Source organism: Panicum virgatum, chromosome 2N, assembly GCF_016808335.1.
Source record: "Panicum virgatum strain AP13 chromosome 2N, P.virgatum_v5, whole genome shotgun sequence".
Taxonomy (NCBI): domain Eukaryota; kingdom Viridiplantae; phylum Streptophyta; class Magnoliopsida; order Poales; family Poaceae; genus Panicum; species Panicum virgatum.
In genome coordinates this window covers 65935186-66072327 of record NC_053146.1, presented here as the reverse complement: position 1 = coordinate 66072327, position 137142 = coordinate 65935186, and the positions used below count along the sequence as shown (strand labels likewise).

At 46.9% G+C, this 137142-nt stretch overlaps 13 protein-coding genes, 4 non-coding genes and 1 pseudogene across 45 annotated transcripts; 8 read left to right on the top strand and 10 right to left on the bottom strand.

The window, feature by feature from the left end:
- The first annotated feature begins 36901 nt into the window (after positions 1–36901).
- Positions 36902–37592, top strand: LOC120662935 (VQ motif-containing protein 22-like). The gene has a single exon (XM_039941982.1). It carries the CDS (start codon positions 36939–36941, stop codon positions 37590–37592), a length of 654 nt encoding a protein of 217 aa, XP_039797916.1. The 5' UTR covers positions 36902–36938.
- Positions 37593–55983: 18391 nt separating this feature from the next.
- On the top strand, positions 55984–59072 carry LOC120661892. Of its 2 annotated transcripts, XM_039940891.1 has the most exons (6): positions 55990–56293; positions 56418–56491; positions 57149–57281; positions 57876–57893; positions 58062–58325; positions 58411–59072. In XM_039940891.1, exons 1-6 carry the CDS (start codon positions 56168–56170, stop codon positions 58678–58680), a joined length of 885 nt encoding a protein of 294 aa, XP_039796825.1. In that variant the 5' UTR covers positions 55990–56167; the 3' UTR covers positions 58681–59072. The 2 variants fall into 2 exon arrangements, with proteins under 2 accessions (XP_039796826.1, XP_039796825.1); XM_039940892.1 differs by lacking the exon at positions 57876–57893 and having other exon boundaries at positions 55984–56293.
- Positions 59073–59671: 599 nt separating this feature from the next.
- LOC120659002 lies at positions 59672–62555 on the top strand. The gene is made up of 4 exons (XM_039937087.1): positions 59672–60175; positions 61237–61505; positions 61589–61788; positions 61888–62555. The coding sequence occupies exons 1-4, from the start codon at positions 59787–59789 to the stop codon at positions 62458–62460; spliced, it is 1431 nt and encodes a 476-aa protein (XP_039793021.1). The 5' UTR covers positions 59672–59786; the 3' UTR covers positions 62461–62555.
- A 513-nt stretch (positions 62556–63068) lies between these two features.
- LOC120659001 lies at positions 63069–64455 on the bottom strand. Its single transcript, XM_039937086.1, has 3 exons — positions 64118–64455; positions 64032–64044; positions 63069–63174 (listed from the first exon to the last, which is right to left on the bottom strand). The coding sequence occupies exons 1-3, from the start codon at positions 64381–64383 to the stop codon at positions 63112–63114; spliced, it is 342 nt and encodes a 113-aa protein (XP_039793020.1). The 5' UTR covers positions 64384–64455; the 3' UTR covers positions 63069–63111.
- A 1438-nt stretch (positions 64456–65893) lies between these two features.
- Positions 65894–72407, top strand: LOC120661890 (protein FIZZY-RELATED 1-like). 20 transcript variants are annotated; one of them, XR_005670122.1, is made up of 11 exons: positions 65894–67658; positions 67878–67914; positions 68968–69077; positions 69157–69250; positions 69437–69745; positions 69896–70000; positions 71109–71184; positions 71389–71490; positions 71574–71622; positions 71708–71776; positions 71868–72407. XR_005670122.1 is itself a non-coding variant. In XM_039940890.1 (6 exons), the coding sequence occupies exons 1-5, from the start codon at positions 70657–70659 to the stop codon at positions 71728–71730; spliced, it is 273 nt and encodes a 90-aa protein (XP_039796824.1). In that variant the 5' UTR covers positions 70597–70656; the 3' UTR covers positions 71731–71776; positions 71932–72407. The 20 variants fall into 20 exon arrangements, 2 of the variants coding, with proteins under 2 accessions (XP_039796824.1, XP_039796823.1); XR_005670117.1 differs by having other exon boundaries at positions 69157–69259; XR_005670116.1 differs by adding an exon at positions 70576–70679 and having other exon boundaries at positions 67878–69077; positions 69157–69259.
- Positions 72408–77251: 4844 nt separating this feature from the next.
- Positions 77252–79678, top strand: LOC120661889 (transcription elongation factor SPT4 homolog 1-like). Its single transcript, XM_039940887.1, has 5 exons — positions 77252–77498; positions 77762–77853; positions 78229–78284; positions 79231–79292; positions 79381–79678. Exons 1-5 carry the CDS (start codon positions 77373–77375, stop codon positions 79429–79431), a joined length of 387 nt encoding a protein of 128 aa, XP_039796821.1. The 5' UTR covers positions 77252–77372; the 3' UTR covers positions 79432–79678.
- Positions 79679–81307: 1629 nt separating this feature from the next.
- On the bottom strand, positions 81308–84602 carry LOC120661888 (serine/arginine-rich splicing factor SC35-like). Of its 3 annotated transcripts, XR_005670113.1 has the most exons (10): positions 84378–84602; positions 84216–84294; positions 83948–84027; positions 83788–83854; positions 82970–83041; positions 82481–82651; positions 82299–82394; positions 82051–82217; positions 81834–81972; positions 81308–81729 (listed from the first exon to the last, which is right to left on the bottom strand). XR_005670113.1 is itself a non-coding variant. In XM_039940885.1 (9 exons), the coding sequence occupies exons 1-8, from the start codon at positions 84451–84453 to the stop codon at positions 82088–82090; spliced, it is 774 nt and encodes a 257-aa protein (XP_039796819.1). In that variant the 5' UTR covers positions 84454–84598; the 3' UTR covers positions 81573–81972; positions 82051–82087. The 3 variants fall into 3 exon arrangements, 2 of the variants coding, with proteins under 2 accessions (XP_039796819.1, XP_039796820.1); XM_039940885.1 differs by having other exon boundaries at positions 81573–81972; positions 82051–82220; positions 84378–84598; XM_039940886.1 differs by having other exon boundaries at positions 81573–81972; positions 84378–84598.
- Positions 84603–84887: 285 nt separating this feature from the next.
- On the bottom strand, positions 84888–93445 carry LOC120661887 (lysine-specific demethylase JMJ703-like). 3 transcript variants are annotated; one of them, XM_039940884.1, is made up of 12 exons: positions 92722–93445; positions 90305–90639; positions 90123–90203; positions 89965–90042; positions 89399–89869; positions 88865–89089; positions 88601–88762; positions 87693–88061; positions 86278–87613; positions 85902–86005; positions 85628–85825; positions 84888–85407 (listed from the first exon to the last, which is right to left on the bottom strand). In XM_039940884.1, the coding sequence occupies exons 2-9, from the start codon at positions 90635–90637 to the stop codon at positions 86351–86353; spliced, it is 2982 nt and encodes a 993-aa protein (XP_039796818.1). In that variant the 5' UTR covers positions 90638–90639; positions 92722–93445; the 3' UTR covers positions 84888–85407; positions 85628–85825; positions 85902–86005; positions 86278–86350. The 3 variants fall into 3 exon arrangements, with proteins under 3 accessions (XP_039796818.1, XP_039796817.1, XP_039796815.1); XM_039940883.1 differs by having other exon boundaries at positions 86313–87613; positions 92722–93444; XM_039940881.1 differs by having other exon boundaries at positions 85902–87613; positions 92722–93444.
- A 7491-nt stretch (positions 93446–100936) lies between these two features.
- LOC120661885 (copper-transporting ATPase PAA1, chloroplastic-like) lies at positions 100937–103446 on the bottom strand. Of its 4 annotated transcripts, XR_005670112.1 has the most exons (5): positions 103129–103426; positions 102922–102975; positions 101885–102038; positions 101640–101775; positions 100937–101397 (listed from the first exon to the last, which is right to left on the bottom strand). XR_005670112.1 is itself a non-coding variant. In XM_039940878.1 (4 exons), exons 1-3 carry the CDS (start codon positions 103372–103374, stop codon positions 101877–101879), a joined length of 462 nt encoding a protein of 153 aa, XP_039796812.1. In that variant the 5' UTR covers positions 103375–103446; the 3' UTR covers positions 100937–101397. The 4 variants fall into 4 exon arrangements, 3 of the variants coding, with proteins under 3 accessions (XP_039796812.1, XP_039796814.1, XP_039796813.1); XM_039940878.1 differs by lacking the exon at positions 101640–101775 and having other exon boundaries at positions 101877–102038; positions 103129–103446; XM_039940880.1 differs by lacking the exon at positions 101640–101775 and having other exon boundaries at positions 103129–103439.
- A 1119-nt stretch (positions 103447–104565) lies between these two features.
- Positions 104566–107078, bottom strand: LOC120661884 (ras-related protein RABH1b-like). Its single transcript, XM_039940877.1, has 6 exons — positions 106767–107078; positions 105941–106011; positions 105618–105706; positions 105237–105348; positions 105054–105144; positions 104566–104968 (listed from the first exon to the last, which is right to left on the bottom strand). Exons 1-6 carry the CDS (start codon positions 106884–106886, stop codon positions 104822–104824), a joined length of 630 nt encoding a protein of 209 aa, XP_039796811.1. The 5' UTR covers positions 106887–107078; the 3' UTR covers positions 104566–104821.
- A 3287-nt stretch (positions 107079–110365) lies between these two features.
- Positions 110366–110556, bottom strand: LOC120663183. The gene has a single exon (XR_005670402.1). It is a non-coding gene; the product is annotated as a small nucleolar RNA Z112 (small nucleolar RNA).
- Positions 110557–110867: 311 nt separating this feature from the next.
- Positions 110868–110966, bottom strand: LOC120663127. Its single transcript, XR_005670350.1, has one exon. It is a non-coding gene; the product is annotated as a small nucleolar RNA R30/Z108 (small nucleolar RNA).
- Positions 110967–111032: 66 nt separating this feature from the next.
- On the bottom strand, positions 111033–111142 carry LOC120663189. Its single transcript, XR_005670407.1, has one exon. It is a non-coding gene; the product is annotated as a small nucleolar RNA Z107/R87 (small nucleolar RNA).
- An 85-nt stretch (positions 111143–111227) lies between these two features.
- Positions 111228–111310, bottom strand: LOC120663191. Its single transcript, XR_005670408.1, has one exon. It is a non-coding gene; the product is annotated as a small nucleolar RNA snoR20a (small nucleolar RNA).
- Positions 111311–111365: 55 nt separating this feature from the next.
- On the bottom strand, positions 111366–111461 carry LOC120663163 (annotated as a pseudogene).
- An 852-nt stretch (positions 111462–112313) lies between these two features.
- Positions 112314–119548, top strand: LOC120661882 (calmodulin-binding transcription activator 3-like). Of its 2 annotated transcripts, none has more exons than XM_039940874.1 (13): positions 112314–112519; positions 112955–113074; positions 113848–113963; positions 114480–114568; positions 114705–114747; positions 115163–115337; positions 115448–115570; positions 115645–115967; positions 116429–116767; positions 116955–117640; positions 117720–118299; positions 118843–119175; positions 119284–119548. In XM_039940874.1, the coding sequence occupies exons 1-13, from the start codon at positions 112477–112479 to the stop codon at positions 119398–119400; spliced, it is 3087 nt and encodes a 1028-aa protein (XP_039796808.1). In that variant the 5' UTR covers positions 112314–112476; the 3' UTR covers positions 119401–119548. The 2 variants fall into 2 exon arrangements, with proteins under 2 accessions (XP_039796808.1, XP_039796809.1); XM_039940875.1 differs by having other exon boundaries at positions 112315–112519; positions 115451–115570.
- Positions 119549–120084: 536 nt separating this feature from the next.
- LOC120661883 (multifunctional methyltransferase subunit TRM112 homolog A-like) lies at positions 120085–120767 on the top strand. The gene has a single exon (XM_039940876.1). The coding sequence runs from the start codon at positions 120217–120219 to the stop codon at positions 120610–120612; it is 396 nt and encodes a 131-aa protein (XP_039796810.1). The 5' UTR covers positions 120085–120216; the 3' UTR covers positions 120613–120767.
- Positions 120768–127072: 6305 nt separating this feature from the next.
- Positions 127073–130993, top strand: LOC120661881 (signal peptidase complex-like protein DTM1). The gene is made up of 2 exons (XM_039940873.1): positions 127073–127595; positions 130551–130993. Exons 1-2 carry the CDS (start codon positions 127345–127347, stop codon positions 130636–130638), a joined length of 339 nt encoding a protein of 112 aa, XP_039796807.1. The 5' UTR covers positions 127073–127344; the 3' UTR covers positions 130639–130993.
- The last annotated feature ends 6149 nt before the right edge of the window (positions 130994–137142 follow it).

The window sequence follows — 137142 nt, the reverse complement described above, 5'->3', positions numbered from 1 at the left end:
GATCAAGCCTACGTACGCATCAGCCAGTGGTTTTCAGGCTTTCAGCAAAGTAGTGGTATACCTAAAGTTGCATGCGTTTTATTTCGTTGTTTGGAACCATATATATGCATATCACAATCAAACTGCATAAAGTTAATTAAGCTAGTAGCTAGTGGTATATATAATATATATGCTCATATGGAACAGTACCCCTTTTTTTCAAGGGCCCGGCCCAAAGGTCAAGAACAAAATGGATCGAATTGCATGCATGCCAACTTTATTTGCTTGTTTGCTCTTTCGATTTCTAGCCACACAATGTGATCTAGAATTTTGCTCCTGATCACACACGCAGATCATCATAGTTAATCAAAATACTAAGAAATAATTTGATTCTATTTAGATCATTGGGAATTAATTTATTTTTGGCATGCGATTGCAGGGATATCACAGGTACGGTGAAAGAAAAAAGGTTGAAATAACACCTCACTTACATATTCCCATTCTTGATAAGTAAAAGTCTATTTTCAACCCTGAATTATCACGATTGTCTGATTTTGATCCTTGAACTACGAAAACAGATATCCTACACCTCCAACTACCAAAACCGTTCGAAAAACAACCCTGACCTCAACCTAAGGCGGTTTGCTACAGTATAATTTCCAAATTTCTAGGATTTTACACTTCTCTCAATTAAATAATAGAGAAATCATAGTTAATATTTTCTAATAATCATGGTATTTTTCTAGAAGGTAGCACAAGAGATAAGGAATCTATTTTGATTATATGCGCTACATTAGAAATAAAGGAATTCGACTTATAAATTTTAAAAATAGATAGAATTCAAAATTCCTTGAATTTTTAGGATTGCTAATCCTTTGCTAAAAATGCATTAAAATCATGATAATTTGCACTTTTTTATTTGGTTTAATAAAGCCTTTTTATTGACCCAAGTTCCATGGAAAATTCTCAAATTAGAATTTTGAGTAAATAATCAAATTTGATTCAAATTTGAGCATTGTGAAGGAATTCAAAAAATTTCAACAAAACTTGGTCCAATAAAAAAATACCTTATTAAACTAAATAAAAAAATATGAATTACCATGTTTTTAATGCATTTTTAGCAAATGTTTAGCTGGTCTAAAAATTAAAGAAATTTTGGATTCTACCAATTATTAAAATTTTGTAATTCAAATTTCTTTATTTCTAATGTAACACACCTAGCCAAAATAGATTTCTTGTCTCTTGTGCTACCTCACAGCAAAATATCATGATTTTTAGGCAATAGTAACCATGCTTTCTCCATTGTTTAATTGAGAGAGGTGTAAAATCCTAGAAATTCCAAAATTATATTGTAGCAAAACCACCTTAGGTTGAGGCCAGGGTCGTTTTTCGAACAGTTTTAGTAGTTGGAGGTGTAGGATGTCCGGTTCCGTAGCTTAAGGACCAAATCGGACAATCGTGATAGTTCAAAGTTGAAAAATTGACTCTTTCCTTCTTTATATTAGATTAAAAAGGCAGTTAGCACTCATCGAAATATAAAAGCTCAGTCTGACTAACAACTAACATCCGTGTGCATCTTAATGAAAAGCACGGTCACGATCAAGGTCACCATGCAGCCTAACCAAGAAATAATGACTACTGAGCGCTATCAAGAATAATCAAGGTCTCTCTTAACTAGTTTGTTTTCTATAGCATACATAGACACCCTATATTTGACTACCAAACAGGCATCTACTCACTCCGTTCCAAATTATTAGTTATTTTAATTTTTCTAGACACATTAATTTACTATGCATCTATACATAATATATATCTAGTTGCAAAGCAAAATTATACATCTAGAAAAGCCAAAACGACTAATAATTTGAGATAGAGGGAGTGAGTATCCATGAACCCAAACACCTCGAGTTAGCATATCTAGACTGAAGAAAATTAAATCATAGTTAGGGTTTGATTTTTGTGCATGCTTGCTGATTTAATTTCAACGGCTTGAGGAACTACAATTTAATTTGTGCATTCTCGTTTGGAATCGGGTCAAAAGTTCAAAATTGTACTTGAAAATATTCTCCCCGCTACAAATATATCATCCATTGCTACAAATTCAATGTCATATTGGAACATCTTTGAAACACGAATCTATCATCGAACTTACACTAAGCATGCATATAATAATTTGCTACTAATTTCTAGCGGAGGGCGTACCAGTAGCACTTGAGGTCAGATAAACGCAATTGCCTAGGCATAACCCCTTTTTTTTTTGAAAGGAACTGCCTAGGCATAACTAGACTTGGGAGTATCTGAAGAACACCGGCACGCAGAGACGCGAGCGCCTTGCTGAAAAGTTTTTTTTAAAAAAAAATTAAGGGCAGGAGCACTGCCATGTCATATAAGAAGAGGAAGCAATCATACATAACACGCCGAAGCATACACACCACATAAACAAACGCACACAACACAACACAACGCTACACTACCACCACCTGGGAGAGGAGCTGAAAGCAAGTCATCGAGCTGCGCCGTCGTCACCAACGTTGTGCCACACCATGGCCCGCTGCAAGCCAAAGCAACTACCTGAACTCCTCCACCACGAGACTATCTTCCTCAAGCCGCACACGCACGGTCGTCGATCTCCCTGCTCCAGCGATGCATTAGCGAAGAAATCTCTATCACGGCACCACTGAAAACTCACTGATCCCGACCACTCTGCGTGGGGGCCTCGTCTCTCCCACCGCCTCACACTCCTCCGCCAAAGACTCAGATATCTGAAACCGCTTAGAGAGAAACACTTCCGCCCAGCCGTCACCGAGATCACCACAGCACCATGCATGCCATCTCAAGACCTCCAACACCCATGAGCCCTCCGCACCTTGCCGCCAACACAAAGACCTTGCACACCTCCACAACCACTGCACACGGGCCATCCAACCTCCACACTACCACAAGCTGAGGCGAGTCTCCATAAGCGGCGCCACCAAGAAGGGCGCGACGCCGATGGCGCCGCCGTCGCTCGTCCAGCAATGGACCGAGTTTTCACCCCGAGACCCGATGCTAAAGGATGCGGTGCCCCATAGTGATGCCCCCAACGGGGGAATGACACCCCAAGGATGCCGCCATCACTATCACCGACATGAGTGCTAGTGAAGGCTTTCGCCCGGACGACACCACACCTTACGCACGCCCTTAGACAAGCAGTAGGAAACACATGCTCCCCACCGCCTCCTCATCTCCTTTGCCGGAAGGTGGCTCGGTGCATCCCAACTGTGCCGCCATGGCACCGGAAGGAGATACCTATGCTGGGAGCAAGGAGCACCCAGCGCAAAGCCACCCAGCCCCGCCACCGAAGCGGCGCCGAACCCGCACAACCGTCGATGAGAAGAGACGAGGAGCACCGCCATCACAACTCCGCCCCCACTGCCCGCACGCAGATGCCCGCCGGCACCTCCCGACCACCATGGCCAAGAGCAGCCAGCCACGAAGGCACGCCCCCAACAGGGCCTCCCGCGACCGTGGGAAGCCGCGCCCTGCCCCTCGTAGGCCGCCGCCACCGCCGTCGCCGCCATCCATGCGTAGTCCGCGCCGGTGCGCCTCCGGCCCCTGTGCAAGCCGCCGTCTTCGTCCCGCGCCATCGGCTGGCGCTTAACCGTGACGGCCACTGCCTCCACAGCCAGCGCAGCTCGCGCCTGCCATGGCCGTCGCCGCCGTATTCAACACCTCCCGCCGCCGCCGAACCCCCACGCCGCGCCCCGCCACAGGACCGCGCAGCCACCAGATCCGTCCAGGGCGACGGCAGATCTGGGGCTCCAACCTCCGCCGCCACACGAACGCCGGCGAGGGGCTCCGGGGAGGCCTAGGCGGCCGCGCCCGCCCGAGCCGCCGGAGAGAGGGGAAGAGCCCCGTCGCCGCCTTCCCGCGGGCTGCGCGAGTTGCCGGCGGCCCGCTCGGGCGGCGGCGCGGCGGGAGAAGGCGAGAGGAAGGGGGCGGCGGCGCGTTGGAGCCCGCTCTGTCGCCAGCGCGGGGGGCGACGCGAGCAGGGCAAGCGAAGTGTTTTTTTTCTTTTTTCTTTCTGAAAAGTTGCACGCTTGCACGCACGTTTGATTGATGAATAGTGCAAAACCTGCCGAATGACTAATGGCTGCTGGCTGACCTGCTCTAGCACTGCACTCTGCAGAGCACAGAGAAAGACTGCTGTCTGCTTGCGAGCAAGCAAGAGTCTGAACCCTGAAGGCATGCGGCAGGTGCAGGTAGCAGCTAGCACTGCTGACAGTGAGCAAGAAAGCGCAGGAACGATATGACTTGAAACGCTTTCTGCAGCTTTTGGCCAGCATCTGCATTTCGCACATGTTTGATGTGTTGGAACGTACCTTGGAAACTGAAAGTGAAGTGCCCCCACCACCGAGAACAGTAATAGCACACGCTACCCCCCGGCGCAAACTGAGTGCTACCGTTCGCCGCGGCGGCGGCGAGGGCTGCTTTTCTCACCTGCATTGGCCGTTTGCATTGCTTGGGCCGCCAGATCGATCGATTGGGTTGGGTGGTGGAAAAGGAAAACTATTGCTAACCAGAGACAGAGAGAAATATTTGCCTGTGATGATCCCGGTAAAGACGCGAGGCCTTTCGTGGAGAGGAGGTACTGCTATTTGCTGAGTGAGAGATCGTTCGAGATGCCTTTATTTACCTTTCCCCGCCATTGGTGATGGTCCATCCATTGATGGGTGCATTTTTCAGATTCAGATTCGGAATTGACCATCGTGGCTTTCAGAGAACCACCAGGCGTGGCCGCATCGGAAAGGAGAAAGCAACTAGCTGGACACAGGCACACAGCCGCACTGCCTTGTTTTTGCAGCCTGTGGAAGTGTGGAAGCTATACCATGGCTTCACGAGTCAGGCTGCCGGGTTCAACTTCGGCAACCTCGCGCGACTACTTCGCGTGTCCAAGAAAAAGGAAAACAGAGGCGAGGCGAGCGAAAATGGTGCCGGTGACACAAGGGGCCGATCCACAAGTAAGTTAGCTTGCACATCTTTAGTCCAACAACGGCCCAATAGATACATACGACAGGCCTAGACCGGCCCACGAAAGCACAAAAACAATCCAGCATGTTCACTTTTACGCCGCACGCTCTGTACAGCAAGAGCAGCCACAATGCCGATGCTACGCGTCAGGGCTATGCATCGCGCCGCCCTGCAAAACATATATCCATCGCCTGAAAGAAATTAATGGACCGCGGGGGTGATTTTAGCTCATGGAGCGTGAAAGCCTATTGAACAGCAACAGTAGACTGCATTGATGGAAGATGCTGCTGCCATGTGCACGTATCTACGATTCTGCATGTTGTGCAAGTTAGGTGCTGGGCTGCCATATGTTGTGTCTATCGATTTTTTATTTTTTATTTTTCGATGTAGATGATGTATTTTTCTTTGTGTAACTAATTTGTTCGCAATGTCAAATTATTAGTTCGTTTTGTAGATTAAATTATTCCGTGAGGTTGACTTATTTTTTCGCGATATTCATCTTTCATTATTTATCCTATATAATTAAATATTCGCGAGGTGTAATATTTTGTTCGGTGTACGTCCTGTTCAATTTTTTGTACGTAGAAAATAATTATTTGTTCGTGTTGTTAAAATATTTATTCCCAGTAGCAAAAAAATCATTATTAAGTATTAGAAAAATTGTTTTTTTCTAAATATCATGCAAATATAGGCAAGAGTGATCTTATTTTGAAGATCTTGTCATACAAAAAATAATGGTACAATCCAAATTTAATTTTGATACTCGGTTTAGTAGTTATAGTTTTTTTAATTTCAAATTTGTATGCATGTGGATGATGTCATCATCACCGTACTCTTTGCGTGCATAGAATCTTTTCTGTTTAGATCAAAGTCCTAAGAGCATCTCTAAGAGTTTTCAATCTCTCTTACCCATTCTTGTTTTTTTGAAAAAGAAGGGAAAACACACTCTAATAGTTTTCTATCCAACTTCTCCATCTACTAGCAATTGGCAAATTGATCTACTTTGTGCCTATATATATGCGCACGCTACTCTGACTCCCAATCCGAACTCCGATGGGTGTTTTTTTTTCCGTGGCGCATCTTCTTCCCGCGATTGTCCGGCGTCCTCTCCCTATCCTCGAGGTCGCGCAGCTTGGCAAGTCGTGGTCGCCGGCGCCGGCCTCTGCGCCGCCGTGGCGCCGTCCTCCGACGGGTCGCTGCGCGGCGGCTTGGCCGGGCGCCTCGCAGGGCCTGCACCTGCACGGGGAGGGTGTGGCATGCGCGGAGAGGCAGCAACATGGCCTGCGTGGGAGCAGCCGCAGGCGACGAGAACTAGGGGCGCAACATGATACTTGATACCATGCCTGCGACGCGCTCGCCGCCAATGTCTAGGAGACGGGCATGTGCTTCCTCGCCGGCGACGCCGGCGCCGGGAATAAGCCAAGGCACCGTGGGTAGCACTGTGGGTCCACAATTTTTGATTGTTGGGAAGAAAAAATGGAGAATTATTGGAGATGGGCATTTTTTCTCTTCTCATATCAATTTAAGGAGTTGGCAAACAACAAATTTAGAGAAGAAAATATAAGAAACTCTTGGAGATGCTCTAATTATAGTTAACAGGCCTGATGCACAGCCCAAAACATTTGCACCCTATAGGAAATTAAAACGTTGACGGTGAATTTACCTGTATATCGTTGCCACAATCACATCAGCATGGTTGCTGCTTTTCCTTTTTTTTGTTTTTTGAATCTGTATAGCTAAAGGTTGAATCTGGAGTTGTTATATTCAACATTTTGAAATACAAGATTCAACATTTCTTTCAAATTTAGTTCAACACTACGAATAAGCTGGTTCAATATTTTATACAACAATATTGAAATAGTATATCTAAAATGTTGAACTATTACATTTGAAATGTTGATATAATTTTTTTTGAAAACATACTCATATTGGATCTCATATTGTTAAGATAATTATAAGAAATCTAGTGGTTCAAACGGAAAACAAATTTGTTCTACCACATGAGCGAAACAATGCGGCCTAGAGCCATTGTCGCATCGTGCAGCCCATCACGTGACAGCACAAAAAAAGAAAAATTGAGTTACTATTTTAATAGGCTGAAATATTCAGAGCATACTGCAGGCCCACCATCTGCTAGGAGGAGTTTGGGCCTGCGTCATTTGCTGGGCCCGGGCATTATTCTGGAATAACAGTCGCACGATTAAATGCAACACAAACTAACAGTAGTGCCCACTAAAAAAAACTAACCACAGCGGAGTAAGGGAGGATCAGGACTTGGGAAGACCACGCACCGGGAGATTTATCACCGGCCGGAACTTCAACGGCGAGAGAAATCGGACATCGGACAAGGAGATTGAGATAGCTAGAGAGAATGCATGCACATGTTCGATCAATCGCTAGTGTGGAGTTGATGGAAAGCAATTTTTGAGATAAGGGGAAACCGGCCTCAGCTATCACATCGTGAGACCTTGCAGCCATTGGTGCAAGGGATAAAGTACGGCCGGCCGTACGGCCTGTCTGTTATTTGGCAACCAGATTATCTACTTTCTTTACTTTCTTTTTTTAGGAAAGAATAATACTGCAGCTCACAAATACTGTCACGGAAGATTCAGGATCAGCAAAAATACATGGACATAACATGCAATTTAATTCAAAATTTACATATGTTTAGGTATACAGTACATGATTTAGAACTGCAAATTGTTGTAAACCTAGCAATTTGGTTTATAATAGGCTATTTACACACAAACATATTTGCCTCCTCCTTCCTAGATCCAAAGCTACCTCACAGGCACAAAAACTGAACATGCATGACTCATGCAATAAAAAAAAGATCTACTAGCATATTATCACAAATGCACGTTATCTTCGTACTTGCATAACTCTCCTATCATGTCTGCCATACAATAAAAAAAAGAACCAAATCAGTTAGCATCTTGTCAGCCAAAAAATTGCCCAAACATAGAGAATTGGCATAAAATTGTGTGCTATATATATATATATATATATATATATATATATATATATATATATATATATATATATATAGCAACAAACACAGAGAATTGAATCAGTATAAATAAAAAAGGGCAGATAATCAGAACATAAAAATGCATAACTAGAATGCAAAAATGCTGAACTAAAAATGAATGTTTGCTTCAGAAATTAATCGGTAGAACCAACATACGAAAGATCGCTAAAGTAACAACATAAAAATGCAGCACCACAATAGACAAATTGCTTGTTGATCTAGCATAAGTATCGTATGCATAAAAAGTGTCCGTGCATCATTGTGTTTGTGGAGGGAAGAGCATTTTGGAGTTAACAATAGCATAATTGAAAGAGGAAAAGATATGTAGATTTATTGGGGGCTGCAAATAGCAATAGAAGGAGACAATATGAATGACCTACATTACTGAGAGAACAAAGAAATGATATCATGCACCATCTTACTCAATATGAGCACATTACAAGAGTTTGAGATGTGTTATGATCACTAAGGAGAACTGGAAAATCTCAGGGAGCTCACCTAAGAAGGGAGAGCAGGTGCGAGAGAACTGTCCGTGTAAATTGAAGCGCCACTAGTTTTGATTGTCACATCATTTATGAGCTCATTCATATCTTATTTGCAACAAAATAGTTTTTTAGCTTGAGCATGGACAAGACAAAGAAATACTGCTTATTTGAGTACGCATTTTGGTTGAGATCACATAAAAACAACGGCTTTACAACGCCTTGTCCATGCGTGTGTTGCTGTAGGAGCTCTCTCTCTCGACCGATACGCCTAGCCAGCAGGTAGGCCTAGAAGCAAGCCGCACTCCTATCACGTAGGCTTAGCGTGTGCAAGCAAGAATCTTTGCAGCTAGCAGTAGTCTAAATCATTAGACTTGCTCTTATGAGGCTGAAGAACCAAACAGGAGAAACTTTTTGGGGCTAAACTGGTAGTTGGGGCTAAAAAAATCAGAAGTCCCTCTTGAGGAGATTTTTGGGACTAAAAGCCTACATGAGGCCTACTTTGCAGCTCATCTTTCAGCCCACTTATATAGTGGTTTAACTCTCCATCATTAATACATGGCCCACTTGTCTATCTCATAAAATTTATTGGTTCTTGTGTCGAAGCTGGCAGTAAGCTAACAGCCTACTACTCCTCTCTCTCCTCCTCTCTCTCCTCCACCTAAGCACTCAGACTGCTTTTAGCCCACTATAATACTTACTCTAAGTCCCAAAGACTTTTATATAAGTTCCATGAACCAAACACCCCCTTAGAGCAAGTATTATAGCAGGCTGTAAGCAAGCTGAATGATAGGGTGGAGGAGAGAGGAGAGGAGAGAGAAGAAAAGTGGGCTGTAAGCTTACAGCCGGTTTCGACACAAGAACAAAAAAACCTTGTGAGAGAGACAGGTGAGCCATGTATTAGTAATGAAGGACTAAACCACTATACAAGTAGGCTGAGAGGTAGACTATAATAATCCTTACAGCCAGCAGTAGGCTAAATTATTAACCTTGCTCTTGTACTCCAGCTGCATGGACATGGAGAGGGTGGCCGTGCCGCACTGGCCCCTGGCTGGCTATGGCTATGTGTAGAGGGGACAACTAATCGTCGATCTATTTCAGACATGGTTCTAAATAGCCGGCTATAGCCATCACTATAGTCTGCTATAGCCTTTGGGAGAGGAGAAAGCTAGGACATCCGTCTCTTAGCTCTAAAGGGTTAAATTCGCTAATAGTAGGCTATATCCCGTTATTACCGCTAAATTAAGGGTTATTTGGCCAGCTAAATCATATATGTAGTCTTTATTTATTATTATTTTAGTATTGAATTTTGTCATTTACAAAATTTAGTATTTCATCAACGATGTAACAAGGGAATGAAGCCCAATACGTATTTCAGTACATAAATTTCTTGATTTCATGTTTATATGCAAATTACTCAGAGATTTATACATGATGTTGAAGTAGAAATGCATAATTGTGAGAAGCTCCTAGAAGATTAGAGAGTATGCATGAACCATGGTCACCATACTTCTTGGTGAAATATGAAATACTCTAGAAATTAGATATTTGCATGATTAGATAAGTATGAAGAAAATTCTAGAGTTAGATATTTGTAAAGAAGTGTGCAGAAGATAAACACATGGAAAAACCATATGAGCCATCGAGTCCTATAAATAGGGGTACTCTCATCCCCTCTTGCCATACCATGGCATAAAAGGTCTCAAGTAGGAGATGACAATATTGTCATGTAGTGTAGTAGTGTCATGGTAGGGTAGTCACAGAAAGAGTGCAAGAGTCATGTGTTGTACTAATTTTATGGTGAATAAAGAGTTGAGTATCCATATAGAGTTGGTCTATCATATTAGTGTTTAGGTGAAGGTCTTCTTGATGTAGTATGGGCATAGGGTCCAAAGAAGAAGTGGTATCAAACTACTTAGGTACAATTTCACAAAAGTCGGTCTCAAGGTTAGGGCACCAATTTCTCAACACATGATATTTACGAACCGCTAAATGGATTAGATAGGCTGTAGCGGGGCTATAGCCTTTTTTAGCCTTTACAAACACCAAACGCAAAATGGTTTAGCCCGCTATTTTAAACACTGGTCTCAAAACACAGAAGATCACACGCTGCTTCTTGGAAGCAACAGTGAGCAACAGTTGCTAGACGCACACAGAAGATCAGTGAGCTGGACGCCTGCACCACGTGTGCTGCTATATAGAGAGAGCTAGTGGTGTGGTCGTGCCACGGAATCTCCACGAGACCGCAACTCCGGCCCGTTCCGCTTTTGCCATGTGCGTCTCGAGCTGACGCCGGCCACAAAGCGGTGGCCGGTGGGGTTTGGGCGTGCAGGGCTGACACAAAGGGAAAGAGAGGTCTTATTTACTTTAACCGCTAATTACGGTGTTAAACAAAGTCAGTTTACAAAACCAACTTCAGAACTAGATTGTTGTAGCATGAGCCAAATCTAATGAGGCCTTTGACCGCGTGATTAGATGATGGTTACTGTAGCATCACTATAGCCAATTATCGATTAATTACCATCATTAGATTCGTCGCGAAAAGTTACACCCATCCCTGAAGAGACTTTGCAAATAGACTTCATTTAACCCTTCATACGAATCCTAGAAGACGTATTGTTCCTGGAATTCCACGGAACCAAACAGCGCCAGAGAGGTGTTGGTCTGATCGTATGCCGGCAATAGTTCAGATGAGACTCCTTTTGCAGCGATCCGGCCGAGGCGAGGAGGATCCGCTGGGATCACCACCATACCATGCGGGATGAAGAAATGTTGCAACTTCTACGTGCTGCCATTGGTGTCTGGCCATCTGTCCTCCTCACCACTCATTGAGGACACAAACGAGGACCATCCGTGGCTTCTTCGGTGGTGGCATCTCTAGAGACCGGGGATCCATTGGTCGTGGGGTTGAGGATTGCTAAAAAAATATTAACCACGTATCTAATGTCAGCTTGTTTGGTTATGGAGGCTAAAATTTAACCCCTATCATATCAAATATTTGATATTAATTAGAATTATTAAACATACACTAGTAGTATAATTGTATAACCCCTAAGCGAATTCACAAGATAAATCTAGTGAGCTAATTAATTCATGATTTATATTTACTATAGCAATATATGGGCTAATTATAGATTAATTAGATTTATTAAATTCACCTTGCGAATTAGTTTAGAGGTTATGCAATTAGTTTATTATTAATCAACATTTAATATTTTTAATTAGTATCAAACAACCAATATGATGTGAGGATATTACTGTACCTGTATGAGCTAATGTCAGGGCTGAAAATAAACTTCTCTAAAAGTGAAGTGATTTTGATTAATGGTGATGAAGGAAAAAGTTTGCAGTATGCAGAATTATTTAACTGTCAAGTCGGTAGTTTTCCCATCAGATACCTTGGGGTACCTATGGGTCCTGGGAGATTACATGTGAAAGATTGGAGTCCTATAATAGATAAAAATGATAAGAAGCTCTCTGTGCGGAAAGGTAGTTCTTTGTCTATTGCAGGAAGGACAACTCTGATTAACTCTAATCTTTCTTATACCATATGTCTATTTACCTGTTCCCCAAAACAGTGGTGGATAGGTTGGACAAGCAGAGAAGAACTTTCTTTTGGCAGGGAGGTGGGACAAAAAGAAAGTACCTTCTGATCAAATGGGAAGTAATTTGCAGAAGTCAAAAGCATGGAGGGTTGGGTGTGAAGGATATCTATAAAATGAATATTAGCCTCTTAGCAAAATGGTGGTGGAAGCTGGAAAATGAATCAGGATTATGGCAAGATATTATTGAAGCAAAATATATGCAGGGGAAACACATCAGCTCTATGTAACATAGGCTTGATGACTCTCCCATATGGACAAACCTTCTGAAAATCAGACAGGTCTACTTGAGAGGACGACAGGTCCAACCAAAAACTGGGGCAAAAAAACATTATTTTGGGAAGATACTTGGCTTATGAACAAACCAATCCATGTTATGTACCCTGTGCTATATGATTGGTGTAGGGACAAGGGGCTTACCATACATGATGTTCTAGTGCGGAGGGGGCGCCTGAATTTTAATAGATGGTTACCACCCATCATCTTTGAGAACTGCCTGAAAATTATAGATGAAGCATTTTCTTACAACTTTGGTGATGGTGAGGATACAATAACTTGGAAATGGAATAATAGTAAAATCTTTACCACGAAGTCAGTGTATAATCACTTGACTGCGGGGTGCAATGTGTGTGAATTCAAGCACATATGGAAATCTAAATTCCTTACAAGATCAAAATATTTACTTGGCTCCTTGAGAGAGGTAAAGTTCTGACTAAAGTTGGTCAGAAGAAACTGGTTGGGGGGGGGGGGCAATCCCTCATGTATGTTCTGTAACCAATTAGAAATGGTAGATCACTTGTTTTTCCAATGCCCAGTGGTGAAGTGTGTTTGGGCTTTGGTGGGGCAATGTTTTGGAGTTAACAACATACCCTTGAATTGTAATCAATACAAAACTTGGATCAGACAATGTTTGCCTCAAGGGCAACCTGTGTATCACTTTGGCTTTGCTGCGATCTGTTGGTCGATTTGGAAGCTAAGAAATAGAGCTGTTTTTGACAAGAAATTAATCCATCACCCAGCTCAGGTTCTTATCCATGCTTGTGTGCTAATGACATATTGGGCTGGTCTCTACAGTTCTGACTATCACGGGAGATTGCTGGAGGACGTCAACACTCTGCTGACTCACGCTCATAGGGTGCTTGCTCAGCAGCCAATGATGGTCAGAATGTTGCCACCGCCGCCGCCGCCTCCAACTGATGAACAGGAGAGGCCCCAGGATTTTTTTTTGAGGGAAACACCGGGGGGGACGATGAGTCCCCACCTGAATTATATTCCATAGATGTCGGGCGACCGGTGATGGAAGGTTTGCAAGGAGTGCAGTTACAAAGTTCAGTTACATACGGCAACAATGCCGTGAAATTTGAGCAGGAATGAAGCGGCGAGGGGCGTTACATGACAAAGAGATTTCTCCAGTGTTCAATGTCACCACGTTGCGAGGCAGGTAGTCGGCAGTTCCAAAGCTCAGCGGCATCGCGGCAAGAGGTAAGCAGGCGGCGGAGGTCTGGAGCGTGATGGCGGAAGACCACCTCATGACGGTGTAGCCAGAGTTCCTAGCAGCATAGGAGGGTCATTGTGTGAAGGTTTCTTGAGGGGGCGTCAGCTTGAGCCTGCACCTTCCAGAGGTCGGCAACTGGGGGGATGAGGGACGGTTCCCAGCCGATGTGCCGCCAAAAGCGCTGTGCAAAGGGACAGCCAGAGACCAGATGATCTGCTGTCTCCGGGGAACGGTTGCACAGTTCACAGACATCGGAGTCCACAATGTTCTTCATCTTCAGGTTGCTTTTGCATTGGATGCGCCCTTGGAGAAGAAGCCAAGCGAAGAACTTCACTTTAGGAGGAGCATGGTTCTGCCACACAAACTTGTAGAAGGCACAGGTGCCATCCAGAGAGGTCGCCAGCTTGTATATTTTACCCGAGATCAGGCGGTGGTCAGTAGACTCCAGAGGGCTGCAGCGCTTGTCGATGCTGGCCGTCGGTGTCCAGGTATCCAGGATGAGCTGAACTGATGCCAGTTTGGAGCGGGCTTGGCTGCTGAGCCGCGGGGCAAGGAAGGACTCCAGGCCGGCAGAAGCGACATCGTGGAGTGTGGCCCCATGGTTGAGGACGTGACTGTACAGCACTGGAAAGGAGGAGCATAGGGGGGCGTCGCCGGACCAGCAGTCCTCCCAGAATGCTGTGGCGACTCCGTCGTGAACGGCGACGCGGGTGATCTGGTGGTAAGCAGGCAACAGCGAACGGATGGCATCCCAGTGCGCGCCTTGGACATCACCCTCCAGAGTGTGAACATCAACATGTCGGCGTGCCCAAGTGGCCCAGGATGAACCAGCCGGATGGTGTAGCCGGTGAAGTAATTTGAGTATCAGACACGCATTCTGAACGCTGATTTGTTTGACTCCGAGCCCGCCATCTTGCTTGGAGATGCAGACTTTGTCCCAGGCGATCAGGCACTGTGAACCATGAACCTTGTCTTGGCCACACCAGAGGAAAGCACGGCGACGTTTGTCCAAAGCGTCCACGGTCCCGGCAGGAAGAAGAAGAAGAAGAGCAGACATAAGGTGTGCTGGCATGCCATCAAGCACGGCGTTGAGCAGGACAAGTCGACCGGCATGGTTGAGCATAGTAGCTTTCCAGCCAGCAAGCTGCTTATCCACCTTGGCAATGAGTGGAGCAAAAGCAGCCAGGTTAAGCTTGACATTGGAGAGTGGCAGGCCTAGGTATACCTGAGGGAAATCAGCACGTTGACATTGGAGAACCTTGAGTAGACGACACAGCTGTGACTCTAGAACATGCATAGGGACGACGGTGCTCTTGTGGTAATTGATTTTGAGCCCGGTGGCAGCAGAGAATGAGTCCAGAGTGGATTTGAGATTGATGACATCTTCAGTTGTAGCTCGGATCAAAATGAGCGTGTCATCGGCGTATTGAAGCACAGGGCACGACGCTTCTATCAGCGGGTGGCGAGCTGCCGATCTGTCCTTGATTAAGCACCGGAGAACATCAGCGACTAGGATGAAGAGGTAGGGGGACAATGCATCACCTTGTCTGAGACCGCGTTTGCGGGAGATCCAAGGGCCAGGACAGCCATTGACGAGTACAGACGATCGAGAGGTCTCTAGTATTTGATCCATCCAAGTAAGCCACAAGGGGGGAAGCCTCTGGATCGAAGGATCTGGTGTAAGCTACCCCAGTTAACAGAGTCGAATGATTTTGCAAAGTCGAGCTTGAGAGCCATGGTTGGCTGCTTCCGGCGGTGACAGCATTGCACTAGCTCAGTGGCGTAGACGAAGTTCTTGGAGATAGAGCGGCCACGGATGAATCCAGTCTGATCAATGTCCACTAGAGACTGAATATACGCTTGCAGACGGGTTGTTAGGATCTTGGTTAAGATTTTGACAGGGCAGTTCTGAAGGGATATCGGTCGGTAATCAGAGGGGCTGGTCTCGGCATCTTTCTTCGGCAAAAGCACGATGTGTGCTCTATTAATGCAGTCGAACTGCGAGGTGCTAGCGTGGAAGGCGTTGAGGAAGTGCATCACGTATTGACCCACAGATCGCCAAGCCGCCTTGTAGAGACTAGGACCAATGCCATCCGGGCCCAGGGCGCTGTTGGCATTCATGGAGGACACAATATTCAGTGCTTCATCGCCGGTGAAGGGAGCGACCAGAGGAGCGGCCTGAACTTGCTGTTGCTGAGAGTAGAGGCTAGCCACATCGAAGTCCCAAGTGACAGAGTCGGCCTCCCCCAATAGACTGGAGAAGTGGGCGGTGAGGGCAGCCGACTTGGCAGCATGAGAGATATGGCATTGTCCGGCTACATCCACAATTGTCTGGATCTTGTTCCGTCGTAGGCGCTGGGAGGCACGAACATGGAAGAACTTCGTTCATGCATCGCCTTCACGAATCATTCTAAACTTCCCCCGTTGTTTCCAGTAAGCAGCGCGCTGTTGCACGAAAAGAGCCAATCGGTCCTGGCAAAGTGTGCGCAGAAGGCGCTCTCCTGCACACAAAGGACGAGCCTCTTCCAACAGATCAAGTAGCAGGATCAAGAAACGGCAGTTATGGTAAATGGAGGGAGGGGTTTTGTGTTTTTTTCTTCCAAACCTTCGCTTCCTGCCGGTAGGCTTTGACACGGGCAACCAGGGTATGAGTAGCATCATTGCGATGTTGAGCAGCGACCAGGCAGGCAGAGAGGAATCGAGGAATAGTGGGTGTTTGAGCCAGGCATTTTTGAAACGAAAGATGCTGGAGCGCGGGATATCAGTGTAGAGGGTGAGAAGGAGAGGGACATGATCGGAAGTAGAGCGAATATGAGAAGTGAGAGTGCAGTCAGGGAACAGGCAGCTGAAGTCCGTGTTCAGGAAAGCGCGATCTAGACGTGCGAGAGTGGGAGAACTCCTTTTGTTGCTCCAAGTGTAGAGCCGGTCAAGGAGGGGAAGCTCTAGAAGGGCGAGGGAGTTGATGCAGGTGTTGAATGAGTTGGCTAGGGAGGAGTTGAAGTGGTGGGTGTTCTTGTCTGAGGCGCAGCGCAGGAGATTGAAGTCGCCCACCAAGAGCCAGGCGCCATGGATGTTGGTGGTGAGGTCACGCATTTCGTGAAGGAACACGTCTGTGCAAGAGTGATCGGCAGGGGCGTAGATGTTGGTGAGGGTGAAAGTTTTGTTTGAGGAGGTAGAGGAGAGGGTGACAGAGAGGGAGTAGCGGCGTGATATGAAGTTTTGCTGTGAGAAGGAGTTGGAGTTCCAAGCTGTGAGGATGCCACCACGAGTGCCAATGGCGGGGACGCATAGGTGAGAGTCGAGGGAGGGGGGAGGAAGGGAGGGTGTTGCGAGGGTGCGATGTCGTGGAGCTTGGTCTCCTGCAGGCAGGCGATTTGGGGGGAGGAGAAGGAGATGGCGTCACGGATGTCATCGCACTTGACGGAGGAGCCCAAACCGCGGACGTTCCAACAAAGTAAAAGGTAGTTGAGGCATTTGGAATTCATGTAAACCAGGTGAACAACATAACAAAGAGAGGGAGACGGGGGGGGGGGTGTTACAACTTGAAGGAGAAAACAAAAACATAACGAAAATGACACTAGAGGGACGCCTCATGCTAGGGGAGCGACGACGGGTAACTTGCGCCATAGCCGGTTGACGCGCCGGAGTGACTTGGTTCGAAGGAGTCATGGGGCAGACGGGCTACCACCAATGGTGACCACGGCCACGGCGTTCTGGTCGGAGTAGCTGAGTCCGGCGGCCTTGGCCAGGCGGCGGAGGTCGAGAGCGCCGAGCGGGTGTTTGCACTTGAGGATCTTGCGCTCGGTGACATGCTTCTTCAGGGCGGCGGAGCAAGGAGCAAGGCTCTCGCGGAGGGCCTTGCGCTGCATGGCTTTGCTCGCGACATCGACGAACATGCCGGAGGTCTGGCTAGCGATGCGAGAGCTATTGCGTGATGTGGCGGCGGCGGAGGAACGAGGGCGGCGACCGCGATCAGCGTTGGCTGGGGGTGGCGGCGGCGGTGGGTCGAGGTCGTGGACAGACAGCGACGCGTGGGAAGAGGCGGGTGAGGAGGCAGGGGAAGGTGGCGGCGGTGGGGGGAGTGTTGTCCGGCGAGGTGTGCCATGGCAGCATGAGGAGGGGGACGGACGGCAGCGGGGCTGTGGAGGGGGGGCCGTGGTAGGGGACGGAGGGGAGAATGGACGGGAAGGCAAGGAGGCGCAGAGCAGTGCGAAAGAGCCCATCAACCTCATCGAGGCTATGGCGGCGTCCGAGCCCAGCCCAGAAGCCACCGGGCCCGGCTGGCCTGCCAGTGTGCCGCGGTCCACGAAGCAGAGCAGGAAAGAGTGGTCCGGGCAGGCCGCGCAGCCCATTCCCACCATTGGGCGCCGGACGGCGGAAGAAAGGACGCAGGTTCCCCACGTCGTCAACCTGCTTAGCCTGGGGCCAAACCCTAAGTGTTTGGACCTGGAAGCTTGTGCCGAGGCGGTCAGGGTTGCCGATGAAGATGTCATCCGGCAGGTTCCCAGGATGATGACGCTCGAGGACGACGCGCACAGACGAGCAGTCGGCTGGCTCGCAGTCAGGGTCGTTGGGGTCATCGGCGAGGCAGTCCGGATTGATCTCGACGACATTGCCGAGCTTGTGGAAGGCAGCGCGAATCCCATGGGGGTCCAGTGTTCGTCCGGGAACTCGGTTGCCGCGGCAGCGACGAGCCAGGGGGGTGGATGGCGAAGCGGTTTCCGCCCTCCTCCGAGCGCTCCAAGTCAAGACGGCCACCGTCGTGGATGATGGGGGCCATGTCGACGACCACGTCGCGTTCCGCCCTGGAGCGAAAGCGAAGGCCCATTGTGCCGGGGGAGGAGGGGAACAGCTTGAAGTGGACACTATTGGCGACAGTGTAGATTGTAGCGCGAATGAAGGGAGTGCGGTTGACGATGGGGGCTCGGAGTTGACGAAGGCGTAGGCGGTGCGGTGAGCCTTGTGGAGGTCGCCCGGCGGCATCCACATCACATCGTTGGCGTGGGCCTCCGAGGCAGCAAGGGAGGGGCGGTCGGGGGAGCAGAAGGAGTTGACGAGGTCGTCGTCGCCGAGGTCCTCCGGATCGGAGTCATTGCCAGTGACCGCAGTAGGAGCAGCAGGTGGGGGTGGAGCGGCCGGGTGGACAGGAGAGGCAGAAGGGGGCGGAGTGCGGCTGCCGCGCGAAAAGGCAGCAGAGGCGGGGGCGGAGTGAGGGCGCGTGGGAGAGGAGGTGACATGGATATCAAGCGTGAGGGCCGGAGGGGAAGGGTGGTGGGGTGGGGAGGACGGTGGTGGGAGGGTGGGGGGGGCAGGGGGAGAATGCGGTGGAGCACGCTGGAAATCGGGAGGGGAACGGCTAGAGGAGGCGATGAGATGCAGGGGGTCGAAAGCAGAGGGGAACGGGGCTGGGGTGACTAGGGAGCTTGGTGGAGGGACGGAGGTGGGAGGTGGTGGGGTGGGGGTGACTGAGGTGAGGCGGTCACAGTCCGACGGGGAGAAAGGGACCACGGTGACCGGAGAGCGGCCAGCAGGGACGGGGACCGTCGGCCGGCGGGGCCAGGGGGTGGCGCGGCGGGGTGGCCATTGAGAGGCACGGCAGTGGCGCTCCATGTGGCCGGAGGCACCACAGCAACGGCAGCGGACGGGGTCACGGCAGGCGCGGATGTGGTGGTCAGAGGCAAAACAGCGCCAGCAGGCGTTGGGTGGGTGGGAGAAAGGAGCTGGGGTGGAGCAGGTTTTGGAGGCGCCGGAGGAGAGGAAGCTGCTTGTAGGTAGGACTTGAAGGCCGGCGTTAAAGGGGAGACAGGGGGAAGGATGGCATTGGGCTCGAGGACGGCGATGGCGGTCATGTCGCTTGAACTGGAGCCAGGCGGGGAGGCGCACGTCGAGAGAGGAAGAGGGAGAAGAGGGGGTAGGGTGGAGGAGTCAGGACCATTCAAGACCAGTAGATACGCAGATCTTTTGCGCATGCCACTGGCAGGCACAGGGATGGTGGCAGTCGGCTGCAAGGAGGCAGCAAGCAAGGGGGGCAGAGGCCTGGATTGGGGAACCGTTGGGGGTAGACGAGTTAAGGCAGGTGAAGTGCAGGACACGGGCGGTTGGTTGGGAGCAGTTAAGGCAGCTTCTTCCACCTTGGCGAGCTCGGCAGCGGCAGTGGAGGCTGTAGCAAGGGAGGAGTGGACGCGGACAGAGGACGAGGCCAGGGTCAGAGACCCACGGAGGGAGACGAATGTCGCGACATTGGCACTGGCGACCCGAATGTGGAAAACCCTAGCATGAGACGAGACAGCACGCAGGAAGACAGGGGGGCGGTAAGATTGAAGTTGACAATATTGGTAACTTGAACCGAGGACAGAGAAGGGGAGGCCGGCGATGGAGTTAGCCAGAGAGAACCCGCAGAGGAGAGGGAGGCAACAGTGGGGGGAGGGGCAGCGGTACAGAAGAACTCGCGGAGGAGGAAGTCTTGGAAAGCGATACCTGGTCGGAGCGCGGGGCAACAGACGATGGCGAGACGTCTCCCCTGCGGCCCGCGGCAAAGCTGCGGCGGGGGAGTGGGGTTTTGGGGGGTTGAGGGGTGTGGGGTCGGCGGTGGAGGGTCGACGAGTCGCTCATGGGTGGGTGGCCGCCGGCGAACGAGGCCCGCCGGCGGGGGGTTCCCGGCTGGGGGGCGTCGTCTAGCGGGGGCTCGCTCATGGCCCCAGGATGAAGATTAAAATCAGAAAAGGAAGGGAATAAAAGGGCAGCGCGTACAGACACGAATTGGCTTGGAAAGATGTTTGGTTACTCTACTTTCGTATGGTTGCTCGCCCTAGTCTTTGTAGGTGATACTTGTATTGTTCTGTCGAAATTCCTCTGCTCGGGAAGCCCAGGTAAGGATGCCTCTTGGTTTTACTCTAGCTTGAAAGTCAGGTTAGAGGTTCTAGGCCCTCCCCCCTGTTTCTCTCTTCTGTTCGTGACCCCTTTTCTTGGTCAGTCTCAAATGTTGTAATTCTGTTTCTTGAAATGGAATTGGGGGTGTGCCTCATTTCAAAAAAAAAACAACCAATATGAAACTTAAACCCCCTGCGAAAAAGAAAGAAAGGAACCTCACCACAGAAGATCAGCTATTATGGAATCCTCATCCTCAAAAAAATAAAGAGCCTTCTTCCTATCTCTCCATCCCGAATGATAGAGTAGGGTTGCAGAGTTGGGTTCCATAAAACAGTGGATACTGTATCAGCAGGAGTAAGATTGCAGGAGGACAGAGTACCAAAAGCTGAAGTTTTTTTTTTGCTGGTGAGTAAAGGTAAAAGATTTGAATATTCATTTACTGTTGCATGTCTCGTCGCTGCGTTGATAAGAAAAACAATTACCTTTAGCCGACTGGCCCCCGATGGATTGCACAGGGGTGCTAGCTCCTGAAGCGCCGGGCAAGCATGGTGCCGTTGCAGCCCAGCAACCGGCCTATGGCTAGGGCTGGCCAGGACGGATTTTTGCTCGGGGCCGGAGGGCGGTGGCCTTCACCGTAGCCAGGCAGGCGGAGTATCGGTTGGAAAGCACCGACCGACCCTGGGGCGCCAACTTTACTTCTACGCTGTAGTAAAAAGAAAATGTATTAATAAATAATCTAGGCCAACGATCCACTCGCCTCGGCTTGTTTTGAAGTTTGAATAGGAAGCAGTATGCGACACTCACTCTCTCTTTTCCCCATTTTACTATCGTCTGTCTGTCAAAGCATGCATGGCTGCATGCATCGGGGCACAAGGACAGAGGTGAATACGGCAGCAACCATGCATGTTTCAAACACTCTTGGACTGGTCGTAAGCTAGTGCCAGTGAAAAAACTTGTACTGAATTACTGCTACTTTATTTTTCTTCTTTTAAAAAAGCACTGCTACTTTATTTTTGCCGACCCGTAAAGAGAAAAGAAAGAGCCGCTCGTCAAGGTCCGGTCGTGCGTGGACGACCCAGCAAGCGAAGCGCCGAAGCCTTGCTCCAAGTATGCAACGTGCCAATGATCCCATATGCGCCCACCTGGCTGCAGCTACGACCTACGAGTAATAATAGTCGTTGCAAGCAACCTGCCCAAGGCCGCCCCCCGCACTGATTCTTCGAACAATGGCTCGACATGTTCGTACGTGTTGTGGTGCGTGGCGATGCGTCCTGAATTCGGCCAGACTATACTACGTGCAGTGCATGGTTCAAGGAGGATAGCTACACTTTGTTGTACATATCAAAATTTGGATGGTGTGCTACAAAAGCGAAGCGGAATGACGCAATGCAAGTGCCGCGGGGTGTAGCCGTGCATGTCTGGCAGCGCGTCCTGCCATGCGATGCATGCCAGAAGAGATAACTTCTCCTTTTCTTTTACTTTTGCAAGCACTAATTCATCCGCGCGCGCCCGTTGTTAAAGTAGGCGATGCCTAAGCTCTCCCAGCCGGCCAGCCGATGCGGACAACCTCAGCTTGATAACTTGCAAGATTCAAGGGGCTATCAGACAACCTCAGCTTGGCGTCTGCGAACTCGGAGCCGGCGCCGCCAGCATGCCGCAGAGCCATCCCAGAAAAATAGTGGCCCTGTGCCAAATTCTAATCAAGACCCTCAATCTACCAACCAAAATAACAATGATAATTTATACTATAACTCAACTTTTTCATACGAGTGCAATTACAAAGGTTACCATGAAATATATTCATCTTATTTCTTACTATTAATGTCTCTAAGAGATTGGCCTACGGACATTGAGATCGACAAAATCACAACATACCCCCCCCCCCCCCCCCCAATCAATATCGTTGAAAGAATAGTTAGCCAGGATTACGGCACACTGCCGAGTTGGAGACTCAAACTCGTCTAACCTTAGTGGACATATTTGTTTCATGATAAGAAATCTACATTTAAGCTATAAACACTTTAGATGACACGTTGCTTGAACATATTTATTATATTAATCATAATGATATTTTTTAACCAACTTACGGAAGACAACATAATATTATCATGCACTCTTAAAGAAAAGGAACAAAACCAACAGGTCTGAAAATTCATGAAGAGAAATGTAGTTCACAGCTATATGCTAGACTACCTACAAGAACTGACCTGATTAGTAGTGTTATCTATCTAGTGCACAACTATTAGTTTGTTTGTGGAAAAATATGAGATGATTTGCATTTGGCAAGAGAGAAAAATAGAAGATTGAGAAAGAGCAAGGGATCGGAAGTTCTTGCAATCATGAGATTTTCCACGAACTTTTAAACATACCATGATGGGAATTTTCTAATACCACTAATACAAATTTAATGTGCATACTAATATTGGGGATCCTGCAGTTTTGGGGCCCTGTGCACGTGCACAAGTTGCACGTTCTCAGGAACGGGCCTGCCGCACGGTCGTGGATGTAGCAGCACACCAGACCGGAGTCCGTCGGACGAAGACTGGCCCCGTCCATGGAGGACCGTGACCACGATCGGCTGCGCACTCGGCGTCTGCGAACTCGGAGCCGGCGTCGTCCGCACGGTCGTGGATGCAGCGGCGCACCAGTGGGGGAGACTGAGGTAGCGATGCGTGCCCTGTGCACGTGCCAGGCGCACGCGCCCACGTCCGTATTGACCACCTCCGTGCCATTGGTGGGGGAGCAGCGGGCCACGGACGGCTCGGACGATTCACATTCACCCCAGGCTTGCTTGGCGGGGTCCTGGACCACCACCGGAATCGGTCCGGGGATATCGTGTCCACATTCCATGCTTGCAAGTTTTGAAATTTGTGGCAGATGGATATTAAAAACACATTTCTATATGGCGAACTTGATAAAAATATCTATATGGAGCAACCAAGAGGCTTTGAGAGCAAGATCCATTCCGAGTACGTGTGTAGACTGAAGAGGGCTCTCTATGGCTTCAAACAAGCACCATGAGCATGGTACGGGAAGATTGGTGAGTTTCTTATGCATAGTGGTTTTAAAATCGCTCCATCAGACTCTAGTTTATTCATGAAGACCAAGAATGGTATACTAGTAATAGTACTAGTCTATATTGATGACTTAATCATGACCGAGGACTATTCTGCGGAGATACAAAGGACAAGAAAAAAATCTTTTCTTCCGGTTTCAAATGAAGGAGCTTGGAGAATTGAAGCACTTACTTGGACTTGAGGTAGAGCGCACAAAAAAAGGGTTATTTCTATATCAACAGAAATATGCCAAGGACCTTCTACAAAGGTACGGAATGATTGACTATAAGCTCATGTCTACTCCTATGGATCCCAATGTGAAGCTACAAGAAGATGAAGGGAAGCCTTATCTATGTATCGGCAGCAGGTCGGAAGCCTTATCTATCTTACCCTGACTCGACCAGATATTTCCTATCCAGTCAGAATGGTCAGTCGATACATGAGCAATCCAAAGAAGCCTCACCTTGATGCAGTCAAGCGCATCCTCAGATACGTTAAAGGCACAATCAATTTTGGTATTATATACAAGGAGACCAAGAATTGTCGGGTGATGGAATATTGCGACGCCGATTATGCTGGAGATTGTGGCACACAACGATCAACCATAAGATACTTCTTCATTCTTGGGTCAGGACCAATACCATGGTGTAGCAAGAGACAACCTACTATGGCATTATCAAGTACTGAAGCTAAGTATCGATCAGCAACAATGGCGGCTTAAGAAAGCACCTGGCTTAAGCAATTGATGGAGGATCTTCATAAGCTGACAGATTATCAAGTAAGGATTTTCTGTTACAACTTATAGCAGAAAATCCAATGTTTAATGCAAGGACCAAACATATAAAAGTCCACTACCACTACATAAAGGAAAAGGTCTGTCGGTGTCCAGACCTCGTGGCCTGGCGCCAACTAGTAATTGATGCTGCGTGTCCCTAATCCTAGATGGTTGAAGCAAGAGGTAACACAGTAACGCAAGGGTTTATCCTGGTTCCGGCCACGGGGCCGTGCGTCCAGCAGGGGTGTGCGAGGACACTGTATTATCTTGCACCAGAGTGTCTGTAGTAGGGGGTACAAGCAAGGCGAGAGAGGGAGGGAAGCTCCCAAGTCTCTGCTAGGGGAGAAGATGATTGAGGCAAGTGCCAATATCGTGCTCCGGAGAGCGGTGTGTGTTCTGCGAGTGGGTGACGATGAGCGGGATGAAGCGAGATGAAGAAGATGAGCTGGGAAGGAGCCCGTTTCCACCTTTTATAGACACAAGGAGGGGCGGTTACATGCAGGGGAGATCTCAGAAGTCATCGTCTTCTCCCCGAATCGGGGAGGTGCAGTGGTCGGCTACTATTGAAAGTACACTGTGGAGCAATGGAGAGCATGACGCCGGGCGTGGCAGTCGTCCTGAGAAACTCTTTAGCCTTGCGGGGATCGCGCCGGCTAGGGATGGCAACGGGTACGAAATATCCGCGTACCCACGGATACTAAACCTGACGGGCATGAATATGGGTTTGAGTTTGTGCCCGCAGGCACGGGCGCGGGTACAACTCTAAACCCAATGGATATCTTCAAACGGGTTTGAAAAATTGATACCCGAATCCGCAAACCCCCAAACAATGACTCTTGTGATGTATTATGTATGAGACTTGTTCATTTATTTGCTAAGATTTATTGGTTTCATCAAATAAATGGTGTTGACGTGTTACTTATTAGGTTATAATTTATTAGTGTTGAGATATAGAGGTGCATTCATTGATATATTAATAATTTCATGCTATTAAAATGTGCTTGTGTGCTTGATTTTCTAAAGTTTGCGGATATACGGGCGTGCCCGCGGGTATGCAGGTATCCGCGGATAGCGGGTACGGGTTTCGTTTCCTACCCGTTGCGGGTTGCGGGCGCGGGCGCGGATTTTAGCACGCGGATACAGGTTTATGAAGTTAATATCCGCGCGGATTTTACCCGTTGCCATCTTTAGCGCCGGCGTCCTGGTGATTCCTGTGGGTGGTGTGGCGTCGTCTGTTGAACGTACCATCCTCCGCACCTGAGCTGGCAGAGCGCCGAGGGTTCCGCTGACGGTGATCTTGTGCTGGTCAAGGTCCATACACCATCTGAGGGTCCTCCCCATGCCTGCCGAGGGTTCTGCAGTAGAGGAAGGTACGGGGAGTTGGCAGCACAGTGGCAGGAACAACGTCAGTCACGTCCGCACAGGGTGCCGCAGGTTTCCACAGGGTCAGAGCAGTGCTGGGAATAGCGGCACAGTGACCGGAGTTGGTCGATAGGACTCCGGTCACACCCGCTGTGCGGCATGGCGGCCTGACGCCGCTTGACTCCTGCGCCTGGTGGTGGAGTGGTTGGCATTAAATGCCTCTGTCAGTCGGGCGGGTGAGCAGATGGGTCGCTTGTTCCGTCTGCTGAGGGTTGCCTCGAGCGAGGCGGAGTTTCCCCCCGAGTCGAAGCCCCGCAGAGGGCTCAGTCGAGGGGGTCTCGAACGAGGCGGAGACTGCCTGCGCTTCGAGGGTAGGTCGCTACCCTTAAGTGAGGCGGAGATGGCTCTGCGGGTTTGATGGAGTCTCGGATGGGCCGCACCGCAGATGTGGGCCGTGAGCCAAGTGCGGATTGGGCCTCTTGGGAGCATGGAGAGGATCTGGGTGTTGAGGGAGAGCTGGAGGAGCTCTATGGTATCCAGGTGTAGAGTGATGGTGTAGTTGTCATCATTGGTGGCTTCTTCCTCTCCGGGATCGCCGTCGAGTAGTCCTTTTTCCCCTTCGGATCGGGGGAAGACGGTTCGCCTTGGTTCGCCATGACTGTGGAGTCTGACGAGGTGGTTGGCACTATGGGCCCGATTGCTTAATCGTGTTTTGCGTTTTTGAGGGTGATTTAGTCCCTTGGTGAGGGTGCCCCTGATTATGGTACCCGACAAGGTCCTTGAAGGTGAGATCGAGATGGTGGATACAAAAACAGATGAGCAATTTGCTGACATCTTCATAAAAAGTCTAAACAAGACAAAATTTAAGAAGTTTTGAGAAGCACTCAGCATGGTTTGCAAAATAAATCTGGATAGAAGTTTTCCTTGAGGGGGAGTGTTCGAAGAATGCAAGAAAACCTTTTAGAGTATTTTCCACAAGGCAATAAGAAGATATTTTTATGGAGTACTCTAGAATTAGTAATAAATAACTTAGAAAATCTTGTAATATTTAGGAATTCTCTAGAAGGGGGGAAACATGCACCACACTATGATCCCCTTTAGACTATAAATATAGGACCTCCTCCTTGCTATCTATCTATCTAATAGTATGGTAGATGAGAAGGGTGAGTGCTAGGATAGCCACAAAGAGAGGGTGTATTGTATACTCTTGTGTAATACTCTTGTGTTGTAATAAAGTAAGTTTTCTGTAAGTGTTAGTCTCCCGGTTTTTAAGTACTTAGTATATATGTTGTGATCTATCGTAGGCTGGTTCTGCCACCGGGATCACAAAGGGTCTGGGCTTCATCTAGGAAGCCTCGGCCTCTCGGAAAGTTTATCTATTGGTAGGCTCTGCCACCCGGAAGCGACAAAGCGGCTCTGTCGTCAAAACGACCTTATACACTAAGTGAGTTGGTGTGTCTTAGGTGTAGGTCCTCAGAGGAGAGGCATGTACACCAAATGGCGCATGTGGACACCGTCACCCACTCGTCAAGAGAGAAAATTAGAAGATTGAGATAGAGGAAGGGAAGCATACCATGATGGGAATTTTCTAATACCACTAATACAAATTTAGTGTGCAGACTAATATTGGGGATCCTGCAGTTTTGCGGCCCTGTGCACGTGCACAGGTTGCACGTGCCCAGGAACCGGCCTGCTGCACGATCGTGGATGTAGCGGCGCACCGGTCCAGAGTCCATCTGACGGAGAATGGCCCCGTCCGAGGAGGACCGTGACGACGATTGGTTGCACACTTGGCGTCTGCGAACTCGGAGCCGGCGCCGCCCGCATGGTCGTGGATGCAGCAGCGGACCGGCGGGACGACTGAGGGAGTGACGCGTGCCTTGTTCTACGGATGGCTCGTGCGCGCAAAAGAAGCTCTGGTCTTGGATGTTTCTGGATGTCGGGCTACCTCCCTGCTCTGTCATCGGAGCAGGCATTCAGGGCAGGGTCAGGCATGTGGAACTGGCCTTGGACCGCAGCACGGGCTGCAGCTGCGGCCCCAGCCCATGTCGACAGTTAGCTGTGGGGTCCGCACCTGCAAAAGAGCGTCAGCCGCGAAAGCATCTGGAGCCCTGTTCAAATCTCCGCTCGACAACAAAATAGTGTGCACTGTATAAGTAGAAGTAGGGTTGCAGGATAAAGTACCAAAAACCTAACAAAATTTTGTTCCAGTAGGTAAGGCCAAGGCCAACGGTTGAGCCAGCTCCCGGCTCATAGCTATAGTAGAAATCAGGAGGGCACAGTAGGTCACAGTGGCACATAGTACCTCGCAAAACATGCCTGTGAGTAGGAGGGAGGTTGGAGAGCGTGTGCGCCCGGCTTGTCGCAGCGCGCGAACGCGGATGTTTTGACACTCACTGCTGGAGCTGGAGGCTGGAGCTGGAATGATGTGAGAGAAAAATATTGTTGGGCTGGCTGGAGCTGGAGCTGGTGGCTGGAGTGGCGTGAGAGGAAAATACTATTGGGCTGGAGCTGGAGCTGGCTGCCGAACGGAGTGACTGTTTCACAATTAAAAAATTGAAGAGCTGGCCTCCAGCCGTTGGAGGCGACCTAAAGTTAGACCAGCAATGGTCATCTGGAGTTGCATGTCTCGTTGCTGCATGGTAAGAAAAATGATTACCCAGTCGATTTGCAAAGGGTGCCAGCTCGTTGGGCGCCGGGCAGGTATAGTGCTGAGCAGCCTTACAGCGACAACCAGGGCACAGGACACTGTCCATGGCAGGGGCGAACACATCAACAGCAATCAGAGTTCAGAGACTGGCTTAGCTGATAGCTGGTGCACATCAAAAACATCGGCAACAGCATATGCAGGAAAGTAGACCTTCTGTCCATTGGAGCGCCACGTTCGAGTAATCGGTGACTGCACACTGCTAGAGGTGGAGGAAGCTGGTGGAGGAAGCCGGCGGATCTCGCGCGCGGTGGAGGTGGAGGACGTCGCGAGGCTGGCGCAGGGAGTTCTAGGGTGCGAGGTGCACCTCTCGCGCTCGGTGGGGCGGGAGCGGGCTGACGGCGGTGGCGGCGAGCGTGTCCCGGCTGCGGTGGCGGCCATGCCGCTATGTCGGCGCGCCAGATCCAGCGAAGGTGCGGGCGCTAGCGGAAGAGCGGCGCTCTGGCGGAGGTACGGGTGCGTCCTCCTCCCTCCTCGCCCCACCTCGTCGCTGCGGAGCTGCGGCGGCCGGACATGGAGCACGGGCGAGCGGTGGCCGGCGAGCACCGCTACCTCGCCAAACTCCAGCAACAGCTCCGGCAGCCGGGGGAGGAGCGGCTGGGGAGGTCCGAATGGCGGGAGCACGCGCGGGCAGGCGGGCCCCGTGCCACTTACGCGGGTAGTGTTGCTCCGTTACTCTGCTGGATTTGGTGGAGCACGGCTCATAGCGGACGATGATAGAGGCCCCGCTGCAGGGGATTTTTACTACTCCAGTATCGGTATACGGGTTCCGGTGCGGACAGCCTAACATGTTATGCCCTTTGTAAATGGCGACAGTCTTTGAACTATCTTCTTGTTGTTTTACAGCACTCAACGGTAACTCGTTAATGTTTCTATTCTCTTTGTTCAATGCCAATTTAGACCTAGCTAGCTACAGCAACCTATAGGTTTTAGGAGATAGAGCGCTAGTTGGACAAAAGATATAATGAGTTGGAATGATTTTATTCAAAAAGAGAAGTGTTGGAAAGGCATTTGTTATTCTATGATCAACTCTAATCATTCATCATATCAATAAAAATGCATTCTAGAAAGCAGGACAGCCGCACAACTTCGTCCCGCATGGTGCATGGGATCAAAATCAGCACCTCATCCTATCGCTGGCTTGCTGCAAAAGGGAACTCTTTTTTTGCAAGGAGCTGCAAAACGAAGCTAATCTGAACTGTTCCCGAAATTTTAAAAAAAAAACTATTCCCGGCAACAGCATCCGATCAGACCGAGACCGCCCTCTTACCCTTTTGCGTCATTGCTACACGCTTGAACCCTCCGTGGCCGGCGTCAGCCCTAGATGTACATCGCCAAAGCCGAGAGGGGCGGAGATTCTATGGCACGACCAAAGCTGAGAGAGCCCTAGACGTGTTAGTCCTAGCAGCACGAGTTTGGAGCCAGCACAGAATTACTGGAGATGGTTGTTATTAGCCAAAAGCTCGTTCCAATAATGGTCAAAGCCAGGAATTTTTTTGAAAACTAAACATGGAATTTTTGCTGTACTGAACTGTGGCTCGTCGGTTTTTTACTGTCCTTCACAAGAACATAGGCCTAGGGCAATTTGTAGGGTGGTCAATGCTACAGTAAGCTGGAGGAGCAGGCCATGTTGGTCTGTTGGAGGATCATCTTGCAATCGTTGCGGCATCGTGCCTCTAGCTGCCTAGTCAGTCAGGCGAAAGACTCGCCGGTCGCGACTGGATCGCAGCCCGGCCGTCCCGTCAACTGGGAGGGGTCGCCGGTGCATGTCTGTTGGCCGTTACGTTTGTCGAAGCACGCACGTACCCGTTTTAGTACTCATCAGGTTTTGCAGCTAGACTGCCCATGATCGGATCGGCGTTCGTGAGGTTGCATTGCGTTCCTCGGCAGTGGACCGGCATCTCAGAAATAGTTGGTGTACGGTCCAACACAGGCGGCGAATTTCCTCAAGAAAAAAGAAAAAGAACACAGGTCAAGTACTGCAGAAGTGCAGAGGAGGGGCTTGTCGTTCGAGGGCAGGTAGTAGGCTAGCTGGTCTATGAAGAAAGGCATTCTCTCATTGTCCTTCCCACACTACTAGCCTTCACTAGACCCTTTCTTGGACTTCTCGCTCTTCTCCCCCTTCCACGGTTCCGCCTCTCGAGTCGTTGCCCCTCCTCCCTTCTTCCTGCTAGCCCCTCCCTGGCGCAGCCCTCCCTTCCTTCTCTCTGTCTCCTTTCTCCCTGCCTCCTCCATCGATTGTAGTGTAGTCATGGCGCAACGAGTGCGGGAGATAAAGATGGCTGCCTCCGCCGCCGCCACAACCATCGGTGCTACAGCTGAAGAAGCCGCCGCCGCTGGCCAAGCCGCTGCCGCCGCCGTCGCCGGAGCCGACGCCGCCCTTTCTCTTCGAGATGTATAGCTGTCGCTCAGCATGGTAAGGGGCAGACCCATTTCTTGACTGATCCTGCATTGGTTGGGTTGTTTCATTTGATTTGAGATTTGGTTTTTTCTAGTGCGTGAGGAGTTTCCATTCGCAGCAACACAGGTAACTAGATGTCTTTGTCTTGCCTCTCTACTAATCTTCCTTCATCTTTGTTTGCTGAAAATTTTGATTTTTTTAAGACTATAAATCAGTCCTAAATCCCCTCGTTGTGATCATGTTGCTGCTGTAACCTAGTGTGGTTACCATCGCAGCCCGCTACACCAAATACAGCCTCCTCGTCCCTACCCCCGATGGCGTGCTTCCCTCCGCTATGGGTGGTCCGCATGACGAGTGGATGACGGTGTCCACATGCGCCCTCTGGTGTACATGCCTCTTAGCTGTGATGGTGATTCATGTGTGGTTGCTGGTTCACCTCACGCTAAAGGATGCTCCGGGTTTGAGAACCGAGGTGGCCCTAATATTCACTAAGCTGAGGATCTACACCTAAGACACACCAACTCACTCTAGATTCAGTTAGCTTTTTCAATTTATAGCTACTTAGTATATAAGGTTGTTTTGACGGCAAAGCCGTTTTCTCGCTTATGGGTGGCAGAGCCTACCAACAGATGAACCTTCCGAGAGGCAGAGGCTTTCTACGATGAAGCCCAGACCCTTTGTGAGACCGGGTGACAGAGTCAGCCTACAATAGATCATAACTTATATACTATGTACTTAGAAACTGGAAGACTAACACTTACAAAACACTTGTTTTATTACAACATAAGAGTACACAACACACCCTCTCTTTGTGGCTATCCTAGCACTCACCCTTCTCATCTACCATACTCTGAGATAGATGGATGGCAAGGAGTCCTCTATTTATGGGATAAGTGGGATTATAGGGTGGTGACATGTGTCCCCTTCTAGATATTTCCTAAATATTACAAGATTTTCTAAATTATTTATTACTAATTTTAGAGTACTCCATGAAAATACTCTAGAAGATTGTCTTGCATTCTTCAAACACTCCCCCTCAAGGAAAACTTTTATCCAGATTTATTTTGCAGACCATGTCGAGTACAAGAGGCGCACTGGCGTGATTAAAAAGGTTAGATATGCAATATATGTTTGGGCCGGTTATTTTTAAAATTAAATTCAAAATAGATTAAAAGTAAAAAAATATTCTCTCCTAGTCAATCTCCCGCGTGGTCGCGCACACGAAGCCCAAGGCCATCCTTGGAAAAGGAAAAAGAAAAAGTCATTTTTGCCTCCCTCAACTTTGTGCCGAATCTATTTTTCTCTTTGGGCCACAAAACCGTCCGTCCAGCCTCCTCAGACTCACAAAAACCGTTCACATAGCCTCCCTGAGCGGTTTGAGGATGACGTGGCTGCGGTTTTCTTCCTTTTCTTTTATTTTTTATTTTGACTAAATTTTTGAAAAAATCACAAAAAAAATCATAAAATAGAAAATTCAATTTTTTTGAACTCCGCATAAGTAGATCTACGCATTGAACATATTATATGGTATAATTTAGTGCAAATGTTTTTCTGTAGATTTAGATATAGATTTTTTAAATTAGTTTATAGTTATAGTCTCCGTTGTCCAATTACAATGAAATTTTTATGGTGATCTAATCATTGTATGATTGAGATGTAGTAAAAAATTTATGATTATCGGATCATATGTGACTGAGTTATTGATTTATCTATGTTTATTTATATATTTGTCTAAATTTATCTAGGTTTATATAGATAAATCTATAGCTCAGCCAAACATGATCCAATAATTATAAAATTTGTACTATAGCTCAATCATATAATAATTAGCCCACCATAAAAGTTTCACCATAATTAGACAATAGAAATTGTAGATATAAATTAATTATAAAAAAACATATATCAAAAATTACATAAAAAATAGTAATAAAGTATATCATATAATATGTTTAATGCGTAGATCTACTTACGTGGAGTTCATCAAAATTGGGTTTACCCTTTTGTGATTTTTCTTTTGTGATTTACTGTGATTTTTCAAAGATTTAGTCAAAATAAAAAATAAAAGAAAAGGAGAAAAACTGCTGTCACGTCATCCTCAAACCGCTCAGGGAGGTTATATGAACAGTTTGTGAGTCTGAGGAGGCTGGACCCACAATTTTGTGATTCAAGGAGAAAAAACAAATTCGGCCTAAAGTTGAGGGAGGCAAAAAAAAAACTTTTTCCAAAGGAAAACAGAGGCACGGCGAGCCGAAATGGTGCCGGTGACACGAGGCCCAGCCTGGCCTTCCAGCGATAACGGCCCGAAGAGCGGCAACAACGCGGCCTGGAGGCATCGTGCAGGCCCACCATCTGCTGGGACTTCAGCCTGCGTCATTTGCTGCGTCATCTGCAGGCCTTTTTGTGCAGCAGCAGTGGCACTGTGGCACCGATTAAGCTGAACACCAAACTAGTAAAATGGAAAACGAGTTAACACCGAACTCCATCTCCACAGCTCTGTATATGAATGAAATTATGAAGTGTCACATGCCTACCAAAGCCTGAAAAATGAACATTTTGTATGCAGGTCTAGCAACTACTGCTTTGCCACTGGAGTTGAGCATTTTTTTCGCCGTTGGCCAACTCAACTAACATCTCACTTCGATCTTTAAAGATTCAGAACCGTTAGACATTCATATGAGAGCTTTTCGCCAGCTTCAGCTGCACAAATCACCAGAAGAGAAATCATGCCCATTGAACTGTCTACCATCGCTGCTAACAAAGCTGCATCCGCATCTTTCTGCTGATCTTCTGAAGAAATCACGATCCATGCCCTGAAGAAACCGGAATCCAAAGCTGCTGAAACTTGCAGAAGGTGGTAGATGCAATCATGCAAATGATTAGCTGCCGTACCCCAGATGATGTCTGTCTGCGAGCTATGACACAGTCATATGGTAAAGGCCATTCCATGCTTTGCTGCTTTGCGTTGGAGCATGTATGCACGGAACTGACTGATCAGCCATATGCAGGTGCAGTCAACCCGTACATGGTTGGACCAACACTGTTGATTGCCTTGCGATATCTTTGGGGAATATGAGGCCAAGAAGCTGCTGCTGGAGGTCTGAAAAATCTGAGCATTTTTTTCTTTTCTTTTCTTTTCAAGGAACAGTCTGAAAGGTCTGAACAGTTGACCTGAATCAGAAAAGAGCAGGAGGCTCTATCATACGTAAAGATAGGTTTAAAGCGGCTACGGCACTTGAAATAATCTGGTCAATCAAGCACGGAGCTAATAAAGATAGACCAAAATATAGCACAAACATAATAGGTGCCCAGTGGATCTGTATTGCAGAAGCAGTATTGTTCAGAACTTAGAAGGTAGCCTCGACATAAATGTGCTAGTCATCTTTTGTATTGCGGAATCTGGAAAGTTAATTTGCACGCCTCAAGATTTGAATCCATAAAGTTATGCGTGCATGCGAATGTTACACGTTTTCTTTTATTCCAGTCAAAAGTTTGATTCTAATCGTACGAAGGCAATCATGCACACGAGGAAATGATCCAGAAATCAAAACTGGACTTGTTTTCCTCTGCGATAATGGCTTCTGGATTAGTATAATGACAAAGACATCATCAGTACGGCATCAGAAGTGTTCTTTTGGCCATTCGTAACAATACACTCGAGAAATCACGGTGAAATCTTGTAGCTAGTGCATATCTGCCAAAACTGAGGTAACAACTGAACAAATGTTTACTGCTACGCAAAGGGGAAAAATGAGCAAGGCTTGGTGCTCTCTTGATGTGCAATTTTATTTAACTCCTTGGAAACGTGAAACGTTTGTGGTAGAATATCTTTTTCCAACATCTAGAAAAAGGTTTGGCTTATTAGGCCCGGGAAATTAGAGTCGTTTGATCAAATCACGCGGTGGCGCGATTTAATTACTCTGTTTACCGTGATGGCGATTGTCTTCTGAATTGACACATTCACGTTTGATCAAATTTTACGTTGATAAAAAAAATTACTGTTCTTAGTCTAGGGTTGATAATTCTCCACTATGCATCCAGCTGATCGACAACTGTACGCCTGTCATGATGCTCGACTGTATATATACTGTATAGGCGTCACATATATGCTTGTATGAGAGATGAAAAACAAGGGACAAAGGGTTAGCTCGATCGATTTGTTTCGAGGTCAAGTACGTGTGTACTGCGTGTAGTTTAAACGCTTCAGCGTACGTTGTACGTGCAGGGCCTAAAATCTGTACAGGATTTAAAGGATTCCGTGCAAGAAATCAAGACTCGAGTGCAATTAGCTGGACGGTTCAATAATATCTCACTGGATAATTCCCTCAAAAAATATCTCACTGGATATAAATTAAATTAAAAAACGAGCGTTGCAAACATGACGTCAGTTGCTGAGAATTTATTTTTAAAATAAAAAATCAGCTACTGCTAGTGGATTGAGAGGTCATCACTCACTCTGAGATCTCACTAGGATCTTCCTAGATATAGCATAGATTGCTCTCTGGAGTCATTGTCAGATTACTAAGCATTACTCTCCAATGCAATTAGGAACACAATACCCACGCTACTTGATGACCTAATATGCCCATCTCCAAATGTGAAATCTGAAAAATAATTATACTTTGCACTGCTATAGGGCACCAAGCATTTATCATAGCAAATCTAGTGATGGATGAAACCGGCTTATAGAGGCTCCTTAAAATGATGCTGCTCTCCGATAAAAAATTTTCAATATATAGTTTTAGTAGTGAGTCCGTCATACTTTTATAGTTTCATAGCTTTGACTTTCAACTTAAAATAAACCTTGCAGATTGAGAAGGTGACAGTGATGTTATGTTTTCGCATTTAAAATATTAGATTTTAGTTGAAATTGTTAGACAGAGGTCAAGTTCCACACAAACTTTTCTACTGCTTTGAAATATGTTGGAAATGTCGCATATAGTTAGCAAGCGTAGTCAAAATATTCTCTCTCTCTCTCTCGCTTAGAGGGCACACGGCCACACGCACACGTATGCCGTGCATCAACCCACAGGGATGAAAACGGTCGGCGAAAGACTCCACCACTTTTACTTTCATATTTTTTTATCGGAAACGAAAGCGGTATGGTATTTTCGGAAACGAAAACAGCGCCAGTATTCCGGTAATTTCGAAAATAGAAATATACGGTCGAGAACACATCGATAACGGTCGAAACCCATCAAAACGGTATTTAAAAAACGATAAACATATCAAACAATAGAGCATAACATTAACAATATGACTTGACACATCTCATATGCAAGTAGTGAAGATTCGATTAAGATATTAATCCAAATATCGAACCAATCCGTGATAACTGACACATAATAGCATGCACGATAGTATGGCACAAAGTTGCACACAACATACGTGACATAGTCATACATGATCATTAACCAAATTCAAATAGAGAATTAAACATATACTAGCATGCCATTAAGAATAGTACTAGTGCAGGGCCGCAGGCTGCCTATGCCTACAGCTGAATCTCAGGCATGTCATCATCATCACCTGCCACATAATCATCATTGACCAGTTCTGAAAATATATCCTAAAAATATATTAGTACTCATATTATCATACCAAAGTACAAAACCAATAGCCAATAATGGAATGAGAAGAACCAACCTCACGGGGGTCACTGCCTCACTGGGTCACTGCCTCACTGGGTCAGGGAGTGGGGAGCGGGAGATTTTGAGGCAAGGGTTAACCTGAAAGGCTGGGCCAACAGGGAAGCCCGCGAGCTATTGGACCGAGAAAATATATATTGGGCTGGGCTTCAAATACGGTAGGATCCCTAAAATACGGTAATACCGGCAGTAAATTACCGCATAAATACGGTAATTTTCGAAAACGGTCGGTAGAGGCTGAAATCATTTTCGCTTTTCAGTTTCGGATAAAAATACAATTTTCGTTTCTATATTTTCGGTAGCCGTTTTCATTTTCATTTACACCAGAATCTCGGTAAAATCTCAAAAACGGTTCCGGTAATCGAAAAATTTTATTTTTGTTTTCAACCCTATCAACCCACATCAGCAAGACACCAACCCACTCATATACAGTCCTCCAAGCCTCCAACCCCCTTCTTCCCCCCCCCCCCCCCCCCCCCCCCAAACCCTACATCTCCGTCCACACTTGCTCTCTTCTCCCAGCATGGCCTCCACCGCCAGCGACAGCCCTCCGTTATCCCCGGCCGCGCCGGCCTCTTCTTTCCTAGACGACCATCCGATCTTCCTCGACCCGGGCACCTCCTCCTTCTTCCCCGCGACCACCTCGCGAGAGCCCCTGCCGCCTGCCCGGGGCTCATCGGCCGCGGCGCGCAAGCCGCCGCGGAAGCGCCCGCGGGCGTCGCGCCGGCCGCCCACCACCGTGCTCACCACCGACACTTCCAACTTCCGCGCCATGGTGCAGGAATTCACCGGCATCCCCGAGCCGGCGCCGTTTGCGCCCCACGGCCCCCACCTCGGCCCCGGCGTGCTCTTCGGCGCCCCCCACCACGCCGCGGCGGGCACGCGCGCGCCCTTCGAGCTGCTGATGCGCCCGTCGCCTCTCAAGCTCCCCGGTGCGCCCAACGCCTCGCCTCCCGCCGGTTCATTCGCGCACTCCCTGTTCCCCAACAGCAGCAACCCGCCGGATCCAGCTGGCTCGAGCTCTGAATTATTGTACAGCGGCTTCGCGCCGGCGCTCTCCGGTGCCGTCCCGCGATACGACGGCGGCTTCGGGGCAGCGGAAGACGAGAGGGTGGGACATGACCACGGTCTCTTCTCGTCTTTGTTGCACGCCGGGGATAGGTACCACAGCCACTAGCCGTGTGTCCTGGAGGTGAGAGGAAGATGCTAGTTTCTTTCGTCTTCTACCTGGCCACTGCTGCGCTCCTGCATGCTATACCCCATGACAAGATCAATTCAACCTATACGGTATGTTTAGCCAAAGAACTCCTCTGGATTTTGGTGTGAGAGATGTAAATATAAGGTTTCATCTCTTGTTTTGTTTGTGCTTTTTGGAATGAAAAGACTCGAGATGCGTTGTAAAAGGATTACTAGTGTTTGTATTCTCAGTTCGGCTCACGTCTCTGTCGAGATGAGATGATACGATGAAACTTCTCTTATGTTATTTTTGTTTTCTCTTCTTTTTCAGTGTACTGTCAAGGGTATGTTTGTTTCCGATACTCTATGGTCTTTGGGGGATAATTCAGTTTGTGGTTAGTGATCTGATCTACTTGTGCAGTTGTGCTGCATAGCTTAGGTGAAATTGTACCGATCCTTGACGACCATAAACAGTAATAAATTGCCCTTGGTTCTTTGAAGCAAAACAGACAATAAATTGCCAGTAAATTTGAGTATATTTGTGATTAATATAGCGATTATTGAAGCAAAAGTTAAGGGACTCCAAATGATATCTTCAAACTCTGACAAACAGACCTAGAAATAACCAGATGAAGAACTTGAGTTCTGAATCACTGATGCTGACAAAAGTATGCATACACGTCTGCAAGTGTCCTTGATTGCATCAATTCAGATTTTTATTTCTTTTACGCAAAAGCTATGCATGATTATCTTTGCTGCTCTTTGTCAACAAACATGCACTCTTGACTCTTGCACGCAAGATGATCTGGTTTCTTATAACACAAGATCGAAAATTCACCATGGATATCTCGCCAGCTAGTGCAAAGATGGACTTCACATCTCACTGTTCCATTGCACCTGAAACAGCAGCCGTGCTACTAAAACTGATGGTGCTATAACGACTGCGTACCTCTGTGTCATACTGTCATCACGTGAGCATAGTTGAATTGGTAGAGGTACATCCATGTGGAAAAAAATCAATTGTTGATACGCGTGCGTACCTTGTTGCATTCATATGAGCTTCGTACAGCAGCATATTTCTGATGCTGAAGCCCTCGCAGCGTGTGAAGATGATGGCATGCAGCCATGGACTACAGGGAGCCGAATCTTTGGAAATTGGGAACGACGAGGCAAGGTGATCCTTGCACTGTGAACCGACGATATCGTTGTCTTGTCCGGACCATAAAAACACACAGACAGCCGCAGGATTTGTCTGTCTTTACACATAAAATATGCGTGGCTATATCCCTGCCCTCTGTTCATGTTCATATTATGTTGATCTCGATGTTCACTGACCTCAACCTGTGACCTGAAACATATAAACCACATGCTTTGGATCGTGTAGATATTTTGTATAGGGCCTTCTTGTAAGTCACAGCTCATAGACAAAGTGAGTGAGGATTACATTGATGTAACTCTAAGCATACATGCTTTATATATATATATATATATATATATATATATATATATATATATATATATATATATATATATATAGACTAACCCACAAGTGAAATACTAACCAACTCCTTATATATTGAGTGATTCACAAGTGAAAGCTCGTACGAAGAATCTAACACTGGCCGTGTTTGGTTGGCCCTGAAAAAGTTTTCATGAAAACTTTTCGGCTCTTTGACCACTAATTAGAAGTATTAAATGAAATCCAATTATAAAACCACCTCCACAACCATGGTGTTGTAGTAGTTATTGTAACTAATAAGGCCTTTGACCGTACGATCAAAGGATGATTAGGTGTTGTTACTGTAGCAGCACTGTAGCCAACCATGGTGGAACTTGGCTCATTAGATTCGTCTCGAAAAGTTACACTCATCCGTGAAAAAAATTCGCAAATAAATTTCGTTTAGTACTCAATGCATGCATTTGTCTTTTTGTGAAAAAAATTCGCGGATTCATCCAAACACGGCCACTGCTAACATCTGAAGAACTGTTGGCAAGCATATATGGGCCCAAGAGCTCAGAAGTCGGGCCCAAGGATTCAACTCTGGTTTAGCCCACCGATTGTAAGGGCCATGCAGTATTTAAGCCCAGAATAGGCCCGGAGGCTCAACAACGCGTGTGGCTCGGCTGGATCACATCTGAGGTAAACCACACCAAGCAACTTGGACACACCCCCTTTTATTGTGTAAGCAAGTGTGCGAATTCATTCAACAACCACTCCTGCCAGTCGCTCACTGCTTTAGAATCGCACCGTTCAGCGTCTGTTCTTAGCAAAGTGGACTCGATTGAGCACTGCACAGCTTTAGCCAGAGCCTGACCATTCCTGTGGAACTGTCGACCTTGCAAATTTTTTTTCTTTGGATCTTTGCTCAGAATGTTCAGTCTGTCACTCCCATCAACCCAGCTACGACTTTTATCGATCTGTAGCGGCCACTGCGCTAAATATTCCCCGGGTATATATGATCGACAGCGAAAAAATATTTTTCTTGTAACTGAGACAATTCTGAATTCTGATGCCGTAGCCTAAGGGTCATTTCCCTGGCCAGAGAATGCTCATCCTATGCAGTTGCGAAAAACGCCGTTGAAACAGTGAGTGTCTGATAAACAGAACCGGTTACCAGACGGCCTGATCATGTCAATGTGTCTGATAAAAAGCACCTGTTTGACGTATGAAAAAACTTAAAAAAGAGTTGGAAAAAGTGCGTAGAAGTTCAATGACTGATGAAAACTTAGCAAGACAAAAGGAGCTGCTACTGAATATTGAGCTCTTACTAGAACAAGAGGAAATCTATTGGGTGCAAAGGGCACGTGCAAACTGGTTAAAGCATAGTGATAGGAATTCGGGTTTTTTTTTTCCAGAATCTTGCAACTAGCAGGCGCAGGAGGAATCTAATTAAATCTTTGATTGATGATAATGGTGTGAAACACGAAGATGCATCAGGTATGAGGGATCTAATGCAGTCTTATTTCACCAACCTGTTTACTTCGGAGGTGAATCACCTTAGGCCGGAGGTGCTATCTGATGTGGGCAAGAGAGTCTCAGATGAGATGAATAATGAGCTTATGGCTCCATTTACCCGGGAAGAGGTAAAAGCAGCTCTATTTAGTATTGGGGATTTGAAAGCCCCGGGGCCTGATGGGCTCCATGCAATTTTCTTTAAACGGTTTTGGAATATGTTGGGTGAAGATCTGGAGGAGGAGGTTCTGGACGCTATTAATTCTGCAGCTATTCCGGAAGGGTGGAATGAAACTACAATTGTTTTGATTCCGAAGGTTGATAGCCCAGAGAAGGTAACACAATTCAGGCCCATCAGTTTGTGCAATGTGGTCTATAAAGTTATTTCAAATATTCTTGCTAATAGATTAAAGAATATTCTACCAGATATTGTTAGTTATTATCAAAGCGTTTTTGTGCCAGGCAGATTAATAATGGATAATATCTTGGTAGCTTATGAGAGCATTCATGCTATCAAAAAGAAACAAGGCAAGAGGGGTTTATGTGCAGTCAAGCTAGATATGCATAAAGCTTATGATCGGATTGAGTGGATTTATTTGAAACAAATCATGTTAAAGATGGGTTTTCATCCGCAATGGGTTGATATCATTATGAGTTGTGTTACAACGGTTAAATACAATATCCGTTTTAATGGGATGGAAACAGAAGTTTTTACACCATCCAGGGGACTAAGACAGGGTGACCCTTTGTCACCTTACTTATTCTTATTAGTAGCTGAGGGCTTATCCAGTATGATACAAGGAGCAGAACGCCGAGGCGAGCTCGAAGGTATAAAAGTTTGTAGAGGGGCCCCAGTTATATCACACCTATTTTTTGCCGATGATTCACTCATCTTGATGCATGCGGATCATCGGAATGCCATGGCTTTGAGAGGTGTTTTGGACCGATATTGTGCTGCTTCGGGCCAGAAAGTTAGTGAAGGAAACTCAAGTATTTTCTTTAGTGGGAACACGGAAGTGGAGGTGAAGGCTCTGGTTTGTGAAACTTTGAATGTCATGACAGAGTCCCTTAATGATAAGTATTTGGGGCTTCCGGCGCTGGTGGGCGCTGATAGAAGTGATTGCTTCTGGCATCTGGTGGAATGTGTTCGGGCTCGAGTAGGTGGCTGGAAGGAAAAGTTGTTGAGTCTGGGAGGTAAGGAAATTCTCATCAAATCGATTGCTCAAGCAATACCAGTATATGCGATGATGGTGTTCAGGCTCCCTCAGAAAATTTACAAAGGAGTGACTGACACGATATCACAGTATTGGTGGGGCGATGATGACGAGAAGAAGAGAATATATTGGTCGGCTTGGTGGAAAATGTGTATACCAAAGCTCAAATGAGGAATGGGCTTCAGGGATCTGCAGAGTTTTAACTTGGCTATATTAGCGAAGCAAGTCTGGAGGTTGTTGTGCGATCCAGATTCTTTATGTGCAAAGGTGCTGAGGGCGAAGTATTATCCAGATGGAAATATATTAAATGCTAAACCAAAGCAGGGTTCGTCCTTTACTTAGCAAAGTATTCTTGCAGGATTGGAGTGCTTCAAAAAGGGATATATTTGGAGAGTCGGGGATGGATCCCAAATTAACATATGGGAAGACCCATGGATTCCAACTAGCCATAATTTACGGGTTCAGTCTCCAAGAGGACCAAGATTGGTAACAACTGTAAATGAGCTAATCAGTCCGGTTGATAGTTTTTGGGATGTAAATTTGGTGCGTGCTCTTTTCTGGCCGGTGGATGCGGAGAGGATTTTACAAATTCCTTTGCACCATGGTAGGGAGGACACAGTTGCCTGGCACTTTAATAGGAGTGGTCTCTTCTCTGTTCGATCTGCTTACCATGTGCAATGGGAACATAAGTATGGCAGTAGACCAGGTTTTGATCAAGCGGGAGGCTCAAATTACATGAAGGTATGGGATACACTCTGGAAGCTGAAATTACCGAGTAAAGTGAAGATTTTTGGCTGGCGAGCTTTGCGGGGCTTTTATTCCGTGCAATGGAATTCTGGCAAATAAATATATTAAAAATCAAAGCTCCTGGCCGGTCTGTCATTTGGGTTGTGAGGACGTGATGCATGTGCTGTTTACTTGTCAGAGAGCCCGGGCGATCTGGCGCTATTTGGGAGCGTGGGACCGAATCCAGGAAGTTATTGCGGAAGACCACTCAGGCTCTGTTATTCTGGAAGAGATCCTTCGAAGAAATGTAATGTTATCGGAACTGAATAATGTGGGTTTTGCAGAGCTTATTTTAACTGGGGGATGGTACCTATGGTGGGAAAGAAGACAGGTAGTTTATGGAGAAGCTGTTCAGAGTTTCGCAAGGTCGGCAATGTCAATTGTTGTGCTATCTCAGAACTACGTTAACGCCACCAAGAAGGAGGCCCGGGAGAAGGAGGGCTGGAAGAGGCCAATTGAAGATTTTGTTAAACTTAATATTGATGGGAGCTTTAGTGAAGAAACAGGCACAAGCGCTACGGGTGCGATTATTAGAGATCATACATGTGGAGTGGTTGCCATGGGGCAAAGATACTTATCACATGTTGGTGATGCACCTATGTCGGAGGCTTATGCGTGCTGGATGGGTTTCGTCTTGCGGAGCAGGTCGGTTGAAACCGGATTATCGTTTACTCGGATTGTATGCAGGTTGTAACTACAATACGAGAGGGTTTCTCAGTAACTACATCATCAGCAGTTTATGATGAATGCTTATCAATTTGGATGACTTTTAGTTCAATCTCTATAGAACATTGTAATAGGGATGCCAACCAAGTAGCACATGAGTTAGAAAAAAACTCTTTCATCGATAGGACTTCTTATACTTGGGCCGATGAGCCGCCTAGTTTTCTCATTGCTACTTTGGCAAATGATGTAATCATATTCCATAATCAATAAAGTCAGCCATGAAGGCATTCCCTCAAAAAAAAAAACTAGGACCTAACAAGACGTGCACTGTGCATGGGACTTTTTTTGCGAAGTTTTAGAGCTCGTGCACTTGCAATTTCTTCGGATTTTGGCTCAGGTTGGTCAAATAGTGTTTGTTTGAAAATTTGCTAAACACGACTAGTATATCTCGGTGTTGATGTTCACTGTCCATAAACACACAATTTTTCAGTAGGACAACTGCTGAAATGATGGTCTGCAGACTAGTGGATGTCAGGGTGTGTTTAGTTCGCGATTTTTTTGGTTCGGCTACTGTACCACTATCGTTTTTATTTGATAATTAGTGTCCAACCATGAATTAATTAGATTCAAAAAATTCATCTCGTCATTTACAGCTAAACTGTGTAATTAATTATTTTTTAAACTACATTTAATATTTGATGCACGTGTCCAAAAATTCGGTGTTACGAAAAATCTTGAAAATTTACTTCTTGCAAGTTGGCCTGCAGACCAGGCAACTCATCTGTCAGTTTCGCAGACGGCTCCGATCCTGGCAACCCGAGCATCGAACCCTGACGCCTCAAAAAGAACTTGCTGGCATGATCACCGACCAAACACATGCGCATGCGCCGAAAATATATCCGATCCGACGGCACGTATGTAACGTAGCCCACGGCACGTACGGAGTATCTCACTCCCAATTATACGACGAGGATCGAGGTCCAGATGCGAGCAAAAAAGGTTTCTGAGCAGACAGATAACCCGAGCCCAAAGTTGAGACCGACCTGGCTGGCTCTGGCGCTCCGCCCAGCAGCCTGCAGCCCCCAGCTCAACTCCGGCGAGCCCCCATGTGCGCGCCACCACCGAACCGGCGGCCGATTCCGGCCGTGTCCATCCCCCGGCGTGGGGGTCGGGTCCCCAAAAGTAAAAGCGCGGAGGCTTCGGCTCGATGCATGCGAAGTTGCGAACACACATGCCGGGTGCCGGGCCAGCGAGCCATCGCCATTGGTGCCGTCCAGTGCGCGTGAGCTGGCCGCTGGCAGACGTTGCAGGGGATCCAAGCAAAGCAAAGCCGATGCTGCTTCAACGGAAGGGATGATGAAGCCGGCCGAGTGGTGGCGGTGAGCTGATGAGCAAGCTAGATCAAGGCAATGTTTACACGAAACACGATAGCAGGTGGTGAGCGTGCGTGCGACTGTTTAGATCCGACCATGTGAACCCCGAAAACACAAAAAAAGAAAAATTGTCACATCGAATATTTAGACATATACATGAAGTACTAAATAAAGTCTATTTATAATTTTTTTTATGAATGGGCTGTAAATCGCGAGACGAATCTAATGAGCCTACTTAATCCATGATTTGCAACATCGATGCTACAGTAAACATCCGCTAATTATTGATTAATCATGGATTAATTAGTATCATTAGATTCGTCTCGCGATTTACAACTCATCTGTAAAAAAGTTTTATAAATAAACTTCATTAGTATTTTAAATTAGTAAAATTCCTTTAAAAAATTTTTTGCAACAGAACTAAACACGGCCCAAACATATGCGGGCGTATATATGCTTACTGCTGGCAGCTGTTACGTGTTGACGTGGTACTGCGCCTGATCTGGGGTGCATGTGCTTTCCTTTGCTTCGCCTTATCTTCTTCTTGCAAGTGTTGGCTAGTTATGGTTGTGTTTAGATCACTTTCTATTTTGTATTTTTACATTTTTAAAAGGGAATCTTCAATATTTAAAGTATTAAATATAGACTAATCACAAAACTAAATACAAATCTCGTCTGTAAACTACGAGACGAATCTAACGAGCCTAATTAATACATTATTAGAGCATATTTACTATAGCATTACTGTAGCAATCTAGTGTCTAATCACGTCCTAATTAGGCTCATTAGATTCGTCTCGCGATTTACAGTCCATTTGTATAGTGGGATTTATTTTCCGACTACATTTAGTACACCATACAAGCGATTTATAAAAATTTTATATTTTGCGTTTTGGGATCTAAACAGGGCCTATGTATACACAAATATAATGGGCACTTGCCACGACCAGACAACTAAGGGTGTGTTTAAATCACTTTGCATTTTGCGTTTTTACGTTTTTGTCAGAGAATCTTCAATATTTAAAATATTAAATATAGACTAATCACAAAACTAATTACAGATCTCATCTGTAAACTACGAGACGAATCTAATGAGCCTAATTAATCCATCATTAGAGCATATTTATTGTAGCATTAATGTAGCAATTTAGTGTCTAATCACGTCCTAATTAGATTCATTAGATTCGTCTCACGATTTACAGTCTATTTTTATAATGCGATTTATTTTTCGACTACATTTATTACACCATGCAAGAGATTTATAAAAATTTTACGTTTTGCCTTTACGGCATCTAAACACGGCCTAATAACCCCCATGAATAGTTCTTACAGCTATTTGAGCTACTCTCCCTATCTCTCTGATCACAAATTAATACAACTTGTTTATTTAGAACATCCAACACGGTTTACAAGATAGAGTCTGACAATTTCAGGTAAAAAAATAAGGTGTTATAAATTATGAAATTATTTTTCATGATGACCTTATGTAGCACAACTACTTGTACTTTTACTTGCTGATGACAATCAAACTCCTCAAAAAATATTTAAATTAGAACAGCCCTAAACTAAAACTAATCATCAGCGGATTATATTAGCAACGGATCGGTTCCATCGTCGATTGCGTCTCAAGGGGCATCAGAACAGCTAGCCCGTCAATATGTGTGTACCTGATGATCTTCTTCAATGTTCCGGAATTCCTCGCACGAATGTCTGTCGCATTGTTTAGATGAAACCTAAAAAAAATTTTACGATGAAATCTTGCTAATTTGAAGTACTAAATGAAGTATATTTACAAAACTTTTTGCACAGATGGGTTATAAATCGCGAGACGAATCTAATGATGCTAATTAATCCATGATTAATTAATAATTAGCCGATGATTACTGTAGCATCACTGTTGCAATTCATGGATTAAGTAGGTTCATTAGATTCGTCTCGCGATTTACAGTCCATTCATGCAAAAAAAGTTTTATAAATAGACTTTATTTAGTACTCCATGCATGTGTCCAAATATTCGATGTGACGTTTTTTGTGTGTTTACGGGGTTTAAGGGGTCTGATCTAAACGGCTGTGCTTTTACCTTTTTTTTTGGTAGGGCCTAACTTGCATTGGAGCGTGGGCTCTTTAAGCCACGCAGCATTTTCAGCAAGGATATGATTTATATTGATATGGTGGTACTTGTCGTCCTATGATTCTCCTCTCATTTCGCCTTTATTTTCTGTGTGAATATTGGTCGATCGACGACGACTTCTAGGTCATGCCTCACCTGCTGCTGCGTTGCACATTCGCATGGTCCCTGACCGTGCGATCGTGCACCAACAGTGACGCACGGCCGGCAAAAAAAATGCAGCGTTATTTTTCATGCCTACGCGTGTAAAAAAAATAAAGGCAGCGGATCGGATAACCATCGTCGTCCACTTCTCCTTGTCTTCTTTGGACAGATAAGACTACTACCATACGTACCCTTGTCTTCAAGCAGCGTTTAGCTAGCCTACTAGAAACGAACAAAAGGGGACGAACAACACCTGGTCGATCGAACAAACTTAGTACACGTAAAATTAGGCAAGTTAATGATCATATCTTTCACAGTGACGCGCATTGTTGTGTCCTACATTAATTTAGGTCATGTTTAGTTCCTAAAATTTTTCAAGATTTTCCGTCACATCAAATTTTTGGACACATACATGAAATATTAAATGTAGTTTAAAATAATAACCAATTACACAGTTTAGCTTTAAATGATGAAACGAATCTTTTGAGCTTAATTAGTCCATAATTAGATACTAATTACCGAATAAAAACAAAAGTGCTACAGTAGCCAAACCCAAAAAAAATCGCGAACTAAACTCACCCTTAGTTAAGTACGTGCCATGCGACCACAGGGCACAAGCAACACCATGCTTCTACGTAAAGTCAAAGTTATACATGCACACCATGCATATACAACTCGGAACAAGTAAGACCTCGTTTATTTCTTAGTGCCATTTATTGTTGGGAATATTATATTTTCCACCGGTAGAGATAATGCTGGCATTGAATCTTTGCATTGTGCTCACTTTTTGTTGGAACTCATGGTTGTCTTTTAAAAGAATTCTAGTAGGGGCCCTCCTCCTGTCCCATTTACCAAAAAAAGCTAGTGTGCACTATTGTTGCATACTCCTTTAAAACTATTAAGAAATGGTTAAGCTTGCAACCTCAAGTCCTCAAGGACACCTTGAGGCCTTTTTCTTTTGGACCGTGCAAAAGTGACATATTCGATTTCAAAGAAAAAAACGGTTATTGTCGTAATATGTGTCATTTTTCTCTTGTGGATTAAAATAAAGGACAATTGCAGTTGATGATCTATTAGCACCAGCTAGCAGAATGGTATTCTTGTTGCTACTCAAGGAATTGTAGTTCTCAATCAGGCTGAATGAATTAATTTCTGGAATTATGTTTTTTGACCATGCTGAAAGCTTCTCAAGGAATTGAAGTGAAGTCACCTTGGGCAGTGAAATTAAATGCATTCAGGCCAACAGCTTTTCTAATTTTTAATTCTTTACTTTTGCAAAACAAACAGGTAGGAAAGGTTCCGCTTCTATTAGTTGACAAAGATAATCTGAAGCCTAAACTAGACAGTTTTTCCCCTTTGTTTGTATATATGAGCAAGGAATAGAAAGGTGAAAGAGAGTGTAAAGTAGTCATTCTAGACTAGGACCATAACACCCATATTTTCTAAGTTCTAGCTTCAGCTAGAGCCGATTTCCTAATTCCTACGGAGTCAAATCAAAAACCTTACGTCAAAAGGAGAGCCTAAATGTGGGCAAGAAAAGCTGGGTGTTTGGCTTTTTCCTTATTTTTAAATATCCCACCGATGTCATGCTTATTTTAATATGCATCTTATATTCATTGCTTCGTTTTGCAATTTTTTGAGCATGAGAGAATTTGTTAGTGACATTTGCTCTCTTGCTACTTAAAAACTGTGTTGTATCGCAGTCACATTGATCCTCCTTTTACATTGGTTGAGATGCCACATAATCATCTTGCCTTTTTTTTTCTTGCAATCAACAGAGGTCCAAAGTTCAAACAGCGAGTAGTTGTTGTAATAGCAGCGGCAAGGTACAGTCATTTTTACACAACACAGCAATGATATGCACATGATCGATTGGTCATGGTGGTCGAGATTATTGTATTATTCTCTATTGCTAATGGAAAAAATAATCCCCTCATTTTTTTACAAAGTGCTGCGATGTTAGGACATGTTAGGTGTTGCTTGCACGTTTGGTACAGTTACCCTAGCTAGCTAGCTAGCAAATCAGTCTTAACTGAAGCGGCCGGGTGCTCCATTAGCCATTAGGCATTCCGTGTAGCATCAAGGCCGGGAACCATTGCTTTCTTGATACTACTACCTATCGATCACCATGATTTGCTTGATTTTTTGCTTACCCTGTTTGGTACGATAACGATCGCAAATCATGCCGAAACGGCCACTTCGTCGGGCTTACTACGAGAAAAGCCGTTGGCCCACCCGCTCCGATAGCGCCCCCGTACGATTGATTATGGTTGGGAGTGGTTCCAAATCCCCCTCGCTTTCTTTTGGCGTCACCATCAAACTTCCATCAAAGGGGTACAGTGAAACGGCATGCATGCACCAACCGCCAACACGCGTAAAAGACTTTTGTTACATGTAGAAAAATACAAGAGATCCATTTTTTTCATTTGTTTGTCCTGCGTTGGAGTGCTTTCTATTTGGGGAAAATATGTCTATTTTAGATGGAGCTTTGAACAATTCATTTTGTGTACTTGACACTTTGTATATTGTCGGGTACCATGATTAGGGGCACCCTAACTAGGGGACTAAAATCACCATAAAAACACAAACACATGTTAGGCAGCCGGGCCCATGAAGGCCTACAGTCTCCTTTCAATCCGGAAGAAAGGAAATGACCCAAAGAATCCCAATCCATGGCCCAAATACACAGTACGGCCCATCCTCACACCCCTCGAACCCGCGGGGCAATCTCCGCATCGCTCGAGGGCCTCCCGCCGAGACCCTCGAGGACGCCCCGCATCTCCGCCTCGTTCGAGGGTAGCGAGCCTACCCTCGAGAGAGCAGGCTGACTCCGCCTCGCTCGAGGGTGGGAGGCCTACCCTCGGGGGAGAGGATCGTCTCCACCTCGCTCGAGGCCACACCTTGACGGAAAGGACAAACGGCCTTTCCGCTCACCCGCTCGCCGTACGGAGGCATTAAATTCCAACCACTCCTCCGCGGCGCCCGAGTCAGACGACGTCAGGCCTCCATTCCCCACAGTGGCTGTGACCGGAGTCACGTCCGCCAACTCTGGTCACTGCTCCGCCATTCCGGACGTTGTGGCGACACTGTGGGAACCTGCGACGCAGTACAAGACGTGCTCGGCACTGCTCCAGCCACTGTGCTGCCAACTCCCCATACCTCCTTCATACTTTCCCCTTCGCGGAACCCTCGAACAGCATGGGCACGACCCTCGGAAGTGGCTCCGACCTTGACCAGAACAAGACCCTGGCCTGCAGGACCCTCGGAACGTCGCCATGGCACGCCTGGAGGACGGTACCCCCTACAGCAACCACCACGCCGCCCGCTGGAGCTACAAGAACGCCGGCGCGATCTCCGCAAGGCCAAGGACGACGCCCAGGATGACTGCCACACCAGGCGCCATACCCCACAGTGTACTTTCTACAGTGCTCGACCACCACACCCCCGCGATTCGGGGAGAAGACGACGACTTCCGCGATCTCCTATGCATGTACACCGCCCCTCCTTGTGCCTATAAAAGAGGGAGGCGGGCTCTATCTTAACGGGTTCATCTGGCAGAACACAACACTCAGCAACACTCACAGAGCACATACGCTCTTCTGAGCCCCGATATTGGCACTCGCCTCAATCAACTCCCCCTCTAGCAGAGACCTAGGAGCTTCCCTCCCTCTCTCGCCTCGTTTGTACCCCCTACTACAGGCACCCCCGGTGCAAGACAACACAGTGCTCTCGCACACCCCTTTACTGGACATACGCCCCCCGGCCGGAACCAGAATAAAACCCGTGCATTACTGTGTTGCCTCTTGCATCAACCATCTGGGACGAGGAACACGCAACATTATCACTAGTTGGTGCCGGACCACCGGGTCAGGACACCGATAGTTGGCGCGCCAGGTAGGGGAGCTGCGTGACATTTCTCTTTTGTTCTCATTTAATCTCCAGGGATGGCGAGTAGATCCAACCCATTTCCCATGGGCGTCTCGGATCCGCTCCCAGCAGGATACGAGATTCGGTTCGGGAGTCTTTAGTTCATGGCAACCAGCAACGGTTACCTCATGGAGCTCCTCTCGCCCAGACGCGACCCCGACGCTTCGACTTCACCAGCCCGGCGCAACGTGCGCTCGGGCAAGCGTTCGCGACAAGCGCGCATGGAGCAGCGCAGGGCGGCACGCCTTATCTCCCCCACATGGGTTGAGGTTGGCATGTCACAGCTCAGCGTCGCGGCCGACGGAGCCACCACTTCGTCATCACGTGCTCCGGCGCCATCTGCGCCGGCACCACCATCGACTGCAGATCCAATGCCTCCTAGGGAGGGCGCGACTGTGCCGTCGCCCTTTCTCTTTGGGATGCGCAACGCTGCCACCTATGCCTCTTCATCCAGCACCAACTTCACCGAGTATGGCATCAACTTCATCGATCCGCAACCTCATCGCGTCATCTCCTGACGACTCCTACCTCGAGACGGCAGGCTCGATCGCCGACGACATCAACTTCTTCATTTACAACTTCACGACCGAGGAGGCCGAGGACTACTCCGGGGTCTGTGACCTCGACGCTTTCCGCTCGTTCCAGCTCGCGGCGGCATACTGCCTCACCTGCTCCGAGGACTCCAGCAAGGGGGATTACGATCCCACTCGGGAGTGCTTCATGGTCGAGCTCGCGGAAGGGCAAATCGACGACGCTCCGGGCAATAACGGGAACGGTGGGGCAGACGCGCAGGCAAACCAAGCGATGGTGCCTATCGCGACCCCTTCTTCTTCGTCAAGCTCGGCGGCGCGGCAGGCACAGCTGGCACAACTCAAGGAGCTTCAAGCCAGGCTCGACGAGCAGCGCCGGCAGACGCAGGAGCTGCGCACTGCGCTCGAGCAGCAGCGCACCGTGCGTGGCGCGCATGCCCGGGCGGCGGGGCGCATCGCCCGGGAACGGATCCTAGCCGACAACGTCGGCAGACCACCGGAATTGAAGACGGCCAGCGAGAAGCTCATCGCTGCGGCCTACCTACTCCAAGCAATGCCCGAGCCATCTACGACTCTGGGTCGCAACCTGCGCCACGAGGCACATGTGCTCATCGAGCAGGCTGCTGTGCAGCAGGCCGAGAGCTCTGCATCTCGCATGCGCTCGACAGTCCCGAAGGCCGGAGGTACAGCACACCAGGGCCGCGAGGCCTCGGTTGACTCTCCCTCGGAAGGAAAGGGCAAGGCAGCCGGAGCAGACGGGGCGAAGGCACCCTCGGTGCACGATCGCATTGGAAGGACTCCCGCAAGGGAGCGACTCCACGACACGCGCGGACACGCCGGCGACGGCGATGCCCGCAACATCATCAATAACAGGAAGTACACCCCTCGACGGGGTGGTCGCTTCGACCCCGAGCACGACAGGGGCGAGTCACTGTAGCCTCCGGGCACCCGTGTGTTCAGCCAGAAGATTCTACCGCTCCCTTTCTCCCGCGCTTTCGACAGCCCACCACCCTCATCAAGTACTCGGGCGAGACCGATCCCGCGGTCTGGCTCAACGACTACCGCCTAGCATGCCAGCTGGGCGGTGCGTCCGACGACACGGTCATCATACGCAACCTCTCCCTTCACCTTGCTGACGCCACACGAACGTGGCTCGAGCACTTGCCCGCAGACCAGATCCACGACTGGGCCGACCTAGTCAAGATCTTTGTGGGCAACTTCACACATTCGAGGACCAAAATCCTCTGCAGACCAGCTCGATCGCCCACATCAGCACAACGGCGACAACCCCAGCGGCCGAGCCATGGTGCTCGAGGCGACTATGATCTACATAGGCAACTCGGAGTGTCCTCCTCGTTGTTTCATCAATAGGAAACCCCTATTTTGGATCAATCTTTTCCGACAACACTCTCCGGCGCACCGTCGCGCCCCCGCCGGGCGAACCAAGATCCCCGCGGTCAGCACCCGAGTCAAGCCCTCGAAGGGTTAAGCCCCTGCAGGGCTGATGCTCACCCCTACAAAGGCTCGGAGGCTACTGTCGGGTACCATGATTAGGGGCACCCTAATTAGGGGACTAAAATCGCCCTAAAAATGCAAACACATGTTAGACAGCCGGGCCCACGAAAGCCTACAACCTCCTTCCAATCCGGAAGAAAGGAAAGGTCTCAAAGAAGCCCAATCCATAGCCCAAATACACAGTACAGCCCATCCTCACCCCCCTTGAACCCGCGGGGCAATCTCCGCCTCGCTTGAGGGCCTCTCGCCGAGACCCTCGAGGACGCCCCGCATCTCCGCCTCGTTCGAGGGTAGCGAGCCTACCCTCAAGAGAGCAGGCTGACTCCGCCTCGCTCGAGGGTGGAAGGCCTACCCTCGGGGGAGCGGATCGTCTCCGCCTCGCTCGAGGCCACCCCTCGACGGAAAGGACAAACTACCCTTCCGCTCACCCACTCGCCATACGGAGGCATTAAATTCCAACCACTCCTCCGCGGCGCACGGGTCAGACGACGTCAGGCCTCCATTCCCCACAGTGGCTGTGACCGGAGTCCCGTCCGCCAACTCCGGTCACTGTTCCGCCATTTCGAACGCTGTGGCGACACTGTGGGAACCTGCGACGAAGTGCAAGATGTGCCCGGCACTGCTCCAGCCACTGTGCTGCCAACTCCCCATACCTCCTTCATACTTTCCCCTCCTCGAAACCCTCGAACGGCATGGGCACGACCCTCGGAAGCGGATCCGACCTTGATCAGGACGAGACCTTGGCCTGCAGGACCCTCGGAACGTCGCCATGCCACGCCTGGAGGACGGTACCCCTACAGCAACCACCACGCCGCCCGCTGGAGCTACAAGGACGCCGGCGCGATCTCCGCAAGGCTAAGGATGACGCCCCGGACGACTGCCACACCAGGCGCCATACCCCACAGTGTACTTTCTACAGTGCTCGACCACTGCACCCCCGCGATTCGGGGAGAAGACGACGACTTCCGCGATCTCCTGTGCATGTACACCGCCCCTCCTTGTGCCTATAAAAAGGGGAGGCGAGCTCTATCTTAACGGGTTCATCTGGCAGAACACAACACTCAGCAACACTCACAGAGCACATACGCTCTTCTGAGCCCCGATATTGGCACTCGCCTCAATCAAATCCTCCTCTAGCGGAGACCTGGGAGCTTCCCTCCATTTCTCGCCTCGCTTGTACCCCCTACTACAGGCACCTCCGGTGCAAGACAGTACAGTGCTCTCGCACAACCTTTTGCTGGACGTACGGCCCCCCGGCCGGAACCAGGATAAAACTCGTGAGTTACTGTGCTCGTGAGTTACTGTATTACCTCTTACATCAACTATCTGGGACGAAGAACACGCAGCATCATCACTAGTTGGTGCCGGACCACCGGGTCAGGACACCGACGCATATGAAAATGCCAACACAATTTACTCCTAAAGTATTTAAATTGGCCCAATCCTAACCTCTAGTGATTTTTCTTTGTCTCGTATAGTAGGTTGTGTCTCCGCCTCTCCGGTTGAAAGTTACAATTTATCTCGAAGAATTTGAGAATATCCATCGTACAAGAAGTTTGTTCGGTTTGATAGCAGCCAGCGCTGGCTGGGCTGATTAGCACTGGCTATAGTGTTCCACGCTGACAACGGTCACAAGCCATCAGCCCCAACGGTCACCAGCAACAGCCGCTTCAGCCTAGCCGAATAGGCTGAAGATCCTTATCCGCAAATTTTAACCTCCATGGTGTACAAACAAGGCCCTAAGGGCATCCGCAACGGCAGGCGACGTCGCCAGCTCAGCTCCACGTGGAAGACGGAGAGAGGAGGGAACCAAGCAGCCAGCGACGAGCAAATCGCCGGGCGATTTCACGCGCATCGAGTATCTATGAGGCGAACAGGTGGGACCAGAAGGTAAAATAAGAATAAACTATTTTACCTACATTCTCTCTCCGTCCAACTCGCTAGCTATTTTCTTTGCCCCACTGCAGGTGGCCTTATTCAAAGTCTTGTACTCTTGTACGAGTATTAAGGTATATAGTAATAGTATAATCGATCTTGCATTATAAGAATACAAGGACCGTGTTTAGTTCCACGTGCAAAAATTTTTGTGTTGGAATTTTGTTAATTTGAAGTACTAAATGAAGTCTATTTATAAAACTTTTTGCACAGATGGGTTGTAAATCGCGAGACGAATCTAATGATGCTAATTAATTCATAATTAATTAATAATTAGCGGATGATTACTGTAGTATCACTGTTGCAAATCATGGATTAAGTAGGCTCATTAGATTTGTCTCGCGATTTACAACTCATACATGCAAAAAATTTCGTAAATAGACTTCATTTAGTACTCCATATATATGTCAAAACATTCGTTGTGATATTTTTTTGTGTTTACGGATTTATGGGTGTGATCTAAACGGGGCCAAGCCCGTGTTTGGTTGCAAACTTCCAAATTCCAAATTTTTTTTCCGACACCTACATAGAGACTTAAATCTAGACGAAATAAAAAACGCATTGCTACTGCTGTCTGTAAATGGCGAGACGAATCTAATGAACCTAATTAGACTGTAATCAGATGCTAAATTGCTACAGTAATGCTACAGTAAACAACCTCTAATGACGGATTAATTAGGCTCATTAGATTCGTCTCGCGATTTACAGACGAGTTTTGTAATTATTTTTGTGAATAATCTATGTTTAGTACTTCAAATATAGAAAGATGTCTTTTCAAAAACTTTACAGAGCGCAACCAAACACGGCCCAAGATCTACAACATTCTTGACTTGTCAGCCTACTCCTGCTGCTGCTCCTACCCGTTGGCTGACAAAACAGACAGGAGAGAAAACCGGCGACCGTTACGGGTCGATCCGGCCGTTCCGTGCGTGCCGCCTGCACGCGTTCAAAATTTCAAATACTGACGGGCGCAGCGCAGGCCGCAGGACGCGTAGCGCACGGCGTCGCGACGCGATCGTTACGGACGCCGCGGCCGGCCCCCGTCTCGTCACACGGTCAACCCCCCCCCCCTCGGCCGCGGGCCCCGCCGGGCAGCGGCTCGCGGGGGGGCCCCGCCGACGCGCGGGCCCTCCTGTCATCGGCTGCGGGGAGGGTGGGTGGGTGTGTGGCCGGTGGGCGCGGGTGGGGTCTTTAAAAAAGGGTGGGGGCCGTGAACACCCGCACAGCGACCCATCACCTTCCTTCCATCCGACTCCACACTCCACTCTCTCCCACCTCACCTCGCCCTTGCCTTTTTAGAGAGAGAAAGCCCCGGCTCCTCCCAGCCGAGCGAGCTAGAGAGAGAAACGCAGCCGTCCCCGGCAGGAGTGTGAAGGAGAGAAGGCTGTGCGAAGGGAGAGGGCGGCATGGAGAGGCCGGCGCCCGTGAGGAAGTCCCACACGTCGACGGCGGACCTGCTGATCTGGCCGGAGGGGGCGCCGCAGGAGCCGTTCGCCGGGGCCACGCCGCCGCCCAACCGCCGGCCGCACCAGGTGAGCGGTCCTCCGGTACCCCACGGGGCGCCGCGGGGGCTACCAGCCTCCGTCGTCATTGTTGAAGGAGCAGTGTGTTCGACTTGTCTGAACTTTTTTTTTCTCTGTTCCCTGTTCGGCGCAGCCGTCGGAGGCGGTCAGGAAAGTGGTGTTCGGCGGCCAGGTGACCGAGGAGGAGGCCGAGAGCCTCAACAAGAGGTGAGCTTCCGAGCGTTTACCCTGCGAGATTCTTTTGGTGCTCTGTTCTTACTCCGCTGGCTGATGACGAGTTTTTCGCCTTGGCGATTAGATCTCCCGAGATTTACGGCCACAACTTTCGGAAAGATTCAAATTTTAAGGTTTCAGTCATTAATCTGTAAAGAGGCGAGTAGACAAGTCCGCTGGATTTGAGGTTTAATAGCTCGTTTCGCGAGATATGCGCGCCGATTTAAAACTCTCTTCTTTTTGTGAGTTCTGTCTTTAGTTCTGCTCTATAGGCTCGAGAAAAGGAATTGCTAGCAGTATATTGTACTGTAGGACATGGTTTAGATGTTCATGTAATTGCCATCTCACCAACTATGTTGGAATCTTGAAATCTGACCATAGATTTCAAAATGCTACCCTTAAGGTTTGTTGAAGATGAGTTATATAAAACACATTAACACACACAAAGAGTTTCCTTGGAGGTCACCTGCACTGTTTAAATATGTAATCTTGCTTTCAGCACTACTGATGAATTTCTGTTGATCACAACTTTACAAGGCTCCTGATTTGCGTAGGTTTCGGCAACTTTTGCAAATCGTCATAGTTATATGGATTATTCAGATTTCAGATTATTCTAGCTGTGATTCACCAAACTATTTTTTCTTCCTTCAGGAAACCATGCTCTGCTCCCAAGTGGAAGGAGATGACAGGAAGTGGCATATTTGCAGCTGGAGGCGAGGTTGAAGAAGATGAATCCGCCAATGCCTCTGCAACTCCCATCCGAACGGCTCCAAAGAACTACCAGGTATTGCTTTCTGATTTTTTGAAAAGGACTATGTAGGCTTATTTCCTTTTATTTTGGTGTGAATGTGTGATGTCAGTTGGCAATGCTGCAGTGTTTATAGTACATTTTTTATTTTCAGATCATCGTGTTGATTTTTTGTGGTGAAGAACTTGATTTAAATTCTTGCTTTGCCAAACACTTAGAATGCTATGGATGAATCATCTTGTTGTTATGATGAAACTTGTTAAATGTTATACCTCTCCTAAGAGTCAGAGGTAGTTGGGATGAATCTTGCGTGAATAGTTTGGGCAAGCATTATTAGTTTGTATAACCACTGGTTGGTGAGTCTTTGCTTGTGATAGAACTGAACATTTTGATTGGTAAGATCTGAAGGAAATATTCAGAACTTTGATTGATAGACAAATAAGACTTACAGGTACTCATCTACTTTTGGCACCTTTTGTTCCCTAAAGTGTCAATACACAACATTCCTTGATTAAGTTCCAAAACATATAGATCACAGCAAGTTTCAATTTTTTTTCCTGCATAGCTAGCTATTGGAACTGAATTTGTCCACAACTGCTCAGCCACTCTTTTTTTTTTTGAGGGCATCAGCATGCATTTTTTGGGGGGGTAAGTGCGGCATGCATACTTCAGCAAGTTTCTAGTCCATAACAATCTTGATGTTGCCTCCAAAGTGAAAGGATGAGTATCAATTGATTTGATATATTTTTAACTGTATTTATAGCTGGAACACACTTGCACAGATAGACTAATCCTGCTGTGTTTTTGTCTATACAGGCAATTAGTACTATAAGCCACATCTCATTTGCTGAGGAAGAAAGCATTTCTCCAAAGAAGCCGACTTCCATAGCTGAGGTGGCAAAGCAGCGTGAGCTAAGTGGCACCCTTCTGAGCGAGGATGACAGCAAGATGAAGAAGCAGATATCTGACTTGAAATCCAAGGAGCTCAGCGGCCACGACATCTTTGCTCCTCCAGAAGATCCGCGGCCACGCAACTCGGAGAACGGCTCAACCTCGCAGACACCGGGCAAAAACGCATATGTCCTGATCTCTCAACCCGTTTCGTTCATAACTCAGCTACACAAAAGTAGTGTGGCTTACTGTTTGTTTGTTGTTCGCCCAACAGGTAAGCAACTTCAAGTTTGGTGAAGCCGACGAAGACAGCGTGGTGAAGACGGCAAAGAAGATCCCCACGAAGAAGTTCAGCGACCTGACTGGCAATGGCATTTTCAAGGGGGACGACGTCCCCGGGACGGCGGAGAAGCACCTGAGCACGGCGAAGCTGAAGGAGATGACCGGCAGCGACATCTTCGCGGACGGGAAGGCCCCTTCCCGGGACTACCTGGGCGGGATCCGCAAGCCGCCCGGCGGCGAGAGCAGCATCGCGCTGGTCTAACAGCAGCAGCTGCTGCAGAAGCTACAATAACAACCTGATGGACATAGCAGCCCCTACCTCATTCATTTCCTCCTCGTCGCCGTCGCCGTTCCTAGGAGTTTCTTCTTTTTTTCTCTCTCTTCCCCCAAGGACTGATCGATTGGAACCGCCGGTTTGCTTTCCTGTTTCACGCGACTTCGCGCCAGGGTATTCTCGTGATCGTTGTTAATCCACCTCTGATGGTGGTGGTGTGTGGGTGCGACAGCAACGATGGTTGTCTTGTCTCTAATTTAACATTGATGATTTGGTTTGCGCTTTGTTGGTTGGCTGGTCGGTCGTGCCCATGGGCCATGGCGTGGCGTACCTGATGTAACAACAACCTAGTGTTGCATTGTCTGATTCCGTGACTCTCAGCTGCTGCCTGGATGACCATCCTTTACTATTTGTGCTGGAGCTGCTGTTTTTTTTTCTCGTCTTCTCGATTCTCTACTTTCAGTTGCATGAAGCGTCTCTGTTGGTAGGTCACGACGATGGGGATGGATGGTCCCTTGACTGCTGCCTGTCAGCAGCACCTAATTCCATTACTAAGGGCCTGTTTGGCTCCAGGACTTTTTCCAAAAGTCCCTATCACATCAAAAGGAATCTTACTATTTTATATTATTAAATAAAATCTGTTTATAAATGTTTTTTGACAGCTGAGTGCTTTTTCGCGAGACGAATCTAATGAGCCTAATTAATCGATGATTGGCTACAGTGATGCTACAGTAACCATTCGCTAATCATAGATTAAGATACATCATTAGATTCGTCTCGCAGTTTAGCCCCAGGGTTCTGCAGTTAGTTTTATAATTAATATTTATTTAATACTTCTAAATACTAAAAAGTCCCTAGGACTTTTTTGAAGTCCCTCAATCTAAACACCCCCTAAAATTGTGAGGAGCTGCACCACCTGTCCACCACCATCGCTGCTTCTGTACGAGGGAACTGGGAGCGTAAGGCTACCTCCAACGGGACACGGAAAACGGCCCCCTCCCCCCACATACCGTGCACAGTCCTCCCCGGGTACACTCCAACGGGACACCCCACATCGCCCCCCCCCCATCCGGTGAGCGGCTTGGCCTTTGCAAATGTGGAGGGAGCTCGGCGTCCCTGGACGCGCGAGCCGTTGCAACCTCCCTCTCTCGCGCGCAGGGAGCGAGCCCGTGGACGCGCGCGGCGGCGGCGGGGAAGTCTGGGGCGCCGGCCGTTTGGCTGGCCCACGGGAGGTCGGATCCGCGAAGCTGGAGGCGGGGAGCGAGGTGGGTGAGGTGGTGGCGGTAGATCTGGTCGGCGGGTGCGGCGGGAGGTCCGGCGAGGTGGCGGGCGTGGAGGGCCGGCCTAGCGGGGGAAAATCCAGGAGCTCGTCGCGCGCGGGAAGCAGATCCGGAAACCGGGGGAAGAAGCGGAGTGGCGGCATCCGGCGGCGGTCGCAGAGCTCGTCGCCGAAGCCTCCCCCGAAGAAGGCCCGATCTGCAAGGTAAGTCTCCGCTGCAACTTTCGTTTTCCGAAAATCTCCATGGTGCTCTGCAGTTGGCGTTGATTCCACTTTATTGACCTTTGATTTTGCAACCTAAATGGGGAACGGATCCTAGATCTAGGGACTGATTTAGCTTTGATCTAGGGACTGATTTACGTTTTTGGAAAAATCCAAGAACATGTAGATCTAGGGACTGATTTAGTTTATTGACCTTTGATTACGTTCTTGGAAAAATCCAGCACATGAACATGTAGATCTCTAGGTACTGATCTAGGGAAACTTGTGAGCTCATTTGTTCTCTGTAGTGTTATGAGTCCTATGAATTGCAAATAATTTTTCCTTGTACTGTGATAGAAATATGCAGCGATTGTTAATGTTCCTTCATTGATCTGCACGGCAGTTGCATATAGGAATCTTTGTCTTGGTATTTCGATGTCTATTTGTAGGGGGAATAGATGGGTTGGGAAAGAAATTTCTAGTAATTATGCACGGCTTTGGAAATTGCAATGATTCTTTAGCAATGCACCCCAACATGTTGTTCAGTTATGTCGGCTAGATCAATAATTATGATTGTAACTTATCATAACTAGTAATTTTCCAATCTTTTTGTTACTCTGCATCCATGTTAGTACAGTATGCAATTAAAATGTTACATTTTAAGTTCTTCTTATTGTTTTTGACAGATAACATCATAGTACTGAATTTAATATGACAGCCTAAACCCCTTCAATGAGTGTGGTCTTGACAGTATTGAATTTTGTTGATAATACTGATTTTTTTTGGTAGATTAGATCATAGACAGATCATAAGCACAGCCTGCTAGGTTACTAAAACTGCTTTGCATCGAAGGAACTGCTTCTACTCGGGCATGTATTATGTTTCGTTTCGGCTGTGATTTATATGTGCAATGTTATTTGTGAGATATTTGTGCTGCTGCTTATGTTTTCCTGGTTAACATGCTTGCGCTATGTTAACTGTGAGATATCTTGGTTCCTTTTGCATCTCATAATGGCTGACCAATCCTGTTTTTGTCATCAACGCTTGGCATGCTTCTTGTCCAGGGCCATGGATGGCGGGTGGGACTTCCAGACGGGCCTCCCGGACCTCTCTGGTCCCTCCAACACACCTTATCAAGACATGCTCAATATTAATTTTGAAGCACCGGGTGCAGCAGCTGGTAGTCCGGCCTTTCAGCCCGGTTCCAGCCAAGGTGGTTCGGGGAAGGCGCGCAAGAAAATTGTGTCCAGACCGAAGCAAAACAACTTTTCAATCGAGGAAGACAAAAACCTAGTGTCCAGCTGGCTCAATGTGAGCTTGGATGCAGTTAAAGGTGATGTGTCAATGTGAATTTGTTTCAGCTGCACATTTTTTAAAGGACTAACCATGTGTTTCTCATGTATGGGTATGTTCCAGGCGCGGGCCAGCGCAAGGCTTCATTTTGGAAGGCCATTGAACGGAACTACAATGCCCATAAAGGGCCCATCTACCCTATCCGCTCCCTTCGCAGCCTTGAGGGTCGCTGGTCTGATATTAAGGAACAAGCAAATAAGTTTGAGAGCCACTACAACAATGTCCTTAATGAGAGGCGCAGTGGCTACAGCGATATGGACAAGGTCAGATTTCTATAACCCTTTGTTTGTAATGCTTATCATGAACTTACTTGTCAATATGACCCTTGGTACTTGCTTACTGTTTTTTTCATTTTGGTGCAGATCGCAGCAGCCATTGAGTTGTACAATAGTCTCGAAGATAGGCCGTTCAGCACGATCCACTGCTGGGAGATGCTTCGCAACGAACCTAAGTGGATGGACCTAAACAACCGTGGAAAGCTGGACCGAGGTCGGGTCCCCGAAGATGTTAATGCGCCCATCGATCTCACAGAATCTGGATGTGGGGAAGCCGGGAGCGAGAGTCAGATTGGTACTTTCAAGAGGCCTCCGGGGAGGGACATTTCGAGGTCAGGCAAACGGACTTGCTCCAGTGGGTCTCCTAGTGATGCAGGGTCCGAGTTCTCTTCTATGCTGTCTGCAATGCACATCCAGAAGATGGACTTGATCAGGACATTTGACGGTTCTGTGGCAAGCAAAATGGACCGGCTGGTTACCATTCAGGAAGAGCACATTGAGTTGAAGAAGAAAAAAGATGCCCGGGAGCAGGAGTTACGGGACGAGCGCATCATTTCTATTGACCTGACCACTTGCAATCCCAGACAGCGTGTCCTGTACGAGGCAATGCAGCGAGAGATTTTACAGCGGTGGGGTGCACGCAACAAAGATGCTCCGTAGATTGTTCTATTACTTTTACTACTGCAGTGTGTGAACTACTATGACTTGCACCGGGCTTTGTCGTTGGATTTGTTCTGAACTATTTCATTTGGACCCGTGTTGTACTGTGAACTACGTCCTGATGTTGTCAACTTTTTAGTTCGGACTTGCTATATGTTGCAAACTACTACATATTGTTTTCAACTTTTTAGTGTGTGAGTCCACGCTTTTCTATCTACTACGTTTATACGTGCTTCTTCTTGAGTACACACACTAGCAGCCCCCTGGTCAGCGCAAGGGGAGGGCGCCCTCCCTGCCCTGCAGGCTGCAGTATCTCTCTCTCCCTCCCCATTTTCTCTGTGTTGGTAATGTTAAAACATGAATGACAATAAACACGCGACTTGCATTCATAAGGTCTTAAGACAATTCGGAAAAGTACATAACAACTTCAAACGTAACAAACACATGGAACATCTACTCTCAACATGAAGACAACAGATGACTACATTATTCAAATACAAGCCTAAGGTACTTCATATGTAAATCCGAAGGAACTAGCAGACATCATACAGCTAAGAAGACCCAAACAAGGACCAAATATGCTCGATGTGGTCGCGCTTGAGCTTGTATGCCGTGTCACGGTCACGTAGCCTATGGTGGGCCGCGATGAAATCAGTCTGCTCGCGAGTACCAGACCTGAAAGGCTGCACCGGTGGACCATTGCTGTCGTACACGTACGGTAGGTTCTCACCGCGCTCGTCATCAATTATCATATTGTGCAAGATGATGCACGCCATCATGATGTTCTTGAGCCTGTACCGGTCCCAACCGTAAGCAGGTCCACGAATGATCCCCCACCGAACCTGCAAAACTCCGAAAGCACGCTCGATGTCCTTGCGTGCCCCCTCCTGAACCTGGGCGAACCGACAATCTTTGTTCGTCATGGGGTGACGAACAGTTTTAAGAAAAGCTGGCCAATCAGGGTAAATCCCATCTGCTAGGTAGTACCCCATATTGTAGGTGTTGCCATTTACGGTGAAGTGCACGGGGGGTGCCTCATCCCTAATCTGCCTACGAAATAGAGGGGACCTATGCAGCACATTGATATCATTGTTACTACCGGGCATCCCAAAATATGCATGCCATATCCATAGATCATGGGAAGCCACTGCCTCTAGCACCATCGAGGCTTGCTTCCCACGGCCAGTGAACATGCCCTTCCAAGCGGTTGGGCAGTTCTTCCACTCCCAATGCATGCAATCTATGCTCCCCCAACATACCCGGAAACCCACGAGTGCTGTTGAATGCAAGGAGAGCCGCGACATCCGTCGCAGTAGGTGCGCGGAGGTACTGCTCCTCAAAGAGCTCAATCACCGCTGCGCAAAACCGATTCAGAGCCTCCAACGAGGTGGACTCTGCGATGCGCACATACTCGTCAACCGCATCGGCCGGAACACCGTACGCCAGGATGCGTAATGGCGCGATGCACTTCTGGAACGGGGATAGACCCATTTTCCCGTCGCATCAGGCCGGCAAGAGAACCAAGGGTCCCTCGCCGTCACGCTTTCCATGATGCGAAGGAACAAGGCACGCCTCATTCGGTACCTACACAAATAGCATGAGTCAGCAAACAAACCTTTTCCCCCTACGGACAACGAGAACAAAAAATGACAAGTACCGGCGGCGGAATTGAGCATCAGTGTACACCGGGTTCTCTACAAAGTAGTCCGCCATGATCCTTGCATGCCCAGAACCATGTTCCCGGTCGATCACGATGTGACCGGGAACGGAACCACGCCTCCCGCCTTCCCGGCGCCTTGCTTCTTCTTCGTGGATCATGTGACCGACGACGGTGGTGTCGTCATCATCGTCAATCAGTAGCCTAGCTCTACTACTACTCACCCACTGGAAGATCGCGGCGGTGGTGAGGTTGTCATCCGCCATAGTGTTTGTGGTTCACAACAGATAGGATCAACTGAGTGGGTCAATACATTTGGGTTGCCCAGCGTCGATTATATAGCGCTAGAAGCTTGCGATGGAAGAATCTTCCTCCGCAAGATTCAGCCAAGCTTCTGTCACAAGCCTCCGACTTCCTTCTAACACAAGCTACTCCCGTATCATGACAAATGCACAGCAGAACTGGTACGATTCTTCGACCTCAAGCCTTTGAATTAAATAATTACATTTTAATAGGAATTAAAAATTAATGACAAATTAATTGTAACGCCAATATTAAAATGCATGCCTGAATTAAAATTGGTACTGTTCATTTATACCAATACGCATCGCGTATAGTCCATATATGTTGTTTCGAATGAGAAGTTCAAATGAATACAAAATGATGGTAGTTGGTTTAGGGGGAATGTATAGAGAGAATGGTTGGAGAGGAGGAATTATAGGGGGAGGAATCTTTTAGGGAGAGGTAGTAAAAATAATAAAAAATACATTTAGGGGGAGTTGGATGGGGGGAACCATTGGAGGAAGCCTAAGCGCAACAGGCCGTTGCGAGCTTGTCATCTTCCTGTGGCGGTCTCTTCCCATGGAGCAGCCATTGGCGGGCGCAAGCCGTAGGAGACGGATTGAGATTCGGTGATATTTTCATATATCCATTGACTCAATGTCACCTTGAAATGTCACTCAATGTGTTTCGGAGGGTTTCGGAGGGTTTCTGGAGCGGCTTCAGGAGCGGCTCCAGGTGAAGCCCTCCCAAACATTTGTTTTAATCGGTGAAGCCGCTCATGAAGCCCTCCCAAGAGCCGTGCCAAACGGGGCCGAAATCGTGGCTTCACGCGGCTTACACATCAATCTAACAAGTGAAGCTGTTTTGCCAAACATTTTCTAAAACGGCTCTAACTCCACCAGAGAAGCCGCTCCATTTGAGGAGCCGGAGCCGGAGCTGTTTTTGGAAGAGCCGGAGCCATGCCAAACATGCCCTTAGAGCTTGTTTGGTGCGGCTCTAGCTCCGGCTCTACCCGCAACTCCTATAGGAGCCGCACCAAACGGATGCTCCACCAGCGGCTCCAGGGTGCGTTTTGTGAGAGCCAGAGCTCTTTTTTGAGGTGCTCCAGTGGAACTGGTGGAGCCACAAAATATGGTTTCACATGCTCCGGCTACAGCTCCGCCCCTTTCAAGAGCCCTCTCAAACACGGCCTTATGAGACTGTAGGAGTTTCTCACATGCTCCGGCTACAGCTCCGCCCCTTTCAAGAGCCCTCTCAAGCACGGCCTTATGAGACTGTAGGAGTTTCTGATGATCCTCCATGTTCGACCTAGCCCCGAGGCTCTCCGCACTCGTCACTCTTCAAATTCACTCTCGAAAAAGAATATTCATGTCTGGTCATCGAAATTCTCCTCTCTATATTCAGTTTTGCTGCACCCGTTCACTCTCTATATCTCCATTCTATACCATCAAGGCATCAACCAGCAGACAGCCCACATATCAGATTTTTTTTACCCCGTCGGCGTCCTCTCTCTCCCCCCGCTCTCTCTCTCTCGTTCTCCTCCCCTGCTCCCCCCGCCGGCACGCCGCCCCCTCTCCTGCGCCCTCCCGCCGGCGCGCCGCCCCCTCCTGCTCCCTTCTCCTCCCTCCCTCCCTGTGGACGGCTCGCCGGGGACGCCCACGCAGGGCGGCGGCAGAGCTCGCCGCGGCTCGACGCGGACGCCCGCGCGGGGCGGCGGCCGAGCTCGCCGCGGCTCACCTGTCCCCAGGTGGCGGGCCTCCTCTGGCATCCCTCGCCGGCGCACCCCTCCCCGGAGCTCCGGCCATCCCACGCTCGAGCTCCGTCCGTGGCCAATCCCGGCGGCACTCGAGCTCGACGCTCCCCTGTCGCGGCGTCCAACCCCCCTCCATCCATCCGCCCCGTCCAACCCCCCCTCTCTCCTCCATCCATCGAGCTCGGCGGCCCGGCGTCGCGGCGGCCATGGCCCTCGGCGGCCCTCAAGCTCCGGCGCCGGCTGGATCCAGGAGCCCCTCCTCCTCGCTGCTCCCTCCGCCGGCCGGATCCAGGAGCCCCTCCCCTGCTTGGCGAGGCTTGGCAGCGGCCCATGGCGAGGCAGGGCGCGGCGGCCTCCGCCGGCGGCCATGGCGGGGCGGCCTCGGCGAGTCCAGGCGGCCATGGCAGGGTGGAGCAGGCTCCGCGGGGCAGCTCGGCCCCCTCCTCCAGGGCCGGGATGGGCGCGCGGGCCATGGAGCTCGCCGCCGCCCCCTGGACCTCGGCGCGGTGGAGCAGGGGCCCAGCCCCCGGCGCGGGCTCGGTCCGCGGGCCGCACCGCCGCGCACCTCCTCACTGCTTCTTCCCCGCGGCGCCCCCCTCCTCGTCGGCGCTTCCTCTACTCGCGCGCGCGCCGCGGTGGCCGGCCCCCTCGGCGGCCTCGACGAATCCGGCCGCCATCGCCTCCTCCCTCCTCCGTCCGGGCGTGGCGGTGGCGCTCGAGCTCCGCCCGCGGCGGCGGGGCTCGAGCTCGTCCGCGGGCGGAGCAGGGGCGGAGGAGCAAGGGCGCGCGCGGCAGAGAGCAGGGAGCAGAGCGCGGCCCTCGCGGTGGCGGCGCAGACCGCCCTCCTCCCTCCTCCTCCTCTCTTCTCCCTCCTCCCTCCTCCGTCGCCGGCGTGGGGCCATGGCCGGCCGCGCGGCGAGACGGCCGCCACCTCTGCTCATGGAGCTAGGCGGCCGCGGCGGAGCGCTGCGGCGGCGAGCGCGAGAGCCACCATCCCCGCGCCGCCATGGCCACCGGCGGCCCTCGCCAGGCGGGGCTCCTGCCTTCCCAGCTCACAATCCCCGCGCCGCCATGGCACCGCGTCCAATTCCGCCCGCCAATCACGCCTCCTGCCTTCCCAGCTCTCCTTCCCCGCCGCCCCTCCGACGGAAGCATGCCCTGGCCCTATCCATCCATCTGCGCTGATTCAGGATGGCATCCCCTCCCTGTTCCCTATTCCCTCCTGGCGCCCGCTGCGGGTTCCTGGCGCCGCCGTGCCCGCTGCGGGCTCCTGGCGCCGCTGTGCCCCGCGCGTGCCGGTTGCAGGCTCCTGCCGCCACCGTGCCCCGCTGCGGGCTCGTGATACGCGGGCCAGCTGCGGGCTCCGGCCGCTAGCGTGACGCGCGCCGGCAGCGGCCTCCGGCAGGCTCCGGGCTCCGCCGTGACACGCGCCGGCTGCGGGCTCCTGCCGCCGTCGTGCCACACGCCGTGACCCTGCGAACAACCGATGCTGGGCCCCGCCTCCAGGTGCAGCGAACGAGACGGCAGCGCAAGAACCGTGCGGAGCCGCCTCCCTCTCTCTCTCTCTCTCTCTCTCTCCCGTTTTGATTCTCGCAGTGCTGATGTCTCAGTTTGCCTTCCGCTTCTCTCATATCCCCTGTCTTTTCTCTCTATTTCTTATTCCTGTAATCCTGTTAACTGATGCAAATGTCTTCAATCTCTCTCTTGTTCGTCACAATCTTGCAGTGATTGGACCGGATCTGAGGTCCTGATTGGTTTCGAGGTGAGCATCAGTTTTCTTGGTTCACTTTTTTGTTCTTTCCATTACTGCACTCCATCAATCTGAGTATATGTCCATGCCTATAATCTGTTCATATATACATGGCAGTGATATTTTTCTTCCTTTAGCAGATTGAAATCATTATTGCATATAGTAGGTTTGGACATGCTTAGTCATATAATTCATGGGTTTTTGATATTTCCTCTCTGTTCTTTGCACCGGGAGGCTAGAAGAGGATTAGAGGAATGCAGTTTCATGTCGATTTGCTGTCGCTGGGGAATTTCGTTGAACACTTCAGGGCAAGGTTCTACCGAGCTTGTCTAGGAAATCCAAGGGAATACCTGCAGAGCTGATTGCATATTCTTGTAGCCACGCATGCAGGATTAAGTCTGATGTTTCATTTGGGTGGCCTCTGGCCAGTTTTTCCTGTTGTTGGCACATTCTATGATCACCACATCCCATTTATAAGTATATAAATGATGGTCTATTGTGTGCTTCTATTTATTCATTTATGCTACTTCAGTGATGAACGTATTGGAAAAATGCCATAGTGTTATAGCCTTGCAAGAGGGCTCCAGGCCATGCCCTTAACATAAGACTATAGGTTGTTGCTGATATCATTTGAAACAGTAATTGTTTCTCATGGTTTGGACTCTGGAAATCTTGGCGCAAGTAACTTGGATATTTGTACTGCACTTTCTGTCTATTTTACTTGAGAAACTTGAGCCATAATTAGGAATTAGTAGCAAAGGGGATGTAAAGCTAGCGAAGGTGCTAAGCTGGATGGTTGAGTGCATAAGTTTTGGCTTTGCCGTCGGATATGAAATTTGCGTATCTAGCATATTGAATACTGATTGTTCATAGGATTGTATGTCAAATGGTGCCATGATTTTAATGGTTCTGACAGTCCATTTTAATTGATATCGTATCATCACAACGAGTCCACCCATTCGAGAAGGAAATCCCATCTTTGCTAAACAAGCCAGGGTTTGCATAGCTTTATGCTGGGTGACCAATGCCCAAAAATGAGTGCTCCATATAATTGGGTTGATACAGATGCTCAACTGGAGCATTTGACAAGATTCTTGGGCGAGGAAAAGGCTTTGGCTGTTGATACAGAACAGCATAGTTTTCGGTCCTTCCTAGGATATACTGCACTAATGCAGGTAATTACTGATAGTCAGTAATGCACATTCTATTCTTTATAAGTTTGTTATTTTTTAATGTTGAATTATTCTATTTTAGAACTCTACCCAGAAGGAAGATTATTTGATAGACACAGTTGCATTGCATGATGTGATGGGCATGCTACGTCCAGTGTTTCCCAATCCTTCAATGTGTAAGATAAGTATGTAACACGTCTTTATAATGAATGTGCATGTTCACTGCAAAACACTCAGCCTCTGTAGTCCACTCTTTCAATATAAGAAGCCTTTAAGCTCTATTACAGTACAAGCAAAGATGCATGATGCAATGAATTCTATTTACATTCCATTGAAATGTTTTTTTTTTTGAACATTGCCAGGAGCACTGGCCGGCATGTAAGAACTCATGTTGGGCACCCACGCTGACCGCGCGCTCAACGCAGATGGGCTGCTGGGAAGTCTGAGGACGCGCCTACCGGGGATCACACATGCACACACACCTATACACACGCACACACACACCCCCCGGCACCCCTCTAGGGAAAATCCCCGGTGCCACACCCGAGCGATCCCAGACTGGGAATCGAACCCGTGCGGGTGGCCTCCACGACGGGAGTGCGCACCACTGCGCCGCAGGCGCGTTGGCATTGAAATGTAACTCAGTTGTTCTATCTGGATATGCATTAGAGGTATATATGCTGTAGGACATCCTGATGGCAACAAATTGATTTTTCTTTCCTTTACTGCATTTATTTGCCACTTAATTACAAAGCCTAAAATAGAAGATACACTGTAAGGCATCCTAAATACGCACATTTCTCTTTTGCCTTATGTTGTAGATCTTCCATGGAGCTGACAATTATGTTCTTTGGCTTCAACGAGATTTTCATATTTAATGTGAAGACTGGGCAATGCATTTAATGTGATTCTGCAAAGATTTTCTGGTATGTAAGACATTTAATGTTAGTTGTTTGCTTTATTGGGCAGTATGTGAAGACTGGGCAGTATGTTGTTCCAGTGACCAAAAACTTCCTTCAGATTCAACTCTTTTTGGGCTGGGAAGGGTACTTGCTGCATTCCTTCTAAGGGATACTATCAGCTCTGAGTGCAACTTCAAGTACTCACCTGAACTTAAACTTTTTGTTCTACATTGCAGTTATACTACTGCCCAGAATGTCTTGGAGATCTGATTATTTCAGTGTGAAATTAGATACATAATTTGTGAAAATTAACATCTTTATTTCAGATGAATAATATAATATATAAAAACATGTGCGTGCCACACATGGGCTCTGCTGGTAATATATATAAATATTAAGGGCTTTTGTTGATTAAAGGGATGCTGATTAAAAGGGTTGGTTAGCTTGTTGATTTCAGTGTACAGTTTAGTAAACAATTGCTTTGCTTGTAATAACCAGCATAGATTGTTGTCGTTCCCCTGAAAATTCATTATTTTATCACATGATATAATTTTGGAAGAAAAATAATCAATGCCCTGAAACATGCTTTCACATTCCAGTGAAGTGCGGGTAAAAGGTTTGGAGACCTTGGACTATCTTAGACAACTCGCAATCCAAGAATTGTTGTACTGAACAAGGAGATGCAGTTGTATTTGAGTCTGAAGTAATGTTGTGTTCTACTAAATTTCATGGTTTGATGCCATTTAAATGCCAATAAAACTCTAATTATGTTCATTTATGCATCATTTTGAAAAACATCGCATATCGGTTCACTTGACAGAAGCATTGAATTGCATGTTCCTATTTCTGCTTTACGTGAGCTGGAAAGCTAAAAATGTAAAAAATCTAAGTGGGCCATATGTCATAGGTGAGCAGCCATGTATCAACCTGCTTCCACCAGGTCAATTCCTAGATCTTGCTTGGGTGCCAATCTCCTCCTAGCCATTCTGTTATTCATATATAGGCCAATGTGACAATTTGATAATGCTTTGTGTTACTGGTCTTTTCGTGCTAGAAATATCTTCTTTCTTACGCCACAATGAACAACCTGAGTAATGCATGTTACTAACTCAAATGGTTTTGATATTTGCAGATCAATGACTTTTGGTGTTTTCATTTGCATCAAGTGTTCAGGAGCTCATAGAAGTCTTGGAGTACACATATCCAAGGTAACCCATGATCCTATAGCATTCTGTTATGTCACTTCAGAAATTTGTTATGTTGGCCAGCAGGGAAATGATTTTCTTGAGGAGTTCACAGACATATCTCAAACCACTGTGAAGGCAGCGAATTGTTTGTATAGAATTGGGGGCAAGGTACGGTTGAACATCTTGTTTGCTTACAAATACTGACAGAGCTAAATGACTTAACAGGTCTGCAATCTTGTGTGGTCAAAGAATGTAAATGAGCTTGTTAGTACCCACGGATACTCTCAAAACCAAATAATTGTTTGGAGATATCCAACAATGTCTAAGGTATGGTACAAGCTTATTCTGAAATTAAGTTATTCTATACCTGTTATGCCTGTATCAATCCCATTCCCCTTTGCTATTTGCAGCTTGCCACTTTGACAGGCCATACATACAGAGTATTGTATCTAGCTATAGGTAAGTCTGATGACCTGTCCCGAGTTGTGTTTTGATATACCAAGCATATTTTGTTCTCACTGGCTTCCACTATTGGTATCAATAGACCATTGTTACTGGTGCTGGTGATGAAACACTCTGGTTTTGGAACGCGTTCCCATCTCCAAACTCTCAGGTACTTAAATCTGGAAAGATGATTTCATTGCAAACATTATCTCATTTCTCATATAGTCTCCTAATTTAGCTTGGTTCATCTGGTCCTGCAGAGTTCTGACAGTTTAAAGTTGCATCGGAGAAAAGTAATTTACTTGGCTCATAAGATTATTGCAGGCTTGTAGTATATGTTGATGATCATCGACATCGTTCCATTTGCAACACCCATGCCACCAGGTCATCAACCATCAAAGTTAGCCGAATGTTTGAGATAGCATGATGCATTGCGATGAACTGGCTTGCGAATCCAAGCATGGCTCTTTTGCTGGGAGTGTACATATTTAGAGCAGAGTGGTGCTGTAGGAGTGAACATTGCTGAGGCTTCGAATATCAGCATTGTTCCAATTGATAAGAATATGCCCTCTTGTTTTTGCTCCCTTTTGCGAGTCAAACCTGGAGCTGTTTCTGTAATCTGCTAGCAGCTAACGTATTCAAAACACTTACTAACTCATGATGACCATGTTGGCATGGTGTAAAATGAGAATACATCTATTCCAGATTCATTGTTACTGTCTTGAAAAGGAGGGCTGATGTGCCCTGAATTCACTTGTTTCATATTAAGATTCACCAGAAAATGATTGTTTATTATTTAATGACCTGAATGTCAAGACAGTGCTGAACTTTTTGCTTATTAGCGCATAACAATTTTTTTATGTAAAGTGATTCTCAGCTTGCAAAGTGTCAGGACGCTTTTGATTAGGGGATCCAGCATTGGTAACACTTGCGTCATGCTATGGTGGCATTGTCAGTTGTCACTTCTTGGCAACCTATATAATTCAAGACAATTAACAGCTCAATCATGTCAGCAATTGAAGTCCTGCAAGAACTAGATTGGTTCTGGACCAACCAAGGTTGAACCCCACTAGCTAAAATCGAAGCTTTCACACTTATTCCCATCTCACGAGGAAGATAGGAGAAGGAATGGGGAAATATCTCCACTGACCAGTAGCAGTTGGAAGAGTTAAAACGCCTTCTTGAGCAGAGGAAGAGTTAAAACGCCTTCTTGAGCAGAATGGCCTTTTGCTGCTGGTAGAGAAAGTGGATCGAGATGGAGCAGCGTCGAAGCCCGGTAAAAGGAGGAAGACGAAAAGGGATGGTTGGGGTTGGAGGCGGGAGCGATGGCAAGCAGAGGATGGATGGACGCGGACAAGGGACACGGATAATTTTCTATAATCATGTTTATTAACATGCATTTGTGCACTCATATAGTTGTGTGTTATTGTGCTCCTTCTAATCACATATATTTTTCCTTTAGGTCAAGTGCTTGAAGATTGTGAGTGCTTATGGCATATCGAAATGTTTTCAGATGCAAGAATTCGTAATGACTGAATATATATATATATATATATATATATATATATATATATATATATATATATATATATATATATATATTATATGGTATATATGTATGGTATATCGGAATGTTTTCATATGCTAGAATTCATAATGTGTATATGTCTACTTGCATTGGTGTGCTTTCATTTATAAATTATTAATTGCTAGATTTGTAAATTTTTTATTCGGCTATATATGGTACGTTTGTAAAGAAATTTTACGATGTATCACGTTTGGATTCAAAAGGGATGCAAGTCTGCAATGTAATACAACGAGTACACATACGATAAATAGCAAGAGCATTTCTAAAATACCAAAAGTCCGGAACTTCATTCGAGCCTATGTATTAGTTTATATTAGATTAGAGTGGATTGCCATGATATTAATAAATAAATTTATTTTTTATTATTTATTTGATGAGATGTAATTATTTCTAAATATAATTGTTCTTTAAACACGTGCATGTAGGGATGGCAACGGATCGGGTAAGGTGCGGATAGAGCAAATACCCACCCGCGACAATACCCGAAACTATAAGATATACCCGTACCCGCGAAGTCAAACAGGTAAAATTTTATACCCGTACCTATACCCGCCGAGTACGGGTCGGGTTTCAGGTACCCATCGGGTATTTTAATAATAACATAAATAACCTATCATTTGGTCGTATTGACTAACATATTTTGAATTTATCACCCATATAAGCGAACACAAAGCATTAGTAGAACTATACGAATCATCTTGCACCATTTTTTCTTATTTTCAACATCTATTTTGTAATTGTATGTAAGTACGTGCATTCAATTTTAGTTATGTATTTCATCTAAAAAGTGTAACAATGATTATACGCTTCACTACAAATAATAAGCAAAATGTTAATGTCATTTTCACACATATTAGTTCACACAATCTCACTATTCGTCTATTTAGTTCATACAATCACAAAAAATGAGACATAAAATTTATGAATGATATGAATTCACTAGATTATTTTTTTTTATTTCGAGTACCTGTTGGGTACTTGCGGGTAAAAAATTTTATCCGCGTTCTACTCGCGGGTAAAATTTTATATCCATACTCATAGCCGCGAGTAAAATTTTATACCATACCCTCACCCGTTGGGTCGGATACCCGCGCACAGATAAAATTACCATCCCTACGTGCATGTGGCACGTACATCCTTACTAGTTGTATAAGATGGTTAATCAACCTACCCATCAAGACCCAACTGAAGACAGCGTATTCAACCGGCCACGCCTTCTTCTCCGGATTCGCAACCGCCGGCGGTGCGGGGCCTCGGGACGGCGCGCAGGGGCTCAACGGCGGCGCGCACGGAGCGGCGGCCACGCAGGCCCGTGGCGCACGTGCGGCGGCAGCAGCGGCGCTGGGGGCGCGCACGCGGCGGCGGTGATTTTCGGTGACGGGGGTGCAGGGGGCACACAAGCGGCGGCGGTGATGGTCGGTGGCGCAGGGGCGCTCACGCGGCGGCGAGCGATGGCCGGCCAAGGCAGCGTGACGACAGCAATGGCCAGCAAGCGGAGGCACGCGACGCGAATGAGCTAGGTTAAGAAAAGTGATAGATGAGGATCGTACGGATTGGATTGCATACACGAATCTTAAACACAGAAAGAGTGGAAGGTGAGTAAGAAAAAAGGAACTTCCCAAAGATATATAGGAATCCCGATCTCTATCTAGCTGCAGGATGAGTTGGCGTATTGATGGGAATCCCATGCCTCTCCTACCATTTGGGATATGCATCGCGCGGGCAGCAAATATCCTATCCATCATCTGAACGATCCCGCATCCTTTATTGGATTGTTCTTTTCCTTGGTCCAACAGTTATTTGGTATTTCCTTTTCATTAATTTATTCGCAATGCTAAATTATTTGTTCACTTTATAAATTAAATAGTTCCATGATGTTAAGCTATTTGTTAGCGATATTTATTTTTAATTATTTATTCCATACATTTAAAAGTTCATGAGGTGTAATATTTTGTTCGTTGCATACAGTGGCGAATCTAAAAACAGATCGGGGTGGGAGAGGGGGCTGAGTTTCTTCTTCCTCTTCTTTTTTTTCTTCTTTTCCTTTTTCCTCATTCTTTCTCCTCAAAAATAAAGAAGGGGCTCAAGGGGGGCTCCATTGTTTGTGAGAGTCTGGGGGGCTGGGGGCAGCCCCCCTAGACCCACCACTAGCTCCGCCCCTAGTTTCTCCATTGTTCATTATTTTTAACCCTTTTGTCCCTAGAAAATAAATATTGTTCGTATTCTTAGACTATTTGTTCCCGGTAGTTGAAATTGATTATTTAATATTAAAAAAATTTTAAAAAAATATTGTGCAAACATAAGTAAATGTAATTTTATTTTGAAGATTTTATCATAAGAAAGATAATGGTGTGATTCAAATTTAATTTGGATGCTCAATTTAATGGTTATAGCTTTTTTAATTTTAGAATTTGCATGCTAGTGGATGATATCAGCATTTTCATCTACTTATGCGTATATATGCAGCTGGCACTATACGTAGTACCAAACAATAATAGGCTGATCCAAAACACTACGCGGAATTATGCCTTACAGCGATGGATTTTTTTTTTTGGGAACAAAGCTTTTCATTGATCACTAGCAGGATTACAATCTTTCGCTGCAATATCACGCACTGCAAGATCACGCAGCCACTCTGGTCCAGACTCAACCCAGAAAGAAATGCGATCAAGAGCAGTAGCTCGAGTTGCACACACATGAGCCACTGACTTAGCTCCCCGACAAACCCACTCAACTCTAAACTCATCAAACTCCCTACCAAGCTCTGTGATGTCGAAACATGGCCCTCCGATAACTGATCTTCTACTGGAAAGGATCCCTGAGCAGCGACCTCAAGCTTTGGCAGTCGCTCTCTAGTATCACTCGCTGGTAGCCAAGCTCCGCAGCAAGCTCCCGGCCTTCTTTCGCCGCTAACGCCTCGGCTGTTAGCGCGTCTGGCACGTCATCGAGCCACCTCGTCGCCGCCGCCGCAAGCACTAGACCATCATGATCGCGGATGACGACTCCGGCAATGCCAGTGCAGTCCCCCGAGCAAAAGCCAGCGTCCGAGTTCACTTTAACCCAGCCAAGGTCAGGCCTCTTCCATCCCGTCATCCTTCTCGGGCGTGCTAGCTGTGTCGTCGCCTTAAGCCCAGCAAGCTCCGATCCTCAAGCAGCGTAGCAATGAATCTCGCTGCTGCTCCAGGCTCCCAAACCTTCCTGCCATGTCGTCGGTTATTCCTTCCCGTCCATAGCGCCCACGCACCACATGCTATCAAATCAGCCGTCGATGCCGAGCACACCTCGGGCCGGAAGATGTCCGTTGCCCATGAACATGGATGAACATCTGGGATCGCTACCCCATGCAGCTTCTTAACTTCCATCCAGATCCGCCTCGCCATTGTGCATGAGAAAATATATAATATGCAATATAATGTTTCATCTGGATCACCACACATCTCACAATGGCTCTCCTTTGCAATGTGTCGCCTCTTCATCTCCGCATTTGATGGCAGCGAATTATGCATTAATATTATACGCCACCAGAATACGCACACCTTTGGGGGGCACCCGAAGCTTCCAAACTGCCTGCCAAGCTCGCTCCGTTACAGATGACATTGCTCTCCCATTGGCAGCCATAGCCTTAGCAGTTTAATCTTCCTTCAAAATTCTATAAGCCGACCGCACTGAGTATGTGCCATGTTTCTCAAACGCCCAGGCTAGTACATCCTCCACTGCCCTCTCACTCGGCTTGACCTTCAACGCTTCCATCCCATCCAGCGCCAAAAAAGAATCCATCACAATCTGTGTGTTCCAGACTCGAGTGCCTGGGACAAAGAGATCACGCACCTTCTCAACATCAGCTCTTGGTAGGCGAAACGCCGGCTTCAGTGACCGCCAATTATCTTGCCATACCAAACTCGACGCAGCGCCGGTGGGCTTCGACCCGTCGATATCCCCATATTGGGCTTACCCAGACGAGTGGGCCTCTACGCTTGACGTGCCGGCCCGTCGATATCCCTATTGGTGTCAACCATAAGCCCAAATCTCCGATTCCCACACCACAATACCGAAGCGACCAGAGAGAGCCCACGGTCCGTGTCCGCGCGAACCAACGCGAGGAAGAAGAGTCTCTCGAGGAGGGAGGGGAAGGAAAGGGAAGCGAGCAGGAAGCGGGGGGTACCGAGCGGCGGCGAGGATGAGGGGTGGCGGCGGCGGGATGATGGACGACGACGACCGGGTGACCCACGCGGAGATCCCGACCAGCTTCGGTCACGAGCTGCGGGCCTGCCTCCGATGCCGCCTCGTCAAGACCTACGACCAGGTACCCTCCTCCGCCGACGCCTCCTCTCGCATATGGCTGCCGGGTAGGATCTCTATCCGTCCTAGCCAGGGTAGGTTTCTAGGGTTGGGGATTTGGGGGGAGGGGGGGTCTCTCCGGGAGCAATCCGCTCGTGGCGGCGGCTAGGGTTTAGCACGCCGCTCCCTCGATTTCGAATCGGTGCTGGTTTTTTGTATCGTTGATGCCAATGGTGGCGGCGTTTGCATCGTCTTATGTCTGATTGCTGTTTGGGGATGTATTCGCAGTTCAGGCAGAACGGCTGCGAGAACTGCCCGTTCCTGGAGATGGACAAGGAGCACGACAATGTCGTCAACTGCACTACACCGAACTTCACTGGGTAACCCCACCTCCAGCTTGGATTTGTCATTGCTTTTGTTGTGCTCATCTTGATAGTTCTTATTCACCCCTACAGTTCTCATTTGTCACAGCAGATGGAAAAAGTATCTTATCTCTTGTCATGTTTCAAATTCAACTAAAAAAGACATGAACAGACAATAATGCAAAAATAACGAGGCTTTGGAATTTTCATCCTAGGTGATTTTGGAGAGTCATGAAATCAGTTTAATTGCAAAAATTCTTAGGATGAATTGATAATGGAGTACTATAAGGCGTTGAAATGATGATATACACAAACGTTGGACAATCATGAATTTATCATTTTTGCAGTCCTCATGTTAACAAGAGCTAACAGAGATTCTTTTATGGTATGCAGAATAATCTCTCTGATGGACCCCAGTAGGAGTTGGGCTGCTCGTTGGTTGAGAATTGGTGAGCCTTCAATTCTCCTGTATCCTGCAATTTGTATTATCCTCCTTACTCTTGTGCATTATTTTTCCTTGAACTTGTATTGTATCTTTTCGCGTAGCCTACCATGGTATGTATATTTATGTTATAATGCCATTTAGAAGGACTCAGCCTGTATTGGTTATTGTTCATCAAATGCATAATGGCCTATTGCAACATTATGTCCAGTAGCTACTAATGCTTCCGCTAGTTGGTAAGCATCATACAGGCAAAATCCCTAATGTCAAATATATGAACTGGGCTTCATCCGCGTCATACTTCTATCAATTCTTGCTGACCGGTTTTGTGTGGTTATTAATATTATTTGTCAAGGATTGTAAAACCAAGCTAAAAACCTTGGCCTGGGACTTATTCCAGTTTTAGCGAGTTTAAGACCAGCAATTTGCCCCCAAACCATGGCATTCAATGAAAATTGCTTGTTAATTAGGTCACATCTCATAAAAACACACAACAAATTGTTTTTTCAAGTATTTGTGACTTTGTGTTAATGCCTCAGATTTTTTGTAGTGCCTTTATTTGGTTGACTTATTGCAATATTCCAGAAGTGCACCTATGCTTAAATTACTTTGTTTGCTCTCAGAATTTCTAAGGAGGCTTGGCACAGACTGTTGCTTCATAACAGATCTAATTCTTTGATCTCTACACTGTTAATTTGAACCCTCACATTGTCCAAAGTATCACTTGTTATAGAAAGATATTGATCTGCATGTTACACATAGGTGCCTAGCATGCCATTACCAAATTATGCGCAAGCTTGCAGTTTAGAGCTTAACAAACATAGTGCCATACTGTAAACTTGTTCGAAGATCACTTGTGTATTTGTGCAATATAAGAAAGGATAGATAGATATGTCCAGTTGTTGCACCGTGGCAACTACTAATCTAGATCACCCATCTTTGTCAATCTGCAGGTAGGTTCATTCCAGGGTGCTACACACTGGCAGTCTCAGAGGAGCTTCCGGAAGAGTACCAGGTAAAAACACATAGATGCATTTTACAAACACGCGTGCTGCAATGCTATTCACTTCTCAGAGACCTCATGTTTCTGTTTGTCACCGCAGGGGATTTGCCAGGACAACAACGTGCAGTACGTGCCGCCCAAACGTGTCTAAGGATCAACATGTTCACGGCATCCCAACCCAGAAGCAGCATCATAATATTAATATAGAATAGCTGGAACGTATGTAACCCTTATTGTACTCAAGGAGTCTATTCTCTGGTCAAATCGGCATGCTACGCTGAGAAGCTAATAGTATCGATTGGCTGCTAATGATGGGTCTATTTTCTGTCAAATCAACGTGCTACGGTGAGAAATAGTTCTGGTTGGCTGCTACGGTGCTAAAAATGATTCCTCATTTAGTCCACAAGAGGGTTTATAAAACTTGTACCGTATCGCGATCCAAACCAGTGCTATTTGAAAAATTGCTGGATCGGTTTTGTGGACGCGTCACGTTGATAGACCTCCCTCTAGCACCACCTTTTGTTTTGCACCCCTTCCGAGCCTCAGTTCAGTTCTCGCGGCCATAGTACCTCCAGGTTCCAGTCCTCTGGTTGCAGCAAGGATGCAGTGGCAGGCCGATAGAGCTATATATCGCGCGCGCATCGCCGACAGCTTTCCTTCTTCCTCATGCACCGGTGGGTGGCGGCGGCGAGCCAAAGGAGGGGGAGCGGCCGCCGGCAGCTGGGTGGTGGAGGCAGCGGCGGCGAGCCAAAGGAGGGGGAGCGGCCGGCGGCAGTTGGGTGGTGGAGGCAGCGGAACTTAATTTTTCCAGTTGCTGAAGCTTCCATGGCCATCGACCCTACAAGAGGGGGCTGGTAGGACCCATGGTGGACGGCGTGGCGGCACTGGAGCCGGGCAGCAGCAAGGGAGGGCGTTGGTGGGCCGTGTGGGCGCCCGCAGGGCACAGGTAGCTGGGTAACTCCAGGCCATGTCATTCGTCGCCTTTGTGCCGACAAGCCTATCAGAAAACAACATCAGGTGCACTAGAGGGCAACTTCGCATCCATCAGAAAACCCGGTGACGCTTTCGTTCCTATCTTGGTGTTGCGCATGGTACACGACTGCACGTACCACCACTCCATGACTGACCAACTAGCCAGCAGCCTTCAGGGATCAGGCGGCAACGATACACGGCAGCACGGTGGCAGCTGGAGCGCGCGTCGATACCTTATTTCAATGGAGCAAAGGTAACATTTCAGAGAACAACCATAGTGTTTTATTACGATGGGGGAAGAAACGAGCACAACACAGCAGCTGCCGAACTTTGATTACTACGCTCAAGCATGCATAGCAAAGATTTTCCCGTTTTCTTCACACAAGTAGATCAAAATCAATGTTACAAATTATCACTATTTACAGACTCAATTGGTCAGCAAAATCTTTCATAAGGGCCACGCACAGGACGGTCTCAGCGAACCATCGCCATTAGTAATCAAGCCAACAGAACCAACCAATTCAGCTCCTGTTGCTGAAACCTCTCCCCACGCCTTCTACTGCTGAAGAATGGTCAAGAGCAACAACAGATACAAATACCTTTCCAACTGTGCAGGTGCAACGAAAGACTTATGTACTCCACTCAGAACAGTCCTTGCAAGTGTTAGTGATTTCCAATGTTGAGCATATAAGTAAAAACATAAGATTGCATTTTTTTAAAGGGAATGTATCTAGTGCAAACCACAGCCTTTGTGAAAACCCGTGCAAACCACGCCAAAAAAGTCGTCTAAATTCACCCAAAAAATCACACATATAGATGATATGATGATACACAGCCTTCTAAAATATCTTGTCCAAACTCGACTTCGTTTGTGAGATAACGAAGTCGAGTTTGGACAAGATATTTTACAAGATTGTATATCATCTACATGTGTGATTTTTTTTGGTGAATTTAGACGACTTTTTTACCGTGGTTTGCACGGATTTTCACGAAGTTGTGATTTGCACCAAATATGTTCCCTTTTTTTTAAAAGGGTGTAGTCAAACAGAAAAAAATGAAGCAGCAAGACCAAAGTATGCAGCAATTGATCTATATGTCTTTGAAGGGCTCATGACAAAAAAAAAGAAAAAAAATCTAAAAGATGTCTGTAAGAAATCACCGCAGACACATTCAAATCCAAATAACGAATAGGGGGGTTGGTGGTGGCACCCGGCATGTAGAAACTTGGGAAAGCATTTCATGATTAAGAAAGAATTGAACTCTGAAGTTAGCTAAACCTTTGGAATCTTACTTGTCAGCATAATAGGTGCGGACAGCAAGTGGTGTAGGCAGCTGCAGTGCCACCATCATCTTATCACCATCAACATCAACTCATCATCATCAACAAGGCAAACAGCACAGATTATATCAACTTCAACAGTAAGCTACGTTCATGTTGACCGCAAATCAGCCAGCACATCTTCACTCCATCATGCAACTAGAAAGGTGCAAGCCACCATGAATAGTAAGTACTCAATACTGGAAAGACAGTGATAATACGAAGTACTAATAGGAAAGGAAAATGGAACGGAATTGGTGTACATAAAGTTCTTGACAAGCGGTACTGGTGCCAAATGAAAGTAGTACTCGAAGCTTGAAGCAGCGACTGACAGCCAGCATTACAGAAATGTAACTGAAGAAGGCCCACCAACAAGAAAACACATAGCCCAGTCCATTCATCCTACAAAAAAGCAACAGATTTGTATTAACATAGGAGATGAACTATAATCAACATAAATAATCTGAACAATCTAGGGACCTGAGATGTTAAAGATGCGCTTCAAATGATACAATGCTCATGTCGAAGGGCTCCGAGAACGTGGAGACCGGTCATCATTGCGCTTGCGCCTGACAGGAGATCTCTCAGGAGAAGGTGATGTCTTGCGAGGTGGGGACCGGCTAGGGCTCCTACTCGCAGGTGATGCACTGCTAATAGTTATAGAACAAAAAAAAAGGATGCTTAGCACGACAGACAAAAAAAATTCCAGTACTCTCTAATGAGCAAACCTGTCTCTGCCACGCCTCTTGTTATCATCAGGACTGTAGCTGCGACTTCGGCTTTGGCTTCGGCTACGACTAGGACTTCTACGTGCAGGAGACAAACTGTCCACAATCATCGAACAATAATGTTATAAATCAGTGCAAACCAGCAATATTAAACAATATAATTGATGTTTCAATGAGCATACCTGTCCCTCCCATGCTTCTTGTAACCATCAGGGCTGTAGCTGCGACTCCTGCTATGGCGACGATAATCCCTCTCTCTGTAACTGTCACGTGAATACCTATCTCTACTCCGACTACGACTTCGTCGTCTATAATCTCTATCCCGGTAATCATCTCGATAATCATCACGGTACCTTCCAACATGTCGATAACCATAGCATTCAGAAAACGAACAGAACAAGATTTGAATACGCTTGAACATACACAACAGAAAACCACAGCTCATCTGTACAGTGGCAATGCGTATGAAAATGAACTATGATGTTTGAAGTTTGAACACAGGCACGGAAACATGACATGTGCATTGGCTAGATATTGGCACTTACGATCAATGGTAGGCACCACCATTAAACAGGCATGAGCTAACTAGGTAAAAGAAAGTACTGGATACTATTTAGTCTACAAATTTTAAAGAACTGTATAAGGTTCAGAAAATAATGATAGTGGTATACCTCCGTCTTGGACTGCGGCTTCTGGAACGGCCTCTTGACCTTGGTACTGGCTCCACTATTCTCCCTTTATTACTGTGAATGTCAAAAATAATAATAATATTATGCATGGTTCAGAAACTCACACCATATTTCTTTCCAGCGAGGATTTTTTTAAGGAAAGGAACACTTCTGGTCTGGGAGTATTAATCTAATTTACTTTGGTCACCATGTGGCACTATAGACTATTTTCATGCAGGACAAAAATGTCTTAAGCAAATTGTACAGACTCATATTGAGAGTGATCTGGTTCTTATTTACATCATTCTTGCTAACTCCCAAAGAAAATTACACACAAAAATCTGGACTTGTAACAATTAACTATAAAAAAACCACAGGTTACTGAGTTCAAGGGCGTACCAACACAAAAGAATAATGAAAGATAACAAAAGAAGAGACCAATGACTGTTGTGCCAGCAGAAGAGGCAACAATATTGTGCAAGAAACTAATGTTAACTAAATAACTTGTAAATGATGAATAAACCCAAGACAAGTAAGACAACTCATAAAGACAGTTAAACGTAATGGAACTGTAAAATGATTTGATCTAGCATAAGTTATTCTACCAATGGACAAGGCAAAATGACTTCAAAGTTCCATTATCACCTAATGTATCCAGCAAGTAACTGATAGTGATTGCATTTAGGTTTAGCAAACAATTGGCATACTCATCTGGGAACGATTTCGGAATAAAAGACACAGCAACGGCAAGTAAAAATCAAGTTAATGATTGAAGATCTCATGAACAGACATATAAACAGCGTAAAGAAGAGATATCTTACATCCGTTCAGCATTTGGGCCATATTTGGCAAACTGCACCATGATCTCTCTCCCGTCTACCACTCTCCCTGCAAACAAAACACGCAGCAAGTGAACAACAATCCAATCTCACCCCGCAAATGGCAAACATCTATTTCCAGAGGTAAGGAGCTCAGGCGCACCATCGAGCCTATCAACTGCCTTCTGCGCCTCGTCCTCGTACTTGTACCTCACGAACGCGAAGCCTCGGGAGTCACCAGTCCTACAGCCATAGCCTTAGATAAGCATACACAAATAAATGAATCACGCACAAATCAACTCCCGGCACCTACACGACGCCACCCCCTAATTTCATATTCCACACCACCCAGCCAGCCCACACATCGCACACAGGTCAACTCTCGAATCGGCGAATCAAACAACCGTCGCACTTGTTCGCCTCACACTCACCTGCGGTCCCTGGGGATGTAGATGTCGACGACCTCGCCGTACTTGTCGAAGAGCGGGAAGAGGTCATCAGCCGTCGTCCCTGCGGGGCACCCAAACACAGATGAGCCGCCAATTCAAACCACTGGAAGGAGACGGAAGCGCCGCAGCGAGAGGGAAACTCACGGAAGGTGATGTTGAGGACGAGGAGGGAGTAGGTGTCGCGGATTGGCGGCGGGCCGGATCGCCCGAAGCGCGACATCTCGCCGGAGATTCGGCGGCGCGGGGCGCGGCCGGTGGATGGAGGTGGGAAAGCGAGGGATTGGGAGATGACAGGAAATGGTCGGCCGTCGGGGACGGGAAGGGGGAGAAGAGAGCAGAGCCAGAGAGGGGCGGCCACAAAAGCTGCCGATTCTTCTAGGCTTTGCACGCACGCGGACGCGGCAGGGGCCAAGAGGGAGGGCAAGTGGGCCCCGTGGGTACAATGTTAGACGGACTATTCTTGTGGGCCTTCATGGCTTCACACAAGACCGGCCCAACTTTTATTTTCCCCTATCCCTGAGAGCACTGGAGCTGAACTTGAACATCCCTTACTACTGAATTGTGTAGCACTCCTCGTCTGGCCTAAATAATACTGCTCGGCGAGGTAAATCGACTTGTTCAGCCAAAACAGCAAGGATACCACAAGAGTTTCCAGACAGGGAATATTCATCTCAACATTTAGGAACTGAACGGTATGGTCAGGGGGTGAGGTGTTATTGAGTCAATCATCTTAATCACACATAAGAACAACCAGGTGTGGCAAAATCTTATGTCATGGAGCATGGACACAGAATGTAAAGAGTGGGCACACGGGCAACAGAATGAGCAACCCTAACTGCTTGGTCCCGTCCCAAAAAATTTCATGCAGACAAGAGATTAGAAGTCCTATTTAGGTTCGTCAGCTCCACTGCTTGGCAATCTCATCGTCCAGAACTTGGGCAGCCTGTTGCCTGGAGCTCTCGTCCAGGCTGCTATTGCTCGTCAGTAGACTCCGCAGGGCTCGCAGCTCATCGCGGCTGGCTCGCTGGAACAGCCCCCTCAGGAGCGCAATGTGCGGCGTACCCTGAGGTGGCAACATATGCCGACTGCCACCGTCTCCAGCAACAACACGGGGCCTGGACCTCCAATACTCTGCAGATCCAATCTCTATCCTGCATTCCTGCACCTCGATTGCCTGAAGGGAATTCAAATAATATCCCAGTTTGCACAGATTCAGTCAGACTCCAAAAAATTAACAGAATAGGGCAAACATGCCAGGATTCCAGGAAGGACAGCTATAGCATCTACTATCGTAAAATTATGCAACCCTGGAACAAATTTTCATCTCATGATGTTGGTGTGTTTCAGAGTTTCTTTTTCATTTCTCAAGACAAGTGTGCTTGAGATTTCCTCACCTGAATTATTACCGGTGACAGCAACCCAAACATTTCAAGACCATCAACTGGTCCTGGAGGCTGTAGTGTAGGAAGGTTAGCTCTTCCCATGCTGAGTTCCTTCCGTATTTCCATATTCAGCCACTCACGGACCATGCTCCAGCACTTGGTAGGAGAGACATTGATAAAAACTTCGCCTGGACAGTTTTCTATAGTCACCTGTAAATGCATCAACCGACAGATATAAACATACAGAAGAACAGGTGCGCAGATGGTACAAAAAACTGAAACTTACCATAAACAGAGGTCCCTGCAGTCCAGCGTCTAATATTTCAGATATGTAGTAAGTTGTTTGTGTTGGATCCACAATGCTGAAGTATTTCACTCTGCTTCTGAACCCTTTATTTACAAAGATAATCATGTCAAGGAAAAGAGCAAAATATATATCAAACTGCTGAAGAGAATCAAATCTATGAGGAAAAACATCCATGAGTAGTAGTTTACAAACAACAAACATTCCTCTAGCATGAATATTGTCATTCGCAACGTATTAAAAGCACTTAAGGATGGCAAAGCATCAAAAAGTAGCTCCCAATAACAAAGTTGCTTCCAAATTGAAAAGCAGCTACAAGACGCATGGAGGTATCCAGATTTGCCAGGGAAAAACAAACTTTTTGGGAAAATTGCTTGGCTTGAGGACCACAACCTCCCAGATAGAACAGCACCCATTTCCAAAAGTTCAACTTAGCCCTTGAATCGATACACAACATTGGCTATGCGAGGACCCTTCTGTTGACTTCCATTTCCCAAAGCAGGTTGCACAAATAAAGGTGAATGCTCCCGAGCTTCCAGACCAGATAAAGATTCAGATTTTCTTTGAAGGCGCCCATCATTTGTTTGCTGATTACAAAAATTTGGACGACCAAGATGGGCACTGCTTGAACTAAAACCTCCATATGTATTTTTCACAAGTGAAGGGCCTGGAGGTGGCTTTGAAGCAAAGACACTAGCTGATGCTTCCTGAGAGACAGTTTGTGCTCTTGAAACAGTCCTCTCAAAGTGCTGACTTGATGCAGCACGAATCTGATTACCATCTTTCTCTGTCGTCACCAAGGCATTAGTCTCTGGTGTTATGTGTATTTTATCATTGTAAGAGTAACACAGAGATGCATTAGTGTTAGATGTCATTAACCTATGGGAATTGATTGAGCTTTCCGAGCTAGGCTTCATGTTGCTTCTATGATCAAGTGGTAGAGAGCCATATGCATTTTTATTGTATTCACCAGAAGTGCTAAAGGACCTTGTCCTAACATTGGAAGAAGATGATTGACCAGCAGGAACTGACAAACTTGCTGCTGAGTTTTTGTCGCCTCCAGGCCCTCCATTATACTGCAATTGGCTGGCACCAGTATTTAGTGTACATGCTAAATCATTCTTCAGGCATGGCTCCTTTTGTGGTGAAACATTTCCCAACTTTAGTTGCTCTGCAAAAGGAACAGCAGTGTTCATTTCCGAACAAGCTGAGTTCAGCATCTTATTTCCACAGCTTTTCTGTTCATTGCAAACCAGTGAAGGTGACAATGATACTGTTGATGCATGTGACATGTACGACCTTCTGGGGCCATCAGTTGCTCTCCGAAGAGTCTTCAGATCTTGCTCTTTTTCTCGTTTAACACATGAGTTCAAACTTAATCCAAGATGAGAGACACCCCACCTGTGAATGGCACTTAACTTCCCACCCAAAGCATTAGCTAAGATGTTTAGTTCATTGACATCATAACGGAATAGGAAAAGTCTTTTACTCCAGTCACATGAGCAAAGCTGCATCGCATGTATAAGGCAAGTATATTTCTCTGGAGAACATGGACAACCACAGGCAGAAAGATGCAGATCACAGTAGCAAAATGCACACTCCCTATCTGCAGAATCATATTCAGCATCTATTTTTCTACATTGAGATGGAGAGCATATATCCTTTCTTTGGGTCAACTCCATCTCGATTCTTGCCTGTGCAGGAAAATTATGTTAGATTTCACTGAGTTTTAAATAAAAAAAATACTTATAGATAGTTTAATAGCCAATTTACCTTAAGTGACTTGCATATGGTGCTGTCAGGTCCACACATGCTTTTCCACCTCAAGTTATCAGCAGTATTTCTCTTGAGGAAAAGAATGTCCCACTGAGCTCTTATTGCTTCGTTTGCAGCCCCAAGTAACAGCTTATCATGTGAAATAGTTATTTTCCGGGCCTGTTCACGATAAAGCTCAACAGCATCCTGCCCAATTGGTAACCAATCTATCGGTGCCACATTAACAGCTTCCGCACAATTGAAACCACAATTGAAACCAGCATGGTATGCTCGTGGGAATGTCAGGACAAACTCTCCCTCATGCTGAACACATCGGTAAACCGGTACTCCTTCAGATTTAAGCAATGATGGAGAAAATTGAGTAACCTGCACAAGGTGTTGACATCTTATAAATACACCCCCATGGCCCCATACATTTCATACGTACCAAAAGGAAGGCAACTCGTGCAAACATCACAGGCCACAACAAGCCAAATCCCACATACCTGCCATCAGATTGTTATACTAAATTTTCATCTTGCACATATGTTGAAACCATAATGTTAACCATCTTTACTTTGCACATGTACAGTTAAGGTTTTACTGTCTGTTGCACATGCAAGTGTTTGATTTTAATGCAGTAGCATTTCATGAGGCGTTATACGGAAACCTGCAAGATTTCAGGCAGTGGTTTACTTGATGACGCATTTTTTGGTCTAGGAAAGAAATAGTGCCTTCTTTTTAACATCATGCAGTGCCACTTCCACAAATGTTCATTATTTGTAATGCTGTTAAAGCATAATCAGAGAGAGAGAGAGAGAGAGAGTTGCAGGTTTTAGATTCAGGACAAGTGAGAAGACACAGTAATGGTGGGTTCATACCCTAAATCCTAGTTGACAATCATCAATCAAGAGAGAAACACTTACCAGATTGTGAAGCAAATCAGGCTGCTCCTCAAACAAGTCAGGTAGATGTTTCTTCATCGCTACCTCCAAATTCATGGCATCCTTTCCTGGAACTCCGTACCACATCTTTGGAGCACCCCAATGCATGTAGTTCAGAGAGTACAAATGATGGTCTTCAACATGCTGTCAGCAGACACCCAGACATGACATCATAATACTAAATTTGGATAGTCTATATACTTAACATAATTACAAGAGAAGTAATTGTGTTGACAATCATCATACCCAGCAGAATGATGAAAAGCACATGCCAACATATACCCAAGGGATCAAAACACCAGAGATGTCACCACCCTCAAACGATAGAACTGAACCTTGTAGTCTAGGCAAATTGTTTAGATTCCAGCCAGATTCTGCATACTTATGCTCACCATCAGATTTTACTTCAGGAGAAAACTTTGGAAAACCACTACCAAAAGTTCCAGTCTCCAAATCGGCGCCATATATTACCTATATGAGAATGGGTTTTCTGACAAGTTAGAAGATAGCACAAATATATGTTAAAAACATCCCTAACAGATATAAGAACATGGAAGATGCTTCTACAAGCAACTCAGGAATTCAGGGTCGACAGGCATAACAAAGCTGCACTGAAAAGCTACAGAACCAACAGGACCATGATCTAAAGATACCCAAATTCTTTTTTTTAACAAAAGATATCTCAAATTCAGGATCAACAAATATGGCATTTTCTAAAGCTCAGACGTAGCTAAAAATTGCAAACGGCATAGATACTCTATGCTAATAAAAGTATTGTACCTCTATCTCTTCAGTGGGACTTTCAACTATGCGCCAATACTCGCCTTCAATATCTTCCACTGATGGTGGCGAGTCCCCACATGCATCTTTGTTAAAATACTGATCACTGAAGTCATCCGCATACTTCTTAAATGTTTGTAGTGTAAACTCTGGTCCTGGTTCAAATCCAAACCTCTCTGGGCTTTGATGCATCCCAGTTTGATTGTAATTAATGTTACAAATATCTTTCGGCTCTGAAACCTTTCTCCGCTTCTTCATCTTCCCACCTCCTCTGCTCTTCTTGGATGATTTACGGTTTTGGAGCTTGTCAACCTTCTGTACTCGAGTAGAAAATTTTGAGCATTCCCATTTGTTCTTCTCTTTAAGAAGACATGGAGGCTTCCATGAAGGTGGTGGAACAATGCGACAAATTCCATATTGTTCTGCCGTAGGTCGTATACTCTCAATGTATTTTAAGGTGTCCTTGAATTCCTAATTTACAAGATAGAACCAAGTGATTAGTTTATGCAAAACTAAACCTTGTACAGGCACTACTGTATGATATGATACAACAATTAACAAGGTACCTCCTCAGATGGATAGTAAACAGGAGCCTCCTCAAGAACAGGCCTGCGTGCACCAGATGGATTCCACTTTGCAACAACCTGCATGACGTAATGTGCATAAGCCAAGAAAAAACATCTCTGGAGAAGCAACTCCAGCAATTTAGCATGATTAAACGAACCTTTTGACAATCAGCACATTCTGCACAGCCTCGAAGGACTCCTTTTGGTAATTGTTGCCTACGTCTCACTGATCTTACTCCCTGTCCACAAAATAGGACAATATTGAGCAACTCAATAAAATCATAGCACAAATATTCAGGTTGTATAGCAGAATAAAGAAGGATAAATGCACAAAAGAAACCTTTTCTGGCGATTCAATTTCAGATTCTTCATCTGAGGTAAGGTCATAAAGGCTATAGTCTATTGGAGGCTTGTTACGAAGTGATTTCCTGCAACTATGGCTCCCAGAAGTACTGGCAGGTGTGCCACTCCTACAATGCGCTGAATTGGGTTCCAAAACTTTGACATCTTTCTCGATGCTCTGTGCTACTTGCACTGAACTAGAATGAGTACCACCTGGTTTGACATTGGTTTGGGTACCCTGCAATGCAAGGCCAACAAAAGGTCCAAATCCAGGTGGAAATGAGAGTTCCGGATCCTCATTCACTGTGGCCATAATGCACTCTGTTCCCATTACTGCATGAAGCATTCAAATAAAAAATTAACACTGCATGAATGAAAGGCAAGGATGGACAGAAAACACTAAATCAAAGATGGACCACAAACACTAGAATTGACCACATAGATCTGCCTAACCAATCAAGGCGAACAGAAAACCTTGTCTACCTTTAGCCAATTAGAGTACTTCACATTATCACATTCATATTGTCTTGAGCAAAAGCATTAAATTCCTGCATTGCTTTGCATCAAACTGCAGCCAGGGTAGAGATCAACTATAATCACCATATTGCAGATCAAACCTTGTCTACCTTTAGCTAATTAGATTACTTCACATTATCACATTCATATTGTCTCGAGCAAAAGCACTAAAATGATGCATTGCTTTGCATCTAACTGCAGACAGCAGGGGCGAAGCCAGACCGGACGAGCATCAGGGTCTTATGTATAGAATGATGGGGTCCTAATAGACCATTAACAACTAGCTACAGTAATTTACCACTGATTTTTCAAAATCAGTCGGGGTCAGTGGACCCCAATGCCAAGGCACAGCTCCGCCCCTGGCAGACAGGGTACAGATCAACTATAATTGATGGACTATGGATAAAAGCCCCCACTCCTCCCACTATAACACATGGGTTTTATGGTCGGGTTGGCTAGGTGGGGCGCGCTAACATGGTACCAGAGCTGAGGTCCCGGGTTCGAACCCACCCAGCCACGCATTTCCACTGCGCGATTTCCCCTGCACCTCTCGTGTGCTGAGACCTGCTGCGGGCTACGCCGGGCACTAGAACCTGCTGCGGGCTACGCCGGGCTCGCACGCCGTAGGGGGAATGATGGACTATGGATAAAAGCCCCCACTCCTCCCACTATAACACCTGAGTTTTATGGTCGGGTTGGCTAGGTGGGGCGCGCTAACAATAATCACCATACCACCACAGTTACACTGCATCACTCATCTTCAACCTATATACCACCACTGTCTTTAGCAGTGGCTTATATGTTGAAGATGGGTTACAGACAGAGTTTTTATGCGGGGCCTTTTCCTACGGAGCACGAAGCCACAAACCGCTTGGTAGGAGGAGGCAGGGGTGGTGGCACTCCTCGCAGGAAAACAAGGCTCTCTGGACGAAGACAGACAGGTGCCGCTAGGCATGAATCTCTCCTCCAAGGAGCAAATCAGAAGTGCCCATTGTAGGGAAAACTATTCTTGTTCAAACTTTGCCGAAAATAAAAGTGGGGAAAAGTTGCACGGGTCATAAAACTTTGCCCGAATCAAATCACAAGCATGAGAAGAAGAAACTCAAGCGCACGCAAGCAAGCAGCAGATCTCCCAATGTTATGAAAAGCTAAAGCTACAAAACTACTCAGAAATCACAAAGAAACAGCAGCTAATCTTTCAAACACCATCTGGACAAGGAATCCGTACATAATCGTTCAGAGGTTATTCCTAAAAAAAAGAATGGAAACAAATACTTTAGTAGGCCTATCCGAATAAACAGAGAAATCGACTACCACTCTGCATCGCAAACCACTACAAAGAAGAACAATCCGCACCTGACGAAGCCAAATCCTGAAGAAAATCGAATCAAAACCTACCAAGACATGGCGAACACACCAGGTCAAAGCAATCAGGATCTGGAATCTTCTGGAGAGCACTGGGCATGTGACTAGAAGACCTAGTGCGACTGGAAGACGTAATGTTGTTGGATTGGTTGGCTTGGACTAGGGCGCTTCCCAAAAAAAATCTACACTAATCCCAGCTTTTTTTCTGCGAAATAATCCCAACCATGAACAGCTTTGCTTCCTATACCCAAATCTACAAGAAGTTTTTATGCACTATACCAGGCGAATTAGCTATGACATCGCGACACATATGAATCGATCTACCTTCAGATCTTCGTCTAAGAAATCCAACTTCAGATCACCTGCAAATAACTATCATCTCACCAAGAGAAAATAAGATGACAATACCATGCACGCATATACACGGAAAGCATACAGGCAAAAAGGGGAGGGGGCTGCAACAGCAGGAATAAAGACCTAGAAGATCCCCAATCTAGGCGATGGAGAAGAAGAGCAAGAAGAGAAGGGATTTACCAGCTCTTGCACAGATCCGAGAGATGAGGTCCGGTTCAATCGTTCAAGTCATAATCATCGCCTCACTCGGCGTCATCATGCTCTCTGCCGTGCTCGTGAGGCCATCGTTATTATTATTATTATTTTGCCACAAACTTTTCAGATCCAAGATCTTGCAGCAGCGGCAACAGAAATTGTAAGATTACCAGTTAATTTTTCTTTCTTTCTTTGCAGGGATCTGTTTGCTCCTGCCCTGAGCTCCCGGCCCTAACAGAAATTCCCAGCACCCACCCTGCTCCACCTCCTAAGCCAGGTCAGGGCAGCAGCAACATACACAGGGGAATTATTATTCCTGTGAACAGATAGATGTGCAGATCCAATCCAATCCACCACGAGAGGGAGGCACACAGACACTGCAAAGGAAGAGGGGAATACTGCAAGTGCAAGACCAAATACAAGGTGCAGGTAGGCAGGCCAGGATAAATAGTGGTTTCTCGTTTGGTGGTCTGCTGAGTTTCAGCTTGAGATGAGAAATCATCCTATGGGCATGCTGGTAACTGGTATTCTACATTTTCTTCTGCCTGCTGGTAACCTAAAGAAATCCAGCAGCACAACACCACAGAGGCGCTAGGGATGTAAAATGTATAAAAGCAAAGGGGATTGCTGGAACCGAGCAAGAACGGCAAGCAAGCAAAGGCTGTTTGTGCTATGTCTCTTTTGCCTTAAACCAGGGGCAGCTTTGTCCTTGTTTGCAGTATTTTAGTTAGGTGCTGATAGTACGAAATGAGTACGCTAATTAATATATGTTTTTTAGGCAAAGAAAATCCAGCAAATTAATTTGGGGAGGTTGGGAGTTGGGGCCAGTGGAGGGATGGTATGGATGGTAGAGGCAGAAAAGGAGGGACCCCACCTCACCTTCCTCGACTATTCTCTTCTCTCTCTAACCATGTGTTTGGTTGTGGGATGAATGGGTTGGATTGGATCCAACCCGGATTTTGGGGACGGAGCTGACCCATTCATTGTTTGGTTATACTTCTGATTTTTGGGACGGAGTGAACACATTTCATGTTTGGTTGAAGGAATTGGGAATACGGGTTGGATGGCATGATAACACCGTTAATGAGGATCTCACTTGCCACCAATGGACCCACCTGTCAATCTCTCACTTTTTTCTTTTTCTTTTTATTTTCTCTCTCTCCCTTATCTTCTTCGTCAACCCGACGAGAGGGGGGCGCCTGCCGCGCAGCTCGTCCCCCCCCCCCCCCCGCCGCCGCCGCCAGCCTTCCGCCACCGGCCATGCTGCGCGGCCCCCGACGGCCTACGCCCGGCCCCCCGTCGCCGCCGCGGCCGGCTCGCCTCCTCTGCTTGCCGGCCCCGCCTCCTCCACCTTGCCCTGCGGCCGCCGTCGTGGCCGGCCCGGCCTTGGCCTTGGCTCGCTCCGGGAGGGCGCCGGGTGGCCGGCCCGGCCTCCTCCGCCCACCGCCGCCGCGACCAGCCCCGCCTCCTTCGCCCTCCGCCGCGGCCGGCCCGCCTCATCTTCTTGCCGTCGCGGCCCGCCCCGCGCGCCGTGGCCCCGGCCTCCTCCGCCCGTCGACGTCGCCCCGGCCTCCTCCGCCCGTCGCCTTCGCCGTCGCCGTGGCCGTCGCCCAGTCGTCCGCCCGTCACGGAACCCAGACGGAGGAAACGGGGTTGGACTCGTCCGCTCGATTTTGGCGGACGAGTCCGACCCGGATCTGAGCCGAATATTCCCCTCCGGGTCGGACCCAACCCCCTCCAACCTCCATCCAAACATCAGAAAAAGGGGTTCAACCCATCCGGGTTGGACCCTACCATTCAACCAAACACACGGTAAGGAAAGGAGCCGTGCAAGAGCCAAGAGGAGAGAAAAAGAGCCAAAATAATGTGGAGCACATTAGTTTTTTCAATATTGTGTAAAAAAATAAAAATAATTATTCACTGAGTATTATGGAAAATATGTAGAATTTCTCACTACCCGATTTCGGCAATAAGTTTCTTGATTAACTTCTCTTTTTTACAAATTTCGGTGGACCTCTTTTTTTTATCTCTATAGGTTACAATGTTGGAGTTTAAGATGTAGAGGAACGTCCGCGAAGATCGCTAAACGGGGAAGGGGTGGGGATTGGGGTGTGAAGTATTGGAAAATTTGCTCGTTAATGGTGGCTAGGTCTGTACATCAAGCTCGATTTGATTGCAAAGGAGCTCATCGGAGTGTCGCTAGTGTAGCAGTGTTGAGGATGTCCACCCTTTGTCAGCCATCCAGCAGTCAGAGGCAGATCTAAGGGGGGCTAGGGGGGGTCAAGCCCCTCTAGCTCACTAAGATCTATGGATACCCCCTAATCCCTCACTATTTTTGGAATGAAACAATGAAGATAAAAAGAGGGGAGAAAGAGGAAGAGAAGGGGAGGAAAAAGAAGTGAGTTAACATGAGGTCTCTCTACATGTTCAACCTAGATTTGCCATTGCCAGTAGTGTTTTTCTCTCACACTAAATCAATATCAGCCACCAGCCTGCATCCAGCCAACAGTACTTTTTTTACAACAAATCAGCACCAACTATCAACCACAGCTAGCCGAACAGAGCGCTTAGCAGGAGTAGTAAATGTGCGGGAACAGTATGGTGTTGGTAGATACTCCCTTGATTTAAAATTATAAGTCATCCTAATTTTGCCGAGAGAAAATTTATTTTTATATTTAACTAAAATTATAAAAAATATTATAAAAAATTATAAGCCCAAATAAACTATAAAAATATATTTAGTGAATAATCTAATTATACTTATTTGGCATCATAAATAAATAATTATTATTTATTGTATAAATTTGGTCAAATTTATATTTTGACTCTCCAAAAAAACTGAAATACCTTATATTTAGAACAGTGGAAGTAGATGAAAAGAGAGATTAGAATTATGATCGGTTGCTTATATATAAAATAAGAATTATTGGAGCCACTGAATTGTGATTGGATGGATATTTGACAAATTCTGAGCTGCTAAATCTGGTGTGATATGATTTTTTACCACCCTTACAAATGGCACTTGCTAGTTCATAATGTAAAGCATATACGCTGAGTTATGACTATGTTTGATGGTGCTAAAAATTACCATTATTCCTAATTTAGTAATTTAATATAAATAGCTTATTTCTATTTTTAAGATTATACACATGAACGCATGAGCATCTTCGCAGATTAAACCGATAAATCTTTGAGATTGACGAAGTTAATACAAACGTTTTTTATCGACAGAATGTCGCCTACTATTGAAAGCACAGTACCATTAAATTCAGAAATTTCGCTCCCATCATTAGACAACAGACTCTTTCGTAAATAGCTTATTTCCATGACAACCCATGAATCTATGCCTAATATTTGGCACCTTAGAATAATCCAAGCATGAAACTTATGATTGCCATATTATATATACGTTCTCCAAGAATTTTACTAATATTTTTGAAGCTGCATAATCGTGTGCTACTATTTTTCATTTTACTTTTAGCTGATGCCCCACTAAAATTGGGAATATATCTAGTGACTTGTATTGTTTGCACGAAGAGATTGGTTTACACGTGATATGTTCTCTCTAAAATTTTCATTTCCACTTTTCGTTAAAGAAATACGTGTTTTCATTTATTTTTTTCAAATTTATTAAATATTTCGATTTACAAGACCGGAAAAAGGGGAAGAAAAAGAGTCCCCGCATGAATGCATGGTCCGTTACGCGCAAAAAGCACCGTGGTACGCGGCTGCGATGTTTCGGCGAGCACGCGAGCGAGCGGGTGGTGGGTCGGTGGGGACGTGGCTTCGGGTCCCGCCCGCGTCGTCACTACGGCGCCGCTTCCGTGGGGCTGGTCACGCTGTGTCGTGATGCTGCGCGGTTCCGTTTCCTTGCACGATAAGATTACCTCCTCGTGCATCCGCAGCGCAGGATTAGGATGAGGATGATGATTCAGAACTTGTGGTCGTGCCCGTGCTTTCGTGGTCAGAACAGACCGTCGACGAAAGCCGGTTGGTGGCCGTCTGGGCGACGCATATATATGGGGCCTACATGTTTTTTTTTGTGGGGGGGGGGGGGGGTGCTACACGTTTTCAACCCTGCTACGGTGCTGCGCATTGGGCTTGAGACAAGAAAACGTGGTAGGCTAGATTATACGAAGAGGCTCGAAGCCCACTCAGTTCTATGGGCTGCAAAGAATCAGTCCATCAGAAACATCATTTTAGGTGGGGGAAAGTCCGAATTACACCCTCGAACTATCGCAGAAGTTTGATTTTTAATCTTCAACTACAAAACCGGATAATATAGACCATCCAACTATCAAAATCATACAAATTTGAACCTTGGGGTGGTTTTGTATTTTTTTAAAAAAATAAAAATTCTAATTTAATCTAAAAAAATTTAATTCATTTTAAATCAGAAAAATATGAAACTAGTACAATTTTTTAAAAAAAGTGTGAACTATCTACTAATGCTCTATTTGAAGCTTAGTTATTCAAAAATAATAGACTTACCTAAAAGCAAACTAATATTATGAAAATAAAAAAAAATGATCTGAATTACTAAGATGTATCATGGTAATAGATAGGTTACATTTTTAGAAAAAAATTTATACCCCTTTCATAATTTTTTGATCTAAAATGAATTGCTTATGAATATTTTAGTTTAATTTTGAATATTTTTAATTCTCACAAATGTAAACCCACCTTGGAAACCACCCAAGGTCCAAATTTGCACGATTTTAACAGTTGAGTGGCCTATGTTATCCGATTTTATAGTTAAAGGTTGAAAATAGAATTTCTACGATAGCTCAAGGATGTAAAATGAATTTATCCCTTGTGTGTGGTTGGTTGTTGAGAGAGATCAAGAACTAGCCCACTGCTTCTGTGATCCGTCTGCACGGGATCACGCCGGAGACGGGAGACCCCAAGCAAGTTCTTTTTATCTCCCTAAACTTTGAGCCAAGTTATTTTCTTGCTAGACAATGAAACCGTCCGATTGGACTTCTCGAACTCTCTCCCTGGCTGTTTTCTCTATGTAATTTTCTTCTTTTCTTTTATGCTTATTTTGATTGGATCTTTAGGAAATTATAGTAAATAACAAAAAAATTATAAAATGGAAAATCTAATTTTTTTAGACACCACATGTGTATATCTATACATTGAACATATAATAAGATATAATTTAGTAACAGAAATTTGTTGTACTTTAGATGTATACTTTTTAGTAATTAATTTATATCTATAATTTTCGTGATCCAATTATGATAAAAATTTTATGGTGAGCTAATCATTATATGCTCGAAGTTTAGTAAAAATTTCATGATCAAGTTGTTGGAAAAGCACACGGCCTGTTATATATATTTCTGAGCCCACGTGGGCTTCTCTCTGCCTGCTTTATTAGCTGGCTTTCTTTCATTGAGAGATTCACACACAGCAGCTTTTGCTGACGGACGTAAGAACTAAATAAACAGTTAAACATTGAAATAATAAAAAGAGTAAAATACATGGCGGGTCCCTAAACTTGTCCTTATGTGACATCGCGGTCCCCAAACTCCCAAAAATACAATTCTGAGTCCCTAAAGTTGTTAATTGGTTCACGTGAGATCCAAATAACAATTAACCTCGCTAAACGTGGACCTGACATGTGGGCCCCACATGTCAAATCCACCTCCCTCCTTCCTCTACCTTCCACAGCGAGCCAAGCTGCTGCAACGCGGCCCTCCTCCGTCCCAGCACCGGCCGCCGCGTGGCTCTCCTCCCTCCCCGCGCCGGCCGCCGCTCTGCCCTCCTCCCTCCCAGCGCCGGCCATGGCGCGCGGCCCTCGAGATCTGGCCCTGGCACGCGGTCCGGCTCGAGCTCGAGCTTCCTCACCGGTACGCCCCACCTCCAGCCTCACTCGCTCCTCTCTCTCCCTCTGTCACTGCGCCCGTCCCCGGCGCCCTCCGCTGCTCCCTCGGCCGCTGGCCGCCTCCTTTGTCGTTGCGCTAAGGCCATGACGCACTGCCCCTCTCTACGCCCTCCTCCCTCCCGGGCGCGCTCCCTCCCCAGTGCCCTCCCTCCGTCTTCCTCTCTATCTCGACGAAGGTCCGCACGACGCTAGATCCGCGCGCGGTTGAGGCTATGGCGCGGCGGCGCCCCACCGACCGGATCCGCGCGTGGCGGACGCGGCTGCATGGCGAGCAGGGCCGGGTAGCTGCGGCACGGCAACCCGTGGCTGGACAGATCCACTAGGCGGGGTGCCCCGGCCCGCTCGCCCGCACGATCATCGGCGAGGTCGTTCTGTGCCTGCTCGAGCGCGCCGGCCAGATCCCGCAGCAGGGTGGCTACGGCGGCGGCTCCTCCCTCCCCCTCGCCGGATCCAGCACGACAAGGCGGCGGTGGAGGCCCCTGCTCCCTCCATCGGCGCTCTCGAGCTTGAGCTCGGCCGCCGGCGCCTCTTGTCGTTGTCCAGACCTCGCGGCTTGGCGCCAACTAGTAATCAATGCTGCGTGTCCCTACCCTAAATGGTTGATGCAAGAGGTAACATAGTAACGCAAGGATGTATCCTGATTCCGGCCACGGAGCCGTACGTCCAGCAGGGGTGTGCGAGTGCACTGTATTATTTTGCACCGAAGTGCCTGTAGTAGAGGGTACAAGCGAGGCGAGAGAGGGAGGGAAGCTCCCAAGTCTCTGCTAAATGATTGAGGCAAGTGCCAATATCGGGAGAGAGTGAGCGAGTGTGTGTTGCGAGTGAATAGATGGAAGGCGAGATGAGTTGAGAGCGTGTGTGGGGAGAAGCTCGCCTCCCCCTTTTATAGACACAAGGAGGGGCAGAGTACATGTACGGGGAGATCAGAAGTCGTCGTCTTCTCCCCGAATCAAGGGTGTGCAGCGGTCGGCTACTGTTGGAAGTACACTGTGGGGTACTGGAGGGCATGGCACCGGGCATGGCAATCGTCCTGGGAAGCCCCCTGGTCTTACGGAGATCGCGCCGGTGTCCTGGTGACTCCTGTGGACGTCGTGGTGGTTGCTGTGGAAGGCACCGTCCTCTGTGCCCGAGCTGGCGAAGTGCCGAGGGTTCTGCTGGCGTGGGTCTGGCCCTGGTCAAGGTCCGTACAACGTTCGAGGGTTGCGCCCATGTCCGCCGAGTGTTCTGCAGTAGAGGAGGGTACGGGGAGTTGGCAGCACAGCGGCAGGAACAGCGGCAGGCATGTCTGCACAGGGCGTCGCAGGTTCCCACAGGGTCGGAACAGCACCGAGGATGGTGGTACAATGATCGGAGTTGGCGGATGGGACTCTGGTCACAGCATGCTGTGCGGCATAGTGGCCTGACACCGCCTGACCCGCGTTCTGCGGTGGAGTGGTTGACATTTAATGCTTCTGTCAGACGGGCGGGTGAGCAGATGGGTTGCTAGTTCCATCTGCCGAGGGGTGGCCTCGAGCAAGGCGGAGTTTCCCCCGAGGCGAGGCCCCGCGGAGGGCTCGGTCGAGGGGGTCTCGAGCGAGGCGGAGTTGGCCTGCTCTCCGAGGGTATGTCCACTACCCTCGAGCGAGTCGGAGATGTAGTGAACCGCTGGATGCCTCGGCGGGGAGGTCTCGAGCGAGGCAGAGATCGTTCCATGGGTTCGAGGGGGCCTCGGATGGGCCGTACCGTGGAGCTGGGGCATGAGCCCAGTATGTATTGGGCCTCTTTGGGAACCTGGAGAGGATCTAGGGTGCTGTGGAAGAGTTGGAGGAGTTCCATGGTATCCGGGTGTAGAGCGACGACGGAGTTGTCATCATTGGTGGCTTCTTCCTCTCCAGGATAGCCGCTGAGTGGTCCTTTTTCCCCTTCGGATCGGAGAAAGATTGTCTGGCTCGGTTCGCCGTGACGGTAGAGTATGAAGAGAAGGCTGGCATTGTGGGCCTAATTGCCTAATTGCGTTTTTAAGGCGGTTTAGCCCCTAGGTTAGGGTGCCCCCAATTATGGCACCCGACACCTCTCCTCCCTCCCTCCCCTACACCATCGAGCAATGGCCGAGGTCTGCCGTCGAGCTCGGTGGACTCGAGCTCCGCCGCGCCGAACTCGAGCCCCACATGTTAGAGAAAGGAGGGAGGTGGATCAGACATGTGGGCCCCACATGTCAGTTCCACATTTAGCAAGAGTAATTGTGATTTGGACCCCACGTAAACCAATTAACAACTTTGGAGACTCAGAATTGTATTTTTGGGAGTTTGGGGACCGCAATGACACAGAAAGACAAGTTTAGAGACCCGCCATGCATTTTACTCTAATAAAAACTATGAATAAGGCCTTGGAATACAGGAAGCCAATAAACCCATACAAATATGGACAAAGTAGATGATCTGTGCGGTAATAAGGAATAAAGAGGAGTGAAGAATGGAGACATGCAGACTTTTTGCCTTGCAACAGTGACCTGAGATCTTAGCCTAGTATATCAGCAAAAGCCTCTCCAAACAAACTAGCTAAAGCCCATGAGAAAGGTGAAAGGAAGCACTAGTACACCGGCACTAAGCCCGAGCTCCATGAGATGGAACACTGGAATTTGGGTTGCAAAACTCTCCAGGGCTCCCGGCAAGTCTGCAACACAGATGATGGTGGAAATTGAACTGACGCTGAACTCATAGGATAACGTCTGACGCTGAACCCATGGGATAACATCACTTATATTCAGTATCAGCTTTGTTTGACTTCACCTTACTCTGTGAATAAAAATAATAGTATTAGTGTTCACAGTACATAAGATGTTTCAAAACGCTAAAGAAGTTGTTGCAGTAACTGTGAATTCCAAACATACTTCAACCTAAAAAAACTAAACTTCTTTCCACAACTATATGCCTATATGCTAGGAATGTCTATTTCAGAATTCAGATATAAAACATGGAAATGCTGCATTGTCCAATTGAATTAGGATACTCATCTAATAGATTGATATACTTCTAACCAAATTATGGCAAGCTGACTCTTTTCTGATCTACTCAGTACAATGATTCTGAAACATGGTCTGTTGATCCTAGAACTTCAAATTTCCAAGGAAATATCTGCATTGCAATCAGTCTTTGAAATGGTAATTTCCATAGCTGAAAAATGAAGACAGCAAGAACTTTGTAGTGTAAGGATTCAAATAACTCAATTTATTCATTGGCCACCACAAGGATAGGGGAAAACACATGGCTATTACCTAATTACCTTGCAGCCGAGACTCAAATCCACAAGTGCCGAGGTGTTTAGCAAGTTTCTCTCCACATTGCTTCTGCCAATTATCCGATGCCCTAGCTTCAGCTGTTGTCCACACAACTGCATTTGCTTCCTTAAAATCAACGGTAGCAGATGTAACCTCTGGCTGCAAAGGCAAGTGTCCCGAGGTGATGAGTAAAAGCATATTAAAAAGGAGATGGAGAAAAGGTATATCATGTTTAGAGAAGTAGGGTAACTACAGAAGCAAACATAAAAAAACAACTGAACCGATAATTGTTCAGCCAAGAGCCTAAAGGTCAGCAGTCCCCAGCAACAAAAAACTTTTCCTAACTAAGCATCCTGAACTTTTGTATCCTCTGAAGCTGTGTAGCTTATGATAAAAACACAAGTACAAGCAGCATGGTATGAACTTGTCTTTTATGAATCCCTAATGTACTGGACTTGCAGGTTGAAACCATTTCACGGGGTGCATAGATAGTGCACTGGGGCTACTATGCCTACAGTGACAGCAAAGAAAGCTAAGAAGGTATGATCTACATTCGGTGGTCAGCTACTTAAATATCTCCGATTGTTCTTCACTTTTCATCCTCATGCATTAGAAAGCAAACCAATAATCTTGCTCCAGTTTCTTCTAGTCCTCAATCCTCATACCCCCGCTTAATTCTTAGCGTAAACAAATATGAGATAGAAAGTTCCTAGTAGGTTGCTAGGGGTTTGTCTGAGCTGTTAGGTGTCTTTGCTGCTTTGTTCTCTAGCGTGTGCGGTAGTTTGTTAGCAGAACCTTTTTGTTTGAGCTCGTTCTATACTGTCTGTGGCTTCCGGTTAGCAGCCCTCTGTGCTGTTCTCCGGAGGACTAGTTGATGCTTTCTGTTTGAGGACGTGTGTTAAATCACTACTTTTGAACTTCGTAATTTCGTTACTGAGGTAATGAAATCAGGGCAAAGTCCCAGTTTGGGGGGGGGGGGGGGGAGAGAGAGAGAGAGAGAGAGAGAGAGAGAGAGAGAGAGAGAGAGAGAGAGGATGCATACTTGGCTCTCCAGAATCCGCTTCACGCTCGCCGCGCACCCGTCGCACATCATACCCTGCAAACAAGAGCCAGGCAAGAGCACATCACAGTCACAGACCTGAGCTGCCTAACCAACCATCGAGACCGAATCGAACAGGCGATTCGAGAAGAGGGCACGACGGGGAGGGGAGCTTCGAATTCGAGTAGGGATTCGATCATAAGGATTTACCTGGACACTGAGCAGGATGACCTCAGAGCCGCCATCTGCTGCCTCCCCAGTCGCTGCGGCGGCGGAGACCAAGGATCCAACGCCGGCGTACTCGCGGCCGCGGCGGGAAAATAGGACGACGCGGCCGCTGCCGTAGAAGGGAATGGAGGCGGGGCGGCGAGCTCTGATGGAGGCAGGGGAGAGGGGTTTGGAACGGGAGCGAGAGGTTAGAAGCGGTAATGGTGCGATTAGCGCGGTAGACTCCATTGCTGACTCCGATCTCTCGCCTCACCTGCGCGGGGGGGGGGGGGGGGGGGGGGGGGGGCTTATCCGATTCAGGGCATGTTCAGGCTCAGTCTCCTCAAAAAACAATTCCGGCTCTGCCTCCTTCAATGGAGCGGATTCTCTGGTGGAGTTGGAGCCGTTTTAGAAAATATTTGGCAAAACAGCTTCACTTATTGGATTGAGGTGGTAAAAAGTCTAAATTATCTTTTTTTTCCTCCTTTTTCCTTTTCTTTTTTCCTCTTCTTATCTATTTTCTTCCCTTTCTTTTTTTCTCCTCTCTCCTCTTATCCAGTGGCCGGCCCCTTCCTCGCGTTGCCCAGCCCCGCCGCCTCCTCCGCCGCTTGGCCTCCTTCAAGCGGCGGCCCCCGCGCCTCCTCCACTCGCCGGCGGTGGCCTGCGCCTTCTCCCCCCTCCTCCAATCGCGGCGGCCCGCGCCGCCGCCTCCTCCAATCGCGGCGACCCGCGCCTCCTCCACCCAAAGCACCGGCGGCCGGCGCCTCCTCCTCCCCGCGGCTGCCGTCGGCCACCTCCTCCGCGCGGCCGCCGCCGGCCACATCCTCCCCGGCCCCGCAGAGCGCGCCCCTAGGCTCGCCGTCGGCCACCTCGTCCGGCCCTGCAGGCCGCGCCCATTGGCTTGCCGCCGAACCCTACTCGCAGCCGCTGCCGCACCTCCTCCCCATGGCCGTCGGAGGCCACGGCCTCTCCACGGACCGCGCGCCCCTACGACTTTGTCGGCCGGCCACCTCCCCGCGAACCGTGCCCCGACGAGCCCATCCGGGGGCAGGGCTGGCAAAAGGGCACGAAGGAGCCATGGGAGCCGGATGGAGCCACGATTTCGTGGCTCCACCTCGCCCGATCCGCTCCAGACAGCGGGATTCGAGGGGCTCCAAGCTACTCCAAGGTTGGAGCCATCCCTGAAAATGCCGTTTGGGAGGGCTCCAACAGAAGTCGGTGTTGGGAGTCGGAGCTGAAGCCCTACCAAACAGGGCCTCAGCTTGTCGTTCGAGGGGAGGGATGAACTGCCACGTCATCGATTGTATGTTGGGCCCGCTTGTCAATGAGCTGCAATCTGCAAAGCTATTCTTGTGGCCCCGCATGACAGTGAGTCATGGTCCCTAGTTGCTCAACAAAGAACAATGCACAAGATTACATGTTATAAAAAAGAAATGCACAAGACTACAAGAGCTTATTTCTGAACCAGAACCATACAGAGCAGGACACGTGAAACTGTAAGAAATCGTCTGGTCTTTCGCCGTACACAAAATCGAGATGGAAATGAGAGGAAAAAAAAAACTAAAGGTAGCCTTCAGATTCATTCACTACAGAAGAAGCATAAGGAAATTAAGGGCGGTATCAACACTAACGAAAACTGCGTAACGATATCAAGGTTGTCAGGCGCGCGTATGTGCAGAGCTTGCACTGTTTGTTCCTAGCAGGCGCATCCACTGCCCGCCTGCTGCTGCGAGTTGGACTGGCCGGAGGTCGGCTTCAGGTTCACGTCCACCATGTCCTCCTGCTTCGCCGCCGAGAGCGTCTCCATCCCCGGCAGCGCCGCAGCGATCTTGCGGAACAGCGGCTGCATGGATCACAGTGTATCGTGAGGTGCGGACCAATGCATCCAAGGCAAAAGCATCAAGGCATTGGAGAAATCTGAATCTGACCTTGATGTTGAACCCGGCTTTCGCGCTGGTTTCGATGAACATGACGTTGAGTTCTTTGGACTTGCTCTCTCCTTCCTCTGTGGACACTTGTCTGCAGCAAGCGAGGCAGGAGTATCAGACACTCGCATGTTGTATCAGTCTGAACAAGTCCACAGGAATGAGAGATGTGAGCGCAGGTCACACCTCTTGTCAACAAGATCGGTTTTGTTCCCAACGAGCACGACGATCACATCGCCACCCCTCTCGGTGCGGACTTCGTCGATCCACTTTGAGGTGTTCAGAAAAGACTGCCTATCTGCACAGGTAAACATTTCAGAAAACAAAACTGACAGCAACTGATGCCTAGCTGCAACAGTATGGATAAATACGCCTTCGGTTCATTAGAGTTGAAATACGACAGTACTTCGCGCCAGGAGCTGATTGTTAGAAATTTTTTGAGAAGTTTTGCTGCTCATATTCTGAGGCATTAAAAATGAGAACCGTGTACATGAAACCGTTCGCTAAAACTAATTACTAGAAAAGACTGGACAAAATGGTGGCATACAAGTTTTTTGAGCAACTTACTGGCTACATCATAAACAACCACTGCAACAGATGAGTCCCTGATGTAGCTTGGAATAAGACTCCTAAATCTCTCCTGTCCTGCAGTATCCCTGACAATAACGGGGGTAAAATGCTAACTGTTCTTCAAAAGGAAAAACAGAAGGTTGATTACTAAAGATACTGCAACTCAAATCAGTCATGTGAATCACTAGAAACTTGGGCACAATGGCTAGTGTGGTATCATATTTCATTATCATGTCGCAGGAACATTTCATCATTTATCGCTGTGACTGAACCTACTTAATTATATGGCTTATGGGAAGGCCAAAGAATTATATACTTACCAAAGCTGTAGACGAACAGTGCGGTCTTCAAGATACATGGTCTTTGACAAGAAGTCAATGCCAATCGTAGCCTGGATCAAGTGCCCATGTATCAGGACAAAGGAGAATGAAGCAAATATAGCAAGCAGCATGACAATCTTCAGTGCAATATCTGTCTACAAATATACGTGATGCAAGCTCCACTCTCCAAAATTGTATTATATGAAATCCAGGGAATTCGTTAATTTGCAAATATGCATTCACCAAATCACCAAAAACGGGCCAGCTGTCCTGCATGAGTTGACTAATTGGGCAATAACCCATAACCACTACAGTCTGGACATCCCACTCGTACGCGATCAAACCCTTTTACGCAACTCATGAAATTAGTATCTTCACGGACGCTATTGGCAATTGTCTGGCATTGTCAGCAATTGACGAAAGTATCTTCACGGAAGCTATTTTCTCCAGACAGGTGAAATGCTGGAGTTAACGCCAAGGACAAGGATCAGTCACCCAAGCTACCCTTTACATGAATTCTGATAGAGTGGTAATCAGAAGACACCAACGGCAACAAATTGGGGTCAATCCCCGTGGTCACCATGGCCGATCATTATAACGACTCTAAAGTCTAAACACATATCCTCATGCCAGATCGTTGACAGTGCGCGATGCAGGACAGAAGGTAACGCTGGATCAACGAAGAACACGCGCGTTCACAGAATCTGATCGATCGGCATTTAGATAATCGACCCCCCCCCCCCCCCCCCCAAAACGTTGCAGTTACACGAATCGAGAAACCGCTCGAACGGACGAAAAGATGCGTACGATTTGCGATTTTGGTTACCTGGTAGGTGTTGTCGAACTTGTCGTACATGAACCGGGTGATGATGCTGGTCTTGCCCACGGACTGGTCGCCGAGGAACACCAGCTTGTACTTGGCCAGCGCCGACACCACCGGTGCCATCGCCTCCCCGCGCCACGCCGCCTCGCCTCCCCGCGTCGGCTAGGCGATCGGATTCTGCTCCGATCCTCTCGATCCGGACTCCGGCGGACGGCCGGCCCGCCCGCGACCCCGAGATCTCCCCGTTGTTCTGGCGAGAGCCGAGGAGGAAGTGGAACGCAGGCCGCGGCCACCACGACGCGCGCACGTCAGTGCTCCTCCCTGGAGGGACGCGGTGGACGAGAGAGAAAAAGGGGAAGGCGTTTTGACGGAGAGCCAAGGCCCATTGCCGCGGATTGTCAGAGGTTCGGGCGTACGAGCCCGGCGGCCCGGCCCATGATCAGAAGGGATTGTTATGTAAAAGTGAAATCAGGTTTGCTCGAAAAGAAAAGGAAAGCGAAATCAGAGGTATGGTAGGTTCACGAATTAAAAATGATGCTGAAATGTGAGTGTGACTGACACTGTGACAGCATGGAACTAGATAAAGAAAGGTCACTGATGAAAATTAGGGACGATTCAGTCTTCATAACAAATTCATAACAATAGCAGAACAATAGATTTACCTGTAGGCCTACACCGTTGCGTTCACCATAGACTGCTTAGGACTTAGGACAATGTATAAATTTCTCCGTGCATAGAGAATTAGAGATTATAATCTCTTTTGAACCATTCTATATAACGATGCAATGTTTACATTGCCCGGTCCGTGCTACCATTTTCATTTTTACATGAGGAAGCTGAGTATAATGGTCCTTTCGTCCTCTACTGTCATACGGGCAAAAACAGAATTTCGCAGTGCCGTAGGGTGTAGGGCCAAAATCGAGTATAAGCATTAAGCAAGCAAAGTCTTTAGTCAATGCCCCCATTAAACAACTCAATCGTAGTACAGCAAATTGGTCCTGCAAACATCCTATTCTATCAGGAAAAGGCACATAGAAATTCTAAACCTCTGCGTGCTAAAGTCCGGAGCTCGAGCAGGAAGCAGGCGGTGTGGACGCACGTGCAATTTACGTGACGCACTCAGCAACCACATCAGCACAGGTACAGTACAAAAACTCCTGCTAAGGCCCTGATTAGTGGTCCTTAATCTCGGAGGGCAAAAGCGTCATTCCGCAGCGGGAGTTACGTCGCTTTCGCCGGCCCTCACCTGCATTCTCGACCGCGGCATCATTACAATCGACAATTTACAACCTTACCCACCCCCTCCATGTCAAAACCGGGCTCCTTTTATTGTTCGAAAACAAATACGCTAGAGCATAATTTCTCGTGGACTTCTTGAAGCTTATTGTTTTCTTTTGTTCGGAATGAAATGATGCAACCTAAGTCGTAGTTTATCTACGGTGAACTTTATACATTTTTCTAGAACAAGATGCTCTGTATACTTGGCACAGCTGGCAATCGTATCTGTAAGGTAGATGAGCATGAAGTGTGTCGTACTATCTCATGATCCGCTTAACTCTTTTTTAAATATATCTTGGTCAATTTGACCAATCCAGGCTCTGGGCTGTTAGCACCGGAATACATGCCAAATTAAAATAATACTTTTAAAGTTTATTTTGGTTTGGAAAGAGCCAAAAGTCTAAATCAGTATATTACCAAATTTGATCAAAACCATTTCTTATAAGAGGAAATGATTGATCGAATTTTTTTCTATAGAAATTGATCAATCGATAGGAAGGCAATCCGAGAATCCACCGCAGACTAGAAATAGTCGCGGCGTTGCCGCGTATAGCCAGTGTTTGGACTATATTTTCAGATTTTCAGACTGCTCTCATCATTTCTAATCTTTTATCTTTACTGATTGCATGATTTCTGATAAGGCAACTTTAGGTGTTACGACCATGCTTGGTATATTTAAGAGTATTCAAAAAACATGATTCTCCACAGTGCCATCATTTAGAGTAGACCTGATTCAGAAATCTTAACCATATGTATGGAGTAGATCAAATGATTGAAATAGAGAAATATTATATTTGTGATAGGATTCATTGCATGAAAAAAAATATTAATACCATATACGAACATGGGACAGAGAAATCAAGCTTTGTAAAGTAATTTCAATTATAGAAATATCTCCTGAATGCTTGTATCTGGACAAGTATGTCCAAGATATATCTTGGTGACATACGTCCAATATAAATAAGATAAAATGGCATGATCTACATATTATCAATCTGAAACATATGATTGACCATTTTTATTTTTATGACATATTCTACTTACATCTATTACCCATCAAGTTCATTGGTGGGGTACAATTGCAAGAAGGTAGATTCTGAATAAGTTTCTGAACGTCCACTGAAAAGAGCATATCTTCATAATAGGGTCTGCAATATCTGACATTGCAGGTTAACAACCAGAAAGTCTAAACATTTTGTCAGAGCAAAGCATTTGAATTAGCAGCTTAGGAAGAAAAATACAATGATCTTCGTTGAGATATTGGAAATTAACTTCAACAGTGATGATGCACCTGTTCAAATGTGATAACACTAACAGGAATAGATATGTAAGCCGCGAAAGTACCTCCAGGAAAGTTGTTCAATAGCACTTATGGTCCATGGGAAGTTTAATTTACACACACACACTTTTATGTGTTACCTTCTCATGATCGCAAGTATCCTAACCTGAATGAAAATGAAACAGATAGCAATCAAAATAATACAGCTAGTTACAGTACTTGGTTATTCTGGTAGAGGTCCTGATTTCAAGTTCCACCTCACACAGCTACTGCTCCTGTCCTCCAAAGTTGACAGTAGAATTATATGAATTGTGAACTAATTTAAGAACACATTGCGAAGTGCATTTGAGCTATGTATTATGAATTTATGATTGTTGGAGGCCCAACTTGTGGAAATTGCACGAAAAGCAAAGACAATGAGGTCTGTTACCACATCAAGAGCTCTTCTCCTATATATAGAAGAACTTGAGCTTAAGCCATCGATATCATGGCATCACCTTACACAAAATTGTACAGCGGTTTGATTGCCGCCAATATATCAAATTGAACATAATCATATATTATCAATGGGAGACATGAGAAGTATGCTAATACCAGGATATGTCCAGGATATGTCTGAAACACACATTAGTTTAATCTGCGTCAAAAGTTAAATTCATGTCTGAGAATTTTTACCTTAGGCAAGGATACTAACCTTCTTTCATCAGTGAGATTTCCTTGTCAGCTGCATATATGGACAATTGCATTCTTGCTTCTCAGCATGTTCAGAATCTGTCATGTGGATTTTCAGTTGTGACTAATTTGAAGTCCGAACTGTATTTAAAAAGATGGATGATACATGTCAAAGCACCATGCAACAAATCTTGTGCCATTATTTAACTACGGTACAGGTACAGATAGAGACAAAGCTGTTGACAACACACGCTCTTCGGCGCAACTCAGAAAAAACTTGCGCTAGGATAGTTAAATAGTAATATATAGAAAAGTGGAATAATGGTAGGCACAATGCACAAAGCTACAATAACATAACAGATAGTATCATATAATCCCTCAAGAGACCCAATTTAAATCACACCACATCTGAATCAAACATCTGCATATGAGAACTCCACCCCAGACCAAACCACAAAGGTTATGGTTTCAGTATGGACACCTGCAGATGAGAGAAGCAGCTGCTGGATAACAGTGTCAAACGGCACTTCCTGTCGGTAGGTCTTGACCTAGCATTACAGAAACAAGAAAAATATATGAGCTAGCATTACAGAAACATATAACTAAAATACCATGATCTAATCTAAATAATGGTTAAGCCTGAGGAAGACCAAGCACTTGTCAAAGTAAATGATATGCAATTGTAGGAATGTTAAATGACATCTTATAAAATTACTTACACTGGTTAAAAGAAACTGTGAAAATAGATTTCAAACAGCAATAACAAACTGAGTCATAGCATCATTTGAAAAGAATTGACTGGTTCACTCACGCCGCAGAAGCCTCAAATCAAACAAGTTACTTCAAAACAATAATACATTGGATGTGATATCTAGTTACTCAGTGGCGGCAATAGGTTTATTGGTTCGATTCTGCTAGCAAGCATCCTCAATGTCTTCAGAAGAGGGACCTTGTTTGTCATTATCACAACAAACCCCTCCATCCAATACAAACAACATAAATCTAATCTGGCAAATAAATTGAATATAAGAGAGATTTCAGATGGCTCAGTTTAGCGGGATAATCGGCATACAGTTCAATCTCAATTTTCAGAGATAGACATGTGATTTGGTCTGTTGAGCTTGAATATTTCCAAGTCATCACAGCCATCTGATTCAAATTTCCATCTAACCACAAAAGCAACAATAAAAGTACCAACAAGCAAATGTGCAGCAAAGTACATGCATGATTATTCAACCTCAGATCGTCCTAGTTCATGAAAATATCAACAGATCAGGCAAATATTTACCTATTCTGCAAGCATCAGGTCATCAAAGGCCAAGGTCCACTAAAAAAATAATAATAACATAAAGACAGGAATGAAAGACAAAACAAAACGTGTCAGATTGAAGTATTATCAACACCATTTTGGAAGGAATCAGATAGGGATAACTGTACGTATTTTACTTGTGTTATCATCATTCACGCATCAAATTAAATCATCGAGCACATGGTGTGCATGGTTCATGAATGAGGCATGCTCGACTGCACATGGAGCTCCGCCGCGGCCGCCGCCCGCCGGGTCCACAGCATTCACCGCCGCCGGATCCGCCTGTGCCACGCCCGTCCCACTGCGGATCCGCCACCTACGGCCGCCGCCGCCCACGAACGGGGCCGCCGCCAACTGCACACGGAGCTCCACCGCGCCCGCCGCCTGCGGCCGCAGCATCCGCCGCCGCCGGATCAGCCTGGGCCGCGCACGTCCCACAGCGGATCCGCCACCTGCGGTCGCCGCCGCCCGCGAATGGGGCCGCCAAGCACCGGCCACCGCCAAGTGCGTCGAGGGAGGGAGGCGCCGGGACGTCGCGGCCAGCCGAAGGCGAGAGGCGGGGCGGAGCTGGAGGCGAGAGGCGAAGGGCAGAGGCCGGCGGGCTCTCGAGGCGGCGGCAACGATGTTGAGGAGGAGGAAGGGAAGAGGAAGAGGGAAAAGGAGAGAGGACTGCGGTATGATTTCGTAAGAGACTGAGGGCTTTTTGAAAAATGACTGGGATTTGCCCGATCTGGACCGTCCGCCTGGCCGATCCGACGGCCGGGAACGGCCGGCGACGTGGCACGCTGACATCGCACCTTTTGGTGCACGAATCGTAGTATAGAGATTCCTGTTTTTGTTACGGGTGCCCCTGGATTCCTCCTAAACCAAAAGACGGCCAAGCACTAGCGACGGGCCACGGCGGGAAGCCCACCCACCCAAGCGACCGTCCACGCAGGGGCATTCTAGTCATTCTCTACTAGTCCCCCTCCCTTCTACAGCTACTTTTTTCCACCCTTTTCCCACTCGTCACACTCACCGCCGTCGCAGCAAATATTCCAATCCGACGGCGCCGTGTCCTCAAATCCCGTGAGGCGCCTCGCCGCGCAGACAAAAATCCCCAAATCCCCTCGAGAGCCCAGCCTCTCAAACCCAGCGATTCGAGCCGGTGGCGGCGGCGGCGGTCGGTTCGTGGCATGGCGGAGATTCGCAAGTACGCCATGTCCAACCAGGCGCCAGGTACGCGCGGGTCCGCCTCTCGGTTACCGTCGCCGCTGAGTTGATCCGTATGCCTCCGTGGAAGCTTCTCCTCGGAATTTAGGGATTCTGACCGTTTGTTCGTCTAGGGCTGAGCTGCTGCGTTGGGTTGATATCTGCTTAGGGTTTTGTAGGTTGCGTGTTTGGGTAATTTTAGGGCTTCGTGTTATGCATAGACCAACTCCTCATGGTTAGAGGTACCGGGGATCAATTTTTTCTTCTGGATTTAGAACTCATTAAATCTTTCCTGAGGCTCGCTGTTGATTAGGAGGTCCGGGTTGTTGAATTTGTCAAAATGAATAGAGAATGGGTGAGCATAAATGGAAACCTAGTGTATGTGCTAGTGTGGGAAGCATGGTACAATTGATTGCCAGTATCGTCGGCTAATGACTGATTAATGTCGCCGTTATACTGCAGATATTCCTCAGATACTACTGGAAGCTCAGAATAGGTGGCTGCGGCCCAACGAAATCTGCCAAATATTGTCAAACTACAAGAAGTTCTCCATTGCACCTGAGCCACCAAACAGACCCCCAAGTATCGCTTCTTTTTACTTGCACTATTCCTCCTGAATACTGATGCATGCAGTGCTAGCCAGTTAATCTTTCCTGGTATGCTGTGGTGCTGGATTGCTGTAGCATCATGCTCTGGTGGCATGTAGGATGGTAGCAGCATGATGATGCATTCTGAGAATTTATTATGTTGTATGGAGATATATGATTCTTACTTCTGCTTTCTGGAAGACATCAGGACTGCACTTTTACTGTTTTTTCTTTTTTTTGCGTGTGGATGCCTTAGATTTGCGCTCAGGTGCTTTATAGCATGGAAGTGGCATCATAGATACATTCTGAGGATCTTTAATTTACAACATATATTTGATAATGTTCGAACTTCTAATTCATCAACCATGCTAATTGGCGCAATGAACTTTTAGAAGATCAGTGACCGTTATTTCTTTTATCACCAATCATTTGTTAATGGGGTTGGACATAATTACTTTCCAATAGGGCTGGGCACTGTTGGTGAGCTTGTTTCTGCTTTCATGTGCTAGTAGTTTCTAATGAGCTCTCAGTTTTTTTGAGAGTTTGGTGGTGGTGGTGGTGGTGAGTCTTGATTATCATTCGTTATTCCTGATTATTGGTTCTATGTTGTCGTTTTTTCTGTAGAACTTGTACCTGTTTGTTTTGAATTAAACCCGGTGAGAATTGATGCTATGATATCTGTTATTGCCATGTGTATTTATTGTAGGCATGAAGAATGGTGCCTGTTGATATACTAATACTTTGATCACTTGCATGAAAATTTCTCAGGTGGTTCGCTGTTTCTGTTTGATCGGAAAATATTGAGATACTTCAGAAAGGACGGACATAACTGGAGAAAGAAAAAGGATGGAAAGACAGTCAAAGAAGCTCATGAGAAGCTTAAAGTTAGTGCAAATTCTTTGTACAGAGCTTCTTTTTCTTATCAAATTCAAAGGAATATTATACATATGATGCTGTTGTTGTGGTTCATGAAACACACCAAGTCACTTAGTATCATTAGTTTCTGGATGTAGACAGTTTCTAGATACCGGTCTCTTAACTGCATATTATCATAGAAGTAAATGAAATTGTACTCGTTTTTTTTTCATACCTTCAATCTTGATACAAGGTATCAGCGGTCAAAACTAAGTTTTAAGTAATATTTTACTTGACGACATCCTTCTGTGACTGGAGGTGGAGCAAGGTTTTCAATTCTTTAACTGATAAGTTAGTTAGCATTGGGAGACATTCATGGACTTCCTGGTATTTCTGCTATGCTCCCAGTAAAAAATACCCTTTTACTAATGAAAAGGATGATTCGAAATAACTGCAGTGACCCCCCTCCCCCTGGCTATCTGTTATTGATTGTGAATTTGTGCTTCAGCCACCAGACTACTCAAACTGAAACATTGTTCATTTAGGTTGGAAGTGTTGATGTACTTCATTGCTATTATGCCCATGGGGAGGAGAATGAGAACTTCCAAAGACGGACATATTGGCTGCTAGAAGAGTAAGTGCTGGACACATGTTATAGCTTATATGAATATAATTTACATAATTTTTGAAAACTATTTGTATATAGTAGGCTGATAGCTGAATGATGCCATAATGAAAGTGTCATGATATGGCTATTATCCTGTTTTCAGGGGTTTCATGAATATTGTTCTTGTCCACTACCTTGAAATCAAGGTATGTTTACTTTCCACATGATGAACTTGTTTCTCTTTAAGTTTTGTTAAGTGTCTGCTGAAAAGGTCATATTGGTTAAGCCTAAATGCTAATGTTGTTGGTATCCACACCTACTCATCCATTTGTAATAGTCACATGATACCCCAATGGAGAAGCAAGAGAACAAATGAAGAAAAATTGACAGGGTATAATAGTCTGTACTGGAGTATATGTATTTGCATGCTAAAAGTTGATTGCTGTTATACCCTGTTCTCCAGATCACATGCTAACTACAAAACAAATTCTTTTTGGCCGTGAAATGACATCCTGTTAGGGTGTAAAATTACTTTGAATTCAGCTTTGCTTTGATCCAATTCATTTATTGAACATTATATTATTTCTGTACCTGATTGCCAATTTTAATTATTTTTTCCAGGGTGGCAAACAAAATTTCAATCGTGCTAAAGAAGCTGAAGAGAATGCAGGATTATCAGCTGATAGTCCTGCATGTTCAAACTCTTTCGCTAGTCAGAGCCAGGTAGCCTCCCAATCTATGGATGCTGAAAGCCCAATTAGTGGACAGATTTCGGAATATGAAGATGCTGAAACAGGTCTTGCTGTTTCTCTATCTTCGTTCTGCATCATCTGCACTAAGTATACATTAACTCATGCATGATCAATAGTAATTCTTTCGGCATGTCTAAAGTATAATTCATTGCAACAGATAATTGTCGAGCAAGCTCCAGATACCACCCTTTCACTGAGATGCAGCAGCCTGTGGATGGGATAATGATGGATAATTTGTTGGGTGCTTCAGCTCCAAGTGTTTCTGTAAATAATCTAGGCAAGCCTTTCACTCTACCTTCAAAGGTTTTAGGCAAATGCCAGCTTTCAGCTCATGTTTCATTAACTATGCAGGTTATCTTGGTGAAATGCAGCCTACACCAGCTAACTTTAACAATCATTTTGTCACCCACAATGATGTATCTACTGCTTTCAGTGAAACCGCAGCTGGGTTAAGAGGCGGTCCCAGAAGTTCAATTGATTCAGTGCAGTTTGCTGAACCATATCCAGAATATCCAGGTGGCTTCATGGAGCCAACACTCTATTCTTCTGTTGCAACAGTGGGTAACAATCTGGATGATAGTTTGAAAACATTTATGTCTGAGGCACTCTACACAAACAATCTCACTCAAAAGGAAGTTGACGCGCTGAGTGCTGCAGGCATAACGTCGTCACAGGTGATTTTCTATTTTCTTGTCTTCCATCGATGTCTTGCAATGTCCTAGTTCCTTTGCTGCTGTTGGGTAGCTTCTCTACACCCACTTCTTTCTGCGACAGTTGTGCCCAGTACTCCAGTCCACTTGCAGAAGTGTAGCTTCCGTCATGCTCTGTAGTACAACGTACAGTGCACTTGGAACTTTATCTTTAAATATTTGAGCACTTACAATTTGGATGTCCCATAGGAAGGACCCAGGAGAAATATTTACTAGTAACATGTTTCACCCCCCTCCTTCCCCCTTTAAACTGTAGGCGCTGGCTTATGTATCGAATTATTACATAGAAAGGACTAACTTCAGTGGAGCACTTATTCTGGTTTCTTACCTTTAAGAAATTGTCTTGAACAATTCAATATATCTCTGCTTTGTATGACAAGTGGAAAGTTTATCTACTTCGATATGATGTGATCCTCTATTTTCAGGCAGACAATGATGGTTATACTGATCAGGGTGCCAGATATCCACTTCTGAAGCAGTCATCATTAGATCCCTTTAAGATTGAGCCAGATGGTTTGAAGAAATTTGACAGCTTCTCAAGGTGGATGAGCAATGAACTTCCAGAGGTTGCTGATTTGGATATCAAGTCCAGTTCCGATGCTTTCTGGAGTACTACTGAAACTGTGAATGTTGCTGATGGATCTAGTATGCCTATCAACGAGCAGTTAGATGCATTTGTAGTCAGCCCCTCGCTTTCCCAAGACCAGCTCTTCAGCATTATTGATGTATCTCCAAGCTGGGCATATAATGGCACCAAGACTAAGGTTTGTATTTTGTACCATCTGTTACTAGTATTTCAATAATCATTATCATCTTGGTATGCTGTTATCATGCCTGGAGGCCCAGTATATACAAGGCTTCCAGAACTTACAAGCATGTGTACTCTGTTCTTGTAAATTCAGTAATTAACAGTGTTATCTCACTTTTTTTTTGGTTTCTTATATGATGCAGGTCATAATTACTGGTACGTTCTTGGCAAAAAAAGAAGATGTGGAAAATTGCAGGTGGTCTTGTATGTTTGGGGATGTTGAAGTATCTGCTGAAGTTTTAGTGGATGGCTCATTGCGTTGCTATACGCCAGTGCATCATTCTGGACGAGTTCCATTTTATGTGACATGTTCAAACAGAGTAGCTTGTAGTGAAGTGCGAGAATTTGAGTTCCGTGACTCTGAGACCCATTATATGGACACTTCAGATCTGCATACTACTGGCATAAATGAAATGCATCTACATATCCGTCTTGACAAGTTACTTTCCCTGGGTCCAGAAGACTATGAAAAGTATGTTTTGAGTAATGGAAACAAGTCTGAGTTGATCGACACTATTAATTCCTTAATGCTTGACGATAAATTGTCTAATTTGGCGTTGCCATCTGATGAGAAGGAACTATCCACTGTACGGGATCTGAATCTTGAGAAACAGGTGAAAGAAAAGCTGTATTATTGGCTTATCCATAAGATACATGATGACGGTAAAGGTCCGAATGTGTTAGGCAAGGAAGGACAGGGTGTGATTCATTTAGTAGCCGCACTTGGTTATGATTGGGCTGTAAAACCAATAGTTGCTGCAGGCGTAAATGTAAACTTCAGGGATATTCGTGGATGGACTGCACTTCACTGGGCTGCATCTTGTGGAAGGTATTCTAATATAATCTTGCTTATGCTTTTTTTGAATCTGCCTTTTCGTAATAGACTTATGGTATCTCTGACATTTTAGGGAACGAACAGTTGGTGCCCTGATAGCAAATGGAGCTGCATCTGGTGCTTTGACAGATCCAACACAGCAGTTCCCATCTGGAAGAACTCCTGCTGATTTAGCATCAGAAAATGGACACAAAGGCATTGCCGGTTTTCTTGCAGAATCTGCTTTGACAAGTCACCTTTCAGCTCTTACACTAAAAGAATCACAGGGTGGCAATGTGGAAGAAATATGTGGATTAGCAGCAGCTGAAGATTTTGCAGAACCAAGTTCTGCTCAGCTTGCCTGCGTGGATTCTCAGGCAGAGTCCTTAAAAGATTCACTCGGCGCGGTTCGTAAATCAACTCAGGCTGCAGCTAGAATATTTCAAGCTTTTAGGGTCGAATCGTTTCACAGAAAGAAAGTGATTGAATATGGAGATGATGATTGTGGATTATCTGATGAACGCACACTCTCACTTATCTCCCTTAAAAATGCGAAACCTGGACACAGTGATATGCCCATGCATTCTGCTGCAGTCCGAATCCAAAATAAGTTTAGAGGGTGGAAAGGAAGAAAGGAATTTATGATTATCCGTCAGAAAATTGTGAAGATACAGGTATTTACATTTTTGTAGCCTATAATCATTTTTGTTTGTTTTCTATCTGATACAACCGCATGAAAGTTTGTTGACTAGGCTCCCCACAGTTTCTATGCTTGTTGTTTTTGACATAATAAAAATCCAAAGTTAAGCTAGGTACAAACTGGCCATAGTAATTTGATGAAATTAGGCACCCCTTGATTAATCGGGGTGCTGAACAGTTTGAGAAATCAGTGTATTTCAGTTATTTGCATCAAATTAGTGGTTTACTCAAATTGTTTTTTTTCATTGTGAAAATCATTTCATTCTCCAGTTATTCAGTGCTATTATAATTTGGATTGGATGAAAAAACAGCTCATTGTCAAATGTTGGTGGTAGTACTGTAGTAACTGTAGTTATTTGAGGCACATCTCTTTTCTTGAGGCACATCTCTTCTCTTGTGATAGTTTTGACATTTCAGCTGCAGACACAGTTTGTTGATGGATAGAGTGATCGCATTTAGGTTGTCAAGTACAATTCACTGTTTTTTTTTTCTGTATGTAACTATGCACTGTTTGTTAGGCCCATGTACGAGGACATCAGGTAAGGAAAAACTATCGGAAGGTAGTCTGGTCTGTTGGCATCGTGGAAAAAGTCATACTGAGGTGGAGGAGAAAGAGAAGGGGTCTGCGAGGTTTCCAACCTGAGAAACAACTTGAAGGCCCATCATCGCAGATCCAACCTGTGAAGTCTGAAGCGGAGGATGAATACGATTTCTTGAAGGATGGCAGGAGACAGGCTGAAGGCAGGCTACAAAGAGCACTCGCTCGTGTGCATTCCATGACTCAGTATCCAGAAGCAAGGGACCAGTACCGCAGGTTGCAAAACTGTGTTAACGAGCTGCAAGAGTCTCAGGTTCCCTCTTTTCTCTAACAATAGTCAGCCGTTTCATTAAGCACTAACTTGAACATGCCGTGAGTAGTGATTGATTTAACTTTGTATATGCTGGTGATATTTGGACAGGCAATGCAGGATAGGATGCTAAGTGACACAGCTGGCGCTGATGGGAATGATTTGATGGCTGAACTGGAGGAGCTATGCCGGGGCGATGGCGATGCGCCAATGTCGACTATTTCGTGACATTGAGCTTACTAGATCAGTTAGGCAGTGACCTGTTCTTTACCAGACTAGATGTAAATTCTTGTGACTAGATGGTCTCTACTCACCTTTGAACACCATATATGATATAGCTAATACATGGACTTCTATAGTTCGACTTGCCCCTCCTCATTTCTCCGGATGCCGGTTTTCGTTATGTCGACGACCGTTGGGTTCAGACGTTGCATCGTTTAATCTTGCAACAAATGGCTGCCATTCAAACATTGTATTCAAGCAAATAAGCTGTTCTGTTCCCAGCTCTCCCGATCACTAAGGCTTCGATACAAGATTTCTTGAAGCTGACAATTTGACTACAGTTAACTTATTCCCAGCTCTCCCAATCACTAATTTGGTACAAAATTTCTTGAAGCTGACAAACCCAACTAAGGGTTTGTTTGGAGGAGCTAATGTTGAGTGATAAACTTTACCATATATCTGGGCTGTAGGCTGCTGGATCAACATTCAAGCGGCACGGACTGTCCACCTCTGATCACATTTTTTGAAGTTAGTTTCCCTTGATATGTTGCCTTTAACTTATTATTGAGTTTACGCTTCGGATTAGCGTATTCATCTCTCCTGCTGCCGTTATGCAAACGTCACCTGACCAAGCCCGCACGAATCTTGAAGCAACAAACCCAAAACCCCCTCATCATCATCAATTCATCATCATCCATTCAGGCCTCCGCTAGGGTTTTACGCCGCAGCCGCAGCACACGCCGCCGGAGGAGCGCGACTGCCCGAGACCACCTTCGCGGTGAGAGGGGAGAAGCAGCAGCTCGAGGGCCGGGCGAGCGAGAGATGAGGCTCCTAACGCACAACATGTTGGCGTCCAACGTCCGTGGCGCGACGACCGGCTACCCGCTGAAGCTGGAGGCGGCCAAGTGGGTGACCAAGGAGGTGGAGCTCAACGCCGACTTCCTCCGCGGCCTCCTCCCCAAGATCGACTGGCGCGCCCTCGTCGCCGCCACCCGGGCGCTCGGCCTCCCCGAGCTCCTCCCCGAGGAGCAGCCGCCCGAGGAGGAGATCTTCGCCGAGGGCGCCGCCGACGTCGAGGGCAGCGCCATCCGCCGCATCCACCACGCGCTCCTCGAGATCCACGTCCAGGAGGGCTCCCTTGTCTGCCCCGATACCAGCCGCTGCTTCCCCATCGATAAGGGCATCCCCAACATGATGCTGCACGAGGACGAGGTCTGATGATTGAGTCTCGCCATGGTCGCCTTTACTTACATGCTCGTTGTCGCTATCATAAAAGGGTTCAAGGCTTGTTGACTTCTCGGATTGTGGTTGTTAAATATAAATGATGATGGCGTTATAATTTGAATGGATGAGCCGTGTTGTTCTGTTTAGAATTGCGTTTTTGTGTCAGTAATTTGATACGGCTGAAATCGTAAGGTACAGCGGAAACTGCATACAGTAATTTGTGTCAGTAATTTGACACTGCAGCCTTTTCAATTACTTGCACCTTTTAGTACGAAATTGTGGGTGATTTGGTGGAACCGATTATTTCTTAAGGAGTGTTGTGTTTGCAATTGTTCCAGATGGCCAATGGATCATGAGTTCGTAACAGTTGGTCCATGGAATACTGTATCTTAGTCAGGTTCAGCTATAGTAGTTCCAGTGAGGAAATTTCTTTTTGGTTGAGTATTTTAGTGCTAAACTGTGATGTTTTCTAGTAATTGTGTTAGAGGTGCTTGCTTAGGTGGTTAGTAAAGTTGATGTGAACTCTGGAATTTTTTTCGCCAAACTTGCAGCTTCACTGAGGTGATAGTAGAATGATGCATAGAGTTATGCTTTGAGTCTTGTAGTTGTCAATTTGTGTTGATGCAGCATAATATTGGTGAAGAAATTTGCTTATACTTCCTTCCAAACAGCCAATTGGATCTTTGTATACTTTATTTAACATAATAACATGCTCGCAAATTTGAGTGAACAGAGAGGTTCTTGTTACACAGATCTGAGAATGTCTCTCATAGGATTTTCTCTGTATCTCTATCATCCATCCCGAATTAGCTTGAAGTTACCAATGTATGATATTTGAAGCATGTTGGGTTCTACAACTTGCTTTTCTAAGTTGAAATTGGGTTATTATGTTTTATGTGCAATGTTTGCTCGAGCATTCTTTTAGTAATTGTTAATTTATCGTACCTTGCCCATCTCATTTCCTCATCCGGTTGTTCACATTGTGATACAATGATGATATCACTATACTCATTGTGATAGGGAAAATGTTGGCCTTATTAGCTGCAGTTATAACTTGCAATGAAAACATATGCTAGTTAGAATGAATCTGTCTGTACATTACTAATTTTATTGTATAAAAGGTGCATTCCCCTCTAAGTCAATCATTCTGACTCTTGAGAGCAAGTATTTTATCCTCCTGGATTCTTCGTATGAAGATGCATGCTTGCACTATGATGGTATACTTTTTGGCCTTGATGCACAATCATTCTTCTATTTGCTCAATATAATGTTGCAGATCCATTCTTTGATATGTTTGATAATGGTTCTTAATACTTGTCAGCATTATCTGTCTAAAGGCCTCAATTTTCTTGGTAATGAAGCTGAAATCTGGCACTACAAATCTGAATTTGTGTAGGATTTTTACACTTTATTTGAAGGAGCCCAATTTGTATATCAAGCACCCACTTATCAGTGGGTCAGTAGGTTGCCAAATATTTTTTTTCGTTAATGTAAGCATCTAGATTTTTTTAGGAACAGTATCCCTATTTTGCCAAAAAAAAAAGGTTTCCTGTCACTATTGATGAGCTTATATTACGACAACATTTAAAAGGAAGCTCATTGCTATCACTTATGGAATTTTAGTTGATTTGTTGGTACCAGAAACCTGTGTGCTTTTTGTTTAACGACTGAGTTCGTGGCTTGAAATTACCCAGTTTTGGTATTTTAATCATTTTGGATTTTGCCATTTGTTGCATTAATTTATTTTTTAATCATATTTTACTTGTGATTATAACACGAGCTTTATTTGGTACTTGTTAATTGCCATGCCTTCAACATCTCCTTTCCACATTTGGGTATCAACAGGCTTGCGTTTGATGTTCAGTTGTTGGCTACTATGTGATATGATGACATTCATTGTGATAGGTTTAAAGTCTTGCCATGTCAGCTGCAGTTCTAGCTTGCTATGATGAAGTATCTAAATTATACCTTATGTCAGTTAAATGCAGTTAAATGATTCTGAATGCACATTGCTTCTTAAGATAATTTAATGATTCTCATCCTGCAAGTAAGGATTTTATCCTCCTGCATTGATCTTGCATCCGATCGTGTTATTTGATTTATTTTGCTTTTTGCCTTTTTGTTGCATAGTATTTGCTGAATCCATGTTGCAAAACCATTCTTTGTGTTTGACATGAGCTCGGTGCTTGGGATGGACATCTATCTGAATCTCTGATGCCCTTGTTTTGGTAACCATGAAAGCCCAATCTAAACTACTGCTTTTGTGAATTTGTTCTGGTAATCAGAGTTGTATGTCCAACGTCTACCTGTGGGGCAGTTGGTGACCAAAAAGTTAGTCTTTCAGACTTTGACATTGCAAAGCAGCCAGGCTTAAAATCCTCTAGGTGAGACATCATTACACGGGCGACAAGCTGACGATGACATTGAAACTGAAGCATCTGGTAGCTCATGCCATAACGGGCGGTCAATGCGACCATTAGTGCTGCATGATTCGAGCTTAATGATGCTGCCATGCTGGTGTCATCCATTAGTTCGGCCCATACGCAGGACAAGGATGCCTTCAGGTTTTGTTTCGCTATGTGCTTATCCCAAATCCTCCTTTTCTCTTTGCTGATACAAGCGTCCTCAGAGAAATAAATAAGCCATGAGTCGGTAGGGGTTGAACCGTAGATGAAGGGTTGTTTTTAGATGCTTATGCGCACAGCTGACAGTGGCCTCGGGGGCCACTAATCAGCATATTCCTCCGCGATTCTTCCAACGTGGCTAGGAGGTCAGGATAAGTACTATCTGCCGTTCTGCAAACATGATGTTTTTTTATTATACATTACAATTTAGACATTCATAACGCACACACACTCACCTCTAAAAACATACGTATGTACTTCATAAATTCTACCCCTACGAGCATACTCGAAGACTGAGCTGGCAAATTCTAGAGATTGACGAAATTACCATATGCGTCTTGCTGTCGATAGGAATGTCGCCTACACTGAAAGGACAACACCATTAAATTCTAAAATATTCGCTACCACGGGGAGTCAAATCCAGGACATAAGATGTTATCAATATTGATGTAACCTCTAGGCTAGCGATCCTTCCGCGCAAACGTGATGTTTGTATGTTACTTTCATTAGACTATGTGTAAGTGGTAATGGATCTCTAATACCTCCCTCCAAAATCCAACTCAACCTTAAATATTATTGGTTTAAGTTATACAATATGAGTCTATTTTTTAAAAAAAATTTAGCCCTTTACCACCCCACTTTTACTCAATATTTAATTAATATATAATTTACAACATAGACCTAATATTATTATATTCATTAAAAATACTTTCTTGTTACATACAATATATTAATAGACTAACGGTCGGTCGAAGCCTCATTTAAGAAAAAAACAAAACGAAAACAAAAGCAGGCCCATAATAAACTCAGGAACAATCGAGAAGGAAATAAATACACTGCTAGAATTCGTATCTTTGTTTTCGATTAAAAGTACAGTTCCCTGTACCGTCCCACATGGAGGAACCCGGCACCACGGCCCGGCAAAGTTACTGCACCACTTGTGTCCAAGACGATCCATCACCATTCATGCTCCTCGGATCATCAACTGCCCTACTAAATGCAGCGCAGTGGCGATGCACGTCCATCCAATGGGCAGCGCAAGGAAGAAGACGTCCAGTCCAACAGCACATGCCACATTTTCTCCTCTGCACTGCACTGCACTGCATCTGCGCCAACAGTTGCTAGATCAAAGCAGCAGTGCTTTGGGCGAAATGCTGGCGATTTGTGACTTGTGAGAGTTTGAGCTACACTAGTGCCGCGTTGGTTTGATGGTTGGGTGCGTGTACCCGTGTACCGATCCGTGATCAATGAGATGGAGCAGTGTCCAATGCTAAGCCACCACGGCATGTTGGTAGCAACAGGCTACATGCCGCTACACTTTGGGTGTGTTTAGTTGGTGAAAAAGTTTGAGTTTGAGTACTGTAGCATGTTTCGTTGTTATTTGATAATTAATATCCAATCATGAATTAATTAACATCGTTAGATTCATCTCGCGGGAATCAGTCAGTCTGTTTAATTAGTTATTTCTTTTAATTACATTTAATGCTTCATGCATGTGTCTAAAAATTCGATGTGACGGAATCTGTAGAAAAAAATTTGGAAACTAAGCGGGGCCTTTCTTTGCGAAACAAAAGTTTGAGTGATTGGTTTGCTACCATTTTTTACCATACCAAAATCAAGGCATATCAATAAGATTTAGCTATCAATGGTTTGCATCTAAAAATTGGCCATTTTGATCAAAATCATGGCAAGTTACTAGAAACTTTTTAATTAAGTTTTTAAAAAAGTATTAGTTGGCACTAAATCAAATGAATACCTAAATTTCTTACCAACAATTTGGTATGCCCTAATTTTAGCAAGCTAATATATTGACTTAGCTTTGATTTTAGCATGGTGATCAAGCTCTATCTTATTAAATCCATAAAAAATACTCCATGAGTCAAGCTAGAGGGAGTGCTACAGTAAGGTCCTGTTTAGTTCCCACCCCGTAAACGAAAAAATATAAAAAACACAAAATTTTGCGAAAGAATCTTGCTAATTTGAAATACTAAATGAAGTCTATTTACAAAATTTTTTACATGGATGGGCTGTAAATCGCGAGACGAATCTAATGTGCCTACTTAATTCAGGATTTGCAACAGTGATGCTACAGTAACCATCCGCTAATTATTAATTAATTATGGATTAATTAGCATCATTAGATTCGTCTAGCTATTTACAACCCATCTATAAAAAAAATTTGTAAATAGATTTCATTGAGTACTTCAAATTGGTAATATTTTTTTGCAAAAAGAACTAAACACGGCCTAAAATGGGCAACCAAAAATCCGGGCCCACCCATGAGTCAACAGCTTCCTGCTCCATGAGCACGCACGCTGCACGCGAGGTGCGTTCCCCCGACCCGGAGAAAACTTCCGCGTGACCCATCACGGAGGGAGCCGCCGGCTGCGGATCTATTCCGGCCGCTTACCGGTGGGCCGGTCGCTGGAGACTACTAGCCCGGTGTGCGGCGGCGGGTAGAGGCGGATGCGTGCACGACACCCGGTCTTAAAATCACCCCACCTGTCCCAGGCCCTCCGGCTGACCGGCCATCTACTCGTCCACCACTCTCACCGCGCCAGCCGGACGGGATCCTCTGCGCCAGCTGCCACCGCCGGGAAGGACGGCTCCGTCCGGGCACGGCGGCGCCGTGCTCTACAGTCCCGTCCCTGCGGGGGCGCCCGTGCCGGAGACGGAGACGGCGCGAAACGGGGAGGGCAACCAGCCCCGTGGTGGGGAGCCGTGTCCGGCCCCACATGGCATTGGGCTGCCGACTGCGTCGTGCGCCGACGTGGGAGCTGGTGGCTTTTGGAGTGCGCGATTAGGCGACGGCAAGCCCGTGCCGCTCAGCTAAACTCATCTGGGAGCGAGCGTGTTTTACGTGTCAGCTGGAAGCTTGTGGAGAAAAAAAGGGTTCGAAGCTGGGACGTTTTTTCTTTGTTTCGTTTCGTGACCGTCGATCGGGTCTGTGTGTGAGGGCAGCATGGAGTTGAGTGCTCCGTTCAAACTCAGCTAACCTGCAGCTGCAGCTCTCTCTTTCGCCATGGGAGACGCAGCTAGTTTCGCTAGTCGCTACACGGTTGCACGCTACAATTATGCTTCTATTTTAGTGGGCAAAAAATAGCAAAAAGCCTCAGGCAACAATGAGGAAAGTGGGTCAAGTACGATGATGGATTGGTCTCTCTTTTCAGTTCGGCACTGGGCCCACCACCGTATTCAGTTAGCTCAACCAGATAGATTCGTTCATCATAAACAACTTGTGCTAGAGCTACCGATACCGATGCACCAATACATTTCTTATGAAAAAAAGTATACTACTCATTCCATTTTAAATACTACACCTTTTCTTCATCTTTGAAGTTTTGACTCTGATAACCAACGACAAAACTACACACTGTTTTTTGGTAACTAAAGTTTAAAACTTTGATCTAGTCTTATCCAAAAAACGTGTTGATGTCAAGAACTTCATGCTCGCATTTTAGAACTGGTCCATCATGAAAATGAAAGTTTTCCAGCAAATCTGCGAAAACTGTTGGGAAAATGTCTAATTTAATACGACACCCCCGTATTCATTGCAGTGCGTCAACAGATGTAGTTGGGGGTTGTCCACGGACACGCCCTGAAAGCCCCCTCTCTCCTTCTGTGCCGTGCGTTTGAGACTTTGGGATTTCCCTGACAGCGGGCCCCATGTGTAGCTAAGCTGCGTGACACGTGAGCTAATAACTTCATTAACACCTGACAGCGGCCTGCTGTGCTGATCCACTCAGTGCTGCAGCGGGCCCCACGTGTCTGCCTGTCAAACCCCCCTCGCTTGCCCCACGCCATAAAAATAGACCGCGTCCATGTCCCCGCGCCAAGAGCCCCCCCGCAGTCCGCAGAGAGACCAGCAGCACCAAAGCGAGCAGCCAGCCGAGGGCCAGGGGTGAAGGAAACCGAGGCAGGAGGAAGCGGCGGCGGCGGCGGCGGCGGCGGCAGCAGCAGCGCAGGGCGCACGCGCTTCTCGTTTCGTGTCCCCAGGGGGAAGGGTTGAAGGGAAGGGAGAGGAAAGGCGAGAGCCGAAGCTTCGAGAAGGCTCGTTCGGTCGAGGAGGGGAGGAAGGCTGGCGGCCGAGGGCCCGGGCGGCATGGGGAGGGACGAGCTGCTGCGCCGGAGCCTCGTGGCGCTGGCGGCGGCCGTCGTGGTCACGGGGCTTGCCACGGCGTCGCTGCGGAAGGCGGCGGCCACGTACGGCTTCGGCATCCTGGCCATCGCCGGCGTGCTGCTCCCGGACTGGGAGTTCTTCGACCGCGACTTCTCCCAGTGGCTCACCCCCATGCCCGCTTCCCGCCGCACGGCCGCCGCCGCCGCCGCCGAGCGCGAGCACGACGTATGGAAGTAAGGCTCCGCAGTCTCTCCCTCCCTCCTCCCTCTCCATGTTATCTGATCTTTCGCCACGGTCTGTATGTTCTTGGGGGGCACGGGCAGTGCCAAACTTCACCCTGTTTTACGTTTCTCCAGTACTAGTAAAATTGTGGTTTATTTGGGTACAAAAACATCTTTGCTTTATTGGGGATCGAGATGGGGGTGCTGGCCACATATATTTCCGGATGGTTCGTTTCTGAACGTTTTAATTTCAGAATTCAGATGCAAGTTCTTGCTCGTTGTTCTTGCAAATTCAGTGAGGGCGCGCGCGCGCGTGTTGGTTGTCATATATTGAAATTTCTCTGTTCAAAGTGGCAGCGAAATTGCGAGACTGGGTTTAAGGCACCTGATGAGGATAAACTTTTAAGCCATTTCCCATCTCCAAGATTCAACCTTTCTTGGTTCCGATTTGTTCTTAAGAGAGTTCTAGTGCACGCTAGTAAAGATCGGTGATGTACTGAGATTTGTTCTTGATCTTTTGGATTTGAGACAATAGATCAAACGCGCCTTGCTCTCTGTATGGTCCAGAATATCGATGCATTAATTCTTGATCTAGAATTATAACAATTGATGGGGCCTGAAGATACAATACGATCACGAAAAGGTAGCAAATTGCTTGAATGATACTATTTAGAAGAAAAAAATGTCTCCCAGTAGGCAGTAGCAGTGCCATTTGAGATAGGGACTTGCGGGCCTATAACTAGTTTAGTTGCAGAATAATAGGGTCGCTGGCCGGTGGTCCTCTGTTTTAATGCTGCTATCGATCGCATAGGATCAGTGGCCTATTGCTTTGTTCGGTAGAGCAGCTCAACTGTTCCGTAGAGCAGCTGGATTTAAGTTTGAGTCATTGATTCTTTGCATAACCTAATAACAGTTGAGCTGTTGGAGTTTTAAGTAGTGGATTAGGTTTTGTAGTTGGGCTATAAGCAGCGAAATATCGCCTTTCAGGATGGTTTTCGTGCCCTGTGATGTGTACGTTTCCGCAGGTTGGTTACCAGATTGTCGCTATAACATGTAGAAGGTGGACTAAGTCAGTTTATTGACTTGGAAAAAACTGGATGGATTTGTCTAGAAGCGACCTATACAATCTGATGTTTCATTGAACTAAAAAATTATTGAAATGGAAGAAAAAAACTTGACCTGCGGGGGGGGGGGGGGGGGTGAGACCGCCCCCACGGCATTGTTTGAGAGGTAGAATGACCTTCTCACAGCAGGCCAAGAAAACCCCCGAACCGCTGCCCCACCCGTACACGGGGGCCCGTCGCCTTGTGAGTTAGGCCGGGCTCCACAGTGCTTTGGACGTGGGACACGCGAGGGAGTTTTTTTAACCCCAGAGCTGAAATTCGCCCCCGAGGGGGATCGAACCCAGGACCTCTGGGGAGTGCCTCCAGCGATGCTACCACTACGATAGCAGGCCTTTGGCAATATGTTGGTGGTGCTTGTTGATTGGTCGATAGAAGCCCAAGTATAGCAGGTATTAGGGTGAGGTGTAATCTAAATGAGCCCACCATCGAGAGTTGAAAATTGACCCTCACTCCTTGCAACAAACCTCTTTGCAAAGTATTGTTATCTAGAAGAGTGCATACATACTGTTTTTCTTGATAGCTAAGCGTAATTGGTTCATTTAATTCCATGCTTGCTCATTTCAACCCACAGATTCTTGCAGCATTGTAATATTAGCACCTGAGAGAACTGATGATCTGGTAAAGATTTTGAATGCTGGTGTTCTGATCGGAGTTTAGGACTTTAGGTTGCTGTCACTCTAGTAATTCCGCTTGATCGAGCCTTTGAACTTCTGATCCAGTTGTTTGCATAGGTCGTTACTCGTTGGTGTATTTTAGTTAGAGGGCACTGAAGTAAAAGGTCAGACCAGCTCTATCCTTTTAATGTCTGCTGAGACCTTCAAACAAGACAGTCCTTCCTTTCTGAACTTTATTGTTGATGTAAAATAGTTTGGAAGCCATTTTTGAACTATTTTTATGTTGCTGGCAACAAGTGTATAGAGAACAATCATGTCCATATACATTTGACTCAGAGATAAGTACCACCATTTGGTTTGGTGGTTTCATAAGTTCCACCTGGTGCCTAACAATGAGTTTAGTTCCTGTACCAACAATAGTTATTCTACCATATTAGGAGCATTACAATACACTTGACCGTGTCTGCGTGAGGCTTCGCTAGTTCTAACATCCTTAGGTCCATGACTTATAGAAGTGCTCATATGATTTCCGTGGTAACTAACTTAAACAGTTATTACAGAGTAAGCAGGTGATTGTGCTTTGAAGCTCATCAAAATCTGATGATATCTCAAGTTTCATTGGTACTAGCCTCGGGATTTAATTAATAAAATTTGTCAGTTGTTTCAGCCATGGGTTGGCTGCACTGGTGCAGAGTGTTGACTTTTAGATCTCTCAACTTGTTCCACTCTAGAATATTTTTATCCCTAGGTTGGTCTGCTTTCACCTAATTTTGGCATCAGATTTTGACTGATCTTTGCGAACAGTTGGGGACAAAGTTCCTATCATTTCTAAGATAAATGAATCAACTATAAAGCGCAAGTAATTGTGCTCATTAAAAATAGATGGGTATCTTACCATGGCTTAATACTTGACTGAGCACAATCTTTCGTGGTTCCAGATCACATTCGCTGCTGGAAAACTAGGCCTAGCAGTTTTCTTGCTGCCATCAAGAATATTTCTGTTATAAAATATGGAATAATATTCATCTGTAATGGTGGACGTGTGGCTGTTTACTGTTGATTGCTTTTCTTCACCTTGCCTGTTCCCTGCATGCTTACTTGTTCAGTGTTACTATATACATTTATTCTGCGTGAATCTGAAACAACTTCTAGTCTTGCGAGTTGCGACCAATATTATTTTCCAGTCAACCCAATAGTAACCTTCATTTCCCGTTTCTTACCTCCTGCAGATTCAAGCCATACCCTCTCAGAATGGCCATGCTGACGACGATATACGGTTTCGGGCTTTACAAGTGGTGGATGTACGTATCTAGCTAGTGGATGTGGATCCTTTTCTCTCCCTGGATCTCTCCCGCAGTAGCGAAGTTCTTTTTTTGGAAGAAACACCATGACAGTGCCTTCTCATACCGCAGCCATTCTTCATTGTGATCAGATCAGCCAGTTGTTATATTGCCTGGTTACGCGCTGCTGATACGAAGATCTTTCTAATGGGGGAACTCCCGGCACAAGTTGATTGTATGTACTAGCGGGTTTTGTAATGTGGAAACGACGTCATTCTTATTTCTTAGCTGAAAACATGAAGCTAGGCTTTATTCCTTCTCCTCTTCGTCACTCTTGCAGCCTGCCTTGATGATGCCTCTCTCCATCAGAAAGAAACTTGATTTTATTTGAAGGACTATGTGTGACAGAACCGTCAAGTTAAACTGATTAATTAAACATAATGACCATCATTTGAACAAATCAAGCACATTAGCTTAATTAAACATAACTTGACAGTCTGTTTCCAACCCACAGGCCGATCGAAACATCACCAGTAGTCTCGCACGACAGCGAGCGTAGACGGTACTAGCATGATATAATTTCAGAAATATAGATAACAACATAAATATTTACAAAAGCATCTCTAAGTTTAGAATTTACATACAATAAATGATAGCAGTGGAAGCGAATATGACATGAGAGAAGGGAGTTTGTTTGAGAACCAGTAAAACAGAACGACAACTACGAAAACGTGAGGACGTCACATTGAGCCCACCGATGCGAATCCTGGTTAGCTTCCATACCTGAAACATAGTAAACAACAAACTCTGAGTATACTAATACTCAGCAAAACTTACCCAACTATGGATATACTTAGCCCATTATCTAGACATGTAAGGCTTTCTGGCTAGTGGTTTGTTTTGCCAAAAAGCATCTAAGAGTGGATCCTTACTTTTAATATTTTAGCTCAAAATTTTATATAGCTTAACCATCAGCTAATATTTGTATATCTAGAGCAAACATGGTAGAGTATTATATAACAATTCAAAGTAATCACCACCATGTATCATCCATGATCCATCTCATTACTACGATGTGACAAAGAGATCAAGGCTCCCATATCCGCGAGTCACGGCGAATCGATTCGATTTAATCTTGCAAGGTGGACCTAACCAACACGGCACACATGTGTCCCGTCGGACCACACGCACCAACCATTCTCCTCCCCACCTCTAACTACAGAACCGCCCCACCTATATATAGTCAGCCGAGCCCTACGAGAGACCACCAAAAGTAAACATATGCATTCCAATTCTCCGTGGCCACTCGACTGCCCTAAGGGGTGGTGATGAAGTTCTGTACTTTCGAAGTAAGGCAGTACTAGGCCTACCGGTTTCGACTACCTCATACTCCCGGCATATGGTTAGTATTGTTCAATCCCTGATCAGCACTGCCAACAACGGTACGGTCGTCAATCGACACAGACGGGGCTAGGACAAACAGGAACCCTGTCCTGTTGCCATACCTACATCTCATCAATATTTCCCCGTCCGGTCTCCAATTTCCTTCATTCCATCTTGATTCCAATAACTCATATATTGAAATATAAAAGCATCATATGTCTCGCAAGTAATCGGGAATTACTCGACTTCTATCCTATAGCTCGCGAGTGAAAGGAAATCACTCGACTTCTAGCGAGACCTATTAAGCATAGCAGGGCTATCGATCTACACATACTAGTATAAAACCCAGGGAACCTAGAGATCATGCAACTAAGGTTCCACACAATTCCTAAAAACATAATGCACAAGTAATAAATATATAACTTGATTCATAATTTAAAATAGTAGGTTATGCACCGAGGCTTGCCTGGAATCCAACATTAGGTTAGTGTTTGTTAGATGACACTCAGCTTGGCGAGTATCACCGGCCCAAGCATGTACTCTTGGTTCTTTTCATCTTCTGGATATATGCACCAAATATCGTCTTCGGGTTCACCTCCAACATCACGTCCTTCATGTAGTGCATCTATCGTGCCTAAATGAGGTGCAACAATGCATATGCATGAATGCATGAATGATGTATCAAAAAGACAAGGCAATCTTAAAAGGAAAACGGGTCAACGCTGTACTATGAGAGTTCATTCAATTTGTTTTAGCTTGAAGTGTGTCCTTTAAATAAAAACTACTAAACTCGTTTAGGAAGGCTAGGCATGTACACAAAAGCAAAAGAGAGTAAACTAAAGGATTTCATTTAGCTGACTCATAGAAGCCTTGAGTTTAATTTGAGACAACTCGGAGACTCTGGGTTCCAATTCGGAATATCCGGACACAAAAATCCGGAGTATCCAGTTACATACCCGGAGTACCCGGGATAGCATTCCCGGAGTTTCCGGGTTCAATTCCGGAGCATCCGGGTTCCTAAACTTTTTGACAAGCCTATAAAGTCACCTACAACTTTCTTATTATTGTCAAAGCATGATTCAAATCCTAAATGAGCTAAACATGTCCCTAAGCTCGAGCTCTATCATATAGAGTATAAAAATATGAATCTAACAAAATTGGTTTTGCATTTTTAGCATTTTTCTTCTATTTACTATGAATTTTACAAGAAACTGAAACTGGAAAATAATTCAAAACCGGAACCTCCGGGTTCAAAACCAGCAGTTCCAGATTTGGGCAAAAACAGGGGACGAAACAGGGGAGGACGGTGCTGGCTGGCTGGCCGGCCGGATTCTGGCGGCGGCGGCCACCGAAGGCGAGGGAGAAGAGGGGGAGGAGCAAGAGGGCGACGAGAGCAACCTTCTGGTGGTCTTGATTGGGCTCAGGGATGGCCGGAGTGGTTCGCCGGCGATACAGTAGAGGCGGCGGTGGTGGCTAGCGGCGGCGGCGCTCCGGTGAGGGAGGGCGATGAGGGCCGGGTCGAGAAGCTTCAGGAGGCCGAGGACAACTCGTTCAGAAGCTCGGCTTGGGCGGGAGATGGCCGTAGGGAGTGGATCGACGGCGAACAGAGCTCCGGGCGGAGCTTCCATGGCGGCTGGAGATGGAGGGGTTAATAACAGTCGGGGTAGGGCATGGCCGAGCTCGGGGAGAGGCTGCAGAGGTGCGGGACAAGGTGCAGCAGCTCTGGGCGCGCAGAATCAAAGCGGGTCGAAGGAGGACAGCCGGAGCAGCGCCGGCGGTGGCTCTGCTCTGCTTAAGAAAGAGAGGGATAAGGACGAACGAGGATGGCCGGCACGTGGGCACAGTGCCACTCATCGGCGTCGATGCTCGACGCACGTCGTGCCGCAATTCGTACTGTGCGGGGTAGCCGGACTATCCGAGCCCACACCCGGACTATCCGGGTCAACCCAGAGTATCCGGATGAAATTCCGGAATTTCCGGATCATTATCAGTTTTGGCTATGAAAAATTTATTTAAAATTTTTATGTTTGCATACTTGGTACTAACAATGAGACTAATCATGTGCTTAGTCCTAATACAAGATGTGTCGCTGCGGGAAATGGACGACTACAAAACTACTCGATTGCTTGTTTGTTGTGCGCTTGATCGGATATGGTCTAGCACGCAAAGACTCGAGGATTTAGACTGGTTCGGGCCTGAAATGCCCTACGTCCAGTACAGGGGTGGTGTTCTCGCTCTATTGCTCTCGAGCCTGGGTGCTCAAAGTTCAGAGGGGAGCTTACAAGCTGGTCAAGCAGTGTCGAACCCGTGGGAGTCCAACCCTTTCCTACGTGGGGGGCTTTCCCTTTTATAGTCCAAGGTGGGGCCCCCATTTACAGATATCTAGCACTGTGTCTTGACACCGTCGGGGTGCAATTCATCCTTGTCAGTCATCGGGGCCCACTCGGTCGGTCGAGAGTGGGCAGGCTTGATCCTGGCGATCTTCTGGGGCAAGGGACGATCCTGGCGATCTTCTTGGGCAGTGCGTTCCCTCGTTGTTGTCCCATCCTGGCTCAGTCGGGGCGGCGCGACCACTCGGACGGTCATTCGGGGGTCTTTTCCGGTCTTGTCTGCCGAAGCCCGTGTTCCTTACCTGCGGGGCTATCTTACGTAGCTCTGCCACCGGATGGCGCACCTGGTGAGGGGTGTCTTACTGAGGCCTGCTCGGTGGCATCCGGTCACACTCGCTGGCGTAATGAGGTGGTGCACAGGGGCAACCATCATTACGGCGAGGGGAGGCAGCGTCTGCGGACGCCCCCTCCTGTTGTGTCGCGGGGACCGCGCGAGCAGCGCTATCCCCTTGTCAGGGAGTCCTGCTGGCTTAGCCCTTATCGCAAGATAAGGACGGCTGGCGTCTCGGGTCTTGCACGGAGCCTGTCTTGGCCGGCACGCCTGTCAGGAGGCGCGGCGCCCTTAGAGCGCACGTCCCGGGTCACCAGCATGGCTCTGACCCGGGGTGCTAGGGGGGCCGCCATGTGTCCCGGGAGGTCGGGCTCCCGGACCCGTTGGCTTAGCAACGAAGGCAGCTCCCCGCGCGGGTTAACGGGCCATCCCATTCTTGGCCCAATAGGTTTGCTGGACTTTATGTTACATGAGTCGGGCCTGTTAGGGGTCCCGGGTTTGTATCCCCGTCAGAGGCCCCCGAGCGGCTCTGCGATTTTAAATAATCGTGGAGCCGCTAGACTTCGTCTTGATGACCCCTGAGCGGGGCGTCCCATCCAACTGCCCGCGCCCTCAGCTTTCGGCGTGCACCAGTGGTGGCGTGACGGGATCTGGTCCGTCTCGATGGCCGACTGATGGGTCGTGGAATCTCGAGGATGGTCGTCGTGTCTTATCGCTGGGCTGCGGACGCCTCGTTTTCTCCCGCTCGGGGTCGCCTCCCATTGGCGGGTCGTGCGGCGATCGTGCCCCGAGTGGCGCGGCGGTTCGGCATGCTGGCACCATTCCGTCGGCATTTAAAAGGGGGTTTGGTTAGGTGAGGGCTTTTGGTGTGCCCCGTTTGGCCGGCCCACTGACTGCTGGGACCGTTAGTGCCCACGTTTGCCTATAAATAGGGGTATTGTGGATACATGGTTCCACACAAGTAAACGGATCATGGAAATCCCTTTGGTAGTTCTCTTCCTCGCACCCCACAACCGTCCTACAGATGAGAGTGGGCGTGGCTTGTTTTTCTGGTGCTAGAAGAATGCTTGCGAACGGTGGGGGATCTTCCTTAGGCATGAACTCGCCAACGAGCTCATGCCACCGACCGCTGCCCGACACCGAGGAGTTCAAGGGCTTGCCGCTGGAGTTAGGCAAGCCAGGCCACTGGTCTGCCGGCTCCCTTGCCAATCGGCGAGGGGGGCTCCCGGCTTTTGGTGGCCTCCTTGGACTCCTCTCGGCGCCGGCTCGGAGACTTGGTGGTGGTGTGGACCCTCCCTGCCGTGGGGGTTGCCCCTCTGTGTCCTTCTTGCGGCTGCCGCTCCCTCGAGTTCTCGGGTGGGCACCTCACGCGTCGTCGACGCGGAGCCGCGGATCCACTGCCTCATCTTCCAGCTACAGCTGGAAGGCTGCACATCTCAGTACTGTGCTTTGCGGCAGCGGGGGACGGTCACGTGCTTCTTGCTCACCAGGCAGGGTGGTCTTGCAGCCAGGATGGGTCTCCGCGCCTCTCTCCGGAGGCGGGCGGTTAGAGTGGTGCGCCTGGAAGACGCCGTGGCCAACGGAAGGAGATCATGCCCCGTCTTTCAGAGCCCGAGGAAGATACCCAGAAGCAGGTGCCGGCGGGGAGTTTTGAGCTAACCTCAGCCCCATTAAACTCCCCTCATCGGCATCGTCTGCCTCCACCTCCGCCAGGGGTTTTTCGGCGCGGCTGATGCTAGGAGAAGGCTTGCGAGGTGCTACAAGAAGTGTTGCGACGTTCTTTGGCCATGTCCTCCAGCTTGCCAGGTAGTAGCCGTTGCCTTAGCCCTTTTTTATTGCTCCCTTGGTGGGAGTAAATGGGTTTGATCCATTGTATCCGCCGTTTCTCCGAGTCGAGGACGGCTTGCTTTCGCTTGATGTAACGGCTTTCAGCCGATTGTTGTAAGGAGATGATTGATGAAATAAAGTTTTGCCCTGGGGCGTTTTCATCTGTTTGTTTTCTGCACTATTTTTCATTTTCATGCCTCAACGATGAATGGCTCCACTGCGATCTGTGGCGATCGGAGGAGGTGAACCCTACCACTTGACCTAGATGGCCTGGAATGGTAGGTTTGGTGAGCTCGATAGCGGGTACGCCCATTTAAGGACAATTCGAGTGAAGTCCGACCCTGCCGCAGACGACCGGGTCGACGGAGCCCCATTGGGAGCACTCCACTGCTCTACAGCCTGCATCCCAGTCAGATACCCTTGCCGTCAGCCAGCTCGGGGGGCCTAGTTGGCCTCCCCTCTGGAGGGGATTCCGTGGAACCCTAGAGGCCGGATCGGACAAGAAAATTTGACACTACCCGACTGCAGCCGGGGCAGGTCGGGCTTGGGCCGCTTGGTGCTCGTCTTGGTTTTTCTTCCCTGGCTCTTTGAGTCAAGGCGGCGTGGAGCCCTCAACGGACTGGCCTTCGAACCTTGAGATCGAATCGTGCGGTTGTGATTCGTTTGAGAC

What these genes read in the sequence shown, in the direction of transcription:
- LOC120661882 (XM_039940874.1), top strand. Translation starts at nt 112,477, where the DNA reads ATGGCGGAGATTCGCAAGTACGCCATGTCCAACCAGGCGCCAG. An exon ending in ATATGAAGATGCTGAAACAG is followed by an intron (nt 115,338 to 115,447) that starts GTCTTGCTGTTT and finishes AATTCATTGCAA; the next exon opens with CAGATAATTGTCGAGCAAGC. An exon ending in AGAAAATTGTGAAGATACAG is followed by an intron (nt 118,300 to 118,842) that starts GTATTTACATTT and finishes ACTGTTTGTTAG; the next exon opens with GCCCATGTACGAGGACATCA.
- LOC120661890 (XM_039940890.1), top strand. Translation starts at nt 70,657, where the DNA reads ATGCAGTTGTATTTGAGTCTGAA. An exon ending in CAGTTGTATTTGAGTCTGAA is followed by an intron (nt 70,680 to 71,108) that starts GTAATGTTGTGT and finishes TGATATTTGCAG; the next exon opens with ATCAATGACTTTTGGTGTTT. An exon ending in AGTATTGTATCTAGCTATAG is followed by an intron (nt 71,623 to 71,707) that starts GTAAGTCTGATG and finishes TGGTATCAATAG; the next exon opens with ACCATTGTTACTGGTGCTGG.
- LOC120661887 (XM_039940884.1), bottom strand. Translation starts at nt 90,637, where the DNA reads ATGGGAACAGAGTGCATTATGGCCACAGTGAATGAGGATCCGGAACTC. An exon ending in TTTACTATCCATCTGAGGAG is followed by an intron (nt 89,870 to 89,964) that starts GTACCTTGTTAA and finishes CTTGTAAATTAG; the next exon opens with GAATTCAAGGACACCTTAAA. An exon ending in CTGATTTGCTTCACAATCTG is followed by an intron (nt 88,062 to 88,600) that starts GTAAGTGTTTCT and finishes CACCTTGTGCAG; the next exon opens with GTTACTCAATTTTCTCCATC.
- LOC120661889 (XM_039940887.1), top strand. Translation starts at nt 77,373, where the DNA reads ATGAGGGGTGGCGGCGGCGGGATGATGGACGACGACGACCGGGTGACC. An exon ending in TCGTCAAGACCTACGACCAG is followed by an intron (nt 77,499 to 77,761) that starts GTACCCTCCTCC and finishes ATGTATTCGCAG; the next exon opens with TTCAGGCAGAACGGCTGCGA. An exon ending in AGCTTCCGGAAGAGTACCAG is followed by an intron (nt 79,293 to 79,380) that starts GTAAAAACACAT and finishes TTGTCACCGCAG; the next exon opens with GGGATTTGCCAGGACAACAA.
- LOC120661883 (XM_039940876.1), top strand. Translation starts at nt 120,217, where the DNA reads ATGAGGCTCCTAACGCACAACATGTTGGCGTCCAACGTCCGTGGCGCG.
- LOC120661884 (XM_039940877.1), bottom strand. Translation starts at nt 106,886, where the DNA reads ATGGCACCGGTGGTGTCGGCGCTGGCCAAGTACAAGCTGGTGTTCCTC. An exon ending in AGTTCGACAACACCTACCAG is followed by an intron (nt 106,012 to 106,766) that starts GTAACCAAAATC and finishes CACTTGATCCAG; the next exon opens with GCTACGATTGGCATTGACTT. An exon ending in ACCGATCTTGTTGACAAGAG is followed by an intron (nt 105,145 to 105,236) that starts GTGTGACCTGCG and finishes CGCTTGCTGCAG; the next exon opens with ACAAGTGTCCACAGAGGAAG.
- LOC120661892 (XM_039940891.1), top strand. Translation starts at nt 56,168, where the DNA reads ATGGAGAGGCCGGCGCCCGTGAGGAAGTCCCACACGTCGACGGCGGAC. An exon ending in CCAACCGCCGGCCGCACCAG is followed by an intron (nt 56,294 to 56,417) that starts GTGAGCGGTCCT and finishes TGTTCGGCGCAG; the next exon opens with CCGTCGGAGGCGGTCAGGAA. An exon ending in GCCGAGAGCCTCAACAAGAG is followed by an intron (nt 56,492 to 57,148) that starts GTGAGCTTCCGA and finishes TTCTTCCTTCAG; the next exon opens with GAAACCATGCTCTGCTCCCA.
- LOC120661885 (XM_039940878.1), bottom strand. Translation starts at nt 103,374, where the DNA reads ATGGAGTCTACCGCGCTAATCGCACCATTACCGCTTCTAACCTCTCGC. An exon ending in TCATCCTGCTCAGTGTCCAG is followed by an intron (nt 102,976 to 103,128) that starts GTAAATCCTTAT and finishes TCTTGTTTGCAG; the next exon opens with GGTATGATGTGCGACGGGTG. An exon ending in AGCGGATTCTGGAGAGCCAA is followed by an intron (nt 102,039 to 102,921) that starts GTATGCATCCTC and finishes TTGCCTTTGCAG; the next exon opens with CCAGAGGTTACATCTGCTAC.
- LOC120661881 (XM_039940873.1), top strand. Translation starts at nt 127,345, where the DNA reads ATGGGGAGGGACGAGCTGCTGCGCCGGAGCCTCGTGGCGCTGGCGGCG. An exon ending in CGCGAGCACGACGTATGGAA is followed by an intron (nt 127,596 to 130,550) that starts GTAAGGCTCCGC and finishes TACCTCCTGCAG; the next exon opens with ATTCAAGCCATACCCTCTCA.
- LOC120662935 (XM_039941982.1), top strand. Translation starts at nt 36,939, where the DNA reads ATGGCCTCCACCGCCAGCGACAGCCCTCCGTTATCCCCGGCCGCGCCG.
- LOC120659002 (XM_039937087.1), top strand. Translation starts at nt 59,787, where the DNA reads ATGTGGAGGGAGCTCGGCGTCCCTGGACGCGCGAGCCGTTGCAACCTC. An exon ending in AAGAAGGCCCGATCTGCAAG is followed by an intron (nt 60,176 to 61,236) that starts GTAAGTCTCCGC and finishes CTTCTTGTCCAG; the next exon opens with GGCCATGGATGGCGGGTGGG. An exon ending in GAGCTTGGATGCAGTTAAAG is followed by an intron (nt 61,506 to 61,588) that starts GTGATGTGTCAA and finishes GGTATGTTCCAG; the next exon opens with GCGCGGGCCAGCGCAAGGCT.
- LOC120659001 (XM_039937086.1), bottom strand. Translation starts at nt 64,383, where the DNA reads ATGGCGGATGACAACCTCACCACCGCCGCGATCTTCCAGTGGGTGAGT.
- LOC120661888 (XM_039940885.1), bottom strand. Translation starts at nt 84,453, where the DNA reads ATGTCGCGCTTCGGGCGATCCGGCCCGCCGCCAATCCGCGACACCTAC. An exon ending in GGCCCAAATGCTGAACGGAT is followed by an intron (nt 83,042 to 83,787) that starts GTAAGATATCTC and finishes TGACATTCACAG; the next exon opens with TAATAAAGGGAGAATAGTGG. An exon ending in AAGAGGCGTGGCAGAGACAG is followed by an intron (nt 82,221 to 82,298) that starts GTTTGCTCATTA and finishes TATAACTATTAG; the next exon opens with CAGTGCATCACCTGCGAGTA.